The sequence below is a fragment of the Patagioenas fasciata genome, chromosome 9 (genome assembly GCF_037038585.1).
Source record: "Patagioenas fasciata isolate bPatFas1 chromosome 9, bPatFas1.hap1, whole genome shotgun sequence".
NCBI classification, from domain to species: Eukaryota; Metazoa; Chordata; class Aves; order Columbiformes; family Columbidae; genus Patagioenas; species Patagioenas fasciata.
The window spans coordinates 31,140,538-31,282,942 of NC_092528.1; the positions used below are offsets into that span (position 1 = coordinate 31,140,538).

The window sequence follows — 142,405 nt, forward strand, 5'->3', positions numbered from 1 at the left end:
AATGGAACAGCTGAGCAGAAATATGCTCTACTGACCTCTAATTAAGCGCTATACATTTGGCACTTGAGTCAGAATGCGATTATTATTTATTGTCTTAGCAAAACACAATCTGCTGGTTTCAGCCATTTCTTCCTCGTTCACATTTTAGTTAGGATGTGTAGTGAGTGACACATGAGCTAGTCATATCTGCTCTCAGCTAAAAGCTGTGTTCCAGACAGAGGATTATTAGTGCTTCATGAATATGTATTCATTTTTCAAACTTTTGAGTCTGTCTAAATTATAAAACTACTTTGTTGGGAAAGCTTAATTGGGAAATCAGCTGCATATTGTACCTCTGTAGGAATATGCAAGTGGATGCAGATGGAGTTGCCAGCCTGGCATCTCTTTTGGGGCAAGTTACAGAGCCTACAACTTCGAAGCTGCAGCTTAAGTTTTCTAAATGTCAGACCTTTTCTCCTTGTGTATTAGTTTGTTTTTCTTTGTGTACTTGTCCACTAACTGCAAATTTAGTACCTTAAAGATTCTTTTAATTCAAATTGCATGTGAAGAGGAAGGAAAGCGAAATTTGAGAAAAGAACACCTGTAAAATCTGTGTTGTATAGCAAGCCCAGTTTAAAAACTGTTCAGTGGTGCCCTCTAGGATTTTGAAGTGCTAGCAAAAATGGATCCGTAGCCGCACTGTTCCCGCAAGAGAAAACATCCAGCCCGCAAACCAGACGTGCGGTGGATACAGTGTGATAATATCAAGCCCACCATACTGGGTTATGAAAAAGCCATCTTGCTTCTTGGAGAATCAGCTGCATGGCCCAAAAGCCGAGTTCATTTTAGTAAAGGACTTGGATTGTTGTGTAAAAAAGAATAATAATAATTTAAAAAGTGATGCTATTAGCATTTGAGAAGACTTTAGTTTATCTTTCCTTTTATAATTGTTATTTCATGAGTGATTTTCTCAGTCCCATTGCTAACACGTAGCTTTTCTTGGCAGCGTCCCTGTCTTGAGCAAATCTTGAGTCATACCGAAGCAGCGTTAGATAGCATCAGTAAATATGCACTATGAACTACCGCCTGTTTTCCTCGGTTACCTAAGCAGTGCCATAAATCCAAACGGTGGAGACAAAAGGTTGGAGCAGTAATTCCAGGAGCCTGGGGCAGGAGGCATTGCTCAGGCTCTGTGTGCAGGCACAGGGTCCAGTGCAGGGACAGCTTTGGAATGGGGCTGGGAGCCCAGCTGTGAACAGGGCTGCGGTCTGGCCATACGGGACACAGAGAAGCACGAGATCCCCAGCGCAAGTGCAGGCAGGAGCAGGCAGCTGCCTGCACCAGGTTTGCCCAGCCAGCCGTGCAGCGTTCTCGCGCAGCGCAGGCCCCGTGCTGATGTGACGCTGGCAGGGACAGGGATCCAGCAGGACCCAGCGTGACACCGTGGCTGCACGGGGAGGTGACACCTCACCTGGCGTCACGTTCTTGTGGGACCAATGTGCATACTCAAGCTTGAGTACAAATGTACCGTCACGCCAAGGCAGAACTGAATCTGCACCACCCCCTGCTTGCCATCTTGCAGCTGCAGCACTGTTGGTCTCTTACTAAAGTTTCCAAGCTCAGATTTATAACCTGGTCTCAGAGGCTTCCATTTATTTAGTCTTCTGTGCCAAGGCAGGGTTTTCCAAGATACCTGACTCATCCCTATAATATTTTTCTGAGCCTCCTCTGATTTCTCAGTGGCTTTTTGGGAGGGTGGGCACCCGCAGCAGACACCGCTGTGACGGTGCTGCTGCCATTGATGGGAGCACCGAGCTGCCACCTGCCCCGGCACTTTCCGATGGGAACATTGCACTCGCTCATTGTCTCCTGGCTTCTCCTGGGGAGGAACCTCCACTGTCAAGTGCTGCCAACAGCAGCGTCGCTCCAGAACCACGCGCACCTTTCCTCACAGGAGCGGAAAACAGTGTTTCCCTTTTTATGCCCATTTTTCTAAATCACTGGTATTCTTGCCTCCTTTTCCCTCCTGCCTCACACACCTAATTTTGTCCAGGTGTCCCTTTTCCTTGTTTATACCCCAATTACTGTTACTGCAGTGCTTTGTCTGCTAGAGGTCCAAACACTTATATCGGTAAAGAACGAGGCATATTTTTTAGCAGCCGCACTGTTGCATGCCTTCATACACAGCCGGCACATTAGTGTCTTTCTGCCTGTATCACTGATCTCTTCTTATTTTGGACCACAACCATAAAGCATGTTCCATTAGCACCTTTTCTTCCCTAGCTCTAGCATATGCCTTGTAGCTGAATAGGTTTCTGCCTGGTGGAGCTGAAACTGAATCTGTTCCAGCTTTGCCTCTTAATGCACTTTCTGCAAAATCTGGGATTTTATACCACTGATTTCCATTAAACTGAATGTTTTGTTCTGTTAACAGCTGATTTAACTCAAATGGATGATATATCCCTAACAAGAAAAGAAAGCATGCTCGAGAGCAAATGGAAATTCCCAGTCAGTCCAATTAGTGCTGAACTATCGCAGCGTGTGGGTGTGCGAAGGGACCACGCTGGACAGACATCCAGCTGTTCCTACCTGTTGGGTTTAGGTAGGAGAAGACTTAGATGCAGGCTTCGGTATTTCAAAGTGTGCTGATACGAACAACAGGCAGATGGAGAGGCTGGTAGAAAGGAACCCCATAAACAATCATTGCAATGCTGGCTCATAGGGAGAGTAAATATATATATATATATATATATGCACACAAGTATATAAGGCCCTTTGTGTCTTGCTCGGGAGTGCTGCTGGAAGGCGTGTGTGAGCTGCTCTCGACTCCCCGCTGCAGGACATCGTATCTCCTGCAAAACTGCCTGTTCCGCACCTCACCTGAATTGGCTCGTGACCTTCCTGTTGGCTTCTGGTGAGCTTCCTTCCCCTCTTCCTCAGGAAACTCCTTAGGCCAAAGGATGCTTCATCACACTCTGTTTTCTTTCTCCACTCTCTGCAGTGTCACAACTTCCTTTTTCATTTGTCACAGAAGACGCTATCTCTTCCCAACACCCCGCTTATGGTGTGCAGACTTGCCATGGTAAGCCTGGAGTATGGATTTGTTTTACAGTACTACTGCCTGCAGTATTTAAAAGACTGCACCTTTGAAGCTGTAAGAGGTGTCTCAGCTGGACTTCAACGGCACCTGCACAAGGTGAGAACTGAGGAAATTCTGGTTTAAAGGATTCAAGCAAACATCTGTGCAAAATAAGCAAAGCCTGTCCTCATCCATCTAAAAATACTTACAAATATATAGTAGACAGACTGTGAGCAATGGCTATTTACCCCAGTTTTGTTTCCTTCCAGCCTTAGCTTCACATGCTGGAAATGCCCAGGTTTGTCCTTGACGTGTGAGATCATCTCTGTGGGGAATCTGGGGATGAGCAGCCAGGTATGTGGAAAGTTGCTTTTGTGCAATAAGCAATTTCTGTCACCGTCCTGCAAGAACTCGTGGCCCTTAGCAACTGAGGCGAAGGCTGAGTGCTGGCAAGGAAATGGAGTGCGAGGCAGAACATGTCTGTAGAGATAAAGAAAACCAGGAAGACATAAAATCTCCCACAAGAGATGCCCAGTATTGCCTTTTCCCCCTTAGGATGGGCTGACGGGGTGAGTTCCTGGTCTGCGGTCCTGCACTGGCCCCAGGGATGTCCCTGGGAAGGGCGAGGGGACAGCGGCAGGGACCCCGTCGTGCGGCACAGCGCCGCAGCCAGCCCGCACAGCATGGGACCCGCGCCCCACCGCCGGCCTCAGGACACAAACCCGGGAAAGGGCCGTCCGAGAGCTGATAAGAGCGATGAGACGCGTCTGTGGCAGCTCCGACATGCGCTGCTGGGTGAGAGCAAGCCTGGGCTGAGCTGCCCGGCTGCTCAGGATTGCTGCCAGCAGAACCCTGCCCGGCGCTCCGCGGTGCTGCTGCCGCACCGGCCCCGCTCCGCCACCGCCCGCCCGCCGCTCCTGTCCCGCAGGGCCGCTCCTGGCTGTACTGCGGGTCTTGGAGGTCGTCAACCCGCCATTTAGGAGGCAGCAAAGTCCTGCTGTGTGACTGCTGGAGACACCCGCTGCTGCTGCTCGGGCACCCGGAGCCGCTCTCCCACCCGGTGCCAGCGCCTGTGCGCGCTGTTAATGTCTGAGCTGACATTTTGCTGTCTTGAAAACAAAAGCTGTTCGTGGGCTAATTAGATAGATCTGCACGCAGCAGAACACGAGCCCCAAGGAGCGACAGAGTCCCAACAGGGTGTGAACTTTGGGAGACAGGATGACACAGCATTGTGCATGCAAAAGATGATAATTTAATAATCAAGAGTGGGTAATGTGGTGAATGGATAGCACAAGAACTCAGAGCGCTTGGTCCGTAAGGCCCTGGTATGTACCCGATATGACTGTCACGTGCTCCCGCAGAGATGAATGCTCTATGTCTTTCCTTCTCCTTCTTTGCCTTTAGTAATATTCTAAACTAACAAAAATAACAGAACTGTTTCAGAATGCCTTCTGTATTTCAGAATATGCAAATGTTTCTGATCAGCACTGCTGCTATGATGCCCCTGTGATTCCAGCACAGCGAGAGAGCTAATGGAGGTGACTTATTAATCCTAGTAGAGCAACTACACTTCCAGAGTCTAAAGATAACCCAGAATACTGGAAAACTTGTTCTAATTACAGCAGGGAGCATCTTGCCTACTTCCTATGTTGCCATTTTAAATTGAAATTACTGTTCTCAGTAGAAAAGATCTTTTGTTCAGCTACCAGCCAAGAAGGTTTAATAGTGCGTTAATACTCATATTACACAGTTTCCTCAAATGGCCAAGGAGACAAACAGGCAGGAAACACTGAAGGTCTTGTACCAAGGGAGAAAAAATGGAGTATTTCAATGAAGTGCGTGGTACCTGCTGCATGGAGGGAGATGCAGACCACGCTCCCTCGAGGGTGCTGTACCCACAGCATCCCAGAGCGCGTCTCAGTGGGCAGGGGCAGACGTTCCTGTTTGCAGGGATGTGTCTCCACGGGGCCGCCCTGCTGGCAGGGAAGCCTGGGGGGGACTGGGGGCCCCGTGGGTGCCTGGTGCCTCTTTCCAGCCCTGCTGGCCTCCTCCTGCTCCCCCAAAGCCTCCTACTCCCCCAGGCCCCTGCTGCTGCAGCAGCACAGCTGGATTTCCCTGCAGCTGGATTTCCCTGCAGTCGCGCACGCGACAGCAGCACCATGTCTCACCCTAATCCCGTTTTGACACCCAACGCTGATTTTTCACTGGAGCTTGCACTTAGATGTCCAGTTGTGTGCATCTGGGTGATGGTTTGGCTGTGGTCTTTATCAGGCCCCTCTGTCTTTTTCTCTGTTACCTGGAGCAAAGGCAGCAGCAGGAAGGCAGCTGCGTTTTCCCAGCCCAGCAAGGATGCGGCAGTGGATGGAGCGGAGGGACCCTGCGCTCGGGGAGCTGCACAGCCCCGCTCGTACACAGGTTTGGGTGCTTTCAAGAGCCTTGTTACCTCTGCATTCCGTGTTAGCAATCCCAGTCATGGTCTTGTTTGAGGTGATGGAAATGGGTGTGAGAGCCACGTTCCCTGAGACCAGCTCTTCAGGAGGCCTGCGGGTGCCCTCGCTCCTCGCCTCCTTTGGGCTCTGTCTTCCCTCCTGTAGGTCCATGCAAAGTGGGGGAAATCACTGCAAAGCCCAAGCTCAGCGGGTGCTGAGAGCGCAGCCCCGGCCCAGCAGACACAGCCCGGGCAGCATCTGGTTCTGGAACACAGAAAGTCAAATAGTATTTAGTAAATACCTGCAATTGCGTCACCAGCAGACTGTATCAATAAACATCATCTGCTGGCATTCAGCAAGTATTAGAAAATACGGTAAGATTGGAAAATGTGGCAAGATTGAACCGCCAAATCTGCATTTTGATACTTCTTTATAAACGTATATAAACGTAGGCAAATTTTTTTCTTGACATTTTAATATAGTATTTGATCAGGTCAGCTGGTTAAAAGAAATTTTGTCAACACTAAAGATAGCAGGCAGCTACAATTAGACAGTATTTTCAGGTGCTGAACTTTCCTACTGTGCATTGATCACCGGAAAGAAGATGTTAAAACTGATCTGGAACAGTTTTTTAAAAGCCAAGATGAAGGAATCAGAGAACAGTAATGTAATCAGAGGTGAAAGTCTGGCATATTGCCTTTCTCTCGATGGAAGGCAGCAACAAGCACAATCTAAAATTTGTGGAGGTAACCTCTGGTGGCTGTTGGTAAAAACCACTTACTGGTGCCCTTCTGAGCTTTTCTCCTTTGCTTTTCTTTATTCTGCACCCACGTTTCCTTTCCTGATCAGTTCTACAGGAGCTGAGCTCCAGCCCAGGCTGCTGCTCCGGGAGCTGCAGCTCCTGCCTCGCTCTGCATGGAACTGATGCCTGATGGTTCACTGGAAGGTACAGAACCTGTGAATTCTGACAGACATTTTTTCCCACATGGATAGAACCGTATATCCATGTGCCCTTTTGCTTTGCTGTACAGCAGCAGTTACATGCTTCTGCACGTGAACGTGGAAATACTGAATATCTGACCCTAGGACTGCATTTCAAAGGCTGTTTCTGTAACTCAGCGTTATTCACCAGGTCCTGCTGACGGCACAGACTCGGTTTACCTGTGGTCCGTGTTAGAGCCTGACTAAGTTTTATCTGTTCTTCAATTCAAGGGTCCAAAGGTACCAGTAACAACCAGTGAACGGTTTTTCTAATGGCCCATAAGGATCTGCTTTGGCCCTGGTTTTACCAGAACAAGAAAGGTGCAGCCCTTGTCCAAGTCTCGCTGTTGGTAACAAAACCCAAGTGGCCCTGGGGAGCGGTGCTGCCCCCTGCCCTGCCTGCCCTGCCTGCCCTGCCTGCCCTGCCTGCCCTGCCTGCCCTGCCTGCCCTGCCTCCCATCACTTTGCTGTTTTGCAAACCGCCCTCCTTCACGTTCCTCCCCGAAGGGCTGAATTTGGGGAATGAAGGGCGTCAAAAATACCAGTAACTGAAACAGAAACTAAATTATTCAGTTTAGTGCTGCCACATAATGAATCCTGGATTTTCAGCGGTCCTGGTGCCAGCACTCTATTCTGTTTTATTTTGGGAATATCTGATAACATGGTTATTGCAAGGAGGTGATAGGGGTTCCAAATAAGTACCAGAAGTCTCTTTTTTTTTGACTCTCCTCTGAGGGGTTTGCAGCTGATTTGGGTTGGAGCTCCCTGAGCAACCTCTGCAGCCAGACCCTTTCGTTCTTCCTCCAGCCCGCGTTCCCGCTCTCGCTGTCCCGCAGCTCTCCCTGTCCCAGCTCTGCCCCGTCCCTCCCCGAGCTGCGTGGGTCGCGGTCCCTGCTGCCCGCGGTGCTCCCGGCTGCTCCCCGCCCGGCCCTGGGCTCCCACCCAGCGCTTGAGCGTCTCAGGGCACCGCGGCACCCGCGGCTCCTCTGTAACTCCGTGCAACTCCAACGTGCATCTGACAATTAAGGTGAAATTGGACGGCTCCCACTGAGAATTAGGAAGGAAGTGATGCTGAGGAATAAACAAAGAGATACATCAGTACCTTAAATAAACAAGCTTAATCAAAACCTAATCATGTAGTACGAAGAAATACCAGATCAGCTCTTACTGGAAACAAATACCCTGGCGATCATTACTGAGGCCCTTTCTAATTTAATGTGCAGTTGCTGAAGCAACAGCTTCAGTTTAAGCTGCAGCAGCTGCAGCACTGAGTGCTGCTCGGAAGCGGCACTGCTGCAGGGACCTTACTCCCCCCACGTCCCTTATTGAAATTCCAAATACAAACACTCACCTGGTTTGTATCCGAGTGTTATAAAACAAATCTGGTAGGGTAGGCATGATGACTGAAGAAACAACATAAAAACATCACTATAAATCTGCCCTGTGATGCTGTAAAGCCGAGTGAGCCCACGGCTCAGCCGGGAGGTATACGTGGCCAGGGACAGAGGCTCTGGAGGAGCCGGCTCCGGCGCAGGGCGATGGGAAGTCCTGGACGAACCCAACAAGGTTCCACTCGCCCTCAGGAAACTGAGTCCCGGTTCCAGAGCAGCTGTTGGCAGCTGCATCGGTCCCTGCAGCGTGATGGGACAGAACCCCCGATGTTCAGGGGAACACACCAGGATGGGGTCTCTCATACATCTGATTTACCTGAGCTTCCGTACCCTGTGTCCCTGATTTTATCTCCCGTTTCATACCAAACCGGTCACTTCTCTGCTGTGGGCACATCTGCCCTCCCTGCTTGCCCCGCACCAGCGCTATCCCTCCCCATAACAACTGTTTATTGAGCTTTTAGGTAGGGGATTAACTTTTGGCTTTTAAAACTGGAGCCTCAGGAGCTTACTTCAGGAGCCTAATCTAAAAATGTACTGGGAAAAAAATAGTCACTGACACATATCATCTTTTTCATAATCTCTAGTTATTTATCTAAAATAACCCACTGTTAAGGAAAAAATACCTCCGTTAATGTTCAAACATAAGTATGTTTGTTGCTGTATAAACCTTTTAAAGCTATTAATGATTGATTTTAATGCCTTGTATTTAATGGAGGGGCAAGATCAGCACTGACTTAAAACCATAACGAACTTGTGTGCAGAAAAGCAAAAAGTCCCCTGTGAGTTTCTATTTGTCACTCTAATTTAAGTAAAACCAAGAGCAAAAATGAGGTAGGTAGAAAAGCTGTACTGCCAGAACTGCAGAGACCTCTCGGATAAGGAGCGATACAAAACCATATCGCTGTCTAATCTGGGGTTTCTGAAGAGAAACGTGTCCTTCGTGTGCAGGACCAGCACCACCACGCAGAGATGGTGGGCAGTGCTGGTGTTGCAGCTGTGGTGGATCCCGTGCAGCGGATCCCATGGAATCAACTGGCACCTGGCAAAAACTGGTTCTTAAAGGTTCCTTGAAGAGTTCCTCAGAGATCGTTTTTGCAGAGCGCTGGGCCAGGCGGTGTGGTGTTCAGCCGAACCGCCTCGACCCGTTCCTGGGATTGCACCAGCACAGGGTTTGCCGCTGAGTGTGTAACAGCAAAAAGATCAATCACGCTGCTGCGGAGCCCTGACCCGCGTGTCCGGAGCCGCCTCTGCAGCCTCCTGGAGCCGTTCAGCTCATTCTTCAAATAATTAAACATAACTCTTTTTTAAGACGTGCCTTGTTAAATGGTTTTCAGTTGTTCTTACAGTGTCTCTGGTATTTTTTCCATGTTGACAGTGATTTTACTGCAATCTACCTTTCTTTTTCTCTTTTCTGCGCCCCTGACCTTTAAGAAATGCCATAACTACACATAATAGTGAATTGTAAAAATCCTGATTTGACAGGATTAAGAAACGTTAAGAGAAAGGAAGGAGGTCTGTGCCCAGGGCCCTGCACGGTTTTGCAGGAAGCAAGGGAGATGTGACTGTGAGCAGTAAACACAAAGTGCCCATTTATGTGTGATCCTATTGCTACTGTACCAGCACAGAGAGAGAATTTGCTGAATTCCCAGTGTCTGGAAGAGCAAACCCCAGTGAGAGGTGTCCTGTGACCATTCCCTTCCTCTGAGCCAGCCGGGTGTTGCTACTGCCCGGTTTTCCCCTTATCTCTACACGAGGAGAGCCAAGGGGAACAAGAGGGAAAACATTCCTTCAGCCTGACTCACTGCAGAAGGAAAAGCTGCAGCGGGAGGCTGAGGGACTAAACCAGCCGTGTTTGTAAGCAGATTTCTGTAGTCCTGGTGCAGAGACTCGGAACCAAGTAGTGACTTGTCCTACAAAAGCTGCCGCCCTGCCCGAGCCACGTCCAGGCACGGCCGTCCCAGCCCCGACCCTGCTCCCTTTTCCCCAGCGGTGCTGCCTCCTGCCCCACAGCCCCACTGCCAAACACAGACTGAGAGTTTTCTCCCCCTGTGCTGGCTGGGAAACTGATGGGACGGGTTGTACAGGGATTAAGCTCTAATTGGGTGAAAAAACTGGGCTCGGGCAGGAGGAACAGGGAGCAACACCGCGTCTGCAGCAGCAACCCGGGGAACAGCTTCCTAAAGAACACCGAAGCTGTAAATTCACTACTGTGAGCCCCCGCAGCCTGCCCGTGGGGACGGCCGAGTCCCTGTCCCTGCCTGCACGCTGCCTGCACGCTGCCTGTACCCTGCCTGCACCCTGCCCGCATCTCCCTGGGGTTCGGCGTCACTGCCCTGACCTGTCCCAGCGCAGGGCGGGATCTGTTTGGGTGTAGAAGAAATGCAAAGCCCGTGCCTTCTTCCTCCAGCATATTAAAATGCACCTGGAGACCCATGGGGCTCGTGTTTGCTGGCGGCAGGATCCCCCCGAACCCCTCTGCGCATGACCCCAGAGCAGAGCTCCGTTCCCAGCACGTCTGTGTCCCTGGGCTCACCCGTGCTGTGTGATCTGTGCACCCAGCTCAGAGCAAAGCCCCCCTAGGCCCCCCAGCCCTTTTGCAGGGACAGGGTGTGCTGAGCATCCCAGGGATGCTGGCAGGGCCCCCAGCCCCGTCCCCGGTACCACAGCCACCCCATGTCCCTGCTCACCGAGGCGCCCGTGGGTGCCAGCGCTGGCCAAGGGGAGGGCAGAGCCGCAGACAAGATGGTTTGTGGCTCCATCTGGTTTTGGCAGACAAGTTAAATAGATGCTAAGTGATGAGGAGCTCTCGAGGAAATGAGAGCTGGGCTTTCATCTCCTGCTGTGTTTGTGCCTTGCCCAGCAGGAAGGCACCTTCAACACTATCTTAATGGCAATAAAAACCTCCGTGGTACTGGTGCTAATGAGGCTACATCCGTTTGGCAGCGCCGCAGAAACCCTGCCAAACCCCCCCGGTCCCGGCTGCAGCAGAGCAAACAGCAGCCAGGGCAAAGGTTCAGTACTTCTGAGATGTAATGAGAGAAGAGGGATCATCCTGCCAAGCTCGCTGGCCAAGTAATGAGATTTAATCTCTGAAGTCACAATTTTGTCATTAAGTGAGCAGGTGTCCAGAGCCGCTGCAGAGCCAGGGTGGTTTGTGGGTCCTGCAGCACCCACAGTCCCGACCCCCTTTGCCCAGTGGTTGCCATGGTCTCACTGGGGTACGGCAAGGGGGGTCACACACAAACGCCCCGGGTGACGGGACCCCCACGCAGACATGTCTGCAGCCAAAGGCCACATGAAGAACTTGCCAAGCACTGTGCAGGAGAACGTTCAGCTGCTCAGTGTCCCCCATACAGCCCAATCAGCCCTGAGCAGCTCGCGTTCCCCAGTCTCACTGGGCAGAAGTCAGTCACTGCTTACAGGGTGCAGCCTGATAACTCTCAGTGTGCTCCCCAAAATACTGCCCTGCTGCAGCCACTCCTCCCCAGGAGACAGTGGTGGACGAGGGGGGACAAACCCATCCTTTTGTGGATGCTGCAAAGGCGAGAAGCCACGTTGCTGCTGGGGGAGCTGCTTCCTGTCTGAGTTATCTGGGTCAGTTATTTTAAGGCCCCAACATTTTCCCCTCCTGCATGAAGGTAAGGCTCGGCAGGGCTGCGGACAGCTTGTGTCACCCCTCATGCCACTGTCCCACAGCCTGGGGATGTCAGAGCAGAGGTACCGACCCCTGGGATGCCAGAGCAGAGGTACCAACCCCGGGGATGCAGGGGCAGAGGTACCAACCCCGGGGATGTCAGAGCAGAGGTACCAACCCTGGGGATGCAGGAGCAGAGGTACCAACCCCGGGGATGCAGGGGCAGAGGTACCAACCCTGGGGATGTCAGAGCAGAGGTACCAACCCTGGGGATGCAGGAGCAGAGGTACCAACCCCGGGGATGCAGGGGCAGAGGTACCAACCCCGGGGATGTCAGAGCAGAGGTACCAACCCTGGGGATGCAGGGGCAGAGGTACCAACCCCGGGGATGTCAGAGCAGAGGTACCAACCCTGGGGATGCAGGAGCAGAGGTACCAACCCCGGGGATGCAGGGGCAGAGGTACCAACCCTGGGGATGTCAGAGCAGAGGTACCAACCCTGGGGATGCAGGAGCAGAGGTACCAACCCCGGGGATGCAGGGGCAGAGGTACCAACCCCGGGGATGTCAGAGCAGAGGTACCAACCCTGGGGATGCAGGGGCAGAGGTACCAACCCCGGGGATGCAGGGGCAGAGGTACCAACCCCGGGGATGCAGGAACAGAGGTACCAACCCCGGGGATGCAGGAACAGAGGTACCAACCCCGGGGATGCAGGGGCAGAGGTACCAACCCCGGGGATGCAGGAGCAGAGGTACCAACCCTGGGGATGCAGGGGCAGAGGTACCGACCCCTGAGATGCCGGAGCAGAGGTACCAGCCCCTGTCCCTGCTCCCTCACTCCCTGCTGTGATGCAGAAACACCGTCTGCAGCCTCAGCCAAAAGGGTTCATGTGTCAGTGACACAAATACCAAATGACACAATTTTGAAGCCAGAAGTTTCTCTTTCATGAGAAAATAGTGTGTCTGGTAAACATTGATAAGGGGGGAGAAAGGAAAAAGGCCAAATACGGAGACTTCCTTCTCATCTCCCAGGAAACGCATAGAAACCATAAAACCTGCTTTGTGCAGCGCTCGCGCAGGCAGCAGCTCCCTGCTGAGCCCTGTGCCGCCGGGGACACACGGAGCAGCCCCAGGTCACACCTCGCACCGCTCACCCACTGTGAAACCCCCGATTTATTTCCAGACGGGATTCGCATTCATTGTGTGCTCGACCCCGACGGGCACACGCGAGGCAGGCACGGCCACCCACCCTGCACCCCTGCAGAGTCACAGAGCTGTGTCGTGGTTTGGGTGGAAAAGACCTGTAAGCTGCATGTGGGTCCTTCCCAGCTCTCCCGGAGCTCTGTCCCGAATCCACACATGGAAACTTCACCCCCTTCCTGTGCGTTTCTCTAGTGGATAAAAATGGATTCTTAAAATTAGGTTTTCTTAGCATCTTAAAGTGCATCTCCTTCGGGGTTGTTTAAAAAAAGGCAGAGCCTTTGAAGGGGGTGAACACTGAACAGCACCGAACCACACGATTTAATTTATATTATCTTGTTTAAATTAATGCTGGGTTTTAAAAGGCTGTTTAAAATCAGGACAAAGCAATCCCTGGCAGTGTTAACTGTGCCACTTAGACTAAATAGGCTTTTGCAGAGAAATGTAAAAATAAATATGCTGTTCTTCTAGCGGCCCCAGTGATCATTTTATAATGAAAGCAGGCAGGCAGATAGATTTCCTTTCAGTGAAAACACACAGAAAAAATGACAGGCTCATGGTTATTTACTTTAGGTTTTGAAATGAAATTACGGCAATTATTTTGCTCTTCAGAACACGAAGTGCAGAATTAATAGAATTCACAGAAGATGAATATTCAATTATCCGGGTTTAGGGTTTTTCCGGCTGTTGCCGAAGCAATAAACAAACATTCCGTCGGAGCCGCTGCCGCGGGGCCGCGCGCTGGGGGCAGCCCCAGGGATCCCACACTCAGGGTGGGCTCAGACACCTCGTTATTTCATTGTTCATCGCTGCCCTGTGCGATGCTTCACCCCAGAGCCGCAGCCAAGCGCCCCACTCCAGGCGCTCCTTTCTCTCACATGTGTTTGTGTTCCACAGACTGAGGCTCAGAATCACAGAACCATTTTGGTTGAAAGAGACCCCCAACATTGAGTTCAACCGTTACCCCAACCCCATCACTGCCCCATGTCCTGAGAACCGCATGTCCGTCTGTCCAGCCCTCCAGGGCTGGTGACTCCAGCACTGCCCTGGGCAGCCTGTTCCAATGCCCCACAGCCCTTTGGGGAAGAAATTGTTCCCACATCCAACCTCAACCTCCCCTGGCGCAACTTGAGGCCGTTTCCTCTGCTCCTGGCGCTTGTTCCTGGGGAGCAGAGCCCGACCCCCTGGCTCCAAGCTCCTTTCAGGCAGTTCAGAGATCAGAAGGTCTCCCCTCAGCTCCTGTTCTCCAGCGGAACCCCCCAGGTCCCTCAGCCGCTCCCATCACACTTGTGCTCCAGCCCCTCGCCAGCTCCGTTGCCCTCCTTCAGAAATCACAGCTTAAACAGCAGAAAGAGTTACAATTACAAACTACTTCTCAAAGCCAACCCACGCTGGTGGCTTTGCCTCGGGTTTCCATTGGCCCACATGCAGTGGGGACAGCTGCCCAGCCCCACACGCGAGGACCAGATCAGCATCCCTGACGCTGGTGCTGTTAAGAGCTGATGAGCCCCGTGTCTGGCTTTGGCTGTCATCTGGATCTAATGCTGGACTGTGCTGCCCATGGGGTCCTGTGCTTGACCTGGGCTTTGCCCCAGACACGGGAGCAGCGAGCCCTGTCCTGCCCCACGGGGTTCAGCACCTCGCTTTAGGGAGCATCAGGGGCAAGACTTATTTTCCCAGCTCACAACCAGACATTAGAAAACACACAGGTGAAGATCTTTGAAAGTATTTTCCTGCTCACAGTGGCAAGGTCATTTTTAGTTTGTTTTTCAAAGCAACAAACTACCATATGGCAGTTATTAAAATAAATGGACAGGGAAAAAAATAACTTTGAAACAGTGAAATGCATCGAAACTGGCTTGTTCTACCGCTTGCAAGAAAGCAGGTCCTTCTGCAGCGCTGACCTCGAGCAGCCTCCCTGTGCTTTGCCCCTGGGACCACAGGGGCCCTCAACACATCTGCATGTGCCCAGATGTTGCACAAGGCAAGCACGGAGCCAGGCAGACCTGCAGGCTGCGGCTTCCGAGCCAGGAAAACCCCTTTCCTGCAGGAACCAAACCTCTGGAAGCTCTGCCCGTGGGTGTTGGACAGTGCAGACCCCTGGGGCACTGTCTCCCCCCCCACCATGTCGCTCCTCTCCCAGCCCCATGTCCCATCGCTCCCGCACGAGCTGAGTGTTTCTGCAGGGAGGTTCAATCTCCCTGAGGAGACGAGGCAAACCCCTAATGCCACCCGCCAGCCCCTCCGGTGCCCCCAAACCAGCCACCCAGAGCCCTCCTGGCACCACACCAAGCCACCCCCAGTCCCGTGGGGACCTGCTCAGGGACTGGTTCCACCAGTTCCCCGGTTTGGAGCGTTACAGAAGATTTCCTTCTCTTTTATAGGATAATTCTTTCAAGTTCATGCAGCTTTACAGAAAGAGGTATCAGAACAGCACAAGCTAACATGTTTACAGCTTCACGTTTAAATTTGAGAATGTGTTTTCTACACTGACAGCTGTATATTTCAGACCTTTCCAAAGCGCTTGTTTTCCTTTGTATAGCTTCTGCTTCATTATTCTAATTTAATAAAACCATAGCTAAGTCAGAGAGCCGACTCTTTCTGGCTAATGACAGACTTTGATTTGTTTGTACTTCTTGTTATAGACTTTTCCTAATTACAAACATTTTTCAGAGGCAGTTGAAAAAATAAATGAGCAGCTGGTTTGAATGTGCAACCTATTATTGCATTTCCTAGAGCTGTGGAAAAAGTATTGCTTTCCCAGTGGGATGGTTTTCAACAGGGGAGGGCAGAGGGGGCGGTTTGCAGCTGGGGGCCCATTCAGCCCCGTCCCCCTCCCCAGTGTCACTGGCAGGGAAAGCTGTTTTTCGGCTGTATCTGGTACCTGCGATGAGCAGCAGCACAGACACCGTCCGACCAGGGTGCAGGGTTGGCCCCCAGTGCAGACGCCTTGCAGAGTCTCAGAGCTGGGTGCAGTGTGACCCAATTCAACACAACCATTTCCCATCAAACACCCGTGGGAATATCTTCAGGGGTATAACAGACTTTTTTTCCCCAAACAGATGTTGTTATTTGCTGCACAGACATACCCATTTTGAAGTCACATGTAAGCCCTTGCAATAGCAAGCGTGTTTCTGGCTGCGGGCAGGACCGGCCCCGACACCGCAGCTGAGCTGCCTCACCAAACTCCATCCTGCTGCTGCCACTTGTAGGTTTGGCCACTTCTTGTCATGCAGTTCGTTATAAATCACATACATGTTATAAAACTGGATTGCTAAATGCCTGGTTAACTCATCGAAGTCAAAGTCCCTGCATGTTTGATTCATCCTCCGAACAAAGACTGATTTTCCTATGAAAACAAACCACTACTTGCTTCTCTTCACCCCTTAGGTAGGAGGATTTCTGGGGGTGTGGTGGGTTTTGTTTGGTTGGCTTTTCCCTCCTTAACATATTTTATTGGAGAAACCATTTTAAGACTCAAATCAGAAGAAAAACTGATTAGGAGCCTGTGTTCTCTATGGGGCAAATTTGGGAAGAGTTGTATTTAAATCAAAGAGCCCCATTTTGCCTTGGTGAGCTGTTGAAGGGCTCTACCCCAGAAAACCAGGCAGCACCCAGCGAGTCTGCCTTTGGCTGTCCCGATGGTCCCCAAGCAGCAGAGAAACGCAGCAGCATGGTCACCAAGGCACAGCTGCTGGAATTCCTGTGCTGCCTGCCCGGTGTCGCTGCAGCGAGGTGCAGGAGCTGAGACCTCGATACCAGGGTGCAGAGAGCAGGCTGAGCACCACATAGAGGCAGGAAGCGGCCAGCCTGCCGTGCGAGCATCGCCCGGGTGAGTCACACGCAGATTCTGAGCAGAACACCCATCCATCCTCCCAACACCTATAGATTCTGAGCAGAACACCCGCCCATCCATCTTCCCAACACCTATAGATTCTGAGCAGAACTTCCCCCTGTCCATCCTCCCAACACCTATAGATTCTGAGCAGAACTCCCCCTTGTCCATCCTCCCAACACCTATAGATTCGGAGCAGAACACCCCCCATCCATCCTCCCAACACCTATAGATTCTGAGCAGAACACCCACCCGTCCATCCTCCCAACACCTATAGATTCGGAGCAGAACACCCACCTGTCCATCCATCCTCCCAACATCTATAGCAGCACAGAGCCTAAGCCGAACACACAAGCGCTGCAGCACCCAGCCTGCTGCAAACGGGCTTTCCACAAGCGCTAATTAGATCCCAGCCACCCCACCTCCCTCCAAACGCAGCCACCACAGCCTGATGCCTTCAGCCCAGTTTGTGCCCAGCAAGAGGAGCGGAGCAGCGCAGCCCAGGACCCCCTGTGGCCCCGGGGTCTGCTCCAGCCTGGCTGGAACAGCAGCATCACCAGGGTTAAACCTGGCTAACGAGCTCATTTACAGCTGCCAGTGCAGTGTTCAAACAGCCTGGACTCGCTGCTCAGGCCACCCCAGGGTCCCTCCTGCATCGCCCTCGCATCACCCCAGGGTCCCGACCACTTGTCTGCCAAACATGCCAGTTCTGTCAATGCATAATTAACACTGGAAACTGCATTGCATTAGGCGTATGAGCTCAATCTGACCTGTAATTACAGCCAGTGGAGAAACCACCAGTTCTTGCTGCAGAAGAGATGGGTCCCTCCCAGCAACCTGAAGTCAGAGCCAAGCAAAACCAGAGCCTTTGTGCTTCTCTGCTCTTTGATCTCCGTATTATCCCAGGTGAAGGATTTTAATGGCATCCGTTTCAGGTTGTGGTTTGCTTTTGTTTTTTTAAGCACATAGTTTTTATTATTTAAACAATAATTAAAACAAAAACGCTTTCACTCTTCGTGCAACTGACAGCCACACCTGCAAACGCCCGTCCTCGCCGTGCTGTGAGAAACATCACCCGAACTGTATGGTGTGCAGTTCCCACAGCCTGGGAGCACGTTTCTGATTCCCTTCATGCCACAGCCCTTTTGTTTTCCCTCTAGAAGCTGCTGTTGTGCTGTGGGCCAGGGCTCCCTGTGCTGGGGATGGGCTGAGCAGGGCCGCTGCGAACCCCAGCGCGTGGCTGCTGTCCCCTACTTGTCCCAGCAGAGCCGGGGGGACATGGCATATCCACTGGGCCGGGAGCAGGGACACTGAGGCACAGAAAGGTCTCCCACGGCCACAGGCAGCTTTTCCATGCCCTGCAGCCCTCTCCTCCCGCAAGCCTGCGCCTCTGCCAGATAACATGGGGCTTAATTGCTGCATTAGGAGCAAAGAACTGAAGTGCACAGGCTTTCCCAGGAAAGCTAATTTGGCACGAGCTATTAGGGGTTTAAGTTCCGGCGGATGGTAACAGGAGCAGAGGCTGCAGGGAGCAGCTGCTGCTCCCCCTGCCTGTGATGGGGCCTGGGGTGGTGGCCGGGCACTGATCCTGCCCCAGGGGCTGGGGGGGACGGGACAGGACCATCGCCCCGCTCCCAGGCAGCTCCTGGCCCCGCTGTGGGGCGGGGGTTTGGTCCCCCCGAGGGCAGACCCGGGGGTCAGTGGGCTCCAGGGCTGGGATCTCCCCGGGGCGTCAGCAGGGGTCAAACACTCTCACTGCTGGAAGCTGCCGGTTGGCTCTGCAGGGCTGGGCAGAGCAGGCTGTGAGGGCTGCGCTGGCAGCTGAACCGCTGGCTGTTCCTGCAGACCCTTTCCTGACATCTGATGACTTTCTTTATATATACATTTTCTTCACACAGATGTTCCGCACAAGCAGCTTTGCAAACAGAGTTATCTCTTCGCTTGAGTTATCTCACTGACCCCAGATACATGCCTGCTCAACAATTAATTACTTTTGAGAAATTATTGGAATAGCGCACAGATTCCTCTGGTGCACTGGAGGAAAGCGGACCCGCGACTGGCGTTTTAACGGGAGGCGACGGAGCAGCGAGGCGGGATGAGCTCCCCCAGTGCGCACCCCGGCACCTCACGCCCTTGGAGCGTTTAAAGTTTGCCACTTCCCACAGGTCTGGGGACAGTTTTCCGTCGTGGAAAACCCATGGGCTGCTTAAATAAGTCACCAGTTCTCAGAGACGCCAAAAGATGCGGTTTTCCAGCAGCGGCTCCAGTGGGTCCAGCCAGTGCCCGGTACCTGACGATGGCCACACACCTACTGAAAAGCCAAATACCAAAAGCGAGATGCACCTGAAGTTGCTTCCTCAGGCAGTAAAATGAGGTGGTTTTGCTCTGGACAAAGGTTTGACACATCCACGGGCACGGCCCTGCGGAACCTTTCGCCGGCTCTGCTTCAGAGACCCATCACAGCTCACCGGCAGCAGCAGAGCCGGTCCCCAAACCAAATCCATCAGTATTTCTGTTCCATGGGAAGTTTTGACATATTTTGAAATGATCTGCGAATTTTTAACATCCATAGCTGCTATTCAGTATTTTGAGTCAAAATATTAATTTTTTCACGTTGAATAGTGTTAAAACAAAAACATGCTGGAGCATGGCAGAATTTCAAGCTGCTAACAACATTTTACTCTGAAATGTTCCCATAAATAGCAAAGACTAGATAAAATACACCATGTGATTTCATAAAACTAGCAGGAAATGAAACTGCCCCTCGCCAAAGCTTAATTGTACACTGTAAGTCTCATGTCCAAAGGTTCCCTTGGTTAACCCCATTTTCAGAAGATCTTTGAATATTTTCAAGTTTAATTTCCTTTTAAAAAACTATCTGTGCAGTTTTGCAGAGTGAGTTACAGGGAGTTTTCCCATCTCGTTGCGTTTACTCCCCTGCCCGTTGCAATCCCTGGCAAGCAATGGCAAACCTGGGACTAAGTCTGGGTGTGGGAAAAACCAGCCGGTAAGCCCGAGCCCAGGCAGGAGCTGCCAGGCTGCTGTCCCGGTGGAGGGACCATCCTTGAGCTTGACTTAGAACCTCCACTAAGCAGCAAAGTGCAAACTGACTGCTCTGGCACGGTGCCTGGGGTGCTCCCTTGTCCCCGCTGACAAACGTGTTGCATATTTTTGTGTTATCGCAGTAATTTCTGCATCGGTTTTACGCCAAACGCTGCAGGACCGCGGCTCTTGGCAGCACGTGGTACCCATTGCGCGGCTCTGGGAGCGTCACTGCCCGGTACCCACCACTCCGGGTGCCGGCCCGTCACCCGTGGGACAGAGGGACTGCCCTGCCTCGGGGTCCCCCAGGCACAGGAGGGCACAAGAGCGGTGAGGTTGGTTGGTTTGGTATTTTCCTGATGTTAACTTCCTCGTTTGCCCACAGCTGCAGTACACGAAGCTCCTGCACCCACAAAACCCCAGCCATGGATGTGTTTGTCCCCCCCATGTCCTGAGCCACTGCCACCTCCTCAGGCCAGGGCAGCTGCTCAGCTAATGAGGAGGGAGACGGCTCCCACAGCCCCACTAACCCAGCGAGTGTCTGACAAGGCCATGCTTAATTAAAACAAATCCCCGCATGGCTTGCAAACAGTGGTGTGTTTGGTTTGTTTTCTTTAATCACAGTGCGTTGCCCATCAGACTAATATTTGTAATGAACTGTACAACACCATGGGCACCCCCGGCCCCCCAGTGTAACGGGGAATCCATCTCGTTCCCTCCGTAACCCTGCACATGTGTGAAGGACCAGAACCTGCCCAGAAAAACAAGCAGCACCCGCACACCACAGTGATGCCCATGGAGGGTTCGGGTGTCAGGGGACTGGCAGCGCCCATGGGACCTGGTCTGGCACCGTGTGTCCCCACTGTGGCCAGGGGACTCATGACACAGCTCCACACCAGGGGGTCTGGGCAGGGATCCCTGGCTCCAACCCAGCCCCAGGGCTGCAGCCAAATTCCTGCTGCTGCAGCTATGTACGGACGATAAACCCAGCAGCCTCCCCACGGCCAGGCACCCTGCGGGTTCACCGTTTTGCATTTCACACGGGAGCTGTGCCCACAGCAGAGCGGGGGCTGCCGGCAGCCCCGGGCACGGCCCCAGGCGCTGGGTCGGGTTTGGGAGCAGGACACGCTCCCCTCAGCACACCACCTCCGTCCAACCGTGGGAGTAAGCCTGGGAAGGGGTGCGTGAAGCCAACACGCCGCAACTGCAACAAATCCGCAGCAAAAAATACAAGCTCCATCATGGTTTTAATGCTCTTCTCCTCCCTAGAGAGAAGGTGTGAACACAGCCATATTTTAGCCCTAATTAAGCCAATCCAGCATATGCAGCAACAATGGTGACCTGGGGGCCGGGGCGGTGGGCGCCGGCACACGCTGTTCCGCGGGAACAATGACATTCAGGATGGAGTGCGAAGCACCGCGCTCGCGTGGGGGCTGGAACCGTGCGGCACAGACGCTCCACGCCTGGCGGGGAGACAGCTGGGCCACCCCCGGCTCCGAAAACCGCGGGATGACTCAGCCGCCCCCGCGCAGAGCGGCAGCAGCGGCACGGGGGGCAAACCCCGCGGCGGGGAGGTGGACACGGCCCCGTCACACACCTCCGCTCCACGGCCGGCGTGAGGACCGCTGGCCCTGGGCTCCCCGCGGCGCCCCGGGGCGCAGGGATGCTCTTGGCAGGCAGTGCCTCGAGGCATCGCCGCTTGGCAGGGGACGCCGCTTCCCCGGCAAGAAGAGACACGAAGTTGTTGACACGTTTCTTCCTGTTCCCATTCAAAACTACATCGCAAGTGGTGCTGCGAGAAAGTCACGTGCTGGATTTAACAGATTTCTTCCCAGAATGAGTCTTCAGCTCAGAAGGGTAAGACATGAAGGATTAAAAAAATTAACACAAAATTCTGTTTGCCTGCGAGGACTGTCGCAGCATGCTCGAAATAGGGTGCCAAATTCTTCACTGATTTCTGCCCCGTAGTGCTCTGAACTGATGCCACTTGGAAAGCAAACAGCTCAAGTAGCAGTTTTTGTTCATATAATTATTAATATCCACTCTATTGGGAAAGAGTTTACAAATAAAGTACAAGAAAACATTGCCCGTCCATCGCAAGTGAGCTCCTCCACACTGCAGCATCACAAACCATCAGCCAGGGCTAGAGGGGAAGATGAAAAAAAGGAGGATAAAAAAAGAGGGGGGAACAGGACGGGAGGTGTGTCCCTGCCCCTGCCCCGCCCCTGCTGTCCGTCCGTCTGTCCAGCAGGCTGGGGGACACCAGCTGCGGGCAGAGCGGGGTGCGGGGCTGGGAGCAGCGGGAAGGGGAGCGCTGCCAGCTACCAAACCGGGGGAAATGTAGAATGCCAGAAAATAAATCGGGAAGCAGCAAGGCCCACAGTTTAGCGCTGAATACGAAATGACACAGGAGAGGCACGAGACAGAGCTGGGTTCTGGCAGGTTCTGACGCTGGGGCTGCCCGTGGGACGTCACCTGCGCCTGCACGTTGGGGCATCTCGGGGCACAGGGCCAGTCCCATCCTGTCCCATCCTGCCCCATTCCATCCTGCCTTGCCCTGTCCCATTCCATCCCGCCCTGTCCTGCCCCATCCCCACAGCAGCCCCAGCTCATGGGGAGCGGTTGCAGGGGGGCAGGACCCTGGACACAGCCAGGGTTGCAGGACAGGACCCCAGGGTCCACGGGGGTGGGCATGGGGACATCGGCCACCAGCCACAGCCCCGTGTCCCTTCTCGTGAGCAACGAGGCTTTTGGCTGCGGAGCCAGGAAAGACGCGTGTGGGAACCAGCAGCTGGGCTCGGTTCTGCTGCCCTGAGAGCGAAGCGAAGGATGAATTCCTGAGAAAACAGATGGGGAAACAGAAGATTGCCCAATTTACCTGCTGGTGAGTCAGAGCAGCAAACCTGGCAGGTCTGCTCTCGGCAGCGAGCGCTGCGTGTGACTGGGGAGCCCGAAAGCAGCCGGGAGTGACCGGGGGACACAAAGCCCTCGCTTTGCTGGCAGCGCTGGGACACAGCACTGGGCACAGTGATGCTGTTCTCTGACCAGCTTTCACAGCAAGGCGGGTTGTGGCCACGGTGCTGCCGGCTTCAAAGTACACGGGGGTCTCCTGGTCGTTTTGTGTTACAGACAACCACAGAATCACAGGATGGTTTGGGTTGAAGGGATCTTCCCAGCTCCCCCCGACCCCCTGCCATGACAGGGACATCTTCACCAGCCCAGGTTGCTCAGAGCCCCGTCCAGCCTGGCCTGGGATGTCTCCAGGGATGGTTCATCCACCACCTCTCTGGGAACCTGGGCCAGGCTCTCACCACCCTCAAGGCAACAATTCCTTCCTCCTATCTAATCTCAACCCACCTTCTTTCCATTTAAAGCCATCACCCTTTGTCCTGTTGCTATGCGCCCTTATGAAAAGGCACAATAAATAAAAATAAACATAAAAAAGGGCAAAACAGGCCCAAGACTTGTACCACACCTCGTAGGTGCACGTTCTCCAGACAGCATGGAGTTGTTTTAGAGAAAGAACACAGTTAAAGTGACTATGAAACCTGGTATTAGGAGAAATCAATACAGCAAAGCAGCAGTGAGGAGGTCAGGAGGGAATGCAGAGATGCTCAGATACTCCAGAGCGGTTTTACAGGGCAAGTTAGATTCTTGTTAATTCCCTCAAACTCTCCTCCTTAAGTTGCTCCATTTCACTCTGTATCTGTGTGCCTATTTTAGGATGAAATTTTCAGTTCGGCACAGATGTTCAGAACTGGATTGCAAGCAGTAACAACCTTCGCACATCACTTCCCTTTTTGCACTAGGAATGATGAGCAGGGGTTGGATCTGGAGCCGGCAGCAGCTGTGGGAGGGTTAAACTGGGTTCGACCACACACTGGGGACGTTTTCCCGGGGCTGCCCGTGCCCCGGGAGCGCAGCCACAGACCCTGCACCACCCGGTGCCGACACGTCCTGCATTCCCACCCCAAGCCCCGCGGTGGGACACGGCAAGACATGGCAAGGCAGGCACTGCCAGGGATGCACACGCGTATGTAATAGTTATGAAGATGGTGTGTTAAATACAGGTGTAATTTCACCAGCAGCTCAGCTTTGCTGCAGGACACAGGTACGGTCGTGGCAGCCCCGTGAGGAGCCGTGACCAGCCCTGTGCGTGGCAGCAGGACACAAGGTGCCTGGTGACAGAAATACCCCGTGAAACGAGAATCAGCGTGTCTGACAGACCCGGAGCACAGCGGCTCTTGGTGCCCTGTGCTGTTTTTACCCGCTGCTGAGGAGCACGCAGGGACCAAGGCAGCTCCGGCTGCTCTTCGTGCTGCTTGGCCAGGATTTCAGCTCTTCAGCTCCTGCCGCAGGGGTCTGCGCACACGCCCAGGAGAGCCCGGGCTGTGACACCGCTCAGCACCCAGCTCACCAGCGTCACACGCGCCCCTGCCGAACAGCGGTGAGCGGCGGAGCAGCTCTGCCCAGCAAAGCCGAGGGCACAGATCGCTCACCCAGAGCCGTCTGGGGTCTGTGCCCGACACTGCAGGACGGTACAACCCCGGGCAGATCCACCTGGATTTGCCAAACGCAAACACCAAGAAGGACTCCACAGTCAAATGAGCACCAGGAGCAGCTTTTCTTCTGCACGGTGACAGCAAGATGCGGTGCCTGGCCCGCGGTGAGCGCGCTATCAGCAGGACACGGGCGTCTATTTTCAGCCTCACCAAGACAAGCAGCTCGGCTGAGACTTGCCCACTCAGCAGAGGTCACTTTGTCACCACAGGAGTCTCCCCCGTGACACTGCACCCTACCAATGCCAGCAATAAGACACACAGTTCTCTTTGTGTCAGGGGTGGTTTAGTGCCCTTGAAACCCAGCAGTACGTGAGAGGAAGGTGGAAAGCAGCACCTTCCACTGCTTGAGCTTTCCTGGATAAGAGGCATACACTTAGGAGAGAAAGATGAGACAGGTTGAAAACACAAATAGCAATGCTGCTGTACGGAAGGGCTGGTTCTGCTGTCCTGGCAGAGTGTTCTGCCACGTCCCTGCAGCCACAGCCACCATCCAGCCTGGCTCTGGGCATCACCTTGTGCTCCCCAAGCACTGTGCTCCACGCACAGCCAGGGCTGGACCACCAGCACGCCCAGGCAGGTACGGCTTGGGATTAACAACAGCACCAGAGGAGGAGCAGAGAAAAACCATTTCCTTTATAACTGAATGTTATCTATGCCAGGTGGAGATGCTGCTCCACAGTGTGATCGCCCCACCTCCCTCCTGGCCAAACCCATCTGGGTATCTCACCAGCACCGCACGGCTCAGGCACCCACACTCAGCCCTGCGATGTTGTTCCTGTTGGGCTCGTTGTCCCGAGCACTCGAATACATCCCCCAACATTGGGAAGTGCGGCAAGCGCCTCCCACCGCTGCAGGAACTTGGAGCTGAGGGCACAGGAAAACAGCCCCAGCGGTTTGTCCTCTGCAGCCCCAAAGCCGAGGGTGTCACTGTGCCCCCCAGCCCAGGAAGGGACCCCACTGCTGTCACCCCCAGGGACACCGAACACACAGCCCTGGGCCACGTGCTGTTTGCTCACAGTGCAGCATAACCTGTCTTCGCCCATCCCATAACTGTCACTCTTCTCTTGCCGTTATTTAAATGAATGTTTCCTCGCTGGTGCCAGGTAATTGCCAATATATGCCACGACAAGCTTGCTGAATTCCTGTGATGGGTAACAGACTCCAAACTGGCTGTTCTTAGACACCAACAACATCTATGTGACGAGTGCTGTTCGGCTGAACCCTCCATGTGCTTTTGGGGTGCTTAGGATTAACTGCACTTTTATTTCAAGTGCATTCCTGCAATATCACCGTGATTTGTTTCCTCCCGTGGTTTATTAACACAGGGATAACACAACTTTCATAACAACATTTTCACCAACTCCCACGAAAAACACAGCACAGGCACTCTTTACTCACTTTCCGTTTGTTCCCTGAGCCTGTATCAACAAGGGACTTCCCCGGCTCCCTGCCACCCCAGCCCCGGGGCGCCCAGCGCAGGGCACCCGCTGCAAACGCCCGCACTCGGCTCTGCCCCGGCACAGGGCGCAGCTCCTTCCCCCGGCCGCGCTTCTGCCCAAGCCCCCCCACGCAGCGCCAGGCACCGCTGCTCTCCCCAGCCATCCCGCCCCCGGGCTCCCCCGCACCACAGACACCAGAGAAGCAGCTGCACGGGAGCTGCACCTTTCCACCCCCAGCAGCTCCGCAGGGCACGGAACGGGGCGGTGTTGTGCGAGGGGTGCAGCCCCCCGCGGGCAGCTCAGCTGCAGGAGCTCCAGCCCCCCCGCACTCCTTGGAGCGGCAGCAGGGCCCGTTACATCCCGCTCTTCAGCCGCTCTCACAGCCGCAACCCGGGAACCCCACGGTACCGCAGCCCCAGCACCGCAGCCCCCGCACCGCTCCGCACCGCCAGCCAGAACCCGCGGGCTGGGCGGGACCTCGGCCGGGCTGACCTGCCCAGGACACCCCGGCCAGCGCCAGCAGCACCGGGGCAAAGCCCCCCGAAAACCCCTCCAGGGCTGCAGCCGAGCCACCTCCTGCAGCATCTCCCCTGGGACCCCAACCCAACCCTGCCCAGCAGCACCCAGTTCCTACCTGCACAGCCACGGACCACAAGTGTCCCTCCTGCAGCCCCGGCTCCCCCGGCCCTTCACCCCCAGCTGATCCCCATTCGCCCCCGCCCCGCTCAGCACCACCGCAGCACCTGTGCGCTTCTCCAGGCGCTTTCCGGGAGCTCGGGCGCTGCAGGAGCCGCTGCTGCTGCGGGTTCAGTGTCCCCCGCACGGCGGGGGCTCGGGTGGCCGTGTCGCTGTCCCCGGCCCCGCGTGTCGCTGCGTGCCCCGGTGCTGCCGAGGGCAGAGCCGAGCGGGACCCGGCACCATCCGCAGCACAGGGCACCGCGGTGCCGTGCGGTGCTGCTGCCGGCACCACAGGAAGTGTGTGAGCGGCTCGGTTGGGGCAAGCAACAGGCTTTTTTAATTACACCTAATAAATGTGTGCAAAAAGACCCTCAGAATTACTGTTTCTCTCCTCTTGATGCCGTTCCATGCTCTCATCACACGTCAAAAGCGATTAAAACTCCCTCTCAGGTTTCTGCTCCTCCTTCCCAAAGGCTGCGGATCTCTCCTCACCTCAGAAAGCGTCTCAGCTGCAGACAAACGTGGGTCCCTCTGAACAAAGTTCTTTTATTTTGGTTTTAACAGCCACCACAGTTGTGACTGCTCCCGCGGTTGTGACTGTTCCCGCGGCTGTGACTGTTCCCGTGGTTGTGACTGTTCCCGCGGTTGTGACTTCTCCCGCGGTTGTCACTGCTCCCGCGGCTGTCACTGTTCCTGCCGCTGTCACTGCTCCCGCGGCTGTGACTGCTCCCGCGGCTGTCACCGTTCCTGCCGCTGTCACTGCTCCCGCGGCTGTCACTGTTCCTGCCGTTGTCACTGCTCCCGCGGCTGTCACACCCCAGCCCGGCCGGCGAGGTGCCCCCGCCTTCCCGCTTTGGCAGCAGCTCCTTCTCGTGGTTCCCGCAGCACCGGCGGGTTCGATGCTCTCAGCTCCCGGCGGGAGCCGCGGGGCCGGCAGAGCCGCAGCTCCGCACCCGAGCCCCGCACCGCCCGGCCCGACCCGCTGCGGTGGAGGGGCCGGGGACACCGACCTGCGGGGACACGGACCTGTGGGGACATGGACCTCCCGTGGGGACACGGACCTCCTGTGAGGACATGGACTTGCGGGGACACCGACCTCCCGTGGGGACACGGACCTGCGGGGACATGGACCTGTGGGCACATGGACCTCCCGTGGGGACATGGACCTCCTATGGGGACACGGACCTCCGTAGGACCCCCAGTGCCACCAGCAGCCTCTGCCCAGCTTGGGCCAGGAGCAGCTGTCAGGGCTCTGATCAACTGCAGAACCTCCATGGCCTTCTTCACAGGTCAGAGAGGAAAATAAAGTCGTGTTATTTTTGCTAATTTAGAGCACTTGTGCTGCTTGACACTCTTTCCTTTCACTTAGCAGCTAATGTGACGGTGAATTAAAACAGTGGTGCCATCGCGAGCACCGATACAGACGTGGTGCGAACGAGCCGGGCGCTGGGCTGGCAGAACGGGGCTGAGAAATGAGGGGAACTCAACAAAAGCGGCCCCTGAACCGCAGCTCTTGGGCTCTCGGGCTGTGCTAACGAACGCGGGACACCCCGAATCCCGCTGGCAAACACCTTTGGATGTTCCCTTTTCCAACCTCAGCCTGAGATGCGCTGGTCAATAACCGTGATTATGGGAGCGATGTGGCCGGGGGCTCCCGGTCCCAGGGGTGCTGGAGCTGCTGCCACTGCCGCTCCGTGGTTCATATTCATCCTCTGGATTCAACAATAACATCATGTCTACGGAGCACGCTCAATATATATCCTGTATATTGAACATACCACGCAGTGTTGAAGAAAAAACCCCAGTACCAGGTTTTTTTGCACAAACAAATTCTGTCCCTTCAGTCAAACAAGCATGCAGATAAAATGAAAAATGTGTATAAAAGCGGTGCCATTTTTCACCTGAAACAGAAAAAACGTAACTAAGAGAGTTTTTATTAGGGCATTTTCACTTTATTTTTTCCATACAGCAAGGTCAACTATAGCAGTAATAATAAAATAAGCATAAAAACAAATGGCAGCCCAGGACAGAGTACATAATTTGGAGCAACTACAAGCAAAAGTAAGTCTGTGATTACATAAGAGTAAACCCAAGCACGTCTGTCCTTTGAGCAGATGAAAGTCGCGGGTCGCACTAAGTGCAGCGGCATTGGAACTCGGTGCGGGCGCCGGGGATGGGGTCACGTCACGGCCCCCCCGCGTCTCCGTTCGCTTTGGCATCGACCACGACAAGGGTGCTGGAACTTCCCATTGAAATGGTAAAATGACCCCGGTGTTCCCTCTTTCACCTGCTAAAAGAACAGGCCCACTACAGCGATCAAAAGAACCACAGCACGAGCACAGCTACGGTGTGCCGTCTGGTTTGCCTGTCCACGATTCAACTCTGTTGTGAAAGTCAGCATTGGTTTTGAAGAATCTTTTTTTGTGAACAATAAACCACTGAACTTGTCAGAAACCGGTTTGAATAGCATATATCTCTAATATATTTCTGATACTTTAAACATGCAGTAGTTTTTGAGTAATGTAGGAATACCTGACCATGGTTTCACCTCCATGCTCTGAAGTACCTGCTATATTTTGTTCCTTTTTTTGGCTTTTCTCCCGTCTGTGGGTGTTCCCAGGCAGATCGGAGCCGGCGGAGCTCTGTCAGTCACGAGATCTCGGAAGGATGGCGCCTCTTCCAGCTGAGGGATCCTGGCAAACTACAAGCTGTCCACATAAAGCAAAGCAACCTTCTGGAGGGTATGGAGTGCTAACTCTGTGCCACTTTTGCAAGCAATTTTGTTCAGCCTGTCATTTATTAGCCTTAACAAAACTCCTTGTAATTATAGACATTTTTATTCAAAATAAGATCTTACTATTATACAGGTTTCTCTCTTTTTTGACTATATACAGAAGTGCAAAAAGTCAACCTTCTCTCTCTACGTTCCCACATGCTCAACTGCAGCATAATCAACCCCCGAGAGTTTGCACACGCACACTACAACTCTGGTTACGTAAACTTTGAGTATTTGGATTATCAACAAAAAGTCCCTTGATCTATTGATTATGCAGCTTATTTATAACAAGGCCTGATATTCAGGGATTTCAAAAAATATTTAAACAATATTTTAACATTTGAAATGGATACAGTAGAAAATAAATTTTATTCTAATATCTAGGAACTAGATTTTCTCATAATAACTAATTACAAACAAAATAAATCATCAAAATATTACTCAATTGTCTGCCAGGATTGTTGCGATAGCAACAACTTAACTTCTTACTTAGCAATGATTATATAAGATATCCATATAAAAGATCTTTGTTCTTTGAATGAAAACTAGACAAGAACTAACAATGACTGACATTCTTACATTGTCATATTAAATCAGTAAAATAGAAATCATTTCGGTAACAGGAATACGAATATTCATACGACACTACATGTAAATTCAAAACTGAGTACGTTATGAAGAAAACTACTCTGTTGATTTTGAAAAAGTCATCGGTCAACGCTAATAAACAAAGTTCTACGAACTGAACCGGTGTTCATCGGTAACAGAAAACGAACACGAGCTAATAAATGGAAGAAAGAAAAGCTACACTTTTAAAAAGAAAAGTAAGTAATATCCTATAATGTTAAGTAACTACAATAACATGTGAAGTCACCTATACTTTCTTAACACGATTGAAATTACATTGGTATGGGTTTTAACCCGTAATGTAATAATCTAAGGCTTTACTAGATGTACAGTACAATCAGTACGATCACACGTCACCCTCGCACTAAGGTCTCTCCAGGCGGGGCCGGCGGGGTCCGGCGGGGTCCGGCGGGGTCCGGCGGGTCGTACAACCGAGCGCGCCGCTCCCCCCGTGCCGACACAGCAGGCCCCGCCGCAGCGCCCCCCCGCGGATCGACCCGCGCCCCAAACTTCAATGCACATCTATTGTTCTGTTTTAGTTTGTAAAGGCTTTCTAAGGCTATAAGCAGTTAATCTGAACAGAAAAAATCACATATAAAACTCACCCAAGTATTTAACCCACCCGATTTCTACGCTAATTAACATCTCCGTTTTTCACGTTTTGGTTTGTCATGCATCTGATGTCAGTGCTTCGTTCGTCTTTGTTTAGAGTCACCACGTAACGCGTGACTGGTGAAGTAAAAGCGAAACCCATCTCTGCAAAACATTTATAGTCCTTTTGACTTTGACAGAGGCCATAAATAGAAGCAAAAGAAGTTCCTCAAACATTAGTTACTGTGTCTCAGAAATGGCTTTTCCCTTTCGTCTATCGCGTTATACAGTAAAATATGCATAAATACTACACTACAATGCCTTAAGAGAGCGGATCTATAGGTCGGGCCGGTGCCCCCGCGCGGCTGGAGGGCCCATCCTGCGCTGCGCGGCGCAGCCCGAGCCGCGGCCATTTCTGAGACAGCTTTGGTTTGAAACAGAACGGTGCCCTTTGACTGCTCGGTACTACTAAAGCGAGTGAAAACGTGGTTCTGAAAGTAACACTGCGGAAATAATACTCGAACGGGATGTACAGTCTATGGCACTTCATGAGAATCCTTAACAACGTGGTACTTAAAGCCATTGATGTGCTTTAAAATATACACAGTTGTGGTTTTGCTTGGCACATTCATCTCTGTCAGATACCTCTCTTACCACTTCTTACAATCTAGTACATTAAAAATATTACTTTTAAACAAAAATTACTGTGCATGCACGCTCTCATCTATAATGGCAATTTTAAATACAAGGTGCACCTTTGTTATTTGTAAACCTTGAAAGAAATAAACTTACTTTAAAAAATTATATCTTGGTCTACAGACGTACCAATACATAATAGATTTATGGTTACATCATCGCCTGTCTTTTCAACGTGACATACATGATTATGTAGCAAACACACTCCATATGCATATTCGAATCCATATGCATACTGCTGTGCTAGAAAAGATAGACCATGGTGTAGGTTTTAGACGATAAGATCACCTCAGCACAAATATCAATTAAATGTACAAAGTATATAGGCAACAGTGTGCAGTGGATTTCCGAGTTCTCATTTCGTCTCGTTAACATGCAATGTGTGACGTCTTACTGCTGAGGGAGTTCCGAGTGTTGCGGGACGATATATACATTATGGCTAATGAGCTTGCCCTCTTCTCCAGCCAAACACACTGTCCTGTTCTCCTTAGTTATGATCTAGAAAGGAAAGGAGAGAAAGCATTTCCAACACAGCCATAACCTCCGGTTGGCACCACGTCAGCCCAAAGTTCACCCTGTGCCAGGGAGGAGGGGGCAGCCGCACCCACCCCGCGGGGTTTCCCTTGGGATGTCCCCGCGGCACTGACACCCAACGCACAACACACCGGCAGCGCCGACTCAGACTGTGGGGACCCCCGTGCGGTGTGAGCGCTGCCCTGGGCCCCTCGCGCTGCCCGAAAACCCGGGAGCCCAACCCAGACCCGAGGGGCACTTGCATGTCCCTGGAAATCCGGGACCCATGTTCCCAAGGGGACTTTTCCTACTGAACTGCCCACCTAGCGCAGCTGTCTCTCTGGTCTCTATCGCCTGTCACAGCTCTAGAGAGCGATTCCTCCTCCCCCTCGCGTGTCCCCAGCCTGGGGACAGCCCTGTCCCTGTGCCCTGCACAGGGAGGCCGGCAGTGTCACCGCAGCCATGTCACCGCAGCAGCGTCACCGCAGCCGTGCCAAAGTGCCTGTTATCACAAACCCACCGCGGCACACCAGCTGATCCTCGCCCTAAGCAGCAGTTCATTACGGCCTGGGCACTCCACACAAAACACAGCCCAAGCACACGCGGGAGCGAGCGGTGACACCAGTGACGCTGTCCCAGGGCATGGATGTGGCCTTAACGACGGCAGGCACAGCGCGGGCGGGACCTCTCCTGGTCCTGTCACCCACACCAGGAAAATACATCATGCATCGGAACGTGCCAGCCTGTGCTCCAGGGAACCGGGCTGAACCTGTGTTTCCAGAGATGCTGGCTTTGCAAACGTGGGGATACCAAATGAGCTCTTTCTAAAAGCATCCCCCACTGGAGCTGGCTCACATCAGCGCTGGGGCCGTCATCCTTCACAAACAAACGTAAAGCTCTGATTCTAGCCTCTCTGACTCCGCTCTCCAGCAGTTTATCCATACGTGCAATACGTTCCTTCTGTCTGTACAAACTACCAGGGACCCTGGTCCAACACGCGGGCTGCGGTGGCCACTGCTGGCTGCGGGATCCCTGCTCTGGGGTCAGAGCCCCCCCAGAGCTCATCGGTTTGCTTAGAAAATACAAACATTCAGTCCCCGCAAAGGCAAATTCTGCACACAGACAGGTGAGAAAGCTGCAAGCAACAACACGTTGGGAACTTACTGTTTGATGACAAAATGTCTACATCTGTGTAACATACTTGTGGCTAGTCAGATGTTCGGCAGATATTATGGGTATCTATAGGTAAGAAACGTAAACAATGAATAACACGTGCAATGAGCCGACCCAGAGACACAGCATTTTGTTACAGAACACCAGTTTGGAAAAGTGAGGATCAGCTGTGAGTTGGTGGATTTTATATTGTAACTATAAGTTAAAGTCAACTGAAGTGCTACAATAGCAATTTAAAACTGGGAAACACTGTGTTAAGTACTACCCGACAAATATAAATAAGTATTATTGGTTGTTTAGGAAGTAAGAGAAGTTAAAATCTACAAAAGTCATGCAGTGCAGTAATTGAAAATAGCCCTTTTTGTTGGCCTACACAAAATCCTGTGCTTTCAGTGTATCATTAAAATGCTACAGCTCCACGGTGGCCTCGTTTCAGTCTGCTGCGGTGAAGCCTTCACTGCTCTCACTGCCTCCGTTTCAAAATGCCAAACCTAAGGTGCCCTGAGCTCGGCTTTCAGGGCTGGTGAAACCTGCGGTGGAGCGGAGCTGGGCCGAGCCGAGCCAGGCTTAGCTGAGCCGAGCAGAGCCGAGCTGAGCAGAGCCGAGCTGAGCCAGGCTTAGCCGAGCTGAACAGAGCCGAGCTGAGCAAGGCTTAGCCGAGCTGAGCAGAGCCGAGCCAGGCTCAGCCGAGCTGAGCAGAGCCGAGCCAGGCTCAGCCGAGCTGAGCAGAGCCGAACTGAGCCAGGCTCAGCCGAGCTGAGCAGAGCCGAGCCAGGCTCAGCTGAGCTGAGCAGAGCCGAGCCAGGCTTAGCCGAGCTAGGCAGAGCCTCCTGCTCCCTCCCCGGCCCCCGCAGGCATCGCGCTCATCACTTCGCAGCTCAGACTCCCCAGAGCGGTGGAACAGTCCTCAAATGTTCATCTGCCCAAACAGAATTTACTCCAGGGTTCTCTCAATGTGCCCCATCAACTCCATTTCCCATTGGAAACAAAAGACGACTAGAAGCAGAGTATCTGAGCAGCAGCACAAGCGACAAACTGCGACAAACTGCTGTCCTTCCCCAGGTGCGGGTGGGTCTGCCCTCGAGGGACAGCGCTGGGGACAGCGCTGGGGACAGCAGGTGTTGGGGGAACCACGAGGGACCTTGTGCTACAGACAGGACCACAAGTCCAGCTGGAAGGAGCAAAGAGGTGCAGGGACACGTGCTGGGACACCCGACACAAAGCCAATTTGTACCATCACGAACGGGTGTTGCACTTGCAAGGCCTGGTGTTCCTGGCAGGTACCGAGGCTGAGCTGCCCTGGCGGTGCGCGCAGAGAGGGGACAGGGAGGGTTCTTCTGAACCAAGTCCCTTCCAGGTGCTGGTGTCGGCTCTTCCACCCTCGTGCCCTCTCCTCCCCGGCAGCTCCACACAGCTGCAGCATGGCCAGCTGGCACAGAAAGGGGCTCCAAGCAGAACGAAGCTCTCGTACCACGTTGTTGTGCAGGACGGGCTGCTGCCCCCGCCGCGGAGACGCGCCAGGGACCTTCAACACCAGCCAGTGAGGATGAAGGGCCAGATCTCCAGACCTTGGGCATGCACGCACGTGTGGCATTGAATAATTTCAGCATTGCTCACGTAGCATATACATATATTTGTAATATATGTATATATTAAGGTTTGGCTGCAGTACTTCACTGCGTTATGAGGCTCCAGGGAGGATATGCATGAAATGATCAGATTCTACAACAGAAAGTTTCCCTATTAACTATTTGGGAAAGTGCAAGGTTATTTAGACAGAGACGATTTTAAAGAATAATGATGTTTCCTGTGGCTTGTTCTCACAACTCTCTGGACTTAGAGAGGACACAGAGACAGTATAATTAACTGTATGGTGCAATCAATGACAATATCAAGACAGTTTGGGCACAGAGGTGGTTGCTGGCTTAGGAGACACATATGCAGAGGCTGTCCTAGCTTTCCAAAAGACAAAGTAGTTCTCGCACTAGTTTAAATCTGCGAGTGACATGGTCATTAGGCAAACACTTCCCAAGAGCAGAAAGCACTACTTGCTAAGTAGACTAACCTGCCTATTTTTTGGAATGGTAAAATATCCAGGTCACTTTTGAGACCCAGGATGCGCACGCCTATCTATCACTGCAATAGTGCGATTTTTGGGATACTTTTGAGAGAAAGCAGGGCATCAGAAATGGCTTCGGGAGCCGCTCCAGCAATGCAGGGAGCTGACTGCGTCCAGCCAGCCTCGACGCTGACATCCAGCCCCAGAACATAAGGTCTGGCTCTCTGCTCTAAAAGGCACGCGTGCTTCCCACTGAGCTGCAAATAACACCCGTGTCTTGCACCAGAACCGGCAGTTTCACGACTCAGGCAATTTAAACTTCCTAGGAAATCTAATTTTTTAATTGTTTTTTATAAGAACAAGAGGGTATTTAGGAAGTTTTTGCTTGTTGCATTTTCAAGCAGACACACTATGGAAATCAGCATTTTTGACAGCCCAGCAGGATCAAAAGGCCGCGTGCCCCGGCGCACTGCAGCTGTGCGTGCGGCTCTGCGGGTGCTCGGCTGCACAGCACCGTCCCCGCCTTTTCTGGGGGCACTTTTTAATCACTTACTAGCAAAGCATTACCCTTTTCTTCTTGTAATACATCCAAAGGTGGCCACAATGAGGGCAGCTATTTAGAAACAGGGTCTAATGGATGTTTTCTTAAGTCCGTCAAGCGCAGCAAGTAACGAGCCCTCTCCTAGCAGAACCACAACTGAAACAGAGGTGTAAAAGAAGTTTCGGAGTGGCCTGTGCTCAACCATTTTTGTTTTGCCCTTGGAAGAGGAGTCGGAACATGTTCAGACTGCGAAATCCTGCTCCTGCAGCCCCTCTGCACACGGCTTTTCTGCCTTTCACCGCAGTTCTGCACTAAAAGGAGCTGTCGGCTTCACAGGAATAGAAATAAAGAATGGGCTCTGTGTATTATCCCTTCCTCTGTACATCTCTGAGAGCAGAATTAAGCAGCACGGCCCATAAATGCTGAGACTGAATCAGAAACGCTATTACCAACTATTTTTAGCACCAGAAATGGAACTGCAGCACCTTTTGAGCACGGATAAAGGCTTATTAAGCTGTGCTGCCAGTCCTGGAGAGAATGTGTAGGCCAACAAGAGGTAAAATCAAAACCCCCATGCTCATTAAAAGCACCAATTTCAAGTTGTCTGTAAGGAACAAAGCTGTAAATTAGCAAACCTGGTTGGCTGTGGCTGTTGCAGCGAAGGGAACACTTGTGGCAGATGTTGTTGCTGCAGACACAGTGGCTGGCGTAGCACCGTGCACCATGGGAACTTTCGGAAGGAAAATCATATAAGCGAACATACGGAAGAGTGGAGCAGAATGGGAACCAGAGCGAGACGTGGCAGGACCACCGAGCATGGGATTGACGGCAGCGAGAAGCCCGAGACACCATTGCCAGCGTGACATGCAACCACAGAGCCAAGCGGGACACATTCCGGGGAGAAGGGGGACGGAGGAGACAAAAAGAGGAAAATGCTTGTTACCATCAAATCAGGAAAATCGACACAAACAAGCTTAACCATTTCAATACAAAAACCAACGGAAGAATCTTTAAATGCCCTTATATTTACAAGGTTTTGTCTTTAAAAAATTCAACCCAAATATTTACTGCAAACAGAAATTAACGTTGTTGAAGGACACTATACGTCTACGTGGCTATAGTAAGATACAGTCTTTATTTAACACGAGATAGTTTCTACACACTGGAACTCATAGTCCAATCAAAATCCACCAAGGAGCAATGTGCAATTCAAACGACTGCTATACAAAATTAACGACGTCTATGTGTCCTTGTCAATTAAATCAAACGGCTGCATTTAATTGACAGGTGTTAGTGCAGGAGGCTGGGGGAGATGGATTGGCACGGGAGCTATACGTTAACATCTAGCAGTGGATTTTGAGGGTCCGTGAGCTGCACCACAGGTTTAAGATAATCAAGAAACAAAGCTGGCACCTACCAACACTTGTAGCGGGTGTCATGCACAATATTGAGCCTGCCCATCATGCATTGCAACAGGAAGGTGGATTTGGAGAGGGAAAAGAATTAAAACAACCCATCACACGTGTCATTAGAAATTTCATTTGAACAAAGAAGAAAAATAGTTATTACGGGAACAGTGGCATGTAACTGTCAGCACAATCAAACCACACAATAGCACAGTGATCCGTTAGAACCAGTGGGAGTGCAGGGGGAGAGCTGAGGACGGTGTGCTGGGCCACGGCGTGTGCTGGGTGCACCGGGCAGCGGCAGCGCGGCCACGAAAGCTTCCTGAGCTCTGCTTTCCAACTCCTGACGCTCAGACCTTTCTGCCTTTTGACATGAGCTTTGTCACGGTCCTCACCCTGGTTTAGAGCTGCACCTGCCTACAGGTACCTGAGGTCCGGCCCTGCTCCAACACGGGGACACAGGGCACAGCGGAGGGACCAGCACACGGTGACAGGGGACGACAAGGGACCGGCCGGGCTCTCCCTCCAGCCAGAGCTGCCTCCTCATCCGGGGCCTTCCCCGATGGCTCGGTGGACACCGGTTCATGAGCCGCAATCTGGCTGCTCCAATATGTAGGTAATACATAGGCAACCCCCCAGTGAATCTGGCATGTGGTTCTTTTGTCATATCTGCAACCCCTGTGAGCTACCGGTGAAGTGACGGTGACCTGCCTGTCCCTGCTGAGGTGATGGTGACCCGCCTGTCCCTGGTGAAGTGACGGTGACCTGCCTGTCCCTGCTGGGGTGATGGTGACCTGCCTGTCCCTGGTGAAGTGGTGGTGACCTGCCTGTCCTTGGTGAAGTAACGGTGACCTGCCTTTCCCTGGTGAGGTGACAGTGACCTGCCTGTCCCTGGTGAAGTGACGGTGACCTGCCTGTGCCTGGTGAAGTGACAGTGACCTGCCTGTCCCCAGTGAGGTGACAGTGACCTGCCTGTCCCTGGTGAAGTGACGGTGACCTGCCTGTGCCTGGTGAAGTGACGGTGACCTGCCTGTCCCCAGTGAGGTGACAGTGACCTGTCTGTCCCTGGTGAAGTGATGGTGACCTGCCTGTGCCTGGTGAAGTGGTGGTGACCTGCCTGTCCCTGGTGAGGTGACAGTGACCTGCCCGTCCCTGGTGAGGTGGTGGTGACCTGCTTGTGCCTGGTGAGGTGACGGTGACCTGCCTGTCCCAGGTGAAGTGACGGTGACCTGCCTGTGCCTGGTGAAGTGACAGTGACCTGCCTGTCCCCAGTGAGGTGGTGGTGACCTGCCTGTCCCTGGCGAGGTGACAGTGACCTGCCTGTGCCTGGTGAGGTGACAGTGACCTGCCTGTCCCTGGCGAGGTGACAGTGACCTGCCTGTCCCTGGCGAGGTGGTGGTGACCCGCTTGTGCCTGGTGAGGTGGTGGTGACCTGCCTGTCCCTGGTGAGGTGACAGTGACCTGCCTGTCCCTGGTGAGGTGGTGGTGACCTGCCTGTCCCTGGTGAGGTGGTGGTGACCCGCTTGTGCCTGGTGAGGTGGTGGTGACCTGCCTGTCCCTGGTGAGGTGGTGGTGACCTGCCTGTCCCTGGCGAGGTGACAGTGACCTGCCTGTCCCAGGTGAAGTGACGGTGACCTGCCTGTCCCAGGTGAGGTGGTGGTGACCTGCCTATCCCTGGTGAGGTGACAGTGACCTGCCTGTCCCTGGTGAGGTGGTGGTGACCTGCCTATCCCTGGTGAGGTGACAGTGACCTGCCTGTCCCTGGTGAGGTGACAGTGACCTGCCTGTCCCTGGTGAGGTGACAGTGACCTGCCTGTCCTCTGGCTGTTTGCTGAATGCGCAGGTCAGGGGAGCGCCCGAGCAGCTCAGGGCAGCACCCAGCACCATCGTTCAGCACGTTTTTCCATTATGGGATGTATTTTAAGCCGCTGGTGTCTGGGCTCACAACCTGCAGCTCTCTTTAGGCTGCACAAGAACAACTGAAGCGACAGCACCCGGTGAATCCTGCCCTGCAGCTGGCGAGCCCGCAGCAGCCGCGGGGTCTCAGGAACGTTTCAGTGTCATTTTCTGAATATCACTAAGCTGGTAACTCTATTTACTTCACATAGCAAAATGCCTTCCACCAGACTGAACTCGGGATCTTCTGCTTTTGCTTCCCATATGATAAAGATATACTGATATTTCAAAATATCCACTTTAAATAAACAACTTACTTTTTAATTTAACAAGTAACATTTATCAATGCTGCTAATTATGCCTGACGCAGCAGAAACAAAACTGAACCCCAGTGCGGGGACGGAGATTGCGGTGGGAACGGAAAGGGTCCGGCAGCCGGCGCTGTGGCCGCGGCAATGCCGGTGCCACGACCGCACCAGGGGACGGGAACGGCTCCGCTGCCACCACCCGGCGCCCTGCGCCATCCCACAGCGCTTAATTAACCAGGGAGAAAGTCAGCCAGTATAATTACTGCTGGGGACAAGGTTATTCTCTGTCATCTCTGTATCTGTAAGGCTACAAAGGAAAGGGCATAATCATGTTTCCTAATTACTCTTCTATTTCTGTGCCGTGGAAGAGACTGAAAACATTCACCAAGAAAGGTTAACAGAAGGGTGGCTTTTCCGACTTCCCCACGCACAAATCAATGGGACCACTTGCAAGACTGAAAAACGGAGCAAAATATGGCTATAAAGTGCAAACATAAGTAAAACTGCTTTCTCGGTTCCTCTCAGGACATCTCTGTGGTGCTAATGAGGTGACGGAGAAGGACCTTTGAGTTCTGTCTGTGCAGAAGGGCCCTATTTGTAAGGCTACAGACACTTCATTAGATCTGGAATATGTCATTCCATGCATAAATAGGTCTACATGCTAAAGACCAGTTACATCTTCATAACGACTCTGAAATGTCACTGTAAAGCTTCTCGGCTCAAAATCTGAGTCTGAGTTATCCTCGTCAACATTAGAACCAGCGCACACAGTTTTGAAAGGGAATCGAAGCAAATGAACATAAGGCAGAAATGAAAACACCAGCTAGGGTGCAATAACTTGCAAACATGAAGACGTAATGCTGTATGACCCTCTCACCAGTCATTACAATCATTTCTGCTATGACCTTAATATGCATCTTGACTTAGAAGCTCCGACTGACTGATGGGAACGCATGAATAATAAACGTGCCGTTCCAAATGTTCCCAGCTTTTCGGCACGAGGCAGAATTTCAGTTCAAGGACGTGCTCGGTTAACTGATCATAACTTCACAACCAGATTATCTCTGGTTGTGGAATAAAGTGGAATGAAGCTATTTTTATTAATGTTCTAAGTTTACTGGTGTTCTAAGCATTTCTTTTCTCTTCTCTCCCTTGTATTACTCCCCTCAGTCTATTTAACCTCTCCAATCCACTAATCCTAATTAGGAATATGAGGCAGACAGCACAAGCACTCTGTGAGGTGAGCGGGTGTTCCTGACCTCTCCTCCCTCCCATCCGGAGGGCAGCGATGCGCGGAGCCAGCCGCCGCAGGGAGGAGGGTGCTGTGCGGAGGATCTGCGCCCACCGCGTCCCAGCAGCAGCAGGGAGCTCCCTGGCGGCCCTGCGCCCCGCGGCTGCCGCAGCACAGCACCTCCTGGCAGCGTCCCGGGCACCTGGGCCCGTCTGATTAACGCACTGAACTGTGTGCTTCACTACCTACATTAGTTATACTTTGCCAAAACAAATCCGTGAAGTTGTTTAGCATCTACAGGTAGGACTGAGATTGCACAAGCATTTTTATATGAATTTTAGCATGTAGAGTAAGCTTACTCGATCAGAGTCTTTCTGTTGACTCCAACAAGCTTTTCAATAAGATTTTACTAATATATTTTTAGTGGTTGCAGTGCATTTTTTGGAACCTAAATCAGTTCTTACAATGTACTACACCAAGCAACTGATTTGTGTGCCATTTAAATGACGTATGTTGGTTGCACGCCAGATTGTATTATGTAAATAGTACAGGCATCAACTCTTCTGTAATTCTGCTAGGGTAAGTGTAGCTTTCGTCACTTGTGAATAAAAGCAAGTGCACCTTGGTTCTGCTTAGACCAAAATCAGCTCTGAGGCTTTAGCGGTGGAGGCCGAACGCCGCTTTCTTGTTCATGATTAGCCTGCCTGTGCCTTTATGATCACTGCGCCCTAATTAAAATCAAAACCTTCCGGTGTGTGACTCGGAACAACCGTCACTAAGCACACAAAGGCAAAGGGGTCTCACAGCACAGAGAAACAAACACAGCAGCTGAAGAGATGTGTAACGGAGAGAAGCTGATCGAGGGAAAGAGGAACGAGACAGGGGATTTCAGTTCTGATTTGGGATCACAGGGCATGACGCTGATTTTTATGTTAGGCTGGAAAACACCCACCCAGCTGGAGGAGCAGCAGAGAGAAGGCAGCGCTCCCGCAGCAGCACGGCTGTGCCACGGCCGGGCACCGCGGCGTCCCCGGCACACACTGTGGGCACCGCGGCGTCCCCGGCACACACTGTGGGCACCACGGTGTCCCTGGCACACGCTGTGGGCACTGCGGCGTCCCCGGCACACGCTGCGGGCACTGTGGCATCCCCGGCACACACCGATGGCACCGCCGTGTCCCTGGCACACACCGCAGGGCACCACAGCGTCCCCAGCACACACCACAGGGCACCATGGCGTCCCCGGCACGCACCGCAGGCACCGGGCGGCAAGAACCAACGGCTGAACCCAGGGTGGCTCTGCCGTGGTTTCCCCTGCTCCCTCCCACGACAAAGGCGAATGAGCAGCACTTACCTGGTGGGAGAAAGGCTGTATGCTGCTGTAACTGCATGTTGGCAAGAGCCTGCTGGTATTGGAAGATACCAGTGTTAAAGACTGCGGTGGCACCATTGGTTTTTTCAAGCGCAGGCCTCTTTGGTAAAGGGGGAAGTACAGCTTGAGGAATTCCCTGAATGGTGGGTGGGCATAAAAATAAAGTCCAGTAAAAAAAAGAAAAAACAAAACAAAACAAACAAAAAAAAAGGGGGGGGAAGGGGGTGTGGAGAAGGATGGGAGGTGGGGGGAGGGAGAAGAAAAAGAGAGAGAGAGGAAAAAAAGAAAAATCAGTAGAAGGCAAAACAACCAGGCAGCACCATGTTTATCCATGAGCAAGCAAGCAGCGTAGCAGACTTCACTACCAAATAAAAGGCGAGGTAAAAGCTTTACAGGGGAGCACTACTTTAGCCTACCATTACAGCGCACAGGGCACGCGGGGAGCCGTACGTTATAGGGACCGGCGTCAACATTACGCCACGGTAAAGCTGGAGGGTTTGGATCAGGAGCGAGGCCCTCGGGGCGGGGAAGCAGCACTGCTGGCTCCACGAGGACCAACACGTAGCAGCGGTGTTAATAATCACCGTCCGGAGCGCATGGCAGGGCCGCTGGCGCCAACCCTCTCCCCGGCCCCAGCGCTGCCCGGCATGCAGAGCGCGCCCATGCCGGCACCCCGGCCGCTCCGCGCCACAAAGCCATGCCAACACACCCTGCGCCGCGGCCGCCCTGCGCCACGCTCCCGGGGGGGACGGGGACGGGACGGGGGCGGGGGGAGGGACGGGACGGGACAGGATGGGATGGGACGGGACAGGATGGGACGGGACGGGGCCGGCGGGGTCCTGCTCTGAGCCCTGCTCTGAGCCTGGCCCAGCCGCCCCGCGCCGGGGGATGAGCTGCGGGAACTGGGATATTCCATTGCTCCACATTAACCCCAAACTCGACTCTACCATACAGCTACATGCCAAGCTAAAAGGTGAAAGGTCATAGTACCAGGTCAAAGGTTGCCTCGAGGGGTCGCTTCAGTGATTTGACAGCCGACTGAGTCTTAATTAGCAGGCAGCGAGCACATGATGGCAATGGCCAGTGGGGTCAAGCGCATTAACATAAACAGCAAGCAGAGGTGCATCATGGGGGCAGCAGTGCATTGGGGAGGTGAGAAAAAACAAATAAAAACAAATCACCGGATGCCGTGTACAACGGTAACAAGACTGTGCATGCACGGGGGCGGCGGGCAGGGCAGACGCGGGGTGCGGGAGTGGGAACGGGGCTCCCGCCACCTGCCGCTGGCCACCAGCTCCCCGCCCGCGCCGGCCCCGTGCGCCGGCTGCCCTGCTGGCCTGGCCCCGCTGTCCTGGCCCCGCGGCTCCTCCGCCCACAGCCCCCGGGTCAGGACAACGTGGCAGCGCCCTTGGCGGGGCTGCCCTCCCCTGGCCGTACAGCCGCCGGGGGCCAGGGCCGCGCCGGCCTCGCTGGGCATGGGCAGGTGGCTGCGAGTAGCGTCACCACAGCCAGATCGACTTAAACTGAGTCTCTACAAACATGGACTTACGGGAACTGAAATACGGGTTTATCTATCTGTACAACTAGATAGATACACATCTACCCACACACAAACGTACAATAAACTATTTACACATATATGCACACACACACACACACACACACACACGTATGCACACATATACGCACATATAGATACTCTGTACCTCAGCAGGCAAAATCAGTGAAACACCTTAACAGTCTGAGACTACTTAGGAGCAGATCTGGCACCACATGCTGAGAGAGCTCATGTAGCAACCGGGATCCCTGAGCACACCCTCCCCCAGCAAGAACAGTTAACACATCCATTGTTTTCTCAACACACTTGTGTTCCAGAGGTGTCTTCCCAACTCACCATGGCAGCTGCAGTCGCTGCTGCCTGGGCAGCTGCAGCTTGGTTAACCTGGTACTGGGCAGCCTTGATCTTGGCTTGCAGGTGTGCAGGAGGGTGAAAATATTTGCACTTTTCCCGTGAGCATCTCCCTTTGATGTAATCCATGCAGACGGTGACCGTGTTGTCGTTGGTGTCGATCATGGCGCTGTCGGCGGGGTGAGCGAACCGGCAGTCGTTCTCTCCCCTGTTGCAGTTGCCACGCTGGTACTCTCGACACACCTGTGACACCAGGAAAAGAGAAGCGCTCAGCTTGGGGGACGTGGTTCACAACAGCCAGGATTTCTGCGGCACCGCAGGATGGGCGCTGGGCCCCAGGAGGAGCAGAGCGGCGTGGGATGGTGGCTCCTCCCCCTGGCAGCGGGGACCTGGCTCCTCTAAAGCCACGGCTGATGTCAAAGAGCATCAAACCCCAGCAGCACCAGGAGCCAAGAGCACAGCAGGTTTCATTCTGGCTCCTGCTCAGCCACCTACAAGGCTTTTTCTGCTTTCTGAACAAAGTTGCTGTGGTTGGCTCTCTGAGACCACCCCGAGCGCCGTGGGGCTCGGACACACTCGCGCTGCACTGTGACCCGGTTGCCCCAGCCAGCCCCGCCGGCTGTGCTCAGTGGCATCGACGGCCCGAGCAGCCCCGCCGGCCGGTGCTCTGCGCCCATGGGCCGTGCCGTGCCGCACCCGCTGCCACAATCCCGGCTCTGCCATGATCCAGGCTCTGCCACGAGAGGGCAATCCACGACCCGCAGCGGCGGCACCTCCTCCCCGGGGCTGCCCGGATCGCCCTGCACGTCTGCGGAACATGAGCTGCCTCGGGTGGGGGGAACTGCAGCCAGAGCCGGCACCGGTTCTGCTGCCACGATACTACAGAACATCACCAGTCCCGCTGCCACATCACCATGCAACATCACCGGTCCCGCTGCCACACCACCACTATGCAACATCACTGGTCCCGCTGCCACAGCACTGCCACGCAACGGCAGCCGAAGGAGGCTGGAGGAATGAGAAGCCGCCGGCACGGTCCCCGCAGCGCCCGTGCAGCATCCCCGCGGCTGGTGCGCGGTTCCCGCCCGGCGCAGCCCACGGACCGGCACCGACCCCAGCAGCAGCGCCGCGAGCATCGGCTCCCTCCTCACACACCTGCAAACCCCACATGTAAAAACCGACATGTGTTCTTTTCATGGGCAGCTCTTCAGAAGCCGCAAACAAAAATGCATTTTGTCATTTTAGTTTTCCAAAGGCTGTGGGAACCAGAAAGGGACAAATGCAACCAAGTTTGTACAAAAATAAAACCACTTTAGTAGCCAGAATTTCCTTTTAAAGGTGGGTGCCCGTGAGCTTGGATCATCAGTATTTCCTCAAGGACCTTGGCTCTGATCCCTGCAACAAACCAAACTAGGTTGTTGTTTGGTTCCAGCCATGCTAGTGCTCTGGCCGCCTTTTAACCCCTGTGCTGCTCCAAGCACCAGCTGCTCACCATCTAAGACCTAAGAAGTGTCACCCCAAGGACGAGAGCAAGGCCACCTGTGAAGCTGTTCGGAGGAAATGTCCATTTGTCCAGCTTGATCCCATTTATAGTCTTTTCCAGGCGGGGACAAAGACTCTGGAGGTACCTTTGCAGCAGAGCCGAGCGAGCCACTGCTCTGCTCAGGGTGCGGAGCCCGCAGAGCTGTTCCCGCAGCACACGTGAACAGACCGGGCAAACCCCTCAGCTGGAAAACACCCCCTGGCCACGCGGGTAATGCCCTCCGCTGGGCCATCCCCACCCAGTGACAGGGCTCCCAAACAGGCAGAAATGGGGCATTTCCTTTATTTGGCTGCAGGCTACAAGTGAACCGCATTCTTTTGCTCTGAATACAAAGAAAGGGATGCAACTACTGTCAGCTGTCTGTGCTCTCTGTCTTGTGTTGGTGCTCCACAAAACCACACGTAAGCGAGAACTACTCCATTAGTAACATAAAGATGAGATACACAAATCCCTGTATAAGTGTGTGCATACATTGAAGTATCTGTATACACAGAGAAAGAAAAAGCATCCACAGAGAAGCTAATTTTGTCACAGTTAAATCCAGAAGAGAATGACCAGGAAATGGACATGGCTGGGCAGAGAGAGAGAACCTCTGGTGTGGCCAGAGCAAGTTCCCAGGGCTGTGGTGCAGCAGCTGTGATGGATGAGGCACGGCCAGCTCCCGGTCCTTCCCAGACCTCCAAGCGATGGTCACCATGGGCAAACCCTCACACTGCCAGTCCGAACAACAGCACCACCAGCAACGGCTTCCCAGCCACCGCCACGGCAGCCAAGAACGCTTCCAATCCTTGTTTATTTAAAAGCAAGCATTGAAAATGGCAGTAATATATCATTCACCTGAGTAGAAAGAGATGCAGAAGCATGATACATTGCCTGGTCTTTCCGATCTGGAGAGCTTTTATTTAGTTATTTATCACTAGCCCTGTGATCAGTATCATAATTTTCAGCTCAGTCTGTAAGAAACACAAACGCAAGAGGCACCTGTCCACCTGTCCACTTCCGCCTGGCTGCAAAAATGCCGAGATAGTGCTGCGATGTTACTGATTCGCTGCCATCCACTTCACTTGTCCTAACTTTGGGCTGGGTTCATTCTCACTGCCCAGCCGGGGACACGGGCAGCAGAGCCAGGTCCCCGCTCACCCCGCGTCCTCCACGCAGAGAAGGGACCAAAGCGGGGGCTGTGTTACCAGGATGTTCTCAGCATTCAAACAACAGCACTGCCAGCTCACATTTCCTCATTACCCAAGGTCTCCAAATCTCCAAAATCTTCTGAGCTGCTTCTTTCTGGCAAAAAGGGTCTATATGAAGCAAGCAGGAAACAGCCGCTTGGTTGCGGTCATTCTTGATTCTTGAATACTTCGAATAGAAAGTGATGGCATTCAAACGGAAACACACGCGTTTTAAATAAAACAGTTAGGCAATTCCTTTCTCTCTCACTTCCCTGCCCGTCTCTCTTGTAGCTCACTCAACAGCCACACTTCTGTTCGAGGTATTTCTGGCAGGAGAGGAGCCTGAAAGAAGCTGCAGGAAAAGCCTCAACCTGTGAAATTTCCAGCCCGAGATCCAGACTCCCTGTGGGAGCGGCTGAAGCAGACACCCAAACACCTGCACGCCATCCGTACGGGTGACACGGTCCGGATGGGGATGCAATCAATCCCACTGCTGGTTACAGTCACCGACCCGATGTTCTGAGGATTCACCTGAATTGGGGAGCCCGGGCACTCAGCCTGACAGGTCTGTGGTCCCTGCCTGCTGTCCTGGACACCCCAGGTAGATGTGCTGAGAGCTTTCAGTTGTGGAACCGTCTGACGCAGGAGCCCAGAACACAAGTCCTAACTTAACACCAGAGCACATCATTCCTGAAATAAGTATTTAAAATTCTAAGTAGAACAAATCATATCCCAAGATTAGATGCTAACATCATAGCAGTTATTTTTCCCAAGGACAGTTCATTCCAAGGGAGAGTGAGCTCAGCCATATAAAGCTCTCGAGTCGTGTCCTAACAAACGACAATACTGACGGTAATTAGCTCGCTTAGAGAGCAGGCAGATGCATGTCAGCTTCTCTAACAACCAGACCGTGCGAAATCCTTCAAATCACTTCTGCATTGCTGTACTCTATAAAGTACATTAAAATGTTTTGCTGCTCATATGCTTATTTGGAATTTGCATACTAAAGTTGGATACTGCAGATTAAATGACCAATACACTGGGAAACACTGGCAAATTTTCTTCTCACCTACTTCTTTCACTATTTAAACTGCATTTGCTGAAGGCAAAAAGGAGGAGGAAAAGACACCCCCCACCAGACACTGATTTTGTAAGACACAGAGTGGGCAGGTCAACACGGACCTGCTCCCATTCCAGGCAAAATAAAAAGCAGAACGCAGAGAGCGCAAAGGGCAGCAGCAGCTGGATGTGCTCCAGCGGTGTTCGCGGGGCACGGCCGGAGCGGAGCTGGGAAGTCCCGGGGGACACGGACACGTTGGAGCGCAGGGCCTGGAGTAAGTGTAGTGACCGCTCACAGACACGTTGGAGCGTGGGGCCCGGGGGCAGCACAGTGACCGCTCACCATGTCGGAGCACAGCACCTGGGGGCAGCACAGTGACCGCTCACCATGTCGGAGCACAGCACCTGGGGGCAGTGCAGTGACCGCTCACCATGTCGGAGCACAGCACCTGGGGGCAGCGCAGTGACCGCTCACCATGTCGGAGCACAGCACCTGGGGGCAGTGCAGTGACCGCTCACCATGTTGGAGCACGGGGCCCGGGGGCAGCGCAGTGACCGCTCACCATGTTGGAGCACAGCACCTGGGGGCAGTGCAGTGACCGCTCACCATGTTGGAGCACGGGGCCCGGGGGCAGCGCAGTGACCGCTCACCATGTTGGAGCACAGCACCTGGGGGCAGTGCAGTGACCGCTCACCGTGTTGGAGCACGAGGCCCGGGGGCAGTGCAGTGACCGCTCACCATGTCGGAGCACAGCACCTGGGGGCAGCGCAGTGACCGCTCACCATGTCGGAGCACAGCACCTGGGGGCAGTGCAGTGACCGCTCACCATGTCGGAGCACAGCACCTGGGGGCAGTGCAGTGACCGCTCACCATGTCGGAGCACAGCACCTGGGGGCAGCGCAGTGACCGCTCACCGTGTTGGAGCACGAGGCCCGGGGGCAGCGCAGTGACCGCTCACCATGTCGGAGCACGGGGCCCGGGGGCAGCGCAGTGACCGCTCACCGTGTTGGAGCACGAGGCCCGGGGGCAGCGCAGTGACCGCTCACCATGTCGGAGCACGGGGCCCGGGGGCAGCGCAGTGACCGCTCACCATGTTGGAGCACAGCACCTGGGGGCAGCGCAGTGACCGCTCACCGTGTTGGAGCACAGCACCTGGGGGCAGCGCAGTGACCGCTCACCGTGTTGGAGCACAGCACCTGGGGGCAGCGCAGTGACCGCTCACCATGTTGGAGCACAGCACCTGGGGGCAGCGCAGTGACCGCTCACCATGTTGGAGCACAGCACCTGGGGGCAGCGCAGTGACCGCTCACCATGTCAGAGCACAGCACCTGGGGGCAGCGCAGTGACCGCTCACCATGTCGGAGCACAGCACCTGGGGGCAGCGCAGTGACCGCTCACCATGTCGGAGCACAGCACCTGGGGGCAGCGCAGTGACCGCTCACCATGTCAGAGCACAGCACCTGGGGGCAGCGCAGTGACCGCTCACCATGTCGGAGCACAGCACCTGGGGGCAGCGCAGTGACCGCTCACCATGTCGGAGCACGGGGCCCGGGGGCAGCGCAGTGACTGCTGCTGAGGCCTCAGCCGCTGGGGACTTGGCTCCTGCTCCAGGAGGATCCCGCACGGAGCCCCAGGAACAGGGCCAGCAGAGCCGCTCCTCTGAGCCTCCGCACTCATTTTCAGGAGTTCCCAACTTGGCCATCATCTTCCTTTCCACTCCAGTATGACGCTAAACCACTTGGCCTTTTTAAAACATTTTACTGATTTCGGATGTTCTTTTCTGGCTTTTCCTGATTGACAAAAATGGTTTTTACTGCAGACTGTGCCCCTGGGTGTTTTGTGAGAGTAACACTCTCGCAGCTCCCCTCCTGTGCGGAGGAGTTAGGCTCAGCAGCCTATCACTTCTCTAAATAGCTATATAAAGAGAACGCAAGTGTCCAGAGGATCAAATCCTGCACGCTGCCGTCCCATATTCCATCTGCTCCCGTGCACTTTGCTCCCAGTCTGCTGGCCAGCACCAGCTCAGCGCCGGAGGCTTCGCACGCAGAGGTGCCCCCCGAGCCCCCTTGGGCTCCCCGGGCCATGGGCAGAGCTGGGGCTCCAGGACTCTGGGTACACCCTCCTCCTGCCCTGAGCAGCGGCCCCTGAGCCCACACGTCCCCACCGCCACTGAGCAGCACCGGGTGGAAGCGCCATCAACACAGCAGCCGACCTTGGCGCTGCGACCCAAAGGGCTCCCCGCCATGCGCATCCTCCTCTCGGTACTCATTCCTGAATCTAGCATGATTTATTTATGAATTTATCTAATTGCACTTTGCCTTTACTCCACACCTGGCAGGTTTCCACCATGAAACAGAGTCCTCAAAGCAAAAACACCCCTTGGTGATTCCAAACAGCCGCCCGTGCGCCAGCTCTCGGCTCGGCTGCCTCTCCTGTAACCTGACCGTGCCGGGGAACGCTCTCCTCGGAGAAAACATCTCTAAAAAGGGAAACGGTGTGATCCCGCAGAAGGGGAACCTGTGGTGACGCCAGCTCTGAGAATAGTGACAGCGGCAGCGGGAAACGCTCGCTGCCAGCTGACCCTGCGCACTCCTCCAGCTCGCAGTGTGCTCAGCAGCAGCTCCTCGGGCAGAGGTGCAACCAAGAGAAAGGAATTAATACTCCTTGTCAGGAGTTAATCCCTGCTAATGCAGAGGCACGGAAAGAAAAGCATTACAATTACAACTGGTTGCATTTTAAGAGAGAGATCCTTCTTGCTCCTCCCATTGCGCTCCCTGAGTTCAGGGACTGTATTTGCAGCCCCGAGCCCCCCATGTCAAGGGGACACTGCAGGACCATGATCCCCGCGACCTGTGGCTGCACTGAGGCTGCACACACCGGGCTGGGGCTGCAGGGACAGTCATGGCACAGCTCGGCTGTCCCCAGGCCGGTCCCAGCTGCCGCTGGCTGCTGCGCGGTGCCGGGGGAGCACTCCAGCCGTGCCGCAGGGAGAGCCGGTTGTGCCCACCCACAAACGGGGTGACAGCGGGTGGCTCATCCTCTCCCATCGCCGCCTTTTGACCAGCAGGCGTGAGTGGGGCTGCCGAGCGCCTGCACGCAGGCTGTGCTCCCCGGCTGCGCTCCCCGGCTCAGCGCCGCCGGCGGCACGTTGCTGGCTCACCGCCTGCGCTGCTGCAGCGCCGATAAGGTGCCGAAAACACTGTCAGGCCTTTCAGATAAGAAAGATTCAGGGCAAGGCAGAGGCGCAGCTAGAGAGCAGCAACTCTTGTCAGGGTTGTAGCAGGGATGATAAGGGCGCAGGAGGCTGACGGGGGAGTAGCGGCAGCAGCTGGGACAGGGAAAGGACGAGAGCGGCGGAGACAGTGACAGCCAGGGAGCTGGAGCTGCCCTGACACCTGTCCCTGGTGCCCGGTACCCGTGCCTGTGCCACCCGCATGTCAGCACCTTCCGGGCACACACGGTCCAGCTCTGGGGTGCTCTGGTGCTGCCACGGTCATTCTAAAGGGCTCAATATTTCCATCACCTTCTGTAACGGAGGGTCAGAAGCACAACCACAAGCATGAACTCACTGTGCGATCGCTCAGTCACTCCCCATCCTTACCTGTCACCATCACACAACACGACCAGCTGAAGTGAAACCTGTGTTATTTTCTTTCACAAAAAGATCATTTTCTACCTAGGAGAGATGCACGTATCGATCGGTCCTACCTCCAGCCTGTCCGTCCTCATGAGCTTCTGGGCAGCGGCGGCGGCAGCGGCAGGAACGGGGACGCCGGGGTTCCCCGTCACCAGCATGGGGGCGGTGGGCAGGATCTCCGCCGGGACCAGGCCGGGGGACACGGGCCCCAGGTAGGGGTTGAAGGCGGCCGAGGCGTTGGTGGCTAAGCTCGGTGCGACGGAAAACATCGGCTGCAACCACACAAGAGAACAGGAACAACACTTCAAATATTTATACTTGCCAGGCCGCCAGCATCATGACTTTTTGGCTATCATCTGGAGCACGATGTCAGGGAATTTCTGTTACTAACGGGAAAAGGCATTTGGCATGCTGGTTTTTCGTTTGTTTGCTGCTTGTTCCAAAGCAAGAGACAGATGCCCTTGTAGGCTCCACATGTGGTGGAGATAATTTGATCTGGAAGACCAAACAACACTGTGAGACCAAATGCGAAGCTGTTACGCTGCAGTAAGGATTCAATAACTCTCCTGCCCCCCGAATGCAAAGGCACTGTGTGAGCGACGGATGTAACTGCCAAATAAAGCGAGTCTGGAGTGTTTCTCTTTAGTATCTCGACAGAGTAGCTACTCAAGGCATTTAGATTTTTCTTCCAAACTAAATTTCAGAGTGAAAAACAACCAGAGTTAACGCAACGCTTCTGCTCTGTTCCGTATCTGGTGCAGCCAGACCGCGTATAACAGCGCGTGGTTTTGTATTTCTGAGGAAGCGACTGAAGCGTCTGGAATCAGGAGCGATCCATCTGAAACGCTGCGCAAAACACACCCAGAGGTTGCTGGAAAAGAGACTTTAAGTGGTGTAAACGGGGGTAATTTCTTCAGCATCTCTGGCTCTTCAGGCATGTGAATGAAAAACAAACAGGCACATTTAACAGGAAATAAAGTATTACTCCTAACTACACTATTAATTAACTGCACTTTTTGCTACTGGGTGATTAGCTATGTATTAATGAACACCGAAAATAAAACTATGACCCAGGCTGTTAATGTGTAACTGAAGAGATACCAATGTTTGAATTCTTCCCAGTGTACTCACTATACAGTAAATAAAAGACCATCCCATTTATTTTCTACTGAGATTGCTTAATACTAATCCCAGAATCCCAGAATGTCAGGGGTTGGAAGGGACCTGGAAAGCTCATCCAGCCCAATGCCCCCGGCAGAGCAGGAACACCCAGCCGAGGTTACACAGGAATATTGATATCTAGAATATAAATATCCTGTGGACTTCAGACCACTGCAAAATACCAGCATATGTGAGCAGAGCTGCTGCGTGTTATCCCGACAGCGGATAACAGGTGTCCTGCGAGGTGCGGTGTCAGCGAGGCGCCCCAGGCCGGCGCAGGGCCGCGCTGGCCCTGCTCTGCTGCAGCGTGCAAACAGCTCAGCACCAAAACAAGCAAAGAGCAGCTCGTGTAGGTCTGCAGAGAGAACACAGCTGAAGGGGGACACATCCTGCGTACCAATCCACACTGTGTACCAATCCATCCTGTGTACCAATCCACACCGTGGTACCAATTCATACTGTGGTACCAATCCATCCTGTGTACCAACCCATCCTGTGGTACCAATCCATCCTGTGGTACCAAAGCCCGGCTCTAGCTGAGCCCAGCTCCCCTACGCAGAGCTCTTCCCCGCGGGCGGAGCGTGCAGCCAGCAGCACGCACGACCCGCGCTCACCGGCCAAAATCCCCTCCACTAGCGCCAGATCGAGACAGATAAAGGAGTGAACTGAAACAGAAAGATGGGGAAAATCCACAGACACTACGTGCAACTAAGATAATTAAACCATTTATCAAACAGAAATATGCATGGAAGGACCCTACTGCTTTGCTTACGAAAGTAGAGTTTCTCATTGTTAGTTCACTTACTTTTATTAAAGCATATGGTATTGATTTCTGTAAACAAAACAACCTGTCTGAAGCACGGTTAGATGGGATGATATAAATCACTTCCTACAACACTCTCACTAATATCTGCTTCACTGTGCTGAAAAAATAAAGTGATTTTAAGGCCAAATTACCAGGATGACATCCGTTTGCAAACTCTATTACTGGGACAGCCACTGGGACAGCTATGAATCCTCACATTCAATGAGACTAAATTCTGAACGTACCAGCTCCATAACGTCTGAACTCGGGTGATGCACAGAAAAAACACCAGGAACGGGTGGAGGTTTGTGCTGCACTTCGACATCCACTGACTCGGGTTTTGCTTGTAAGGGACATTTGAGCGTTTCTTTATATTGAAAGAAACTAGGATTTCTTTATATTAAAAGCAAATCTTAATCCAAAGGACTGCATTAATATTTTTTAATGTTTACCCAAATGTTGCTGTGTGCCTACACACTGCTCTGCATAAACCCCAGAGACATACGTGGTTCCAATTCAGGAAACGAACACACAAGCAGGTTAATAGGGGAGAACACTTTAAGCGACGGTTCTCGTTGTGTTTGCTGCCCCAGCTCCTCCCCCGGTGCCAGAGGTGATTCTGCTCAAGGAGCAGCAATCCAAAGAGAGAAAGCACCAAGCGGCACCTCCCCTGCCGCACTGACAGGTACCGAGGTCACTGTGCTGTGACAGTCCCGCCACAGGGGTTCCTGCTCCGCTCCCACATACGCTCTGCGGGGCAGTAACAGCTCTATGAACTGAGTCCAGTGAGCTACAATCCACTGACGGGTGTTCTGCAGACCGTAAAACTTGGGCCAAATAACCATTTGGCACAAGTCTGAGAGTCCTCTCTGCCGAGACGCTCTTTCCTGAGGATCTAGCTCTATTTTGAGGAGTATTAGTTGTCACTATGGTTTTGGAAATGGAAGTTGAGGAGCTCATCTAAGAGTGAACACAGGTTTCCTAAGGGCAGGTGGCTAGAGGTAAATCAAATTCCCTAAATTCTACTTTTGCTAGCCCAAAAAGAATAAAGGAACTGTCAGAGAAATGCTAATGTGGATATATTTATTTTATATATATTTTTCAATTTGTGTTTTCCTTCACTGCCCTTTTACGCATTTTAAGAGGGAGCTTCAGCCAGGGGAGCACTGGTTGCTTTTTATGTTGAATATACCAGCGAATGGAAACACCCAGTGGGAAGCAGCTCAAACCCAGGAATCCCCCAAGCACACAGAACTGCAACGGAACCGCCTCTCTACAAAAACCCCATGCAGATCACTCTCTGAATTTTAAGAAATAAGTTGCAAAAAAATAATGAAATTGACAATATTAATCAAATTCACAATATTACTTCAGGGAAGGGAGAACACCCAGTACAGAGACACCCAGGGTAGCTTTCTGCCCTGCTGGATTTCTCCATGGGTTACTGGTGTTTGTGGGGTTTTCCAGCCTGCAGGCACCCCCGGTACCCAGTGCGGCTGCACCGCGCGGAACTCGGGATGGGAGGCGATACGTGCACGTACCACGGGCTGCAAGGGGGCTCCGGGCATCATGGCGTTGGCGAGCTGCATCTGCTGGGCCAGCATGGCCATGTTCTTCTGCTGGATCAGGTTATTGCGCCCATTGATCTCCAGCTGCGTTTTTAAGTGTGGTGGCGGGTGAAGGTATTTGCAGTTTTCCCTCGAGCATCGACCCTGAAGAAGAGAATTGACACGACTGGGTTAGAAGCTATGGGTGTATCTTTGTTCCTTACGGCATCAGCTAAAGCAAACCCCAAACCCCCTGCAGACAGGAGGAAAGCCCTGGTACTTCCCTGGGCTACCACACACTGACCAGAGCAACCCAACAATTCCACTATCGCCTGCTTGCTGTGTCTGCCCAAACCACGCATCTCTGCAGAGCAGCTCTAACAAACGCTCGTTCTTTCCAGGCAGCAGTTCTGCAGGCACAGCGTGTCCCTCCTCTCCGGGCACAGGTTTCGGCCCCAAGGAGCACTGAGCACACAGCAAGAGGGGTGGGAAAACCACCTTATTACCAGGAGAACAGCACCCAGTCCACATCTGCACTGCCCCCAGCCCGTGTCCTCACTGCCCCCGGCCCGTGTCCTCACTGCCCCCAGCCCTGTGTCCTCACTGCCCCCGGCCCTGTGTCCTCACTGCCCCCGGCCCTGTGTCCACAGTGCCCCCAGCCCATGTCCTCACTGCCCCCAGCCCTGTGTCCTCACTGCCCCCAGCCCTGTGTCCACAGTGCCCCCAGTCCTGTGTCCTCACTGCCCCCAGCCCTGTGTCCACAGTGCCCCCAGTCCTGTGTCCTCACTGCCCCCAGCCCTGTGTCCACAGTGCCCCCAGCCCATGTCCTCACTGCCCCCAGCCCTGTGTCCACAGTGCCCCCAGCCCATGTCCTCACTGTCCCCAGCCCTGTGTCCACAGTGCCCCCAGCCCATGTCCTCACTGCCCCCAGCCCTGTGTCCACAGTGCCCCCAGTCCTGTGTCCTCACTGCCCCCAGCCCTGTGTCCACAGTGCCCCCAGCCCATGTCCTCACTGTCCCCAGCCCTGTGTCCACAGTGCCCCCAGCCCATGTCCTCACTGCCCCCAGCCCGTGTCCTCACTGCCCTCAGCCCTGTGTCCACAGTGCCCCCAGCCCGTGTCCTCACTGCCCCGCAGCCCTGGTAGGACATGCAGGGTCCCCAGGTCCCTGCGCGGGGTCGTTGCTCCACTCGCAGACCCATGCCGGGTCCCACAGGGTTCACCCCACAGACCGAGGGGTGACCCACGGAAGGGACGCTGAGGTCACGTGTGAGAAAACCTCCCCAAAAACACAGCTCCAAGTGCTGGAAGGGGACCACGACGGGGGCCAGACAATGCACAAAAGCTGAAAGCACAACACCGATACCACAGATAAGACGGGAGAAAAACACATGTGCGGGCTGAGAAAATATTATTGCAGGGGAATGGAGTTTCCTACTGCAAACAAGGACTGGGGTACTTCAGAAACAAACACGAATGATTCCTAAGGAGAAAGGACAAACTGACAGTGGCAACAGGAATCGGCATTTGCGGAGTGTGAGTTTCACAGGTGTGCATGTACACAGATATACGTGCCACACGTGCACCTGCCGCTGCTGTTCCCGTGGGGGCTCCTGGGACACCCACTGACTGACAACACGCTCAGCACAATAAACCAGCCCCATTTCAGCACCCCCAAAGCCTTTCCCAGCTGGATGAAACAGCAGGCAAAGGGCAAGCACTGCGCAACAGCTTTGCTCATGGCCATTATTCTCCCGACCCTAAAACCCACGTTAATTGTGGCAACCACTAAGTAACACAGTACAAAATTCCACATTCACTAGCTGCCTGGAAGACCATACCTTACATTAGCAGAGTGTAAAAATCAGACTTAATTACTGCTAAATGAGTAACATGAAACTCTAACATGTTGCTGGAATTGGAGATGAGCAGTTAACAAACCTGATTGCAACCTGCGAATGCAGCTCGGTGTCTGCTCCGGTGGTGGGGCTGAGCCTGGACGGGCTGTACGTCACAACCACAATGCGCTCCACACCCTCAAGAGCTCTAAAGCCCGAGGAACCCATTCCAGGGACCTAACACCGTGCCCTCCGGCTCCTGGGAAACAGGGACCCCCGGTGCTACCCTGGCAATGCCGTCGTTTCTCTTCGTTCAGCAGCTCGTCTTTCAGGGAGGAGGTTTACTCCAAGCTAGAGACCACAAGAACACACCACCTCCCCGGTACCCTGTGCTCACACTCAGCTATCACCTGCGGATCTCCCCCGTACGACGCCTTGGAGCCAGTGCAGCACTTCTCTTCAACCTGGCTGAATTTTCAGATCGCAGCAAATCTTCCAAAAGAAGTGCAGACTTCTCGGTCTGAGAAACAGCCCTCTTGTCCTACTTATATTCCATGGACCTTCAGAAACGGTCCGGAGAGTGCCCGGCAATCAGAAAACACAGGCTGACAACCACTGTCAGAAATCTCCACCAAGAGCACTGGCTGCACTGATCTCCTTCATACTGTGAGCACACAGTTTCTCAATCACTTTTTCATTAGACTCTGGTAACTTCAGTCAACAGAGCTTAAGGCAGATTTTTTGTCCCTCTGAACCTTTTCTGAACCCTTTGCTGTTTTTTCCAACCATTAAAAATGAATACTATAAGCAAATAAATGCAGAGAAGCAGAAGCTGTGTCCCGACACGCTGTCCCGGCACACCGCGGGGTTCCAGCAGAAAAAGGCTGGGCTAACACTGAACGCGCTGCCGAGGCCCCGCCAGCCGGCTGGAATGGCGGGTGGGCGGCCGGGCCCTGCTCACATGATGTTTTCCTCCAGCTCTCACATCCCGGTGGCAGGGAGCCCGCGGCACCGGCGCAGGGCCCTGCCTGCTGGATTTTAAGCTGTCTGGCCTTGGCAAGGGCAGGTGATGGGGACAGGGCTGGGGCGGAGTGCGTGGCACTCACTGGGTGTGGGTCTGGCGTTAGCCACCGGCAGGGCAGGGACAGCCGGTGTCACTGCACTGGGGACTCCTGCCAGCGCTCCCCACAGCCACCAAGCAGGTCCTGGCTGCAGGGACACACTGCACCGACCCCCAAAAACACCTGCGGGTCCCCGTCTGCCACTGCTCCCCATGCCCACTGTGCTGGCAGAGCCGCCACGGGATCCATGGCACCAGCACTGCCCCGGGGACACCACGTTTGCATCCCGGTCAGAACAGCCGCCTAAGGGAGCCACTGCGGAGGGGACGTGTGGAGGGGACGGTGCGTGAGGGAATATTTAATTCCTTGAGGGAATATTTAATGGAAATATCGGCAGTCAGTACTTATTAACAGGGAAGACCTGAGCTGAGCGCGCTGCCCGCGGGGTCCCCGGCACGCTGCGGTGCGTGGGAACCCCCACTCACGTTTGCACACGTATCTGCACTGAGATCCGAAAAGCAGGTCCCTGACTTTGAGTACCTGCTACGGGGCCCTCAGAGCTGTTTTGAGAACGTGCAAACATCTGGGGCTTTCAGTACCCACGTTATTCAAAAGAACTGCTCTCCAGCACCCCTCCCTAGAAGCACCGTCTGATCCGTCACCAGAGGAGGAACAACCGACTCATGCCCGTGGTGGAGTTGGCTCCAGCCTAAAACTTCCTTGGGAAGCACAGCCTGGTGACGCAATAAATAAGGTCTAATTAGCAAACTGCTCTCTGAAGGTCATTAATCCTCCGGGCACAACCCGTCAGGACACGCCAGCAGGAGGACCTGCAGGACCCCGCGCAGCCCCCACGCAGGGGCACTGCCAGGCCCAGACGCCCTGTCCTCAGAAACTCCGTCGTGGGTTCTGGGCTGTGACAGACACGCAGCCATGGGGACAGCGCTCAGCACTGCGGCTGCCACCAAACCCGCGTGACCGGGGACAGCAGCAGAGAGGTGACAGTGCCCCTGCGTTCGTATTGGCAGCGCTCCTGGCGACCAGACACGGCAGCTCTGGACGGGCCGCCCTGCGCACAACGGGCTGATCGGGAGGATCAGCAAACACCAGGCTGGGCACAGCCAAAGCAGAAACACAGAAGAATTGTGCATGGACAGGGACTAAATAAAGATCCCGCTTGGCAAACACCGGCGCGAGCACACTGAGCACAGCCAGCCTGCCCCTCTGCAGCTCTCTAGACCAGAGAAGGCAAGCGGAGCCACAGCCGGTGTGTCCACGGGCTCCGCAGCTGCCCGGCCCCGCACCGAGCTCTGCTCCAGCTCCCAACACCCACTGCCCTCCGCACACCTCAGCTAAATACATCTGTACAGACAAGTTTCACTAATGCAGCCCGTCTGGGAAACTCTCAACACCGAGCTGCACCAGCCTGCTGGGTCTGTTTATTTGTGCTATTTTTATAGCACTGCGGTAGCAGAACCCGAGTTACCGAGCACTCGCTACGCTGCTCTGCGCGTGTTTATACAAGAGCTACTGCTCACAAAAGCAAACGGTAAAGCTTCTTGTTTTTCATCAGTCCATCAACACTCTGCCACTAAAATATCACCATAGAAGTCCAGGGGCAGAGGAGAACTGAGAGCACCAACGTGCTACTCGCTGTGAGTTCGGATGTCCCTGGAATAAATGCTGGCTTTCCCCAGAGGTCCTTGGAATAAATCCTGGCTCTACCCTGAGGTCCCTGTATCTCCCCGCGGTCCCAGTGCCAGCACCAGCGCTGCAGGCCGTACCACGACACCCCTGTTGCGGTGCAAGGAGCAGCGCTGAGCCCTCAGTGTCACAACGTGACGGGGACACCGCCAGCTGCAGCTGCTGGGCCAGCCTGCTGCTCCCAGTGGTGGGCGGCTGCTCGCTCCAGAGCCAAGATGCTCACCTGCATCCCCACAGTGCGGTCCCTCCGGGACCACAGCCCCCTCCCCTCACCTCACAAAATAAGAAGAATAAAAAAGAGACTGTCACCTATACGCACAGCATAAGTACAAGACTGATGCGACAATCTTTCAGTTGAAATTCTTAGCATAAATTGCTCCTCAGGATGTCCGGGAGCCAAGTTAATTCTCCCACTAAAAAGTGTTGCTTAGCAACGGGGTTTGAGATGCAGGAGAGGAAAGCGGGTGCCCGTGACGGGCACGGGCGGGCGTGAGGGCCGGACCCACCTCAATGCAGGTGTCCCGGGGCAAACAGCGTTCCCGAGCGCCGCGGCCAAACTGCGCTCCTGCTCTTGCAGAACAACACCCAAGTGAAGGGAATGCCAGCCAGGGGGCTGTTTGAGCAAACACTGTTTCCTCAGGTGGTGTTTGAAGTTACAGTTGGATGTATTACCCTGCCTGCAGCGCTGCTGCTGTTGTTGCCACCATTACATCAGTGAGACAACCTCCCTGCCACGGGATGCACAGAACTCAGCTTTTAAACGTAAAAGTGTCTGCCAGGAACAGGCTTTAATCTCTGCTGACGGCCTTCGGCAGCTGCGTGGCATTTAACCCTGCAATGATACCGTGGACTCACCAAAGCTTCCTGTGCCATTAAAGTTACCAAGTCCTGCTTCTCGAGATCAGACATATAACCCCCTGATACTTAACAGGCTATCTCCAAAAACAAACCAAAAAGCCTCCTGTGGCCAGCAGACACTCCTGTGACCGCTGCACACCCCATGTGCGCTGTGTGAGCATCTACCACCCCATCGGTATTTAACCATCAGTAGTGACTGCGGATTACACCAATCACCTGTGCTGTGGATACCTGATCTACTGGTGCCTGGGCGACCATGAGCTGGCAAACCAGGGGCCAGGCCGAACGGCTCAGCTGTGACAGGTTAAGAACTTTTGATCCCATACAAACACCTCCCTCCTTCAGGGAGTATGGATTCCTTCTCACAGCAGCACGCTCAGAGCGTTAAAACCCAAGCAGGAAGACAGCTGTTACGTAAAATCTGAATACTGCCTGTAAATGGTAAAACTATTTATACCAATGCCCACGTGTTTTACTGGAAAACATTCAACGACACATAAGCTATGGTTTGCTTTTAAAAGATAAACTGTTTGCACCTGCTTTGTTGTAGTAGCTGGCCCATCAAGCATATATTCAGATAAACTCCTTAAATATTAAAGGAAAAGTGTTCCTGGAGCTATTTTCCTGACTGGGAGTGCAGCAGCCACAGTGCCAGCGAGTCAGCAGCCACACTCCCGCTGCCAGGGCGGGCAGCGATGGGGCAGGACCCCGATGGGGCAGGACAGCGATGGGGCAGGACCCTGATGGGGGCAGGACCGCGATGGGGCAGGACCCCGATGGGGCAGGACCCCGATGGGGCAGGACCCCGATGGGGGCAGGACCGCGATGGGGGCAGGACCGCGATGGGGCAGGACAGCGATGGGGCAGGACAGCGATGGGGCAGGACAGCGATGGGGCAGGACAGCGATGGGGCAGGACCGCGATGGGGCAGGACCGCGATCGGGGCAGGACCGCGATGGGGCAGGACCGCACAGCACCGAGGTACAGCCCATGCCCACCATCGCCTGGCTCTGACAACCACAGGGAGAATCGGGGAGACAAGCGTCCCCCCAGCAGCGCCCCTCTCCCCTTTCCCCGCAGGCGGCCGGCGCAGTGCTCGGGCCGGCAGGCGGGCCCCGGTAGGGGGACGCGGCAGCTCAGGTCTGCCCCTCGCCAGCAGCTCCAGCGGCCCTTCCGACCACATCTGCTTCCCAGTCACCCCGCCAGGCCCTGATCCGTCCCAGCACACGTCTCTGCTGGAGAAACCCATCCCGAAATGTCCCGCTGAGGGACAGCCCAGTTCCACCGCCCCCCAGTCCCTCCTCCTGCTCCCAGCGGCTGCGCAGGCGAGCGGCGGCAGCGGCCCCGGCTCCGCAATCCCAGCCTCGACACAACTACAGAAACTTCTGAGTACGGCAGAATCCTCCCTAAGCAGCAAAGCGCAGGCTGGGGGGTCAGTAAAGCCCCCCGTGGTGGCGGAAGAGCGCAGGCTGGGGGTCAGTAAAGCCCCCCGCGGTGTCAGTAAAGCCCCCTGCCTGGCGGGCCGGGCACACGGGCAGCGCGGCACAGCGCCTGCTCGCCGGGGAGCGCCGCGGCCGACGCGATAAGCGCTGGTTAATCAGCAGCGTGAGAGAATAAATATTGACATCCACCGCTGAATGTCTATTAAACAAAGGATTTCACATAAACTTGCGCCGGGCAGCCCCAGCTGAACGTCCCCGTCCCAGCACAGCGCGGGCTCCGTGCACGGCCACGGCAGCGGGTGACAGCGGGAGCGGCGCCGTGTCCCCCACACACATGCCGGGTGAGCGGGGGGCACAGCCAGCACCCCACACGGTACAGCCGGAACGCCGGGGGTCCAACCACACCTCACCAGCCAAAATCACTGACATCAGTCACTGAGGAATTCATATCGCTTAAGTTAATCACAGGCGAACCACTGGAAGGTGCCACTCACACCCCTGCTCTCCTTCCCAATTAACTGCAGCATTTTTGCTTCATTAATATTCCTACAAACTTCAATTTCTTTTCACACCTGCATTATGTATCCAATTAGTTTACCTGTCACCACTGAATAATAAACAGGATAATGAGTTCCTTAGCATTTGGATAAATCACCTCTTCAAACCAGCGCCGCATTACGGAGCACGCTGCTCCTTCCAGCCCCACCGCCCATCGCAGCCGCTGCCCGGGGCCTGCTCCGCTCCGGCTCTGGTAAGCCCAGCTGCAGTGTATGTGCTGTGCCGCGGCTATCGCAAAGCTTTACTTTCATTTATTCAGCTAAATTAAGTCATCAGTGCCTAAGCAGAATTATTTGCAAATACCTTGCACTGATTTATGTCTTTATCACGTACTCCTTTCTATGGTTTTATGGCTATTACTGCAGAAAGGAGGAAAAAACAACTAGAAGAGGCCTTTTTCAGTGATTCCTGCTCACTTTGGGAGTTCTTTGCCAAAACCTGCACTACCAGAGTAGGTACAAACCAAGTGTTTCCCAGCTCAGCCCCACAGACAGAGACAGGACATGTCCCATGTCCCATGTCCTGCTCAGAGCCGGTGGCCGGGCTGCAGCAGTGCCCCTGGAGCTGGGGACACGTCCCATGTCCCACGTCCTGCCCAGCTGCCCCGTGCTGTCCCCTCCCTGCTGTCCCTGGCCTCCTGCAGGTACCTGCTCTGCCCTTACAAAAGGAGAAATCGCACTCACTTGAACTTGCTAAGATGCTCTGTCTCACCTTTTTGGCATGATGTGATCTTGGGTATAAAACCTGTAGCCAAATCAATTTAATTATTATCCTTTTTAATTATCTTTGTGCATCTTTTCACGTCCAGTGCAGCCATAAAACACACTGAAGTGACCACTTAATGACGTCTTTGCATGTCTACCTTGTAGATAAAAGTCTCAAACCCTTTCATTTATCACTTTTGCTTATACTGCTAATGGCACTTGTACAGGAGGAAACGCAGTCTAATTGCCACAGAATTCAACAGGTTTAGAAAAAACAAAGAAGAGAACAGAGTAAGTGGACTCTGGGCATGACCAGAGGAGGAAAGAACACAGTGCAGGGGCGAACTCGGCCCCACGGTCTCTGCTCTCAGCGCTCCCGCAGCCCACGCGAGGGAGCGGGGCAGGACCGGTACCAGGGCTCGCCGAGCCCCCTGCCACCCAGCAGCGTGGGACAGATGCACCATCTCTGGCCCAGCCCTTGTCCTGTTGGCACCAGCGATTCAAACTGCACAGCCCCGAGCGGGGACGGGAGAAACGAGGGGAAGCGCAGAATGATCCCCAGCTCCAGGAACAGGGGGATGGGGATGGGATGGGGATGCTCACACCTGCCCCACTTTGCTTTGCACCCTCTTCCTGCTGCACAGCACTCAAAGGGGTCACCAAAGCCTGTGTCCAGCTCAAGTCAGCCTGTGCCTCGCTGGAGACTCCACCAGCCCCCGGATCCCTTCTTCCCAGCAGCTATCAGCAAACGCATCAGTAACTTAGAGAAATACAAATATGCTTCTCATCCTTTAACACAATTATCGATATACATGTTATTACAAATCATTGTACATCCACGTGTCTGTATATACACATTACATGTCAATTTATCAGTATTTATGTTTCCAGCAGTCACAAGCTCTGCAGAGTGGGACAGATAACAGCGGACTCCTGCCCCCAGCCAGGGCCACACTGCGGGGACAGCGGGAGTCGCGTCTCTCCAGCCCTGCGCAGGAAAACCAAACACCCCCAAGAGCCGGTTATTCCCAGGGCCTTCCCGTGGATAACAACAGCATTAGAATCCACAAGACACTTCTAGCAACGACTTCAGACACCGCGCTCTCCAAACTCCTAAAGCCATAAAATCCTGTTAGAGCAATCTTCGGTAATCCGCGTGATCCTTACTCGAGCACATAATAGCTAACATTTCAAGAGCAAAATGGATTACTTTATGTCAAGATCAAGTGTAACACACGCGAGATTTAATCTATTTATCGCTCCAGCTTCCCGCGGTGCCCAGCAGCAGGCGCGGGAGCAGCGGCGCGGCACAGAGCCCCCGCAGCCGTGGCACCGGTATCGCTGTCACCGGTGTCACTGTCACCGCTCCTGCTCCCACCGTCACCTCCTGTGTGAGAACAGCCCCTTTGCCGGCGGTCACCACTCCTCGCATCCCAGTGCTGCCAAGGGAACGGTGAACATGAGCGGTGAGCTCAACATCCAGCAGGTTCCACTGCAACTATTAATGGATTTACTGCAGCATAATTAATATTTAATAATATTTTCAGGCTTCCGACTTTTGGCGTGGTACAACAGAAAACAGGCAGGTTTGTCAAACCTGCATCCAAACCGGGGAACAAATAGAAAGGACACAGCCTTGGCTCAGCAGAGCCGCTCAAACAGGCTGATGCTCTCTGCTGCACGTTTCCAAGGGCATGCCGCAAAGGGATCACACCGTGTATGTTCTATACTCTTCACATCGCTGATGTATTTCAGAACAGTTTAGAAGGCGGCCCTGGCCATCTGCAGGGGTGTTCCCAACACCTCAGCCCCGCTGATTCAAGCACAATCTTCGTATTAGAAATCAAATGTAACTATAATGTAGCTATATGCACATGTAAAAAAATATAAAATAAAAAACCAGACAAACCCCCCCCCCAACCACAGATGTAACTATTTTCATTTGTTTTCGCAGAGCACTGGCATTTTCAGTCTCTTCTACCTGGTGGGGAAGGGGAGGTGGTTGGCATGGTGATCTAAATGGGATAATTAGCGTCCTCATCCAAGTGTAAACAGGCAGGAGAATTCTCCATTACAGTTGCTATATTTAAAACTGAATTGCTGGAGTTTAAAAATAAAATCTGGCTTTTGTGATTTCAAAAAGAGAAATTGCCATCACCTGTTGCTCGTGTGTGCAGAGGGAGCCAGGTCAACCATGGGAGCTGGGGCCATGACCTCCGGCTGGAGCTCTGCACACACAGCCCTGTCCCAAACACCGCTCCTGTACAGCCCGGTCCCAAACACCGCTCCGGGGCTGTGTGTGTACAGCCCTGTCCCAAACACCGCTCCGGGGCTGTGTGTGTACAGCCCTGTCCCAAACACCGCTCCGGGGCTGTGTGTGTACAGCCCTGTCCCAAACACCGCTCCTGTACAGCCCTGTCCCAAACACCGCTCCGGGGCTGTGTGTGTACAGCCCTGTCCCAAACACCGCTCCGGGGCTGTGTGTGCACAGCCCTGTCCCGACCTGCACAGAGAGACACGGAGCACGACTGTGGCACCTTTGTCACAAACCAACCTGGACACACAAGCAACAAGCGGCACGAGAGGGGCTGAGGACGTTGCTGAGCGGAGCCTGGGACGAGCCCGCTGGGGCACCCATGGCCGGAGGGACCCCAGCTCAGCGCCCTCTTCCTCTAGATCACTTTCTTTAGAAAGGGGAGACACACTTTTCTCTCCCGCAAGCTCTGCCGAGGCTCTATGGCAGCGCCACACCATCGCATTGCGGTTATGGTGTCAGAGACGTGAGCGATGGCAACAGACTACAGCTGCAAACTGCTGTGCTGCTTTCTAAACAGGAGTGATTTGATAACCAATTCACAATATACCCACTGCGAAACCAAAAATATCCTTTAAAAAAAGATATAAAATATTTTCAGACAACTTAGCGTTAATTACACATCTGATTAATTTCCCTCTTGAAGCTCTGCATGTCATTTCCAGCACGTTGCTCCAGCAGCTTTGCACGGCGCTGGGGCTGCACCACAGCTGCGCCCGCCGGCTCCTCCAGCGCTCGCGCACAGCGCCCGCCGGGGTTCAGCAGCAGTCCCCGAGTTCCAAGGCAGCCCCTACACCTGCGGGCAGCAGCAGCCGCCGGGACCGCACGGCACCGCGGAGCGGGAGCTGCCCGCGTCCCAGCCCAGCACCGCGCCCAGGCCGAGCCCCGGCTGCACGGCACAAAACCGGCAGAGCGCGGTACAACCGGGGGACGAATTCAAAACCCATGATAAAACTGAGAGCGGGTAACGGCAGCTACAACACCAAACACACAGTGTGGAGATGCACGGGTAAAAGGACCATGGAGACAATGCCAAGGGGAGCTGGGCCGAGCCAGCCAGTGATGAAAAGGACATTCCACAGCCTCACTGTCCCAAATTGAAGCAATCTCACCAGTTCCGTTTGCGTGTCCTAAATCTTCATTGCTATAAACCTCTTCTGCAACATCCTACAGCCATCGGGCTTATTCTGAAAGCTCATTCTGTATTTACCCCACCAAGAGCAGTGATTCCTACAAACGTGCCAGCAGCATTACCCGCTACGACACACTACTTTTGCTGGGGTATTTTTGCAGCGCTGCTGTTTCATCTCCTCAGGCTGCATCCCTTATTTTAAGCAAACTGCCACAGCGTATTCCGCAGGCAGTGACAGCGGGAGGTGTCTGCTCTGCCCCCACCCCAGGTGAAGCGAGGACACGGTGTGATGCCCATGGTCAGAGGTGCGGTCACTGCTGAACAACACCAAAATCAACGTCAGATCAATAACTGCTCTCCAGCAGTGCGCCAGCAGCCCTCCTCCAGCCATCTGAAGGTCAATCGCTCCCGTTATTTTTTGTCTGGATTTTCATTAAAGAGACGATGATTTAAAAGCACAGGTGAAAACTGCAGCCCCGCACCATCCACACTGGAAATCACTGCCGGGATCCTAGCCTGAAAAGGCCAGCATGTGGACATATTCGGGGTTTTTAGTGACAAGGTTTACATAGCCATTATATATTTCTCTATTTTCTTGCCTTGCAGATGGAGTTTTAGGCCTTGCTATCCCTTTCATAGTGTTTTTCCTTGTTCTTAGCAAACACGGTATCTCAAGAGAAGGACCAGGATCTCTGATTTGCAGAACTCACGCTGTATTTGACACCAACACACAGACTCGCACAACCAGGCACAGCACTAAGCACTTTTTTCCCCAAGGTTACAAAGGATAATAATTTGGAATTACCAGCATAAGAAATGATCCAGAATCTCTTTCAACAGCTCCAGTCCCTATCCCCCCACACCCGAGACATTTTACGATACAGCAAACTTTCTTAGATGGAAACATTGCTCCAATAACATCCAAACCTTTCTACTTAATTACTGCACATACCCGGTTCTGCCAAAATAAACTGAGAGCAGCAGCCGTGGGGAGGAAGTGGGGAGATGCCAATGCAACAGGTTTTCCTGGGCTTTTCAGCACTAACAGCACTTCTATGGCTGCGGGGACACCTGCACAGGGGCCCCTCGGGCCGGAGGGGACGGCACAGATGGGGGACGGCACGGACAGGGGTGGCAGCTGCCACAGGTCCAGCCAATGCCGGCGCCAGGCCCGAGATAGGGTCCGGCAAGTCAGTGCAGGACAATGAAACAGCACAAGGGAGACTTCACTTACACAGATGTTTAAAGGGAGACAGAAAGAGAAAAGAAAAACTTCCCAAAACACAGAAAGGGAAGGAAAGCCGCTCAGAGCTTCCAGTGACGAGACACGTCGGGCCGGCGCACGTCCCTCTCCCGCCCGCAGCTGCTGCGAGCGAGCGCACAGAACCACAAACGCACTTGAGTGAAGAACAAACACTTTGGCTGTTCAACAATCACCTCGGGAGCTACCAAAAGCTGAAGCACTTCTGTCCCGGCACCCCGTGCACCCCGCAGCCCCAGGAGCCGTGCCGGCGGGCAGGTACGCCGCCCCACGAGAAAACATGGCTTTCACTTCATGCATTCCTAAGATGGGAGCAAGAAAAATGAACAGTCAGTCTGCATACCCAACCAAGCCAAGAAGTGTCAGCATCTGATTATTATTTATGGCACCTTTGGAGCCGGAGCTGTCAGAAGCTGTTGTAAGCACAAGTACACCAAAGCAAGCGGTAATTAACGGGCAATCGGGCAGCAGTGCGGTCCAAGGCCAGCTGTCCGCGGGTCAGTGTGAAACACAGCTCCTCACCGCATCCCAGCGCACTGCCCGGGCTGCAATTACACAACGACAAAGTCTCCTGGAGCTCCACACTGCTACACTTAGCAAGCTATCAATGGCAATGCAATTTTGCAGGACTTACCCAGTGGCTGAGCGGGAATTAAGGAGCGCGGCAGTACGCACCCGTGAGCAGGGACACGGCGGGGACCTCGAGCCTGAGAGCGGCCAGAGCCCAGCAGCTCCTGGTGAGGAGCAGTCACTGAATGCAGGGGAGCAGGGCAGGGGGCGCAGCCAGGCCCCCGCTTTGCAAACAGCGTCTTGTCCTTCCCTTCAGCTGCACCAGCGGCACTGCGAATATTACTGGTTAAAGAACTTAGGCATAAATAGCGGATTTTTTATAAACTGGCTGATTTTCAGGCAGGCTGAGTGTTTTGTGTCCCTTGGAGTTTGCTGAAACACCAGTGCAATTAACGGTACCCGGGCAGTGTAATTAATGGTACCTGGGCAGTGTAATTAATGGTACCCAGGGCACAAATGCCCCCAGAAGCAGCAGCAGCTCCTGCGGGACGAGCCCACGTTGCTGCAGCTCCTCCAGACCTGCCTCGGGGCACAAACACCCCAGGGGCACCAACACCCCCGTGCCCCACAGGCCCCGGCCCCTTCCCAAAACCAGGGGAAACGCCTCGAGTTGTTTCTAAGTGCTTGGGATGTCTGAGTAAGCCCTGGGTGGCACAGCAAGGCCAGGTCCTGAGTCACGCATGGCCACCCCTACTGCACTAAAATAGCTTGTTTGTTCCTCCTGCTGTGTTATTTTTACACGCGCAGCCCCGGGTAGCCGTGCTGGTTTGCTGCCACTGGCCCCAGCAAAGGCAGGTGGCGGGGGCCGGGTGTGGGGTTCACAGGGGACATGGGATCGGGAACGTCCCTGTCTGTCCCACCCCAGCGCAGGGGACTGCCCCACAGGGCTGGAAAGGCGCCTGAACCTGGGGGTATGAGAAACACCTTCGTCCAGCACCCACCCTGTGAGCTGCGCCGTCCTCCTCCTCCCTGGCACCTCTGCTGATGCACAAACAGCTCCCCATACACACCAGCAGCACCCACAGCTCCCCAAACACACCAGCAGCACCCACAGCTCCCCATACACAGGAGCAGCACCCACAGCTCCCCATACACAGGAGCAGCACCCACAGCTCCCCATACACACCAGCAGCACCCACAGCTCCCCATACACACCAGCAGCTCCCACAGCTCCCCATACACACCAGCGGCACCCACAGCTCCCCATACACATGAGCGGCACCCACAGCTCCCCACACACACCAGCAGCACCCACAGCTCCACATACACACCAGCAGCACCCACAGCTCCACATACACACCAGCAGCACCCACAGCTCCCCAAACACACCAGCAGCATCCACAGCTCCCCATACACACCAGCAGCACCCACAGCTCCCCAAACACACCAGCAGCACCCACAGCTCCCCAAACACACCAGCAGCACCCACAGCTCCACATACACACCAGCAGCGCCCACAGCTCCCCATACACACCAGCAGCATCCACAGCTCCCCATACACACCAGCAGCACCCACAGCTCCCCAAACACACCAGCAGCACCCACAGCTCCCCATACACACGAGCGGCACCCACAGCTCCCCATACACACCAGCAGCACCCACAGCTCCCCATACACACCAGCGGCACCCACAGCTCCCCATACACACGAGCGGCACCCACAGCTCCCCATACACACCAGCAGCACCCACAGCTCCCCATACACACGAGCGGCACCCACAGCTCCCCAAACACACCAGCAGCGCCCACAGCTCCCCATACACACCAGCAGCGCCCACAGCTCCCCATACACACCAGCAGTGCCCACAGCTCCCCAAACACACCAGCAGCATCCACAGCTCCCCAAACACACCAGCAGCATCCACAGCTCCCCATACACACCAGCAGCATCCACAGCTCCCCATACACACCAGCAGCACCCACAGCTCCCCAAACACACCAGCAGCACCCACAGCTCCCCATACACACGAGCGGCACCCACAGCTCCCCATACACACCAGCAGCACCCACAGCTCCCCATACACACCAGCGGCACCCACAGCTCCCCACACACACCAGCGGCACCCACAGCTCCCCAAAGACACGAGCGGCACCCACAGCTCCCCATACACACCAGCAGCATCCACAGCTCCCCAAACACACCAGCAGCACCCACAGCTCCCCATACACACCAGCAGCACCCACAGCTCCCCATACACACCAGCAGCACTCACAGCCCGGCACAGCGGAGGAGAACCGGCAGTGCCCACCCTGTCCGCACCCCTGCATCGCTTAAAGGGACAACCAAAGCGCATCTCTCCCTTTTGCAGACTGGACGCTGCTTTCTCCTGGACACTGCCTTGCACTTCACAGCACCCTTCTGGAGCAACCCGATAAAGCCCTTTTGGGTTGACTTCTCTTTTTAAATACTGTTTTTGGTGGATGCAAGTCCAGCTGAGTGAAAACAAAAATCCATCAGGCTGCTAATAAGGAAGCGTGGCTGTGACAGGTACGTGGGAGGACAACGGCGCCGGAGCGGGACAGAGGCAGAGGAAGCTGCTGGCAAACAAATATTGCTCAACATGACACCAGTATTGGGGAAAAACTGACAGTGTGGAATAACAGGAAGCTTAGTCACTTCTGGACAAAAAAAGCAAAGCGTGCAAGAGCAAGGCCGGGCTGGGCCGTGGGGCTGGGCCCACCCAACAGCAGGTCCACGGGGACCCGTGGGGGTCACACAGGGTGCCGGGCAGCCCCCCACATTCTGCTGCACAGGCTCCTCTCATCCCCCGCGACCCGGCTCGTGACTTGTGCTGATGGATGGAGTCACACTCCAACCTGACCACAGCACACCCCAGCTGCTGCTCCACTGGCCTGCGCACGCAGCACGGCGGCTGAGCAGAGCGCGCGAGGGGGGCCTGGAACACAGCGGTCAGAACTGAAGGCTGTACTTCGTTTTGAACAGTCACCACTGTCACTCCAACCTGCAGCAGAACAGCTTGAGGAGGTGAGTCCGGTGTGCCGGGAGCAGCCCTTGCACAGACAGGGATCTCCTGCTCCCATCGGTGGCTGCAGGGAGCGCGCGAACCGGCCGAGGAACATGGACATGCACCCACGTTTTAAAAAACCCAAGCAAACACAGCCCAGAGGTACAAAAGCTCCCAGGGCAAAGGCGAGGCCCTGCGAGCTGCAGGTGAGGACGCAGGGCCGGCCCGCAGGGATGCAGCGGGACAGCCGAGCGCCGCGTGTGCCACCCCGCCGCCTCTGCCCAGCTCCCGAGGGCCAGCACACGCCACGAGGTGAGCCTGGCTTCATTTCTCACTTGTGGTGGCCAGCTGTGGCTTGTCTTCACCACAACGTAACGAAACAACCCCGGGCACGGGCTCAGCCCTGTGTCCAGTCACCACAGACGGGTCAGCGTCCGGCTCCACCGACACACCGAGACCATCCAGCCATCGCCAACACCGGGACACCGAAACACTGACAAAAATAGCAAGTTTCAAGCCCTATCAATGAAGAATTTCTAGCTCAGAGCTCTGTACCATGCTGCCTGAAGCAGAGGGAACGGCAGGACGCTGCTGACCCAGCACTAAGCTGGACCCAGCAGCTAAGCTGGACCCAGCAGGCCCTGGATCAGTCACAGAGCTTTTTGTCATAGAGCTTGGGAACAACTTCCTGCACTAAGTGCTTTCGAGGCCTCATAACACTGATATTGTAGATCAATATTTCACAAAGACAAAGCTGCATGACGGATGTATGTGCTAATTAAGCCGTATCTAACACGCAGTGCTGCTGTAATCACACTCTGTAACCCTTTTAGCTTTTACATCAGAGGGCTGGCCTTGCTCACTTTCTCCGTAAACTAAAATGACAATAAAACAACGGAACAAAAGATCCACTGTAAGTCACCGTGTGCAAATAAAGATAGGATCTACCTTGTTCGGACCAGTGCAGCGCAAATATAATTAACGCTACGAGAAAACATCACTTGCTCACCGGAGCTCTCTGCCTTCTCTCCCTTAAAAGCCCTGTATAGGCTTTACTTTACAAACTGTAACTCTGTCAGAGCCAATACATCCATAGTTGTTACTCCATTCTATAGATGTGTGCATGTGCTCAGCAACGTGGCTGCAGGATGAACACTCAGTAGCAAAGCCCTGGAAAGCTGAACTCTGTTCAGGTCACGTACTGGGGAAAAAAAGGCAATGATGGCTCAGAAAAGCTTATGAAATACGTGACAAGGATATTAGAGGAGCAGAAAGCACAAGTGAACGGCAGAAACTGATTTTCAGCATCTGTAAGGTCTCCCAGAGCATCTGGGCAATGAGGAGGGGAAGGTTACCCTGCCCTGGCTATTTCACTCCAGTTGTTGAACAGAGGTCAATGGACACGAATGAGTGGGGAACACAGACGGCAGGGTTTATTTTTGTAAAGCTAAATAATCACGGAATATGCCAAAACAGCGCTTTGTGGTCAGGATTCCCTTTAATGGTTTATTTTACCACGGGCACTGACAATTGGAATGGCCTGTCACACACCCCGGCTGCGCGGCCCCAGCAGCAGCTCGGCTCCCAGCGCCAGCTGCCGTCTGTCCCCACGTCCCCAGCGCCGGACGGACGGACAAAACCCCCCCCGCAACAGGGAGGGATGGACAAAACCTCCCTGCAATAAAACAAGCCCTGGCACAGACACAGGAGGAGGATGGGGAGGAAGAGAGAGAAGGAGACGGGGACAGAAGCCCAGATGAGGAGGAAGGAGTCAGGAGTCAGGAGGCAGAGCCGGCACTGCTGCCCGTGGCCGCTCCATCCTCCTCGGGCTCTGCGACAACCAGCAGAGCAGAGAGCACGGAGCAGCTCTGACACGCTGCTTAAACACAGTTAAGGAGCACAGCCGAGCTGGGTAACTTGTCAGTAACTACTGGTCATCTAAACAGAACAGAGGAAAGGATAACGCAGCTCTGGAAGGTGCTGGACAAGCGACCTTTTGCTGCACTCCAGACAACAACAAACCCAGCAGTGCCTTCCAAATTTTAAAAATTAAATATGGGTGTATTTTTAGCAACTGCTATTTTCAACTTGTTTAAGCACAAAGCAGTTCCTTAAGGCCTTTCCAGCTGCTCAAGGCTCCTTTTTACGTACAAAACCAAACTCGATGCACAAAACACAACGGTGTGAAAGGAACATGGAGGAGCCACCTGGCACCAGTCGCTGCCATTGCTGGAATAATGCAGAGCAAGGCCAAGGACTCCAGAGACATGGGACGAAACCGCTGGGGTCCAAGGATGCCGCCCGGGGATCCACGGCCACTTTATCTCCCCGCGACAGGCAGGGTCACAGGGTGCACCACGGTGATAACAACTCTGCCGTCCCAAACTGCTGACGTCCAGCCCCAGGGGAGTCCCCATGGATGTCCCCAGGAGAGCGGTAGCCTGTCCCCCTGCCTGCCCAAGGCCACGCGGAGCGGTGACACATTCCCCCATGGAGTGGTGACATGTAACCGCCATGGAGCAGTGACATGTAACCGCCATGGAGCAGTGACATGTCCCCTCACGGAGCAGTGACATGGCCCCCGAGCAGTGTGGCCACGGGCAGCCCTCCCCACCTCACCCCTCTGCTCGGGGTTCCTGTGCACCAGTCAACCAACACCAAAGAGAAAGCAAGCGCAAAAGAACATTTAAAACCAGCCTGCCTTAAAAACCTATATGTAAGATAGACAGATAGATAGATATAAAGCTAGAAGAAAGCAATGCATGAGCATATGTATATACACAAATAGTATACAGTGTGTATATACACATGTATGAATAGCACAGAGTAAAACACTTAGTTGAAAGCTTTGTAACAAGTAACTTCAAACTTCCACTGCAGCCACATTTTTAGTATCAAACCGCTTGGGTACTTACACATCTAAAAACACCAGATACATCGAAACAATAAACGTGTGACCAACACCATGTAAAAATATATACGTTGTTACAGACATGACAAATCTCTTCAGCTCATGGTCTGAGCACTGAGGTGGCCTCTCCTTCCCTTCCTGTTTTCAGTGCCTTACCTGATTAACCCAAATGTTTCCAAGAAGGCAAAATTAGGTGCACTTTTTCCATGTTAAAAAAAAATCCACCAACATGCATCAGTTTTCTCTTCAGATATATTTAAAATCACTCCAGAGCCATCCCGGACGCCGCATCCAGCTCATGCATTGCCTGGAGAGCTGGGTTCTCCACATCCCGTGTTCTCCTCCTTCTCCCCCTTCCACCTGCTCACACTTTTAAAACCGGTCCCTTCTCCTCTGGAATCTCACATCCCATCCATCACCTGCACGCCCTGTGCAAGGGGAACATCTTACTCAGCTCCATAAAACACCAGGTGCAGCCTCGCTGTTCAACGAAAAACATAATAAATACCAAACACTGACTCCTCTGTTTCCTCCAAGGAGCATTAGTTTGGGTGTGAAATCTTTAATCACCCAGTTTGCCCAGTCCAGGCTTTCCCGAACCTTCCTGCATTTCTATTCAGCTGCAATCACCGCACAAGCCCCAGCCATCCCCCAACGCAGATCACTGCAGGGCAGGTTCCGCCAGGGCACTGGACAAGCGAGATACGTTAATGCCAGCGACCTTTTGAACATGCCCGATGAGCAAAAAGCTGAACTCCAGACACCATGTCCATGGGAAGCTGGCTCGGGGCTCCGGCTGCGCTGCAGAAGGTGGGTGATGGAGCGGTGGCGCAGCCCACGCTGCCCCAGCGCTGCCTTCTGCCCTGAGCACACGACCACGCGAACACTGGGGTTCTGTCCAGCTCTTTGCTTCACTGGTGTCAGTTTATAGCGAGTCCCAAGGTCCCAGAAAACATTTCATTCTGTCTGCTTTTTTTCAAAAGACTTCGGTTAAACATGCAAACTCTTTTTCCCATATTAACAAAGAAAAACGTGCCAGCTACTACCCACAGCTAGAATCTGCCAGGCTGGGTGAGGGGAAACCTCCCCATGGGTCAGGCAAGGCTGGGAAGAGCTCTTGCCCAAATAGCCATGCAGCCTCCCCCTGGCCCAGTATGAAAGAGCAGCACCAAAATCACACAGGATCTGAGACTGAATCCCACCAGGATGAAGAAGCGTACCAGGGTACAAAACGCCGCTGAGTTCAGCACTTTTATCAACCAGGAAGTTTATGCAGTGGCTGGGATATAAAGAAATGCAATGTGAGGAAACGGATCCCGTCTGGCACACCAGTATCTCTGCCATACCCAGGGATGTCTCTCCCGCTCCAAAGCGGGGCCAGCACCTCTCGGGCAGCGCCTCGAACGCAGCTCCGCTCTCTGTAACAGAGCTGTTAACGTGGTCCTCTATTTGATCCAAACGCTGCGGTTGCTTCCAACAGCCTCGGCGGGGATTCCGTATGAGTTAAATAATTAGATATTCCCTAATGAAGGGGATAAGCCGTAAGGACTGAAAGGAATTCAAACACAAACCCAAAAAAGGTTTTCTTATTTGCATAATCCCGTGTTTCAGTACCTGACAATTCAGCGCTTACTCAAACCCTGTCTCAAAAGCAGTAATCCTTCCAGCAGCACCCTATAGATGAAGGAGAAAGACAGGACTCTGGATCGGAACGAAAGCATCTCTTCTGGTGTTTTGTACGGGAACGACTTTAAGCGGTACTGAGCAGCCATGGGTGAAGGAATGAAAAGCCTGGATCCCCAGCACGGCGCGGGGCGAGCAGGGACCAGCTGCACCGCGCTGCTCGCCCGCAGCCTCACCGGTGCAAGCCCAGTCCCTCGCAATTAAGGTTGCCAGCAAGCACTCCAATTAGCACAGCAAGACAGAGGCTTGCTGAGTTGGCTTCACATCCTTTAAAGACTAAAAGATCACCCTCTTATTTCCCCCAGGCATCGTAACACATGGCCAGTGGGAGGAAACACACTTCCAGGCAATTGGCAGACAAAAATCAAGCAATGAGTGCCACTGACACCGCGTGTCCTCTGCTGCAAGTCCTGGGGAGGGAGAGCGGCAAAGGCGCCCCAGCCGCGCTGGGCTGCACGTCCCCCCTCGGCTCCCTGTGTGAGGAGCAGAGACAGGGATGCACAGCGCACTCGAACCTGCCCTCACCACAGCCTCCCCGACCCGTGGGCTGAGGAGCAGAGACAGGGATGCACAGCCTCCCCGAACCTGCCCTCGCCACAGCCTCCCCGAACCTGCCCTCGCCACAGCCTCCCCAACCCGCGGGCTGAGGAGCAGAGACAGGGGTGCACAGCGCACTCGAACCTGCCCTCGCCACAGCCTCCCCGACCCGTGGGCTGAGGAGCAGAGACAGGGATGCACAGCGCACTCGAACCTGCCCTCGCCACAGCCTCCCCAACCCGTGGGCTGAGGAGCAGAGACAGGGGTGCACAGCGCACTCAAACCTGCCCTCGCCACAGCCTCCCCGACCCACGGGCTGAGGAGCAGAGACAGGGATGCACAGCGCATTCGAACCTGCCCTCACCACAGCCTCCCCGACCCGTGGGCTGAGGAGCAGAGACAGGGATGCACAGCCTCCCCGAACCTGCCCTCGCCACAGCCTCCCCGAACCTGCCCTCGCCACAGCCTCCCCGAACGTGCCCTCGCCACAGCCTCCCCGAACCTGCCCTCGCCACAGCCTCCCCAACCCGCGGGCTGAGGAGCAGAGACAGGGGTGCACAGCGCACTCAAACCTGCCCTCGCCACAGCCTCCCCGACCCACGGGCTGAGGAGCAGAGACAGGGATGCACAGCGCACTCGAACCTGCCCTCGCCACAGCCTCCCCGACCCGTGGGCTGAGGAGCAGAGACAGGGATGCACAGCGCATTCGAACCTGCCCTCGCCACAGCCTCCCCGACCCGTGGGCTGAGGAGCAGAGACAGGGATGCACAGCCTCCCCGAACCTGCCCTCGCCACAGCCTCCCCGAACCTGCCCTCGCCACAGCCTCCCCGACCCGCGGGCTGAGGAGCAGATACAGGGATGCACAGCGCACTCAAACCTGCCCTCGCCACAGCCTCCCCGACCCGCGGGCTGAGGAGCAGAGACAGGGATGCACAGCCTCCCCGAACCTGCCCTCGCCACAGCCTCCCCGACCCGCGGGCTGAGGAGCAGAGACAGGGATGCACAGCGCACTCAAACCTGCCCTCGCCACAGCCTCCCCGACCCGCGGGCTGAGCTGCAGCGCGGGCACCGCTGCCCCGGCCCCGAGTGCGGAGCCGCCGCTCCCCCGGACACCCTGATCCCACCGAGAAACACCCGTGCTGCTGCACGGCAAAAACCAGATGCGATCACTCCATCCTGAACACAACTCCTTGCCTCCACTAAACTCTAGAGCGAGCCCTGGCAACAAGGCATCTGTGCTGAGAAAAACAGAGCAATGGAGCCCTGGGGTGAGCGGGGGGACGGAGCCGCATGGGCTGCTCCAGGGAGTCGGGACAAATCACTGAGGACTCTTGACGTGAGGTTTTTCGTATTTTCTGCCTCTTTACATTTTCCCCCAGATTAGTTCAGAATTGCACTGAGTTTGGCTGCACGCAGCAGAGCTCCTGACCCGTGTTGGTTTCTATTATGCGCAGGCTCTGAAAGAACGAGAGTGCAAACGCTGCAATGCAAGGTTTTAATTTGGTTTCAATTTCTTCCTGCAGCTGTAGAGCTGAAACTCTAACATGAACTGAGCACTGTAGTGAGCCCCAACTCTTTTGTCTGAATAGGTGATAAGATTTTAAAATGCCATTTATGTTCCCACAGAGAACACACATGGTGTTGACTGACTGGGGTTTTTTAATGGACTATTTGCCGCTCAGCCCAACTACGGCACCACTCTCGCAATGTATCTGCCACTCTCCTTGGCGTCCCCTCGGGAGCCCAGCCCGCTGGCAGGGAAAGGGCAAATCACATCTTAGGAACTGGAGCACTGGGTGTGTTTTCCTCTTTTCCACGGGTTTCTGTGGAGTCAGAGGGGTGTCCGTGTGCCCCCCAGCGGGACCTCGGCTCTGCCCCCCGATGCCGTTCCTGCCTCGCTCCCCCGTCACGCTCAACACCCCAGAAGCAGAATGCCTAAAGAGTCACCTGCTCAAGTGTTCCATAACTATGCTTCTGCACTATTTTCTTCTGCCTTAACCAAAGCAAATGGTCTGCCACTCTCATGTTATTAGTGAAATACACTTACCGTGATTTTCTTTTCTTGGTATGAAAATAAAGAAGGTCCTTACCAAACACCCTTAGGTAACTGTAACACGATGGGGAACGACAAGTCAAAACCAAATTGTTTTGAAGCAGCAACAAAGGGCAAAGATTTGAACACTTAACAATTCCACTTCTGAAGGGGCTCACCAAGATCATTAAAAGTAATGATAGTAATAATGCATTTACCTATTTTAAGACCCCTCACTAAAAAGTGACACGTTGCTATTACACAGTGCGAGAGTTTCATTTTCAAAATGTAAGTACTTGTACAACAGCAAATCAAACACTGACCCCCCGTGTACTGGTGGATACCAGACACAGGGCACCAGAGCCTGTCTCCGCTTCATGAAACGGCTGTGACTCAACCATGGGAACACCTGAACAGGTGAACCTGCCTCCAAAACTGCTCCTGCTCCCCATGGGAACACCTGAACAGGTGAACCTGCCTCCAAAACTGCTCCTGCTCCCCATGGGAACACCTGAACAGGTGAACCTGCCTCCAAAACTGCTCCTGCTCCCCATGGGAACACCTGAACAGGTGAACCTGCCTCCAAAACTGATCCTGCCCCCCATGGGAACACCTGAAGAAGTTAACCTGCCTCCAAAACTGATCCTACTCAGGCATAGTTTTCCAAGAAAGAAAAAAAGAGGAAAAATGTTTCAAAATTATGCTAAAAATTTAATTTCTTTTGCAAACTGGTTTCCTGATTTAGGAGCTCAAGGGCTTATTTTTGCTGTAGACAGTTTAACAGGCTTTTACGCACCCAAATTTTGGAAAAACAAATCCTCTGGCACTTCAATAACACGGGCCCAGCGCTGGAGCTGATTCAGCCACTCGAGCACACAACTGAATACACTACATCATCATTCTTGTTTTAAAGGTATCCTCCTGATACCTAAGGGGCAGAGGACGGCACACGCGTTTCCCTGGTCGACGCACTGCCCTGCGATGGCACGGGGGCTGGGGACCAGCCGGGTGCTGCGGGTGACAGAACTGCGTCCCCTCCCCTCGGTCCCTCGTACCCCGCGTGTTTCCCAACACGCTCACACTCATTCGTGGGAGCAGCGGCAGTGAGAGATGCATTCGCAGTCCGTAAAGAAGAATTCAGTGACTGAACAGCCGTCCTGGCAGCTGGTTAGGTGGTATGAATTTTACACACGTTTATAAGAAATCAACTATTTTAATATGAAGGCAAATTTTTAAGTGTACTACTGTTTTACTAAAGAGTAAGGACACTGCATGCACACCGAGTTATGGCAGTATTAAAAATAATACATTAATGTCCTGATCAAAAATCTGTTTTTTTCTTTAGTAAACTATGAACTGACCTTACAGGGTCAAGGCAAAAATGGTGTAACATCCCTCAACTGGTTTTGCATAACATCTGAAGTTTATTATAGCGCAGAAAAAGTCACAAAGTAACTAGTGCTTGTTTAGCTTCGTACACCCCAAATTTACAAACAGCTCAAACAAAACCAAAACTGAGCAACTGCTTTTCTGCTGGGTGGCGTGGACGGGGAATTCAGGGAGGGGACACATTCCATCTGCTGTTTGTCAAAGGTATTTTCATGCATTACAGAAGCCATTTCACTAGGAAAAAATAAAGAAGTGCCCAGGAGCGAGCAGCTGACCTTGCTCTGCTCCCCAGCCCGTGGAATGGGGATCCCCTGGGTCCCAGGGGCCCCCCAGCACTGGGGAGGGACCTCAGCCCCCAGGACACCCCAGCACCTCACCTGAGCACCTCACCTGAGCACCTGAGCCCCTGGGACACCCCAGCACCTCACCTGAACCCCAGGGACACCCCAGCACCTCACCTGAGCGCCTGAGCCCCTGGGATACCCCTGCACCTCACCTGAGCACCTGAACCCAGGGGACACCTGAGCACCAGCACCAGGAACCCCACTCGGGGAGCAGGGAGTTTCCAGCAGCAGATCCCTGCCCAGCGCAGCACTGGGCTCCGGCGCTGGCTCCACACAGGCACCAGCAGACTGCACGGAGCACCTGGAGCAATGTCAGAATGCTGTAACGTTACCTACGGTTATTGGCCAAGGACCTCGCAGCTCTTTACAAAGGTGATAATTATCTCCTTCATCAAAAAAAGCAAATGGCAGAGCCAGCTGCATGCTGGGGACACCTGGCCAGTGCCCAGCATGTCCCTCAGCAGGCAGAGCCCTCACTGCTGCCCCAGCACCCCTGTTTTACAGCCCTTCCAGTGACTATGGACAACAGAGGACACTGATCCCCAGCAAACTCAGGTGGTGCCTCCTGTAGTGCAGGAGATTCACACCCAGTTCCCTCTGGCCTCTTGTTCCAACCTTTTGGTTGATCCCCGCTCGGCAGCGCAAGGCCAGCGGCTACAACCGCTGCACCGCGGTGTGCCCAAGCACCACGGCAGCGCAGATCACCCAGGGATCCCGCGGGTGCTGGTTTACCAGGCAGCACCTCTTCGCTCTCACACCTTCTCAGTCTCCAAGGCCAGGCCTGTGTCTCCATCAGGCATGACGATGACACGCTGGCGGGATGGCCGCGGGGACACCCGTGGTGCAGTGTCCTCACAGTGGCGGTTGGCCTGTGCTGTGCCACACCACGCCGTGCCACACGGCATCGCACCGTGCCGTGCCACACCGCACTGTGCCACACCGCATTGCACCGTGCTGTGCTGGAGAAGCACCAGGCAGACTTGCTGCTGCCCATGGCAGTGGCCACAGTGGCCACCCGGGTCTGGGACTCCCCACTGGTGTGAGTGGCTCTGGCGCTGCTCCCAATTTCAATGCTTTTGTAATGCATACAAACATTTTATTTCCACATTCTACAATGAACTCCCCATCCGTGCATTGTAATTACTGTAAGTTCAAAATAAACACAGTGACAAAAGTATTTCAATATCCATAAGTTGAAGCGTGGCTGGGGGTGATGGGGTTGGGTATTTCAGGCCTGAAAACATTTTAAAGGTTCAGCCTCTACCCTGATCTAAGAGAAGGCACATTTTAAACCTGGGATTTGTGTGAAACGGCCGTAGCCCAGGTCCTGCGGCAGCCCCGGCTCCCTCCCGCAGCTCGGCCGTGCCACCAGCCAACCCCACGCTCCGCTCCACTGCCCAGGACTCGGTCCCAAGGAGACAAAATTACACTGTAGAAAATCTGACAGATTTCCATTTCCCAGCTTTTGATTTCTTTTTAACTCCACTGAATTAATTCTGTACTATTTGTGGGGCGAGTATTTTAAATGTTAAGACTATTTAATTCATAAAAAAGGAAGGGAAGGTGCTGAGATCTACACATTTAACACCTATTACTGCAAGTACTGCTACAGTAAGAGAGCAGCTACACACTTACAGTGCCTTACTTGGATATAGCTCCTAAAAGCCCCAGTGAGGCCATGTGCGAGAGCCCTGCCGCACGGCCAGAGCACCGGGCCCCTGCTCGCGCTGCCCATTTGTCAAAGCGACAGGATCACCCCGGCAGTCCCAACACAGAAACCCAAGCAGGGTGCTCACAGACACCCAAATAACCCAGGGAGGAAAACACTCTTCTAGGATTCACCATCAGCTGTCCAGAGACACCAGCAGCCCGCTGCTCGTTATGAGATGGAAACTAATCATCATATTGCTTACGTGGTCGGTGCTATTAAAAACAAAGAATCCTTACAGTGACTTTGCTGTTTCTCCGAGAAGTGCCCTTTATGCCAGCTACAGGCAAAGAATAACTTAGAGGCAAAGAACGAGTCACTGTAGCCATACCGGAGGATCTGAGCCCTGCCAGGCTTATTTTCCCTTCATTTCCCCCGTCCTTCACCTTCCCCTGAGTAAAATAGCAAAACAAATCAACAAGCATCAATAAAATACAAGCAGCAAAACATCCCACCGCAGGCAGCCAGCGATCGCTCCCTTTCGGATCCCAGGGTTTCTCTGGCTACAGCTGCGTCTTTCATTAGCTGTATATCCTTGAAAATAATATAATATTTACTCACTTTCAATGAATCAAAGCAGGCGATTACGCGTCCATTTTCAACTTGGCAGCTTTTCGATGGGTGTGCAAATTTACATTCCGTGTCTGGTCGTGAGCAAGTCCCCCTTTGGAATTCCCTACACACTTCCAGCGTTAGCCATTTTGTGTCCCGAATCGGCGTGACACTAACAGCCATCTTTAGATTTTACAGGTAGTTAAAATTTCCAATAAAACGGACAAATAAGTAGCTGAACTGATAAACTGGAAATGATGGAAGTGCCACCTCCAGAATACTTCTTTTCCCCCGCTCCCTATTTTAAAAGTACGTGTAAAACTGGGTGGCTGCAACCTCAAGGAAAAGATGTGCCAGCCTGAGTTCAGAGTGTGACACTGTTAATCGACAGCAGTTTCGTACTTAGAGCGCGGCCAGGGTTACCAGTAAGGTGAACGTTAACGGTGTGGCCCGGACTAGCCTTGTGGGCTCAGCAACCCATCCTGAGCGCCCGCCGGAGCCCACAACGCAACCATGAAAACGTGGCAGACCCTCTGACACGGGATTTCCGAGCTGCTCTCTGTAAAGTTGTTTGAAAGGTAATCTCCAGGCAGCTGAATTTGCAACGGGGTTTTGTGGTGCAATCGGTATCGATTAGTTTGGCATAGACAGATGCAGCAGTTTAGAGCAACAATCGAGATTGGATTTTTTTTTTCCTCCTCTCCTTGATTTTCGGGCAGCAGATATCTGACCTTCTCAGCACACTTTTATTTGTACAGTAAAGCAGGCTACGCGAGGCCGGCAGCGCCCTTCTCCCGGTGTGGGTGCAGCGGGGGTGTCTGGCTAGAGGTGGCGGCGGATGCGCTGTCGTCGCAGTCTAGCTGGCAGCAAGCAAGGCAAAAAGCAGCGGCTGCTCTAGAAGCGGTCCCAAGCAGCAGAGACGTCAGGAAAGGCACTTCTGAGTACCAACCTGCAGAGAGAAGAGACACGTTACAATGGAGCGGGCGGCCCGGGAGCCCCGCGGAGCCGCCGCCGCGCCGGGCACTCACGCCAGCCGCCGCCGGGCTGCGGGGAGAGGGGCCGCGGCCCCGTGCCGAGCCAGCATGATCGGGAGCGAGCCAATCGCAGGGAGCCTTGCAGCGACACTCCGGGCAGCAAGCCAATGGCGGGGGCCGTCTTATGAAAGGTCGCGCCTGTCAGCCGCTGGCTGCGCTGCCCCGAGCGCCCGGCGGGGCTGGCACGGCCGCCGCAGGACCGGCATGCGGGCCCGGCCGCTGCCCGGCATGCGGCGGGGGGGACGGGCCATGGCGGCGCCGGGGCGCCCACGCGGGGAATGGTACCGTCCGCTGACCCGCCCGCTCGCCTGCGCGCCGCCACCGCCCCGCCCCGCCAACCCCCCCGGTCCGGGCTCCCCGCACGGAAGCGGAACGCGGGGGTCCCCCGGTCCGGGCTCTCCGCACGGAAGCGGAACGCGGGGGTCCCCCGGTCCGGGCTCCCCGCACGGAAGCGGAACGCCGCCCCGCCGGGAGCCCGTTCCAGCGCTGCGGCTGTTCCCGGCCGGGTCAGGCAGCGGCACGGCCGGGACCGGCCCCGCTCCCCGGGACTTGCCCACGGACAGACCACAACAGCGGGTACTCGCCGGACCGGTCAGCGGCCGTGCACAGCCGGTCCGCTCACACACACACACAAACAGAGCCGGTCCACTCACACACACACACACACACACACACACAGCCGGTCCACTCACACACACACACACACACACACACAGCCGGTCCACTCACACACACACACACACAGAGCCGGTCACTCTCACACACACACACACAGCCGGTCCACTCACACACACTCACACACACACACACACGCACACACAACCAGTCACTCACACGCACACACAGCCGGTCACTTGCACACATACACACACACACTCACTTGCACACACACACACAGCCATCGCGGGCACTGCGAACCTGCCCTGCTCCACCCAGGACCGCGGGAGATCACGCCCCTGCACACGGGTGACAGCCCTGCCAGGAGACCACGATCCCCCAGAACTGTGTGTTCCCTCCCAGTGACACATGGCAGGTGAGCCACAAGCTCCATGATAAACACCATTCACTTAAAAAACCCCACACAGACGTTCAACATCTAGAACCGAGCAGGTAAACCTTGCCCCTCAGATGCCGAGGTGAACGAGTGCTTCTTGGAGACGAGTTCCAGATGCCCGACTTTGCCATGTGTAAATACAACTGTAATACACGGCAATCCGTGTCTCAGGCTGGAGACGTGGGAAGAGCAGCCTGGAGCAGAGGGCACCCACCGCCGTGCCACATGCTGCAGGACAACACCGGAGCCTGGGGCAACACCAGCCGTGGAACTGCCAGCACCGCAACCCCCGGCACCGTCCTGCCCACCTGCCTTTAGGGAGAAGGTTGTTCCCACCCCATCTTTCTAAAGACACTGCTCCATCATCTTTGCATTTCTCACCACCACCCCCAGAGCAGCATCGCTGAGGCTGTCACCAGAAACACGTCTTGCAAAGTGGTGCTGGTCAGCACGGATGTGAACCAACAGATGAGGAAAATCTACAAGGCGTCTTTTTCCTGGGACTAAGTGATTAGACCAGCAAACTACAGAAGTAAAGCACACCTACTACCGCTAATAAGATTATAACAGGTATCGGGGGTTGCTTGCCAGGACACTTCTAATCTCTTCTAGCAGGAGATAAACAATTGGGTGTAATCGCTTGCAAGCACAAGTTCACACCTCGGTAAGAGTCTCCTGGGAAAACACAGGTGTTCACAGGCTTCAACCGCCGCACACTCACAAGCCGGGGTCGTCCCGCGCCAGCGGTCACTACTGGTCAGCACCTGGGCACACAGCAGATGCAACTGGAAAACCTGTTCTGTAAGGGAGGAAACCAGCCCGGCTCTCCCTGCCACGCCACCAGCCGTGCGGGCGAGCACCCGGAGAGCGCAGAGCAGGACACAGGAGCCCAAGGTGCCACCTGCCCCTGCCACGTGCCACCCCTTCACCTCAGAGAGCCTGGGGCAGCCTAAGCCATCACGCAGCCTGCAGCCACGGTGTGCCAGGACTCACCCTGTCCTCCAGACACCTAACGCGGTCCCACTGCCGCCCGCCATCGCTCCTGCATGAAACAACACCTGCCGAGTGTTATTCTGTTGTGAACACCCATTCCCGGTGTGCCTCCGGGACAGGGGGATGCCCATGCAGGCAGGGAGAGCTCTCGACAATGAACCGGTGGAACAGGGATTTTCTCCTGTTCATCAGCCAGGTATACAATCCATACCAAACACTGATTTTTCCAAACACCAAGAAGAGTTAGAGCAGCAATTGATACATTTTACAAGCCGAAGCCAAAGCAAGTTAAAAGCCGCATTTCCAAAATATTCCATTTCACTTTCATTACAAGAGTAGTCACCCCTAACAAGGAAAGAAAGATAGCGTGAAGGCAACATACAAGCTGAAAACAGGTGACAACTGTCTTTTGTGCCCACGTGTAGTGAAAGGAGTCAACCTGCCAGTAGAACTCACAAGACTGTTTTATTCCCAGCGTTGTAACAAGTTTTCTATTCGGAGTCAGACCAGCCACCCCCTGCAGTGAAATCCTGCTGGTGCTGAGGGCAGTGCCGTGTCTGCCGCCGCATCAACCCGGCTGCGTTTCACCCGCCGCTCCAAGGGCTGCTGGCCACGGAAAGCATTCGTGAGGAGCTACGATGTGAGAGGTACATCCTCTGGACGTGAAGACGTGCTGGATGTAGAGATGTACATTTTGTCTGCACAGTCACTTAGAGAAAAATTGTTTTGTCAGAATGTGTTATCTACCTGAAAACAGAGCCAGAAATGTCAGCTTTAAAAATAGCCTTCTAGCAAAAATAAAGCCTGACTTCAGAGCAGAGGTCTATCTTCAATATCTCCACTAAATAAAGGAAGATGTTGGCACAGAATTATATTTTAGCTGCATAAACTATTTTCCTCTCACTTTGAAATTCTCTTGTGATTCCCTAAGTCACTAAGGACTCCCCAGTAAGCCTCAAACACTGAAGGGTCTCCCTGGCTGCAAAAAGCCCCAGCAGATGCAGTGATGTCTGATAAGTCAGGAAAGACTGCAACAAACGCAGATGGAGGAACCATAGTGAGAGGACAGAAAGGGATGGAGGTGATTTTCTTCTCCTTTTCAGTTCAATTACAATGTGTTGGGGGCTGACAGTTCCCAGGCTCTGCCCAGTAGGCCCCTCAGTACTAAGGGCTGTTCTCAATCCACAGCTGGTTTTCGAAGTTAACCTTTTGAAATTTGGAAGTATTTGCTGCTTGTTTCGGAATGTTGCAACATAGGTTTCGCCAATTCATAACCTTGACTTCACTGATTATTGGGAACAGAAGGGAAATGAAGCTAAAATATAGAAAACAAATTAGAAAATCATTATCAGAAAAGACAAAAGAGAGCAATAACACTGAGAAGTCATTCCTTCAGAGGGTAAGGTGACTCAGTTGTCTGCAGAGCTGGGTCAATGGAAGCGATGAAGAAGCGGCTCCTCAGATGGGAGGGAAGGCTGCAGCGAGGGCTGTGGCCGGAGCGCGCCCGTCCCTGCCGGGCCGGCTCCCAGTGCCGCCGCGCACGCTCTGCCGGGACCGCGCTTGCCGCGCACCCCTTCTGCCCCCGCTCGCACACGGCTCCTCGAACGAAAGGTGTGCGAAGCGGGACAGGCAAAAAGCACAACGCCAAAGGAGAAGGTGGCAGCGCAGAACGCGATTTGTATGCTCAGAGAAAGGAGAAGCTGAAAAAAACAGTCTCAGTGACACGAGAACTGTCAGCAAGACCAGATAATTACACAACGCGAATTCATCCTCATGACAATGACTCTAATGAGACAGGAAATGGAATAAAGTCAATATTCTATTTACACTGACAGTACAGTCTCAAAGTTCGAAACTGCCAAACGCCTGTCTTGTAAATAGAGAAATACAGAAATGACGGACTGCTTACAGGATTGTCAAACACCTCTGCCAAATTCTAAGTTTACCAATAACATATCTCAACATAAAATTTGGAAAAGACACGGCAATTACTTCATGGCACAATTGAGGGATATAATTAGAGCACTGTCACAAAATTAAGCAGAAACAATGAGCTAATTAACATCTTGGCCACATAACAGTGAAGGATTGATTAAAGAAAAACATTCTTTAGTAAACTACTGCGGAACAGACCAAATTGCTCTTATACTCTACCTCTGCAGGAACTGTACCCGCTGCACCAGTACGACCCCGCACCGTGGAAGGGGTGTCACAGCCCCGGCCGGGTACCAGGGACACCCACCCGGGAACACAGGACCCTGCGCCACGGAGGGGGTGTCACAGCCCCGGCCGGGTACCAGGGACACCCACCCGGGAACACAGGACCCTGCGCCACGGAGGGGGTGTCACAGCCCCGGCCGGGTACCAGGGACACCCACCCGGGAACACAGGACCCTGCGCCACGGAGGGGGTGTCACAGTCCTACCCGGGTACCAGGGACACCCACCCGGGAACACAGGACCCTGCGCCACGGAGGGGGTGTCACAGTCCTATCCGGGTACCAGGGACACCCACACGGGAACACAGGACCCTGCGCCACGGAGGGGGTGTCACAGTCCTATCCGGGTACCAGGGACACCCACACGGGAACACAGGACCCTGCGCCACGGAGGGGGTGTCACAGCCCTATCCAGGTACCAGGGACACCCATACGGGAACACAGGACCCTGCGCCATGGAGGGGGTGTCACAGTCCTACCCGGGTACCAGGGACACCCGCCCGGGAACACAGGACCCTGCGCCACGGAGGGGGTGTCACAGCCCCAGCCAGGTACCAGGGACACCCACACGGGAACACAGGACCCTGCGCCACGGAGGGGGTGTCACAGTCCTACCCGGGTACCAGGGACACCCACACGGGAACACTGGACCCCATGCCATGGAGGGGGTTTCACTGCCCTGGCCGGGTACCAGGGACACCCGCATGAGAACACCGGACCCCGTGCCATGGATGCGGTGTCACAGCCCCGGCCCCGCAGCCAGCACACCCGCACGGCACGGCGGCACTGCCAGCACCGAACCGAGCACGTCCCACACCACGTTTGTAAAAAACCTGCCAACGCTACTTCTGTGACCCAAATATTTTGCATAATCCACATAGTTTCAGTAGCGGCAGTGCGGGCAGCAGTGCTCCGGAGGGCACCCCCGCTGACGGCAGTGGGCTGCCCAGGCAGACCTGCGTCAGACACGGCTTCATCTGCAGCGCATTTCACAGTTTCTGAAGCCGCTTTAGCAGAAACACCGAACTGTGACATTACAGCTGAATTTCACACAGCCAAGCGCACTCGCTTCACAAAAACTGGAGAAATCATGAAGAAAGAGGCAACAAGTCCTGAAGTGCGTGCCCCCAACCGCACACATTCCTACACCGTGCAGACGCGAGCTCTCCCTGGGATCAGCTCTGCAAGACGTACGTCCCTGAGCAAACCGAATCCCAACAGCCGTGTCACAGCACCGCTGTACAGATCCCATGGCCCGATCCTGTCCTGCTTTACCTTAGAGCAATGCTGTTTGCACCTCAGAAAGTTATACTGCAAAATCCACAAACCCTCTCTCCTTTAAAGAGCAGTTACGAAGTAACCACTGTTACTGTAATTAAAAAAAACCCTTGAAAAACCAAGAAAAATGTCTGTTGACGTTTTTGTTTTTTATAACCTATGGTATGTATCAGGCTCCTTTACAAAATCTGGGACTGCACAGCCGTGCAGGATCCTCATGATCTGACGGCATCAGCTGGCTGGGTATTTATAACCAAGGCAGGGAAAGGTCAGTGTGTGCCTGCCGAGGCACAGGGACAGCGCGGCACAGGGACAGCGCGGCACAGGGACCGCTCTGCGCCCACCGCTCTGCGCCCACCGCTCTGCGCCCACCGCTCTGCGCCCACCGCTCTGCGCCCACCGCTCTGCCCTTCATTTACACACCACAAAGCACTCACACATCCATCCTCACCACTGAAGTTGCAAGTATTGTTTCTGATACCAAAAACATATCCATCCCATAATCCATTTACCATAATGTTTACATAATATATTTTAGAACGAGGAGTTCTGTATTATCCTGGCATAGGGGAATTTCAACCATAAAAGTAGCGACATTTCCCATGGATCTAAAAAGAAAACAGTAACCTAGTGATCGAACTTAAAACTCCAAGAATTGGGTTTGTTTTTTTTAAAAAAACCACAACAAACCAAACTGAATCAAAACAACTAAAAGCTCTGTAAGTATAATCAGTCTTATATGTCTGTTACAATTAATATTAACTTTAAACATTGGATTTCTATACAAAGACATTTAAGAGGCCATAACAAAATAACTAGTAAAAACCGATTTGTTATTCAGACTCTTGCGCATTAAGGACACAGCGCGTGGTGAACGGCAAACGCATGCAGCCCGAGCAATGCAGGGGCGGCGCGAGGTGACCTCGGCAGCGGCACCGCACCAGGGCCGCTCGCCGGCCCCACACTGTCCCTGTCCCCAGAAAGGCACGTTTCACATGGAAAACGCTTCCTCCTGTCCCCTGCATCATGCACGCCTGTGACTCTATAGGACGTGCTACTGCTTGTGTCGGTGGGAGCAGGCTGGGTGCCTGCTCGTGTGCAGCAGCCTCTGGGTGGTCTCCTCAAGGACACGGCCACACGCCAAACCTCAGGCCACGTCCCACAGCTGAGACTCCAAACCAGGAGCTACTTGTACCAGTGGCAAAAAGGAGAGTACACATCACTGAACAACACTCCTGTGTTGGCAGAGGATTTCTAACTGTACGTGTGCATATACATAACATGTTAGATATATATATATCAACATATAAGACGTGACAGCAAGAATAGCAACTATTACAGAAAGAAGCGCTGTCCGTGACTCAGCAGGGAAGCACCAGCTCCCCTCTGACATGGAGCCCAGCTGACGCTGCTCGGGGAGGAGCGGTGACCGGGAGCGCTGGGCTCGGGGCGGAGTGGTGACTGGGGAGGAGCGGTGACCGGGAGCTCCCTTGCACTCCCTGCAGCAGCCGCAGCCTCGCTCCTGCAGCTCGGCTGCCCCAGCATCTGTTGCACAGCCAGGGAAAACACCCCCGCACCTCGGTACTGCACGTTACCTCTAGAAAGGTTCCTGCTTTTTACAGTCAGCTCTATCGTCCTTCACTTCCCCTCCCAAAGCACTGGCCCCGTGGCCCTGGTTGCACAGGGTGGCTTTCTCCTTCCTCCAACTGGGTCCCAGCCGTGGGTAACGCGAGTCTTGCGAGAGCACTCTGGTGAGCACCCGATGGATCCCGGCACATACACGGTCAGTACTAACGTTATCCATTTATTACTAATAGCACTTGCTCCTGCTAACAAGCTCCTCCACTCACCTTTGCTGACCTGCCCAGGTCGGGCTGGCCCATCACCAAACTGTACCTTTCCGAGTTCTTGCCCGCTCGCACGATGGTCACTTTGTTATGTGAATAATGATGAATTAGGAGCCTGCACGTCCTTGCACACGTAAAATTAATCAGCGAGATTAAATCTGAACTTAACTACCAGAACCACAACAGGCTGCTGATGTTGGCTTCTCCGGAGCGGTGCACTGTCCCACCCGCAGAGCGCCGGCCACCCCCCAGGACAACCTCCACAATCCCCCCAGCAGTGCTGGGACACCCCGAGCAGAGCAGCGAGGCATCGCTGGCACTGCCGGCTCTGCGGAGCAGCGCCCAGGACAGCACCTCCACAATGCCAGCACCCCAGCATGGCACTGCTGGGGACACCCCGAGCAGAGCAGCGAGGCACTGCCAGCATCGCCGGCTCTGTGGAGCAGTGCCCAAGGCAGCACCTCCACAATCCCCCCAGCAGTGCTGGGACACCCCGAGCAGAGCAGCGAGGCACCGCCAGCATTGCCGGCTCTGTGGAGCAGCGCCCAAGGCAGCACCTCCACAATCCCCCCAGCAGTGCTGGGACACCCCGAGCAGAGCAGCGAGGCACCGCCAGCATCGCCGGCTCTGTGGAGCAGCGCCCAAGGCAGCACCTCCACAATCCCCCCAGCAGTGCTGGGACACCCCGAGCAGAGCAGCGAGGCACCACCAGCATCGCCAGCTCCGCGCAGGGATGACGGCCCCAGTCCTGCTGGCCTGAAGGACAAGGCAGCCACAAGGCTGCAAAACTGCTCCGACATCTGCTGCGAGAGAGGAGACAAAGTCACCTGTGCTCCGGTTCAAAGCTTTCTGTTTCTAAAAGAATCCAAACCCCAAAGTACGATATTTTCTGTGTTTTAATACATTCTGGCCTTACATTTAGTACATACTTACAAGTTGTATCCTTCCAGGACAGTAAAAACCCTTATGACTTTAAAAAAAACCCAATGAATTTAAAATAATGTATTACTTCTGTAAGAATGTAAATCCTAAAGAATGGGGATTTTCACTCTCTATGCTCTGTCACCACCCGAGGTACCAGAGGTAACTGTTACGCACTAACGGAAGAGAAAAGGAACTCTTCTGATGACAGCAAAACCAATCGAGGCTGGGAGCCCATCGCCGGCTCTACCGCTCCCCAGGGATCTCCCACGGGGAGGGTCCTCTCCATCCTCGAGTTCTCCTCCACGCGTCTCCTCTTCCACCAACGTCCCTGCGCCACCCACCCGAGTGGAACGAGACAGCGAAGGAATCTGGGAAAAGGCTCACAAGATTACAGTTTCGCTTGTATTCTCACTCTTACCTCTAAAAGCCATTTAAAAATACCCAATAGGAAAGTTTAACTGTCTAGCCTTATGCAAAAAACATGGACTATTTGGAAAATAACTTCTGAAAAGATTTAAGAAAAAGCAGTTTTTCTGAAAATGGTGAGTGAAGACAGAATGCTTAGAAGTTGTGCAAAACAAACCAAACAAACCCCAAGCAATCGTTTTGTCGGTCACGCAGAAACATGAGTGAAAGAAGTTCCAATTTGTGTATTTTAGTTCCCACCATTAGCTGTATTTCATTAGAAGAACTGACCAGAGCTGTGTCTACTTTTCACCAAAAAAAGATCACATCATTAAAGATTTATTTCTGGAATACACTTCCACATAAATCCAGGAGCTCCATAAAACGCTGATAAGCAGCAAGATACTTTCCCAGGGACTCTGTTCTAAGCAGCTGTCAAAGCTCAGTCATCGCAGTAAGTGCCTGCACTCCCACAACACTTTTAACCATTATACATCAAAAAGCTGGAAAGCACATAATTACATTAGCGCTTCCACGGGCTCGCTACCTTTGATTTTGCACTGCTTCTGAAAGAAGGATCAAACGCAGCCCAAGTTTTGCCTACGTATCGAGCACCGCAGGATTCCTGCCTAACATCACACATGGAAAGGATTTCATTGAAAACCAAAGGTGATCACACGAAGTCAAAATGCTGCCCAAGCTCTAACAAAGTCCTCCCAACACTGGAAGAAACATTTTTTGTTCGGTGCTTTTTTTTCCCCAGCCTCAGAGTGTCAGAGAGAAAACTGTAGGGTTTATTTCTCACAAGTAAATCATGCTGTGTCTGTCAGTCTGCGCAGCCGGCACGACCCTTCTGCCATGGAAACCAAATGGCACAAGCAACACCAAAGTAGCCGGTGTCAGCTGGGAGGGCGAGCACTGACCGCGGGGACGGGCGAGGAGGAGGAGGAGAAGGAGGAGGAAGAGGAGGAGGAGGAAGGGCCGGCGGTTCCGCACAGCCCGTCCCAGCCGCCGTCCCGCCCGCGCCTCCGCCAGCACAGCGGGGCAGATGTCAGCGCAGCAGCTCCACGCGGACACACGTGCTGGCCATGGCGAACCCAGGCCCCGCCACCGCTGCCGCCAGCCTGGCAACCTGCTCGGAAAACCTGACACGTGCCTGGCTGAGCAGCTCCCGAGCCGCACGCTCTGCCCGGGGAGCGCTGGGCCCAAAGCCTCCAGGCTTCGGGTTTAGCCAGACCAAATCAACACGGCAAACTTCACCTTCTACAGCAATTTACTTACACGTGAAAGAAAAGCTTATCTCCGAGAACACCGGGTAGGTGTCACCGCAACGGCAGAGGCGCAGTTAAAGGACTCCCGAGAGGAGCACCGAGGGCCTGGCAGAGCCCAGCTGACCAGCTCTGCCCGCTCTCCCTTTTTTAGAAGGAAAAATTCCCATTAAGTTCTCTGGAAGCAGGATTGGGCCCAGCGCCCAAGCATGCTCCGGGTTCCCGAGCCCTTACTCACCGCTGGCGGTCGGATCCAGCGGCGCAGCAGGAACGCGCGGAGCTGCTCCCGCTCCCGCCCCGCTGCCATCGGCACCCCGGCCGCCCCAACCCCACACAACAGCCCTATAAATCCTGTCTGTACCAGCGGGCACGCATAAAGGGTGAACGCAGATGCCGTCAACCAAGCCTCCCATGCAGGCTTCTTCAAGTAAACTTGAACTTACAGCCATCCAAGTCAGGACACGTTATTTATAACGCTTTTGACATTTTACTTTTCTCTCCAAATAATAGCTGCTCCAAGTTCGAGCCCAAGGCATATTTTGCCTTGCCAGATGATCTGCGACTGTCTCATGACTTATTACATTGTTATCATCACTAAGCTTCGCAAACAGGGCTGCTAAGTCAATTAATCTTCTGAAACACGAAGTCTGAAACCGTAGAAACAAAACAACTCACTACAAGATACATAAAATGTGGTATAGGGAGATAAGGGGAAAATTCGGTGCATGCTCTGTTAATTTTTCTCTGTGCCACTGCAAGCAAGACTGACACACGTTCGTAAGGACCAGCCCTGAATGTGACATCAATGACAAGAATGCTGAGCGAAAAGCCCCCCCGGGGGCAGGCAGCAAGGTCTGCTTCCAGCAGCAGAGCCCGGACCATCCAGGAGTTTAAACTGCCACCTGTGAACTCAAAGCACTGATCCAATGAGGCAAATACAGCCGGGCGGGCACTGCAGAGCTACGGGGAAGCTCACTGCTCCAAGTGTCAGACGACTGGAGATACTTTAACCCACCTAGCGCTTCCTTCTTCTCATTGTGCTGAAATTCACTCCGAGCCACCGACGTACAGCTTGCATGTTTACATCCAAAATAATTTTCTATGAAAACAAGCATTTCGTGTATTTGCCAGAAGCACAAGTTGCAAAGAGCAACGCAGGCAGTTGCGCAGCTCTGACAGTGCTCAAACAGGGCTGGAAGTTGGTTCTGTCCCAGAATTCTCGCCAGCAGCGAGCGGCAGCTCCTGGGGCTGCAGGACAGATGGACACGGGGCTGAAGAAGGACGGATGGATGCGGGGCTGCAGAAGGACGGACGGACGCGGGGCTGAGCAGCAGCGGGGCTGGCACTGCCCCTGCCCCGGGCTAACGCTGGTTATGCACTTGGCTTATGGAAATGATCACCTGGCTACACAAAGTCACAGCCGGTCGTGGTTCACTCAGTCCCGGCGTCCTGCCTTGTCCTTTGCAAGCTGTAGATTCAAACCAAACCGAACTCCAGGCACAATATTTAACATCCTCGTGACAGTTTACCTTATAAGCTGCTGCTGATATTTCTAATTACTACCAAATAGCAATTATCCCATTAAAAATTCAAGCTGCACTTAGTGAGAATTTAAGTTAGACTTTAGGGAGGGCTAAGAGATTATATCTACTGCACACTTGGACCCTTTTTGTTATAGTACATTCAAAAGAGAGTTCTCTCACTTACCTCAAATAAAGATATTTTGGATAAAAATATTCTCTTATAACAGTGCAGCATATGTACATAATTTGAAACAGGGACTATTTCATCTGACAGTAAGCAGACATTTCAAAAAAGGACTGCTCACAGAGGAAAAGCTCTTCTCCGGCACTGGGTGCACAGCACAACCAACCCTCACCCCATTGTCACCAGCTCAGCACCCCCGGGCGCCGGGAGGAACTCCACATCGGCCTTGGAGCAGGAGAAGACACTGGTTCTGAACGCACAGAACAGAGGAGACAACACGTGTCACCGCTGTATTCTCCAAACGGACACTCGCCCCGCACACACGGCTGGAGGCACAACGGGAAGGGTGACACGGGCTGCTCGCTGGGACAGCCCCACCAGGACCGCGCTCCGCTATACATTCACCTCCCAGCTTTCCATATTAACGTGTGCTTTTTATCTTGTGATGTATTCAAGTTTCATCACAACTGTGATACGGTTTTAATGGTCCCTTCTCTTTCCTGGTTAATTGCTGCGATCTCTCATTGACACTAATGGGAATTACAATTGCACATGCTCATGGCAGAACAGGCTCCAAATGTCACCGAGGACAGCAATAAAAAACCACTCATGTTTATCCTTTCGGTAAATAATTAGGGGGCTGTAGGAAGGAAATGTTGTTTACTTTGCTGCATTACTTGGGAAACTAAGTTTACAAACTATAATTGTTAATATAATAAAACAGTAATAATCATAGGCAACCCCCCTGGCTCGGCACAGCACCCACCCCTGTCCCCGCACAGCACCCACCGCTGTCGTCACACACCCCAGCTCTGCCCACGCTCCAACACATCCCCGTTTTGTACATAAAAATATAGCAAATAAAACCACACTAGAATTCCTTCTGGACAGAGGCAGCTGCAGGAATTCTTTTGTAAGTATTCAGAGTTACAGAAGCCGTCCTTGGCATGGACAAAAATCATAAAACTATTACAACAAAAGGGAACAGAACTTCTTTCACAGTCTTATCTTAATGAGCTGGACTTTGTTAACAGCAAAATCACCTCTTCACAGCATTTGCATTTAAAATGTGTATAATGCAAAGGAAAACACATATTAAGCCTTTAAGGATAATGAATAGTTACTGCAAGGCGTCTTTTATAACCCAACAGTGTTAGACAAATGATGTCCAGCCACCCTCTGCTCTGGAGGTGCTAAGGCTGGTCCTCCTAATTACAGCCATCGCTGGGTCGTCACCACCTCTGCATTAAACCCGAAGCAGCAGAATAAAACAAACACTTAAAGGAAACAAAACCAGAGAGGAAAGCGCCTTCTTCAGCAGCATCTTCCCTGCTCAGGACATTGCGGAAAGCAGCGTTTGCAGTGCTCCTGAGACACGCAAACCGGGCGAGCACCGGAAACCTCCACGCAAACAGGTTTTAGAAGAAAGCGGCAGCACCTGCTACTTTCAAATGCTCGTCAGTGTGTGGTATTTGTCATGGAGGTGCCTATAAACGTCAGTTTGTTCAATCCTCGGCATTGCTATGGGAAGCAGAATACAGATAAACTGTGTAATTATTACCTGTTAATACTAGAAAATTATGAACAGCACCTGAGTCTTAGTGAAGCACCAAAGTAGTAGAATTCAAGAGGTGGAGTAATGCAAAAGAAAATTAACCTTTCTCCAAAACTGAAAACGAATGTCTACACTTAAGGCTTCAAGCAGCTTGATTCACACTGACTTATTCCTGACTATATTTTTGAACTTCCCAAAGCAGAACGAACTGACAGCATTTCCAGCCTAAAGTAAAATCATCAAAAGTCCCTGATGCTTTTATGTGCCCCCCACCCCACACCCCTCACCAGCCGCAGCCCAGCCTTCCCAAGGGCTCGCACTGTGCTGTGTACACGGTGTCAGGCTCTCCAGGACCCCTTCCACACCCACCGAACCCCCGCGCCCGAGTCTCGCTCAGGATTGCGCTTCCGCCATCCCCCCAGTCCCACCAGGACGAACTGGGCTGGGAACCCCCCCCCACCCAACGCCGACTGCAGCGAGCCAGCGAGAGCAACTGCTCGGCCGCCACTGCCTACAGACAGACCTGCGAGCAAAGACCATGAATTATGCTAACTTCCGCAACTACATAATAACATACCGGGGAAATTTTAAATGACAATTATCTGCTTCCAGTAATTAAACTGTTTTGTTGATACTCCTCAATATAGAAACTATCTATTACCTTGTTAATCTACCAGATCTCTAACATCTTCTGCCTGGAGGGTGAGGGACGCAGGTGAGACACCTGCCCAGGAGGGTCTGAGCTGCACATGGAGCTGCTGACTTCTCGAGTTGTGGTGCAACTTGAGCCCAGAGCCACGCGAAGCTCGTGTGGATCTGGCACGCGGCACAGCTGTGCTTCACACCACTCCCGACACAGCCGGCACTGAGGAGGATTTTGTGGGGAAATGAAAAGAAGTCACAAAGCCGGGCTGTTCCCAGCACAGGGAACGCTGTGCCGTGGATGTATGGAAACCATACACTGCTGCAGCCAAGGGGAGTTCCCACACGACAGCTCTGACGCTGCTTCCTAACTCAAGTGAATTACAAATTGCTCACACAATGCCCCAGTTTTGCCCGCTGATTCAACAGCTTCATACACAACGAAGCATCCCTGGACTCGGATCCTTGCCTGCCTTTAAAAGTAAACTGAATCCCATGATGGCTTTGAGGAAAGGAGACAATAAATACGCTGTCACTTTCAGAGACCAGACTAAGAAACCTGTTGCTGTGCATCTTTCTCCAGTAGCCCCAGCAAATAACAGCTGCACAATCCTGTACCTTCAGGTGTTACTCCACAATTACTGTTAATTCATATACACAACACGTAGGGTAATAAGTTTTCAAACTTTTCTCGAGTCTGGAGACTAACTGGTCACAAAACCTGGAATGTCCAGTCATCACCACCGCTCTTCTATTTCAGCATCTCATTTCAAGTAAGACTGAAGAGCTTGTGTAGCTCAGAAGCCTGGCCTTTAAATCCACGGCAGTCCAACTCGATTTTACACTGTTCTAGTCCATCCCGATCCAACGCCAGCTGAGGAAAGCAGAGTGACACGGGCCTCACAAAACGTACATGGCAAAAGGGGGTGCTGGAAGCACAGAGGCCAGCTCAGCGTCACCCAGCGCCCCGTCCGGTCCCTCACCACCGGCCACCTTCCCTCCTCTGCTCTCTGGTTAAGTCACCGCGGTGCTGGTGCTGGTGTGTGTCAGCACCGCGAGGCTCAGCCCGGCAGGAGCCTGCGCTCCACCGCAGCTCCCAAGTGCAAACAGCCCGCGCTCACCCTCAAACCTCCCCTGCAGTAATGAGTATCACCGGTTAATTATACATTATGCAAATTACTTCCTTGTGTCACTTTGGAACGCGTTGTCATTTCATTAGAACCTTGTTTCCGTGGTGCTAAAGACATGGTCCAGTTATGCATTCAACGTTGTTATTCACTATTTACCCCTCTCCCTCCTGTCCTCAGCCCTCTCTGTAGAACCTGCTCTCGTGCAGTTTCACTGTCTCTGTCACCATGTTTTGCAGCGTATATTCCGTTCCTCAAAAAGTAATCATCACAAGAAAGAATTCGAAAAAAAAAATTATCTATTTTTCTAAACCAACCATTTAATACAGATGACATCCCTGCATTTTTCTCTCCCATTACGCTAACATCGTAACAAACTCATTTGTTTACAGTAAAGAGATGCAAAACAAAGTTCCGAATTCAATAACTTTCACCAAAAAAACAAACCAACAAACAAAAAAACCCAAACAAACCCCAAACCAAACAGAACCACTATTGGCAGCCAGCCCGTGCCGAAGCTCCCGGAGCGCCCGGCAGCCAGCGTGCCCGCCGCGGGGACCCGTCCCGCCGCGCTGCGCACGCACCGCACCGCGCCGCTGCCGTCCCTGCCAGGTTACCGTCTGCTTTACAGATCCACCCCATAACCGGGCTCCCGGAGCAGCCGCAGTGCCCGGCCCCGCACAGGCCCGGCCCGGCCCTCCCGCCCGCGGGGCTGCCCCTGCCCGCGGCCCCGGGCCGCGCCGCTCGCCCCCGCACCTGCCCCGCACGGCTCCCGCCTGGCGAGCTCCCGCCGCCGGGCTGGGCCCCCCCGGCCCCGCCGCCCGCACCGGCACACGGGCAGGCAGGGCCGCGCCCGCCCCGCCGCGCAGGCGGCTCCCCCCGGCCCGCGTCCCCGCCGAGCGGAACCCCCCGCTCCCCGTCCCCGCCAGGCCGCCGCCCGCGGGCCCCGCCGCGCCGGGGAGGCCGCCGGGCCGGGCGGGCGGTCGCGGCGCCCCGGGCACCTGCAGCGCCCCGCCGGCACTCACCTCGGGCATGCTGGCGGGCGCGGCCCTGCCCGGGCGCGGCGGTGCGGGCGCGGCGGCCCGGCCCAGTCAGGGGCTCATGCTGACAGCGCCGCCGGCGCGGCGGGCGGGAGCGGCGGCAGCGGCCCGGGCTCCCCGCGCCGGCCCCGGCCCCGGCTTCCGCCGCCGCCCCCGCCCCACCCGGAAGCGCCCCGGCCTCGGCCCCGCGGGCCGCCCCGGGCCCGCCACGGCCCCGCGGGGAGCCCCGGCCCAGCCCCGCTCACCTAAGCCCGGCGCAGGCTCCGGGATCCGGGCGACACGAGCCCGAGGACAAGGTGACGAGCGGAGGCGTCGCGGGCTGCCCTCCCCCGGGGACTCGCCGCCTTCATCCTCCCCGCGGCGGCGCGGCCCGGCGCCTCATGAGTCACGGTGCCCGGGCCCCAGCACACGTGCCCGGCCCCGCCGCCGCCTCCGGCTTCGGAGGAAAGCGAAAAAAAAAAAGGCGGGGGGAGGGAACCAGTGGAAAATGTCTGCGCACCGCCGCCCGGCCGGGCCGCTCGGCCTGCGGGCCTCCCGCCGCGCCGCCCGGCAGAACGCTCTTCCTTCTGCAGCCCCGGAGCCCTCGTCCTCTAACGAGGCCACGGGACCCATCTTCTTTCTAGAGCAGGCAAAAAAACCCGTGCTTTTATGCCGTTTCCTGCGCTTCCTTCATCTTCCGCAGATCGGTGATTTTTGCCCATGTGGCCCCAGCGAAAGGAGCCTGGAGGTTACACTGATGTGGGGTCTCACAGAGCTGCACCAGCCAGTGGGGTGGTCCCCAGGGGCTCCCCGTGGGCCCCAGGGTGAACCCCATGGTGCCCAGGGTGATCCCACCTTTGTGGGCCCTGGGGTGACCCCCATGGCACCCAGGGTGGTCCCCAGGGGCTCCCCGTGGCCCCCAGGACAACGCAGGCACACTGGCCGGAGCAGATGGTCGGTGCCCACCGCGACAGCCAAGCACTGCTCTAAGCTCCCACGCTCCAGAGAGACCTCCAAGACCAGCAGCCCCTCACCGAGGCACTGGTTCTGCTCTGGCCAGTGTCACAGGGCAGGGTCAGGCCTGCCACGCCAGTGACGCTGACGGGACCAGCGCAGAAAGAGGCGCTACAATAGTACAGATTAGTCACAACGTATATGTGTCCCTTGCCAGATCGCCCACGTCTAGGGCCACGCATGAAGGAGTCTCAACAAAACAATGTGGCGCTAACCTAAGGGACAGAAAAAGAGAAGGATGTACACCTAAACAGGCGGAGAGACAGGCAGGCTGCTGGGGGTGTGTGCCATGGCATCGGGGACACGCGGGGGCTGTTCCCACCCATGTCGGCTCACTGGGATGTGGGACAGGAGCTCCGGAGACGGTGTTGGGGACAAAACAATGGAAAGAAGTGGAAACAGCCTGGCAGTGGCAAGACTAGGGGAAGCACAGCAATGATCTTCCAAGATTTAAGGACACTGTCAAGAGCAGGGAACAATCTTGTCTCTGTATTTATGGTGGTGAGGGCAAGAAGATGGGCTTAAACTGCAGGGAGAGAGATTCAGGCTGGACTTAGAGGGAAAAAAAGGCCTGACAAGGGTACAGAACCAGGGTTAGACACTTGTCTGGAGGAGCGATTTAGGTCCACTCCACCCTGCCTGGGGCGAGGGAATGGATTAAGTGACCTTTCGTGGCCCCTCTTCCAGCTCCGTCCTCTGCCCCTGCCAAGGTTTACTCCTTTTGATCTACACTTCTGCTGCGCGGTCTGCCCACCCCCGGGCTCACAATATACCTCTGATATGGGTCATTCATTTTCTTTTTTTCTGTTTGCCATAGAAGAATCCCGTGCCTTTGAAAACGAGGTTTTTCAGTTTTCTATATTTTACCATTTTAATAAAATCAGTGGCAGCGTTCTCTGACTTTGACTTTTGATATCCAGGCAGCAGTCATGTGTCTGAGCCAAACTCACACCCTACAAATATTTGCGCTGATTCCAGGAGACATCTTGCTTAGTATTTTTTTCCAATTATTATATCATACGAAGCAACTGTTTATTGCTAAGGCTGACTGCATTTCAATGCATATACACATAGGTTTTTTTAAAAAAAAGCTCAATTATTCCCTTTTCCATTAAACTTTTAATTTCAATTTCTGTTTCCTCCCATAGGGAACGTTCCAGAGAACCGTTACCTCATGGCGAGCGCTCCAGCAGTTTCTGTTCCTCCGGGTGCCTGTTGCTCAATGTAACGGTAGCCAATTAGTCAAGATGAGGAAATCCCCTGTCCCCCAGGCAGGCTCTGCCCCGGCAGCCCTGGCGCCGCAGCCCAGGCCATGCCCGGCCCAGCCGCAGCCCGTGGGCACCTCGGCGTGGGTCACAGTGACTGGCGCAGCCGCCCACGGTACCGGTACCGTGCTCCTGCCTCTCGCCATGGATGAGAGTTACTGCAGGGAGCTTCTGCAGAGGCTTTTACCACCCTTGGGTTTGGAAAGCGTTATAAAACGGACATGTCAAACTACTGCAGCTCCACCTCCATAGAGCTTTCTCTTTGCTTTGGCTGTGGAAATTAAGAGCTATCGAATAAATGCGTGTTCACGGAGACAAAGAGTGTGAATCCTGTAAACAAGTTCTGCTGCCAGCGTAATCTACACCGTGCCAAAAAGACATCATAATGTCTATAAGGAGTCAATTTTTTTCTGGAGTCTCACAGTTGTGATGCGTCAGTGCTTCACCGGCAGGCACCGCAGCACAGGGACATGCACGGTGACAGCAGCGTACAGCCAGGCCGCTGCAAGGAGCTGGGTACCACACTTCAGAAGTTAAAACACCGAAAACTATAGGAGGCTTTTCCATGGTTAAGTTTTCACATTTGGTCTGACCTCAGGCCGGTGCCCCAGTCCAGCACAGGCACCTCAGCGAGGGGCTGGTTGGATGCTCTTGTGCACGTGCTGCCCAGGCTGTCCTGCACCCCACAGCTCTCCTGCTCACCCCCTTGGTGTGCAAACAGCAGATACTCCTGCTCACCCCCTGGGTGTGCAAACAGCAGATACTCCTGCTCACCCCCTGGGTGTGCAAACAGCAGATACTCCTGCTCACCCCCTGGGTGTGCAAACAGCAGATACTCCTGCTCACCCCCTGGGTGTGCAAACAGCAGATACTCCTGCTCACCCCCTTGGTGTGCAAACAGCAGATACTCCTGCTCACCCCCTTGGTGTGCAAACAGCAGATACTCCAAACACCTCTGTCCTTTACACCTGATGCTTCTTGCTGACTCTATTCCAAACGCCACCACCTCTGCTCTCCGCTGTGTTTGGCGTCACTCCCGCAGCGGTGCTCCCGCCTGGCAGCACTCGGGGGACACTGTGACAACCTGTGGCTGCGGCTGGAAAACAAACACAGGGACACAGGGCCCCCCCCACAGGGTCCCCTTGTTGGACGTGCTCTAATTTCAGCCGCTCTGTGTTTCCACAGCCTGGGACTCCCATGCCATGTATTTTTTCAGACCGTGAGGCTGGTGTTCATCTCATCGACACCAATAACAGGCTACAAGGAAACGACCAGGCACACAGACATCAGACAAGAGGAGGACAAAACCAGAGTTTATCTCCAGTATCAGAAGTGTAACTCACTTGCGTTAAACACCTCTGTCAACACAGACACCTTGTTCCAACTTCAGTTCTCCACCAAACACACGGGGTTGTATTTCTGCTACAACTTTGGCTTGCCATCTTCTCCCTCTCATGCTTGTCTTTTACCCCCAAACCCTGCCATTTGTTTGTAATTCCCAGCATCACTTGCTACCTGTGCCCAGTTCTTCCAGAATGCATTTATTCTTACCGTACACATGAAAAAAATCAGCACTAAAGTGGCGTCTCCACTGCAACTGAATGCTGCCTTTATTCATTTATAGATACTGAGCTTCTGTTGACTCCTGAAATTTCAAGTGATTGCTCAGAATTACATCCTCCACATCCTTCAGTCCATAACAGAATAAGCCAAAACGCTTTGCTGTTTGCTTTGAAATGTATTAGGCTTGGAGAACAGAAGAAATTGGCCTTAAAATTTGCCTTTTTTCTTGATCTGTACTCAGGGCTGAACTAAGCAAAGAGTTATGTTTTGTGAAATTAGGTGTGCTTTTCAGCTTTAATAATTTTCTGTTCATCTCTTTTGGCTTTCTTATAGAAACTGAAGACTGAAAAGGTATGAAAAAACATTCCTTTTTCTTCCAGGAGAATATGCCGTGGATTTTCATTTTTGTTTCAAAGAAGTTCAATCCAGATCAGTAAAAAGTTCACGACAATTGGTATCCCGTGGTATTTTATATTTGCCTGACTCGCAGGACTTTGCCTGTGGTTGCACAGAGCGGCAGCGGTACAGATGCGCGGCTCAGATAACGGCAGCGTTGGGCGCACATGCCTCGGGAGTCCCTGGGAACGAGCGCTGTAATGGATCATTGCTGCTCTTCCTGTTTCTGTTCTCTCACAAAGAACGACGCGAGGCCGTTTCCTCTCTGCACGCTGACATCAGTACGCCGGGCATTTTTGTGCCGCTCACAAAGTTTTCCCTACAGGCTCCTCACCGCCCAGATCACTCTTCAATAGCTTCAGCAGGCCGGTGTCTGCTTAAGCGATCCTTTCTACACTTAGAGCCAGCTGTACAAAATAACCGCTGGCTAAACCGGGCCTCCCGCTGCCCCGGGACGCAGGCACCGAGGCGCTCACAGCTGCACAGCCGGGACGTTTGTGCCCTGTACGTCTGGGATGCCCTTGCTCCCTATAGCCTATATAGCGAACACATTCCATTTCGCATGTTCCTCTTGGTGTCAGGGCTTTAGGCACAGATGCCAAGCGCAGGCTCGGCACTAACACGGTGTCCAGGCAGGGCATGGTAAAGAGACCCGTGAGGAAGCTGCGGATCCAGTGATCTTCCAGACTGTGATCTGATAACGATCAACTGGGATCCCAAACAAAACAACAGACTAATCATCTTCCGGCAGAGAAAGATAAAGAAATATGTCATTGTACACTTAGCTTCGTATGTCATTTAAACATAAAATACATCCATTAGGAGACAAGGGAAAAGAGAAACACGTATACAGAGAAAGTATTTTGAGAGACGTTTTATGGTTTAGAGTTGCTGCGCATCATTACAGCTGGAGCACGGAAAGAGGAACCCTCTAACGCAGCCCCGGCCCAAGTGAAGCAAGAGTCCGGCCCCAGAACATTGAGCAAGGCTTCCTGCCCTTCATCCAGCCCGGCGAGCACGGGCAAATCCAGCGAGCTTGACATAGGTCCTGTGGCCTCGTCATATCGTCCCAAACAGCCAGAATACAACAGGCGCAAACCAAACCTTGTACTCTAACTTCTCCTTTTGTTTGTTTCCCTGTCCTTTATTAAAAGGCAAGTACACAAGCTACTGCAAACGCAGACTAAACACAATTACAATCCTAAAGAAGCCGTTTGCTGTTATTTGTTCGACACTCGGCGGAAAGGCCTGACATTGGAGTTCAGTCTCACGGCTAAAGAAAGCAATCGTTACATCTCTCCTAGCGCAGCGCAGCTTGTGCATAACGAACTTCCGCGGGCAGCGACACGCAGCCGCCGCTGCCACGCTGCCGTGCTGAGCCCCTTTTTCTGCTGTACTGATGTTATCTACGTGTGCACTTTGGTGAAGATAACGTACAAATTTCAGACTTGGCCCTCTGACTGTGTCGTCCCTTCATTTTAAAGTCTCCTGCAACTATTAAGTGACAATATTTTTGATAAAGCAATAAAGTATTTTAAATCTCTACTAGTCTACAAGCAAATAAATGAGCAAAATCCACATGGATAGTTTCACAGTGAATAATGACATGTGCTACATCCTTGTGTTCTCTGTAACAACGGTTGCAGCTGGAGCCCGGCTGGCAGTGCCGGCTCCACTTTAGCTCTGTGGGAGCACCATGGGTGCTGGGGATGGGTGGACCCTGCTCGTGATCCCACATCACACGGAATCACGGAAACTGGTGGGACGTTCACCAGTGAGTCCCGGCGGGAAGCCAAGGGTTCACTTGTAGGGGATTCATGTCATTTCGGTTTCTCGTGGGCTTTACCGATGAGCACAAGTACGGTGGTGGGGCCTCAGCACGGGCGCCCTGCCCTGCCCTGTCCCCCGCACCAGCAGCGCGGAACAAACCGCTGAACCACCTCCTGGGGCTCGGAAAGCGCGCCAAAAAATCTTTCTCCCAACTTTTCCTGCAGAGCAAACACCCCAGGAGACCAACAGACAGAATGACAGCAAAACCAGAAGAGAAGAGCAGGAGGTACCCACAGGTTGTCCCCGTGGCCCTGGGAGCGGGTCGGTGTTTGCTCAGGGTCCCGAGGGGCTCCAGACTGTGGGGGTCCCCCTGCACCCCCAGCTTTGGGATCTGGCTGCTGCCTTGGATACTCTTCTGAACTGCAGGGGTTTGTTACTTAAACTTCGCATGATGATATTGTACGTTTAGTGCTAATTTCTTTAACATATCGCTTAAATCTCCCCTAACTTCTCTCAAGACAGCCAGAACTATATGCCAAAGTAGGTGCAATGAAATGCAGATGTAATAGAACAACCTATCTTGCCGAACAACTTACCGTACCCACTAAACAACCGCACGCTACTCTGCTGCAAATCTGCACAGCCGGCAAGGGCCACAAAGCGGGGTAAAAAGCAGAATTCTTACCTGGGGACCGTCCTGCAGGGTGCGTGGAGCGTGGAGCGTGGAGCGTGGAGCGTGGAGCGTGGAGCGCGCTGCAGCCCTGCCAGCGGCCACCGCCTCCTTCGGCCGCGCGCGGATAATTACAACGTGCGCTCTTCGCAACCGCGGGACGGCGGCCTCGGGAGGGGGGAAACAGTGAAAGGCCACAAGAACCACGCTTTCCAAACTCTACAGGTCTGAGGATGTGAAATCAGCTATTTGCAGCAGCACACAGCAGTAACCATGGCGATGCGCTGGGGTTTGCATATATATTTTCTTAAAGAAGCAAATATTACTTTCAGCCAATTAAAAAAAAAAAGAGATGTAAGGGGAAGTGCTTTTGCATCGCAGCTGCACCCCGAGCTGCGGCGGGGCGGGCTGCTGGGGAAGCTCACGTCTGGGCGCAGATGCACGGTTTGAAATGCACCGGTTGGAGACGCCGCCATTGTGACCCGTTAATCTGCCCCTTGGCATCTGGCAGCGCCGGGTTCAGGCGGCCCGACCAGGCCTGCCCGCGGTGCCCGGCGGTGGGGCGATGGTGGGGTGGCGTCCCTGGGGCTCCCTGCCTGCTGCGAGCCACAGATAACGGTTGCGGGGCCGGCCTCATCGGCCAGAGACGCTTAGACCCGCTTTTGTTATTTCTGCTGCGACCGCCACCGTCTCGGGCTTCCTGCGCAAGCAGCAGCCCTTCCGCCCCGAGCCCTGCAGCGCGAGAGCTTGCTGCGTGGGGCACAGCTTGCTACAAACGTCCCTTGCTCAACCTGGGACAGAAACGCTGTCCCCTGGCTCCACCGGGCACTGCCAGCCCTTGTTGAACCGCGGCTGAGCAGCCCTGGCCGGGCAGCACCAGAACAGGAGCCGCTGCTGGGGCAGAGTGCGGGGGCGGCAGCGCGGGCACCGCGGCAGAGGAAACGCCGTCGGCTTCCTCTGCCTGTCGAAGCTGCTTTCTGCACAGCACACAGGAGCTGAGCGTGCATGGGAGCTGAGCGTGCATGGGAGCTGAGCGTGCACAGGAGCCATGCCTGGGAGCTGAGCGTGCATGGGAGCTGAGCGTGCACAGCAGCCGTGCCCAGGAGCTGCAGCCCCCAGCTGCACTGCCAGCAGGGGCTGGGGTGCAACTGCACTGCAAACCAGCGCAGGGAGACGCTGCAGGAATTACGGACAGGATTTCTTGTTGTTTCTTTCCCTCCTGTACCAGTGCCTCCCTCTGCTGCTGTGGTGCTGTCAGAAAGCTGGTGTCAAGCACAGAGGTTCAGTTCACCATCTCTTCACACTGGGTGTTGCACAAGTTACCAGAACGGTTTCACCAGAGTCGCTCAGCCCATCTCATGACATGGCCTGTTTGACCCTGAGCGGTGCTGGCAGAGCCCGGCCAGCCCCACGGCTCGGCCGCAGCACCCGCAGCAAAGGCGGCTGCACCGGGGCCGGGGGAGGAGTGTCCATCGGCACAGTGCCCTCGCCGCGGCTGCTGCCAGAGCTGCCCGTTGGTGACACGGAGCCTCTGCAGACCTGGGTGTGCAAGGGCACCACCAAAGCGCAAGGTGGGGTGGGAAGGCAAACGCCGGCAGTGCTGGTGCTGGGGCACGGCCCGTCCTGCACAGGGGGGAAGGAGAGGTCATGCCGGCAGCAGGGCTCCCTGGTGTCGCTGTGGGCACACTCGCACCGTGGGCCGTGGCAATGGGAAGGGGTCTCACCTGGAGCCGCGCGGACCCTCCCACCTCGCCCCGGCAGCAGCCCCAGGCCAAGCGGTGCCCAGCTCTGAGTGCTGGCTGGATCGTCCCCAGGGGCAGAGCATCGCACCCAGCATCTGCCGCTGGGAAACCACAGAAACAGGTACAGCACTCAGCACAACAGAAATACTGTACTATGCTTACATTTAGTTTGCAGGCAGAAGGACTTAACTACTAATTCTTACAGGATGAAGCACCAAAAGCTGTTTTTTAGGGAGCAGGATACTCCAAGTTTGATACTTTGGCACCCTATACAACATCAAGCTTCACCTTTATGCGTGGCAATTAGGACCTGATTTACAAACCAGGCTTTTTCCATGTTAAAAGCCCAAACTGCTCATGAAATATGCCTTCAAGAGAACAACCTGGGAAAAGCTTTTAAACGACTTACAGAGAGGTGCTTTGCGAGCAGCTGTGGCTCAGCGGCGTGGCCAGGGGCGATGTCCTGGGTGCTCATCATCCCCCTCCTGGGCAGGCTGTAAACATCCGCCCGCCCGTGAGGACAAGCTCTCCTGCTCTGGAAAAGTGATACAGCCAAGTGGGCAACCCCCGTGTGGACACCGTTACACCGTGTTAGGGGTGTTTAAGCAGAGGCAGGCGACTGAACCAGATCAGATGCTGCTGTCATCATGTGCGAGTCCTCAATCCACAGCAGCGGGGATGGGGAACACAGTTAATCTTTGTCAATTGTTCTTTTATATATAGCACGTTGAAATGCACTACCCGTGTAGCATTAGAGTATATTCTGTGTTATTATGTGTCTTGCAATTAACGCAGTAGACAGAGCAGGAAAAATGTATTTACCTTCTCCAGCAAAAAGTGCTTCTCTCCTTTGGGTAACCAGCAACCTGTCCCAAACGGCCTTCAAATGTAAAGCGAGATCCAGGACACCGCAAAGATCTTGAGTCTTCATTTCAGTTCCTGATAAATAAAATATATGCAATTTGCAGGGTGTAAGTGATGAGCTGACTTGCTTTTACTCAGATTTTGGAGCAGCCTTCTAAGAATATCTATTCCTGGCGTAGAACTTGGTGCATTTGTGCAAGGGAGCTCCACTTTTCCCACCCAGAAGCCTCTTTGCAGGCAAAACACAGGCACCTGGTCATTTGCCAGGGCTTCCAGAGGTTTGGCAGCCGGGCAGGAGTAAAACCTGCGGTGGCGGTGGAAGGTGCCCCGAACTTCCAGCCGCAGGGTTCGGCACAGCCCGTTCCCGTGTGCCGGCCCACACGCAGGAGCCCAACGGGCCCCCGACCTCGTCAGGAGGGGGAAGCCCCGGGGACGGGTCCTGTTCTCATCTACATCACGGCTAAAGTGACACAGAGACGTTTCTCATTTGTCACGCAATTCTTGCACCACTGGGCATAGCCTGTCAGCAAACATCAGCCCTTCTTAACTCTTCGGGTATTCACTTTAATGTGATATTCACACACGAGCTGGTAAATGTTTAGAAGAGGGCGGCAGTGCTGTCCCTGCGGTGCCAGATACGCAGAAGTCTTCACACTCTGATGAATGGGAGAAACTCTTCATTAATTACTGATTAAAGACGAACTTGTTGGCACATTTTCGCTCAGACTGTCGTTCGCTTTGCTGTGTTTCTTTTGCGTGGAGCTGAAGTGCCGTCAACACCAGGCTGCTGGGAGATGAATGGTGGCGGGTCAGATGACAACGCTCCGTCTAGCTTTTCCCTTTTCTGTTATTATTGCTTCTACAAAGTTGTCCAAAGCCTGAGATCTTCCACAGGCCTTACTCCTTTGGAAGGGCTTTCTCCTCTCCTGAGCCGGATTTGGCTCCCGCGGGAGCTGGGCGGCAGGGCAGCCGGGGTCCCGGCCGGTGTCACCGTCTGCCCCACGCTGAACAGCATCTCGGCCGCTCCTGGGCGCGTTCCGTGTGCTCCCCGCTGAACCCACAGCCCCGCGGGGACCGGTCGCTGCGGAGACGCGGCATCGCCAACACGGGAACGCGATGCCGGAGAGCAAACCGCGACGCCGGAGTGCAAACCGCGATGCCGGAGAGCAAACCGCGAGGCACCGGCAGAAGAGCTCAGCAAAACACTTTCTTCCCCTGCAAATGCGATCAGCAGCGAAGCCTGGGGAGGAGGGATCTCCAGAGCAGACCGGCGGGGCTGTAAGGACCCCTTTGTAACCCGAACAACACTGATAGCTACTAAAGGCCGTTCTGCTGCTTTTGTTTTTCCACTAAACGTAACCAGGCATAACATAAGAGTTGGAAAGCAGGTGCATTGGAGAGCGGCTGACAGGCCCTCCAAGCAGCTCCTTCTGATCTGTTCCTGCTCAAACCACTTTGCAGCTTGGGCGGCTGCCCGCAGCATTTCCAACAGGAGCCAGCGTGCTCCATGCGTCCTGCCAAACCCCGCCAGAGAAATGCTTCATTTTGCCTTCAAACTCATGAATCTGGAACCACAAAACCTCTCATTTCATATCAGGAGCAATATACAGTGCTCCGTTAATGCTGAGTTACGGGCTGGTAACGATACCAGTTCATACCCTACCCAAGTGCCCAGTGCATATATGAGGAGCACACAACAGTATTTGTTTCAACAGCAGGAAATGTCCTGTACCTTATTTAACAAAAAATAAAATAGGCTTTGGGAACCAGAACCTGTAAGAAATCCGCTCTGTGGCAGCGTTGGGAAGCCGTGCTGGAGGAGGTTGCCCTGCGCCCCCGCAGCGCTCGGCACCATTGCCCTGAGCCCCGCACATCCCAGGTCAATTCGGGGACAGCCCCGCACATCCCAGGTCAATTCGGGGACAGCCCCGCGCATCCCGGCTCAATTCGGGGACAGCCCCGCGCATCCCGGGTCAATTAGGGGACAGCCCCGTGCATCCCGGGTCAATTCGGGGACAGCCCCGCACATCCCAGGTCAATTCGGGGACAGCCCCGCGCATCCCGGCTCAATTCGGGGACAGCCCCGCACATCCTGGGTCAATTAGGGGACAGCCCCGTGCATCCCGGCTCAATTCGGGGGTGACCCCGCACATCCCGGCTCAATTCGGGGGTGACCCCGCACATCCCGGGTCAATTCGGGGACAGCCCCGCACATCCCGGGTCAATTCGGAGGTCACCCTGCACATCCCGGGTCAATTCGGGGACGGCCCCGTTGCTCTGGCTGCCCCACCTGGGCACAGCCACTCCTCTGGCCCCTGCCAGAGAGCTTTCACCTTTTTTTTTTCCCAGGAAAAACACTATTTATGCCAAAATATTATAACAATGCATCAGCTTCAGTTTCTCATTTGTCTGAAGTATTGAATGACCCCAGCTTGCTTGTTTGAAATGAAGACCAAGCTCAGCAGAGACCTCACAGGAATTTGGAAGGTCCACACCTGTCCGAACGCGGTTCAGCGGGGCAGCGCCAGCTGGAGCCAGCGCACCCCTGCACCCGCGGGACGGCTCTGCCGACCTCTACCAGCGTTTGTGAAACAAGAAGATGCCGCTGTACGCTGCACGATTAAATGACATTTTGAACTGCGGCTCAAGTAGAGGCCTCAAACAGCTTACCAGCCACGCTTAGAAACGAAGAAATTCTTCATGGAAGGACACTGTAGCCAACTCCTTATTAGTTGCTCTTACCATTTAACTAGAAGTGCGTGCGCTGCTGTGCTGACAGAGGCAGTGAACTCTGATCTGTTTGAGAGCTCTGGCATTTTGGCTTTTTATCAAAGTATTTCCTTTGCTTCACAAGAGAGTTTTCTGTATCTGCGATCCAAAGCTGTTTCATTTTCAAAGTATTTTGTTGCAAAACGGTCAAGTTGCACAAGTGGAGTTACACAGCAGCTCTTCCTTCACACAAAACGCAGCGGTTTCAGGGACAGAGAGGTTTCTAAAGGATCGCAGCAAGCAATCGGAAGGACAACCGTATTTCTTTTTCTGGCATTAGTTACAGCGACATCGGCTGATTAACGTGGGCTGGTCAGAGCGCTCCTGGCTGGATCTGCCACGGCACTGCTGGGATCTGGGGACACTGCCAGCTCACTTCACCGGCGCGGGGACCGGATGGCTCCCGCATTACACCCGGCCTGGCCCCCGTGGTCCCGGTGCTCGCGCGGTCCTGCGTGACGGGGACAGCGAGCACAGAGCCTCCTGCCAGCGGGGGACACCGAAGTGACACCGCAAAGTCAGATTTCCTTTGGGTGTGAACATGAGGAGTTATTGAAGGTTACCCTGTATGGACACCTAAATGACTGCATTAGAATGAGCACAGCACACATGGCTTTCTGTGCTCCGCGTATTTGGAGCCAAATAAAGAGAATGCCATTATTTTAGCATGGGAGCTCAGAGGTGATAGCGGTGCCCCAGCCCCAGCCCCGTACCTCGTGAGGGTGACTTAGACATTTCTGTACGCTGTGGTTTACTCTCGCACCTCCTGTGCCAGCCCTGGCCAGGCTAAGGGCTGTTTCAGTCCCGCTTTCAGCTGCCAGCACCGCACGCCAAGAAGGGATGCTGCTCCGGGCCTTTTAAGGCTGCAGCACGCTGCTGTGCGAAGCCGAGCCCTGCCTGCAGCCCACAGCCCTGCCTGCAGCCCACAGCCCTGCCTGCAACCCTGCCTGCAGCCCACAGCCCTGCCTGCAACCCTGCCTGCAGCCCACAGCCCTGCCTGCACCTCACAGCCCTGCCTGCAACCCTGCCTGCAGCCCACAGCCCTGCCTGCAGCCCACAGCCCTGCCTGCACCCTACAGCCCTGCCTGCAGCCCTGCCTGCAGCCCACAGCCCTGCCTGCACCCCACAGCCCTGCCTGCAACCCTGCCTGCACCCCCACACCCCTGCCTGCAACCCTGCCTGCACCCTACAGCCCTGCCTGCAACCCTGCCTGCAACCCTGCCTGCACCCCACAGCCCTGCCTGCAGCCCCACAGCCCTGCCTGCAGCCCTGCCTGCAACCCTGCCTGCACCCCACAGCCCTTCCTGCAACCCTGCCTGCACCCCACAGCCCTGCCTGCAGCCCACAGCCCTGCCCGCACTCATTTCTTGCTTCCTCTCACCTGGGATCTGAATCCAACATAACAGCAAAGACCAAAAGCACCAAGAGAGACCCCAGCCCCACTGGACTCCCTGTGGAGCCCTCCCTGTGGAGCTGCTGACTCCAGATGTTGGCAATGGAAGGTGCAGCAAAAACTGTCCGATTCAGCAGCTGCTTTTGAAGATCACTTTAACTGAGAAGTCTTGCTTGGAAAACGCCACACGTGGGGTCAGCTGAATCGCAGTAATGTTGGGGACCCCGCTGCTGAGGGTGGGGGCACAGAGAGCCGGGGGGCTGGGGGGAGAGCTGGGCTCCAGCCCTTGTCCCCCAGGCACCGCAGCCCTGCTCCCTCTGGTGACACTGCTGTCACCCTGTGCTCGCTGGGCACAGAGCTCCTTGTACCTAATCCACGAGCCATTAATTGCTTCTTCCTACCACAGTGGCCATGGTGGGTTTGGAGTGGATTTTCCCATCTGTTTCCAAGGTTAGAAATGACACAGAGGTAGAAACTCTGACTTAGAGAAGGAAAACAAACAAACAGGAAATCCTGACAGACTCCTCACAGCCACCTCACATTTTGAAGTATCAGAAGCAGCGGTGTTTCTTCCAGTTGTGAATTCCCATTTGAAAAGCGCTGCTAAGCTGCCGTGCCAGCCGTTGCCAGATGGGCAGTCGGTGTCTGCACCCAGCCAGCTCTGTTTGCACAGGGAATTATGCCCTGCTCGCTTTACATTCCCGTTCAAAGGCCCCATGGAACTGGAGACACCTTTAAGCCTTCTTCATGCAAATTTCAGTAAAGCCACCCAAAACATCCTTGGGACTAACACGCCTGTCATACTCAGCAGAGAACGTGGCCACTGCATGGCAATTAAACATCATACATACGCTTTTTAAATTCAGGTCCTTGCAGAAATGTCCTATACCAGGCCAGTGTTTGTTTTTGCTGGCTGCTGCTCACCTGCAGAAATCAGCACCATTGTGCTCCCTGGGAGGAGGATTTCCTGTAGTGAACCTGCCGCGAAAAACAATCAGGCATCCCAATAACTCTGTTTGGTTAGAAGAACGGTAAACTCGTAAAGTGCCCTGAGCTATTCCATAGAGAATGGTCAGATGGCAGCAGCCCCAGGTTCAGCGTTTAAAGAAATGTCAATTTGAAACCCTCCGTTAGCTGATCAGAGGAAATCAGGTGCAGGGGTTGGTTGGTTTTTAGCTTAAAGGAAAAGAGAGAAACACCGCTTGTTTTTTTTAAGCCAGCTCACATCAGCTGCCGCTACAAGGGTGGAAATGCACATTAAACAATCCACACACTTTGAGCCGGAGCTGCAGCCTGGATCCTGGGCCGGACTCTTCCTACTTCCACCTGCACCAGGTGCTCCTGAGGGCTTTGCCTTGGAAACCAGCACTGTGGAACAGTATTTGTGCACGTTACCTCCGCTTTGCTGCAGCTGCAACACGCGTGCTCCGAGGAGAGCGGGACCTTGCCAGTTACCCATCAGCACCAACCGCTGCGGCCGCACCAGGGACCGGCTGCTGGAGAGGCAGGAGCAGGGCACGTGCCACATCCAAGTTCTCTTATTTCCAATTTCACACTAAATTTAATACCAGCATGCTTATTAGAGCAGTATTTTCTGCTGCAAGACATACAATGCATAATTTTGAACCAAAAAATCCTAAGCTTCTCTAAAAAGCCCCTAATAGCTCCCCGCACTGTGGAGTGATGCTCTGACCGTCCTGTAATGCTCCGAAACAAAGCTCTGAGCCCCCAGCTGCATTCCAGCACACGACATGCGTATTTTCCTCGTCCCACGCCGTTCCCTTGCCATCTGCTCAGGGAGCTTCTCTGTCACTGTCCTGATTTCTACGTCACAAGGTGGTTTTAAGGAAAGGTGAAAAGAGTGTACGGCAACCATCAGAGCCTACTGACAGCCTCGGAAACGCTTGACTTGCGCAGTCCCCACTGCTCACACCAGCAGGAATGGCGCTCACACTCCTGTGGTCACAAGTGCATGTTCGGTCAGGGGGTTCCAGCCCGAGAACACAGTAAGATTCCCCTTATCCTGCACACACTGTGTAGCGCACGGGCTCTCAGGACGACTCTGGCCCTGGGAGATGTGCTGTGGCCAGCAGAGCCAGCGCTTTGAAACAAACAGATGGCACACCACGAAAAAGAAAAGAACATCAGTAGCCAAGGATGTTCTTAATCAACGTCAGATAATAAATCATGGAAGAGCCAATACACTAATAGATCAATGCTTAATTTACTGACTTCGGCGTGTAAGCTCCATTTTAAGCATTTGCAGCCAAAATGCATTTGAGGTCAGCTTTCCAGCAGAGACTCCCACCCTGTGCACAAACCCTGTGCCCGTGCCCGCTGCACCTGGGCACCCTTTTGCCAAGGACTCCTCTGACAGCGGCCGCTGTGACACCCGGACAGACAGACAGACAGACAGACAGACAGCCTGCCAGAGGAGCGACGTTAGCTTTCCTGTGCCGTTTGCCTCTTGGAAGGAATAACGCTCGAATGTCTTAGTTTATATTAAATGCTACAGTAAAATGCTATAGAAAGAAATGTCAAATTGCAGCATCTTATTTTGTACGAGGGAAAAAGCCCCAACTCTTCCATGAGTACTCAACTCTAACATTCCTTTCTTCCTAAATTGAGAGTGGGGAAATCCATACTGAACCCAAACTTGCAATTTTAAGTCACCCTTACCCCTATTCTAAAGGGTGATTATTTTCAAAGAAAAATGGTACTTCGGGTCCCCTTTCAGCGTGACTCAATACTGCGTCTTTTGCACCCCAAAAGCTGCCCTGTGCAGCCGCTTCAGCTCCTCTGCGCCCCAGAAGCAGCCAAGGAATGGGCACATAATTGATCTCTCTGCTGAACCTCAGTAGGTGTTTACTGGCAGCCCCTAGAACTGCAGCCCGGTTCCCAAGAACTGTGTCACAGCCTCAGCAGGACCAGGTCCCCTCACGTTGGTGCAAGAACACGGAATATATTGCACGCTTCTATTGCCGGACACACCAAACCGTCACCTCGCTTCTCTCCAGTAACTCCTGTTTCACCCGCAGCCCAGCACCGCACAGAACGCCCTGGAGCTCCGTCCCTCCGGCAGATCGCCCCGCAAGCCTGTCCCACGAAATGCCACGCTCAGCAGCATTTCCCGCTGCACTTCATCATTTAGTAGGAAAAAGACATTTGGGAAGTGTGACCTCCTCCTTACCTCTGCAGCTGGCTTTGTCTCCATGTGCCCTTGTGCACGTCAGGTGCTGCCCCCCACAGCTGGTGGGCGGCGTGGGGCCAGGGTCCCCATGCCACCCGTTTAATCCCCCAGCCACCGCCCAGGCAGGTGGGAGCCCCCGGTGCCAAGGCAGTGGGATCCGTCCCCTTGTCACTCCCGCTGGTGGATGTCCCCGGTCCCCCTCATCCCCTGGGCAAGAGCTGCTTGGCGAGCAGGGCTGTGTGGGTACCACCCTCGTCATCCCATTCCAGAGCTGTGGGTGGGATGTGCCGGCGGCTGCTCCACAGCACCCACCAGAACCATGCAGGTCTCTAGGAAGGAAAAGGATCCGTCAGACCAACCTCGCGGTAGCTGAGGGTGCAGAATTTCTTTCCAAAGCCAGCTGCAAGCTGATGAATTGCTTTTGTTTATCCAGCGACTTAATTATTTCAACTGGGAGGTTACTCACGAGAGTTTCCATCCTGCGGTTCTTAGGTGGCTACGTCGGGAAGTGAAGTAAGAAATGGAATGGACAACGTGGATCAAAAGGAGCGGTTAAATGTTTGGCTTCATTTCTGTGGATCTGGATCAAGATAAGACATGGAAAACTAAAGATAATTAAGAGAAGTCCAACAGCCACCTTATCTGTGACATCAAACACCTGAGATGTCCTGTCCTCGGGGTGTTTATGTGTTCGAGCAGAGCCCTGTCCTGCTGATCACTATAAAGCTGCTTTAAACAAATACGTAGGAATATAGGCATTTCAGTATGTTTCACCGCACCCTTCCAATGCTGTCCAGAGACACCGGGGCACTGCCGAGGTGGTAACATTTGAACAAACAAAAGGCTGTGTTGGGCTGCCTTACAGACTCCTACAGAATTAAGGTCCTCCTGGGTTTCAGGCAGATTATTTAGCTTAAATAATTTTAGAAAGCGGAAACTGAACCGCGAACAAGCAAAAGTCAGTGGAATTAGTGTCTCTGTCACTATCACTGGTCAGTATTTAGACAGCTGGAGCTGCCCAGTGGTACCAGTCCACTGCTGGGAGCCACCGGTGGGACCGTCCCCGCAGGAGGTGCCGTGTGCCACGGAGGAGCTGGAGCCGAAGCCGGCAGAGCTCACTGCAGCGGCTTCCACGGCACAGCACCAACCCACAGCCCCTGCGCGACCCTCCTCCTCTGGAAAGGTGTTCTCACAGATCATTACTGAAATACTGCAGGGCAGAAGCTGCTGTGGAGGGGGCAATGCTGGGGACTGCAGCGGCTCTGGTGCTGCTGCAGATCCGGCCCTGGTGCAGGTCCTGTCCCGGTGCAGGTCCCGTCCCGGCGCAGGCTGCCGGGAGCGGCGCTGCTGGGCACTGACGGGGCCAGAGGCAATGGGCACAAAAGGAAAAGCTGGAAATTCCTGTGGGATGTAAGAAAAAAAAAACATAGTAGGACATTTGCCATCTTCCGAGCTGCAGAGCAGCTGAGGTTTGCTTGGCTTTTGAACGAAAAAAAAAGACACCAATGCATTTTTCAGCCTGTGGGTCTGGGAGAGTTTGGAGCCGAGCTCTGATTTCCCTCCAAAGGCGGCTCCTGCTCCTGCAGCTCCGGCTGCTACAACCAGGCGGCTCCCGGAAAGCAGCTCGCCCTCTGACAGACACCTCGGGCACCTCCGGACAGGGACTGAGGCATCCCGGCACCCCCGCGGCGCTGGACCCCGGCAGCGCTGCGCCGCAGCCCCTGCGCCGGGACCGCCGCGGTGCGGGCGCCGGGACGTGCGCCTCGCCGTGCCCCCCGCCGTGCCCCTCGCCGTGCCCCCCGCCGTGCCCCCCGCCGTGCCCCTCGCCGTGCCCCCCGCCGTGCCCCCCGCCGTGCCCCTCGCCGTGCCCCCAGCCGTGCCCCCCGCCGTGCCCCCCGCCGTGCCCCTCGCCGTGCCCGGCAGCGCTCAGCGCAGGAACAGTTATTTTTAGCTCACTTGCCGCCACTGGAACATACTTGGCCTGTTCTCAGGCTGACTCACAGCTGAATTCCTGTTCTTCTGGAGGCCGAGGTTGCTGTCCCCACCCAAAGCCAGGGAACACAAACCAAAATGAAACTAAAGATCCCCAGCTGGACCCCAACTGCAGCCCAGGCCACGTTCCCAGCTGGTGCTGGTGCTTAATATTTAGAATTCATTGTTTTCTTCCCTTCTGAACAGATTGGTTCTAAAACTTAATGACATAAGTAATATGGATTTTTATTTTGGGTGTATATCTTGATATCAGTTTTCTATCTAATTCTTCTCACAGAGTGAAATCCGACTTGCCCTTGGGTTGCTGTGGGTGTTCTGGTCTGGCCTCGCAGCTGCTGCTGTGAGCAGGAGGGTCGGTGGGATGTCTCCTGTGGTCCCTTCCACCCTGACTTATCCTGTGATCCTACATATTTTCATATTACTAAATAGAAAATATTTCCTGGGATTAAATAGCGAGGTGGCCTTAGAAAAAACGGTCAATAACATCTAAGTTCCTCTTCCTGCATCTTATGAGGCCCAGAAGTCCAAGCACTAGAGTACAGCACCTGCAGTGAAGACATTGAAAAGAAAGAAACATTGAAAATGAAAATACAAGACATATATCATGTGCCATGATATGATCAGTGCACATACTAGAGAAATAATAGCAGCACTACTATAAAAAAATAGTTGCAATAGTAGATGAGAGTTCTATTAAGCAGTGCTGAGCTCTCCGATGCACAGGCACCAGTTTCCAACCTTGCACCTTTTTAATGATGGGTATTTGGTACGTATTACCAGAAAGAGCACGTATTTGGAGATGATGACCACTTACCGGGCACCCGGCTGACAGGGAACAGCCGCGTGGGTAACTGTGGCACCCGTGTGTACACAGGGAGGTTCCCGTGGTGACTCCGCGCACTTAAGGAGCAGATGCCCCTGCTTACCCCAATGGACACAGCAAAACAAATAAATTAACACTTTCATCCGTAAGAACTGTCACTACATGTTGTTTGTGAAGAAAAATCACCTCCTGGCCATCGATCGCCCGGACATGGGATGGCACGTGCTGTGCACACGTGTCTCTGGTGGGAGACGGCAGTGACATCTGGCGTGGCCGTGGCTCCAGCCCCGTCACGGGGCTTGGACTGGCCTGTCCCAGCCTGGGCAGCATGGGGAGCTGGACCCTGGAAGGGGCTGGCAGGCGGAGGTTGATTTCTCTTCTCCCTTCTCCTTCCTTCCTGCCCTCAGCCCGGGGCCAAGCGAGCACCCAGCAGCCCTTTCCATCCCCTCCCCTCCCCGTTTGCAGCGATAGCATCTAAAACAAAACATTCAACAAAAAAGGAGGCTTAAAAAAAACCCAAAAACCACACAAACAAGGATGCACAGTTTATTATAAGGCACGTATCAGCAAAACATCGAACTTATTGCAGCTGAACACCAGAGCAGAGCAGAACTGAAGCCCTCCCCTCACCCTGCCTGCAAGGATGCTAGGTAGAGAACCAGCTCCTCCTTAGCTCCTGTTTCATTATCAGAACTCTTAATGAAGTTCTAACCGTGAGATCCAAATCCTACTTCAAGCTACACATTCTGCTCACGCTTACAGATAAGCAAATCCATCCTCTGCAAAGTGACTGTGGAAACACCAGTACAAGAGTGTGCAGCTGTCGCGGGGACGTACGAAGGCAAATCTCAGTGAAGAGCTAAACCAATAGCTTTTCTTATATTTACTTCTGCAAGCCAATTCCAGCTTTGCTATCAAGGTGTGAGAGACCTCGCGTGCTCGCACCCACACCCCTTCCCTGGCTCAGGGCTTCCATGAAACGCCTGTAGAGCGGCCAAGCATCGCAGCTTTCTGCACCACTCGGACCCAGGCACACAGAGCCGGCCCCAGCAATGCCGGCAGCCCCAGCAATGCCGACAGCCCCAGCAATGCCGACAGCCCCAGCCCCAGCAATGCCGACAGCCCCAGCAATGCCGACAGCCCCAGCAATGCCGGCAGCCCCAGCAATGCCGGCAGCCCCAGCAATGCCGGCAGCCCCAGCAATGCCGACAGCCCCAGCCCCAGCAATGCCGGCAGCCCCAGCAATGCCGGCAGCCCCAGCAATGCCGGCAGCCCCAGCAATGCCGGCAGCCCCAGCAATGCCGACAGCCCCAGCAATGCCGGCAGCCCCAGCAATGCCGGCAGCCCCAGCAATGCCGGCAGCCCCAGCAATGCCGGCAGCCCCAGCAATGCCGGCAGCCCCAGTGTCCTGGTTTTGTTAAAAACAAGTTTCTCTTTTAGTGAATTTGCCTGTCAGCTAAAGCCTTCATATTAGCTGCATTTTCCTGGAGAACCCAACACATGTTTTGGTTAAACCTAGCAAGGGAATGCAAACTTATTGATAAGCACGGATGGACATCTCGCGAGGGGGGCAATGAGAAACTGATGACCGAGAGACTGACAAATGGTGTATAACATCCCATTCACGTGAATACTTCATATAAAAGTGGGAGATCACGAGGATCTCGGCCCTTTGCCCTTTTTCTTCCTTCCCTTCTGCTCATGGCCAACATCAGGAGAGGACCTTGCTGGTCGTCTCTGCGAACTGAGGCCAGTGAGAGACTGAATCCAGCTCCGGTTGGCTACAGAGTCTAATCCAGGACTTTGGGTGCTGGCTCTGCAGTTGCTGAGACTTACAAGATTGGTTTTGTATACTTTGTATTATTTTCTCTATTCTTGTTAGTAGCGTTAGTAAAACATCTTTAACTTTTCCAACTCTCTCCCCTCTGTCCTTCTTCCCCTCCCGATCGCCTGTCCTGAGTGGGAAGGGGGGAGAGGGAGGGGCAAAAGGGGGAAGTTGGGGGGAGAGGAGGTTGACAACACATCTGCCAGGGTTTGATTGTCACCCCGCAATCTTAACCCTCGACACCCAGCAATGCCGACAGCCCCAGCCCCAGCAATGCCGACAGCCCCAGCCCCAGCAATGCCAACAGCCCCGCCGGCCGCACGCCCTCCTGTGCCCCAGTTGAGGCGCCAGCCCTCGCCAAAGCAGCTGGGAACGTCACTTGTCCCAGTTACTCATTGCGAAAACCAAACCTCCTGGGAGACGCAGGTTGCAAACGCTCCTGCAAAGACAACTCAGCCTCCAGCCCCGCACTGTGCTGACCACACGAATTAGCGCCCCTAGCACATTGATCCCAGCCCAGGATCAAGTTCGGGCTCACAAAGGAGAGCAGCACATTTTCCCTTTAAGAACTACCACGACGATCTTGTATTTAGAAGGTGAACATGCCGCAGCATATCCTGCCACGAGAGCAGCGTTTCCTGCTGCACGGCGTGAGCAGCGCACTGCTGGGTGCTGGAGCCAGATTAGCAGGAGGCTTCCTGTGCAAGAAGGAAAGCGCATTTAGAGGAACACAATCGGCTCACACACATGCTATAGCATAAGTAAGGTTATTTAAGGAATGGCACTGCACATGGGTGAACCTCTCCCTGAGGGAGCTTCCTCCCCCCATCTACCACCACCAGAGGTCTCCTCGCTCCTTCACTCGCTGGTGGCTGCCACCCTGCTCCAGAGCTGCCTTACTTTTGCCATCAGCATCTCTCTGAAGTGGTCGCCCATTAAGAAATAAAACACAGGGTTAATGGCGCTGTTCAGGAAGGCGATGGGCCTCGTGACGATGTAGATGGCGCTGATGACGTCCTGCGTGCACACGGACACGTTCAAGGCCGGCACTCGGGAAGCGAGCCGCACGTTGCGCATGACGTGGTAGGGCGTGAAGAGCAAGGAGAAGATCACCACGGTGAGCACGACTAAAGTCAGAGGCTTTTCGAGCGTCAGGAGGGAACTGAGCTGCTCGCTCCTGTTTTTAAGAAAAAGAACCATCTTCACGTAGAAGCAGCACATGATCACAAGAGGGATGAGGAACCCGAAGACAGTCAGAAACACGCTATAGATGAGGCTTTTTGTGGGGTCTCCAGAGCTTGCGTAATCAAGGCACTTGTAGTTATTGGCAGGCGTTTTAGGCTCCAGGAAGAACACCAAGGGCAGCAGCTCCAGAATCACCCCAACCCATATGGCAGCAGACGCGATAAGGGCCGATTTCCTCTTCTGCAGGACATGTTCTCTGAAAGGGTATTTGATGAGCATGTATCGGTCGATGCTGATGGCGGTGAGGAAAAGGATGCTGCTGTACAGGTTCGCATGCAGCAGGAACCTGTTGCTGTAACACCAGGTGCTCTCTTTCTCCCATTGTTCTCTGGAGTAGCTGTTCACGAGTACCGGAAGAGTACACAGAAATAATAAATCTGATAATGATAAATTGAACAGGTAGATGTTGCCGCTTTTCCAGTTTTTCAGGCAGAAAATGTAGCCAAACACAACAATGGTGTTTCCAGTGAAGCCTAAAATGAACTCAAGGCTGTACATGGTGGAAAGATAATACTTCTCTAGGGCTCTGATCATGAGCGAACAGCCGCCTGTCTCATTCACAGCCTGGAAAGTAAACAACACGAACACCGAAAATTAGTAAAAGATCACTGCATGGCTGTTTCTATATTGTTGCTGTTATAGGTGAATATAGCATCCTGTTTCCTTACAGCTTCTATGGTAAGTGGAGACCTGAACTCGCAGAACGTCCCTTGTGCACACAAGATTTCTACTTTCAGCTCTTGACCAGAGCTACTGAGCAGGATGAAAACTCGCACCAGCAGAAGCCCGCGCGAGGAGCTGGAGGGGAGAACGGCACCCGCAGGCACCTGCCCCGCGTGCCCGCTGGGCCTGGCCGAGCCCAGGGCAGCGCCGGCTGGGACAGGAAACCGCCTGTCACCGCTTGGTCACGGCCCTCGCTGGAGGCACCACCGCCCCGTCACCCACGCCATCCCCTGCTCCCCCTCTCACCGCGAACGCAGAAGTCCCTGTCTGGACTGATAAAGGATGAACTCACGAGCAGCAATACGGTCACGCTCTGACAGCATTACTCGGAATTCATCGTGAGGCCGGGAGATAAGGCGTTTATTAACTTAACCGAAGCTCATCACGCGCTTTGCGTGGTTTTTCTGGTGAGCCGGTGCCAGAGCTGCAGGGGAAGCACCGGAAGGATGAACCACGTACCCTGTGCATCGCACGGGCGAGCCGGGGGGCTCCGGGCTGCTCCTGCACACACATTCCTGCTCCCGCAATGTCAGCTTCCTACAAAAAGCCCTTTCAAGAAAGGAAGGTTCAGCTACGACTGACTAGTCCTCTTTGATATGAAAGTGACTGCAGCGAAGGGGACACACAGTCAAGTTCGAGATCAAACACCTTTGAAGCCAAACGCACAAACTCTCAGTCACTCTTCAGTTGCTGTGAAGTGGGAGCTCTGTGTGATTTACCCACAGAGGGGGGATAATCCGGGGCTGTTTGCAGCCGAGAGAGCTGTCGGCACCACTGCCACCCTCCTGCTCTGCTCCTGCCTTTGCTTTTGGCTCCAAAGACCTGCTTTCAGCTTGGAAATAAGTAGCACAACCACTATTCTGTACGGAGCAAAGCTTTCTAGCAAGCTGCACCGAGTGTGAGCTTGCCCGAGGACAAATTCTTGCTTGCTTTCTAAAGGCTGGTTAACAAAAAATTGCTTTCGTGTTACAGGGGAAGAAACAGGGAAGGATGTCAAGTGTCCCCTCCTGTCCCTCTTCAGGCACACACACACACACCCGCGGGGAACCCAAGGGAAAGCAGCGCTCAGCAAGAGCCTTTGGGTAGAACATCAGCAGAACAATCAGAAAGCAGGGGAAAAGAAAACGTTAGAAAAATGGGACATGGATTAAAGCCGAAATCAAGCTAAGCCTAAGCTCTGAAAGAGGAGCAACAAGACTGCCACAAAATCTACAGAAAAGAGTCTTTGCAAATCATGTAATTATTGTCAGTATTTTCAGAGTTGTTCTGGTGATTCGAATTTGGCAAAAGGTCTCTGCTCTCAAAGAACTGCGTTTTGTTTTAAAGGTAGATCACGAGGCAGAATAAAGCACCGCGTATACAAAACTCTCCAGTTACACGCAGCAGATATCTGCACCGGTACCGCGTCCTGCAGGGAACAAATGACACAGCGGGGAACGGTCACCTGGCCAGAATAACGCCCCATGCAGCGCCAACCCCGGCTGTCCAGGAGAAACTCAACACTCCAGAGAGACTTTAATTCTAGGAAACATTGCACTAACATTAACACTTCAAATACAAATAATAATTGAAAAATTACTGTACTGGCAGCTACATTGATTTAGGCAGCTGTTGGAAAAAGACGGAGTAATCAATGTTAAAGCAAGCAGCAAGGGTAAAACAGCGTTCAGCAATGGTCTCGCTAGAGGAAGAGCAGAGCGTCCTCGAGCAGTGGGGTCTGACAGCAGCTCTCGGGGGACAGGGACGGGGACACCTTACCATGGCCAGGGCCGCACACTGCTGCTCCACCGCACCGCTGGACCTCGCCGTGGGGACAGCGTGGGGACCCCGGCGAGCAGCACCACGTCCCCGCGTCGCCTCGTTTGCATATGATTCAATCATTAACGAGCTGCTTGGCTGAGCAGGACTCGGGGGCAGTTTTCACGGCAGGAAGGTGCTGCGGAACATGTGCTCAGCCGGGGGAGAAGCAAACAACCACTTCCCCTTTGCAGGAACCCTTTGGAGCCCGCCCGGCAGGATGGACAGACAGACAGGCTGCAGCTCTGCGGGACCCACAGCCACCTCTGATGAGGGATTTTCCCCAAAATGCTCCCATCTGGAGTCGTGTCCATCCCAGCGAGCCCCGGGACGGTCCCTGCTCCCCAGCCCGGGCAGCGCCCTGCGAGGCGCTCACAGAGGCCAGAGCTCTTCAGAGCAGCGAGGACAACCCCTGTGAGAGCGTCACAAGGATGAAGGCGCTTTTGGAACGGATGGATCCCCCGTGCACGTCCCAAAAGAGCCCGGGGTGACTGTCGGGCGCTCGGCCACACAGGGCTGCGGCACAGCCGCGTCCCGGGGAACCGCAGAGCCACAGCGGACCTCACCGGTACTTTTGTTCTTAAAAATTCATACATAAAACCGCTACACAACTTTAGGGATAATTAGAACACATGATACATAACTTATTTAATGAGTAGAGCATAAAACATACAGAAGTGCCACTGTAAGGCTGGGACCTTCACAGCTGTCTGTTATCTGATCAATATCCAGTGCTGTTTTGTTACACAGGGATTAAAGAAAGCGATTACCAAGTAAAACAGAAACCAAACCACACAGATACAAACAAAGCCAAACAAACCAACCACCAAACAACCCACAACAACAAAACAGCGTTTGCACTGCGTTGCAGCATCCCATTTGGTTTCCAAGCACTTCCCTCCGACCGTGCTCGAGAGACAACAGCCCAAGCCAGCGGCGTTCGTTGTTTGTTGCACAAGTCGCCTTTTGCTGCACGAGTGCGGGTCCCCGTGCCCCCGCTCCCCCACGGCAGCGGAGGGGCCGTGCTGGTGTGTTCTGTGGGACAGGGAGCGCACCCGGGGCACCGGGAGCGAGTGCCACCGAGCACCGAGCGTGTGACAGCGACAGCGCTGCCCGTTTGCACAAGACAGCGAGAGGACATTGCGACAGGGAGAAACACGGAGTGACACCGGACGCGGGGGGCCACGGGCTGTGCCAGCGGGGGCTCGGGGGGCCAGGGCAGCCCTGGTGGGGTTCCCAGCTCAGAGGACAGCACTGGAGGGTTAGTTAGAGTCAGCCTGATTTTCCTGCCAGAGAAGGGGAGAAACGCCGCGATCCAGGCACCGCAGAGCAGCACAATGAAGACGGCAATCACGTAAAGCTCCCGCAGCTCCCGCGCCCCTCACCTGGGGAGCGCAAGCCAGGCCGGAGCAACATCCTCAGCTCACAGGTTCTCATCTAACCACTGGATGTAGCTGTTGGTGAGCCGGTGCCCTACAGCTAACTCGCTAAAACCCGAGACAAACATCATGGAGCCGTGGAAGGCGTCCCGGGCATGGTAGTGCGTGACGGGCACGCCGGCGGCCCGCAGGCGCCCCACGTACATGAGCCCGTCGTCCCGCAGCACGTCGTGCTGGCAGGTGAGCACGTAGGTGTGGGGCAGGCGGCGCAGCCGTGCGTCGGGGACCAGCAGCGGGGCCGCCCGCGCGTCCAGGAACCCCGGGAAGCGCCGCGCCAGCTCCGGGCTGCCCGCGCGGGGCCCCGCGTACGCGTGGCCGTGCCGCATCTCCTCGGGCAGCAGGCTGCTCCAGTTCACCAGCTGGAACAAGTGGGCGGACTCGGGCGGGACGTGCCTGTTGGAGGCCATCGCCTCCCGCAGCGCCGGGTCCGACGTGAAGTACTCGCTCCAGAACCTGACCATCAGCGACTTGGGCAGGATGGGCTTCTCGGCGTTGTCTCGGTAAGACGGCAAATCCAGGTCGATGGTTTGAAGAGCTGGGTAAATCAGTGCCTGAGCTTTGAGTTCAGTTTCGACTTCAGGGTCCTCTAACAGCTGCAATAGAAAATACAAATAATGACAAGAAGTCACTTAAAATGTGTTGGTTCTCTCGCACTGACAGAAGATCTTAAACGTAAGGAATCAACGCACACATTTTTACAACATAAGCAAAATAAGATCATCAGTAAGCCAGGACAGATTAATTTAAAGGAATTCTAAAATTCATATGCAGGTCACCTAAAACAGTACATTGCATCAAAAATTCTCAAACATCAAATATAAGCTAATGTTATTTCTCATATTGAAGAATACAAATGTTTGGGAAATATTCTTTCTGAAGCATCAGCGCTTTGCAAAGTAGTGAAAATGCTTTTCTGTAACTACAGAAAACGTCCGTCCTTATAGCTTCAAAATTGCAGGTTTCTGAGGCTCCTTTAGTATTTCCCACAGTTTAAAGCTTACCAATCTGTTTGGTTCTTCTAACCTTGAGGTGTTAGGACTCAAACAACTACATTTCTGTGCATTTCAGACATGTGAAAAACAAAACACCATGAGCTGAACACCAGTGTCTCCTGTATGCCGTCCTTTCTCCCTCTTCACTACTGAATTTCCACCTTCTCCCTCATCTTCTGCCCTCAGCGTCCACACCAAGTTCACACCTGTCCAAGTGACATCCACTGCCACCCCAACAGCTCCTCGAGAGAGCAACATCGCACTGACTTCATTTAATAAACCTGAGAAGTGCAAAAGGCACCGAAACTGTGCGTGACCAAATGACAACCTTAACCAGTCAAAATGTGCTTAAGGATAGAGTGATAAACGCCCTAATTACAGGGCAGAGCGCCTCTTTTTGGGGTGCAAAGGTTTGGAGGACATCGCAGCAAAGCTGCTCTGATGCCACCAAATGGCTCACGTGAACGATTTCCCTGGGAACCCTGTGGACACCCCTCCCGCACCAGCAGCACGGGGAGAAGTCCTTGCTTTGGGCAGGGGTTTTTGTTCGTCTGTTGTGACTGCTCAAGAAATGACAACATTTATTTTGAGCTCACAAACCAGCTCTTTTCTTGTTCTCTGTTTCCTTACCTGTTGTGCCACGGCCGCGGCCAGGTTGCCACCCGCGCTGTCTCCCGCAACGCAGACCCGCGCGGGGTCCACCCCGTACTGGGACAGGACGCGGCTCTGGAGGAAGAACTTGGTCACCGAATACACGTCTTCAAACTGCACAGGAAAACGGTATCTGGGTGCCAACCTGTAGCTGTTAGAGCAAGCAGAAGCACGTTACTTCTTGCTGTCAATAAAGAGAAAGGTTTGCTAACGTCTGCCCTGGTTGGTGAATGTTCATGACTTTCTGTGCCCAGTGAACTGGGAATTATCTGTCTATCCTGGAGGAGCAAATATTTTATTATAATACCCACCCAACTTCACAAAGCAATTTCTGAAATAACCACCAACCACAATTCACCGCTGCAACCTCGACAGCTGTTGTTTACTAACACTGAGAGCCAGCAGGAAAGCATACAGTAAAAAGTGATGTTTCAAAATCAGATTAATTGAAATAGATTAATTTATTCCAAACCCTCGTCCTGTCTAGAAGGAGAATCTCTTACTTGACTGACACCACGACAGCATTTAACCTGGTGGAAGTCCACCTTGACAGACGGTCATAGGGTTTCATGCCTGAAACGAGATGAGTCGCTCAGAACACGCTCAGGTGCCTCTGAGAACAGAGATGTGTGCAGCAGCACATTCCTCTTTGCAGAAGCTTCCAGGTGACTTCCCAAGAGCCTCCCCCAGCTTGAATTGGTGAAATACCAGTTCCCGGACCCTCCCCACCACAGCTCCCAGGAACACGAGGCAGCGCCGACCCGGATCGGTGAGACCTCACCTGCCTGGCCCAGGCACCATCCTCCCCCGTGGAAGAAAACCACCGCTCTCCGCAGCCCCTCCGGCACCCTCCTGGGCAGGAACAGACGGACGGACACGTTGCTGAACTCTGTGTCCGTCACAGTGACGTTCTCATCGGACGTGGGCTCGACGTATTCGGCAACTGTCATCAGCATCATGGCATCCATGAAGTGCACCAGCCCCAGCCAGTCGGCGACCTCCACCTACAGCCCGCGACACGGAGAGCGGCCTTTAAACACAGCCCGACCCACCGACAGAGGCCACACGGCCAGCTAACGGAGCTGTTACACGGAAACCCGGAGAACTTAAACAGAGCTGGACTCTGGTAAAGTAGCAAAAAGATACTTCTGCCTTTTTAATGTCTCAAAGTAAAGAAAATGTTTCCTTTTGATAATGTAAGCGTGCTCATCTCTAGATGATGCTCTTCAGCTACTAGGATGGAACTGATGATCAAAAACTATTGTGCAGCTGGGAGTCAAATTGCTATGTTCTTGTCTTTATGTCTCTGGTGTCCTTGGCATCCTGAAAGTACTGGTTGTATTTGCTTCTGTAGCTCCGACCCTGCTTTCTGTAGCTTTTTTTTTAAGTCAGCTATTCAATCTTCTACATACACCGTATTTTTCCAGCAGTTAGAAGAGAATACAGCAGAGGCCTTACTGACAACACAGGGCAGCGGTTGCCACCGTGTGTCAGAGGCAGCTCTGTCCGGCTCGGCCCCAGCGGTGCCGGGAGCTCTGCCCAACGCTGTGGTTTGCAATGGAGACCGAGACAAACGGGCAGCAACTGGCAACACGGCGCAGAAGAAGACACAGGTCCTTGTCATATCCGATGAAGACAAATACACACACAAGCCAAAACTGCGTATTTTTATCCCCAGTGATTATGCAGTTTACATAAATGTTTCGCAGCTGTTGTGTTTTCCCTGAGGATTAGCATCTTGAAAAAATAAACATATAGGTCAAAGTGAGTCCTGCTGTAATTCCACTGAGCTTGTGCAACTCCCCCGTGCTGGGAGGAATTCCCTCAGCTTCAGGACTGAGGCTTTCAATGCTCTCGGAGCCGGTTTGTCCACAGGCGGACACTGCAGTGGAAAACCACTGCTCTGCTGCCTGCGGTTTCAAGGGCATCATCACATAAAACCAAAAGAAAACCAAGCTCTCATCTGAAAAGTCTCATTGTCCCCCAGCCGAGACCATTGCGTGTTACAGGATAAGACGCACACGGCCGCTTGTGAGCGGGGACGTAAGGACTCAAATCCTCGGGGCAGGGACGGGGGAAGCTTTGGGAGGATTTCACAGAACTGCAGCCAGGAAGAAATGTTGTATTGCATTTTATACTTTCTTCCTGCATTTTATCATGGACTGTGCATGTGGTACTTCCCGAAAATACATGCGGCATTTTCTGCTTAAGCACTGCCGAAACTGGCCAGTTTCTTTCTGTAGCTGAGGCTGTTCTCCAGCTAGACAGCATACAGACTGGGGATGCCAGAACATAAACAGTGAACGGAGACATTCCCGCCTCCCCTCTGCAAGGTGCTGGGTACGCAGGGCTCCAGCACGGCCCAGCCGCACCGGGAGCACCGCACCCCGGCTAACCGGGGCCAGAGCCGACCTCCGCGGGCCTCCAGAGCCCCTGCGAACAGCCTGGGACCAGCACAGGCTTTGTTCAAACCACCTACCCATCCAGGCCAGGAAACCCCAAACGAGAGGAAATCTGGCACAACGCGGCTCAGAAGCTGGAGAGCTCCCCACGAGCTACCGAAGCGAAGATGATGGAGGAGGATGGAGATTTGCCATTTCATGGCTTGCTTTCATGTTGCTCTGGGAGCTTGAAAAGAAGACCCTCCCGGCCAGGAGTGTCTGATGGGGACTGCATTATTGCCTCCTTTTCAAACCAACCTCAGGGAGTGAGAAAGACTAAAATAAGGTCCCCTCTGCAAATTCAGACCTACTGTTAAGCAATTAGAAGTCGTTGCCCAACAACCGGATGGCTGTCCAGAACGTATTGAGGACACTTTAGAACCAGGTCAAGTGTCATTTGCAGCCGTGCGGGTCCCAGGAGGCTGTCTGCACCAGAGCCCCCGCGGATCCCCGTTCTGCAGGACTCACCCTGCACTTGGGCCGAGTCAGCCAGAGCCACCACCCCACGCAGAATGAGAACGCAGCATCCTCCCGCTCGGAAATGAAACGCCCCTGCTTGCTGGGGGCTGAGCAGACTGAGGTGCTGGTGGGGCCACGGGTGGTGTGGACACAGCTCTCCCGGCAGGCTGCCCCGAAGGAGGCTGAGCAGACACGGGGTGCTGGTGGGGCCATGGATGGTGTGGACACAGCTCTCCTGGCAGGCTGCCCCGACTGAGGTGCTGGTGGGGCCACGGGTGGTGTGGACACAGCCCTCCCGGCAGGCTGCCCCGAAGGAGGCTGACGGGAGCAGCGAGGCAACAGGTCAGCAGTGCAGCTACCCTTGCTTTCTCACCACTTTCTCAGCTCCCACCATTCAGACCTCAAGCCACAAGATCAAAATAAACAAGGAAGCAGCAAAAGGTCCGTGAGGAAGCGCACACGCTCCCCAAAACATCGCCCCCTCCTGATTGCCGCACAGACCGCACGGGAGCTCTGCACCACAGGCAGGCCGGCTGACCCACAGCAGCTCCTAGATACCATCCAGAAAGGGGATGCTGAGGAGACATCCCAAGACAGCACGCACCCTTGCCTCCGCCAGAAAAACCAGGGAAGAGGTGGCTCTTGCAGACTCCTGAAAATCATACCCGTCACATTTTAACTGAAACGATAGAAAGGGCAAAATCCCAAGTTCATGCACTTGGGAGCAAACAGCCTGGGTGCTGGTGCAGCAGACAAAGCCTTTCAGCAGCATCCCTCGACCAAAGCCAGAAACCTCTCTCCTGGCTTAGACCCTCCTTTCCATATATTTCATGCTGGGAAAAGAAAAGGCAGTCCCAAAATGTTTGTAGCACCCAGAAAGACGCCCGCAGCACCCAGCCCCCTCCTCCCCAGACCTTCCTCTCCGACCTTGTTTCCGGGTTGTGGTTACGCTGCTGCAGCCACCATTGCAGAATTAGTACAGGCTGGATTTAAACGAGCTCCCAGTTTAACGTGCATAAGAGGTGGGAACTACAGCACCGTCACTTACGCATGGTGTGCAGCCTCGCAGATTCTTTACATATGCTTGAAATGGCTGTATAACATGACTGAAATGGAGCAGAAGCTGGGAACGCAGTATATACAAAAATAGCACGGAAAGACATAAGGAGCGTGTTGTCAGTAAATATTGCCACAGAACTGCAGACAGGCTATCGTAGCCCTGCCTCTCCAGACTGCGACATACGGCTCTGCGCTGCTTCACAACATTACAGCGGTACTAAGAAACCAAGTTATACATGTACATAGCTTAATTTCTACATGTCCTAGCGTTATCGCCCCTCTAATTAGTTTTCCGTAGTTTTTCGGCTCATTCTGTCAGTAGATTGCTATGAAACCACAAAAATCAACAATATTTAAAAAGTGCTCCAGATTTCCCTTCTCTGAGAGCCAATACAACACGTCTAAGGAAGAGACTGAGACCCGTGTTCGGACAAGCAGGAAGAACTGAAGGGGCGGAGCTTCAGCTGCAAAGGATCGCAAAGCAAAACCACCTTGTTTGCACTTATCTACCCGCATTCACACTGCACAGCCCATTTCCAGTTATTCTGCATGTGTTTTTTCCAAGGTTGCACAATTAAATATTTTCCAAGTATTTTTACAGCCGTAGTCACATAGTTACGTAGTTACAAGTTCAATGCTTAGTTTCAGGCGCTGGCTCCTCGCTGAGTCTGTCACCATATACACAAAGCAGGTACGCGTGGCGTTGCCCGCGCTCGGCAGCCCCCGCGGCCCCACTCACCAGGCGCAGGCCGGCTCTGAAGGCGGCCGAGAGCAGCATCACCCTCCAGGGCTGGTCGAAGTCGGGGGGCAGGGGGGTGTAGGCGCTGTAGGCCAGCAGGGCCGCGGCCAGGCACAGGCACAGCAGCCGCGTCCCCATCGCGCCGCTCCGCGCCCGGCGCTCGCCGATCTGAGCGGCCGCACGCCAGCACGCACGGGGCAAAGTTAATCCCTGTTGTGTTTGGGCCCCGGCCAGGAGATAATTTCTCATCGGATCAGCTGGGGCAGAGGTTACTCTGCCGTGGAGCTCCCGAGAAAACGTGCTGCTTCAGCAGGAGCTGAGCGAGCTGACACCTCAACCGCAGAGCATACGCCCAGGCTCCCGCGCCCCCAGCGCCCGGGAGCAGCAGGAGGGCTCGGGAGGAAGGAGGCGGCTGAGAAATACAGAACAGAACGTGAGCCGTGAACGAGGGCTGCCACAAGGTGCCACTCAAATGCAAGAAGACGATATTGAGCATGCAGGAGCTGTTAGATGCTCCTTCATAACGCAGCGGTTCAAACACAGCCCAGCTCAGAGACACCCAAGGGGATCAGGAACCAGCGGCGTGAACACCCACTGTCATCCTCAGGCGCCTCCTGCTTCGTCAAAAGTGAACCCTTTGTCTTTTACCGACCTGCCAAATCTGTTGTGCAATAACGGGTTTACAGAAAGGTTAATAATCCTTTACAGGGCTTCTGGTTAATATTTGAAAGATCGGGTTTAATTCCACTGTTCTCAGGATTAAGAGGTTTCTGTGCATCTCCCAGAAACTGCTTCTGCACAGGGTGGACTCAGAAATGGGTGATAACAACAATTCCACTAAGGAAACACCACAAGCACACACACGCATGGAGAGGGAGGGGTGAAAAGAACCCCAGCACCACGAGCCCTGCTCCAGAGAGAAACTGAAAAGGTGAAAAGCTCTATTAAAGTTTTAGTTCTTTCTTTTGCTCAAGTCTTATGAAGTGCAAAGCAGCACCACACTGGTCCTCTGACACTGAGCAGCCCCTGGGGACGGAGCACCCTTTGGGGACAGAGCACCCTCTGGGGACCAGAGAGCACTCGGCATCACAGAAGACCGAATGCTGAACTGTGTCACCAGCCCCAGCGCAGAGAAACAGGTGGGTTTAGTCAATCTGTCAAAAATTCTCTTCACTTAAGTTCTGGGCATCTCCAAACTATTCAGGTGTTTTAAAAATCCAGCTGTGCTACCCCTCCTCGGCCTGGGACGGGACGCCCTGTTCTCCCTCATCAGCCCTTCTGCAGCGCAACAGCAGCGCAACAGCAGCGCGCATTTGCAAAGCTGTCCAGCAAAAAAAAGTATTGTCTAGCCTAAATGGGAAATAATTGACTATAACCTGGTTGAGATTCAGCCCTAAGTCCAAAAATATAAGACCTAAACAAACAATGGATCAAAGACTGTAGTGCTGGGCACCGGCTGTGCTGGGGGCGCTCCTGGTGCGCACGGCACCCCAGGCTGCCGGGGTGGCCCCGCTGTTAAAGATCCATGTTAATTTGATCCTGTGATGAGCCCAGTGTTTTTATACATTTGAGAAGGGTCACGTCTTCCCCGGGGTAGGAGCAACAGTTACCAAAATAGCAGCCGAGGGCTGGAAATGGCACCCGGGCTCCATGTCTGAGCAGGTCCCTCACATCCCCGTCACCCACCTGGGTGGCAAGGGGGGGTCAGGGGACACCGCCACCCCGCACCCGCTGGGAACAGACATGCTAGGTTAGGGACAGACACGTCCGGTTGGGGACAGACACGTCGGGTTGGGAACAGCCAGCTGCCAGCGTCCAACACACCCGGGCAGGGCTCTGGGGCCAAAAGGATGGAAACATGGGTGTTGAAAAGTGACACAGGGGAAAAAATAGCTCCAGGGCTGGGGACAGGTGGTGGCTGGGCAGAAACGTGTCCCCAGGCCCAGCGGGAGGAGGACAGCTGTCCCGGCACTGCCGCCAGCCCGTGCTCAGGGCCTTGGTACCGGGACCGAGGAGCCGCAGAAACGCTCCTGTGAGCTGTGCTGGGCACCAAAGGGACGCTGGCACCCCAGAGCAGTGTTGTAGGAAAGAGACAGAAAAGCCAGCGGGAGGCAGCACCTCCCTGCCAGAGCTCCCACCAACAGGGGCCAGGGCGCTCCGACCCAGCCAGAAACGCAATGTGTGCAAGTGCTCCTGTCCCAGCGGGACAAGGGGCAGCCGTGACCGGCACCCGCACGCTCCCTCGACACGGGAAGGGAACAAAGCAGCACTGCAGCCGGTAACACCCACGGCGGCCGCTGGTGAAACAAGCACAGCCTTGCAGAAAGCAGCAAAACCTCCTCTTTCGCCCTTGAACAGCTGTGGTGGGCATGCACTGAGCTGTGGGGCGCTCAGCAGCACCCTGCAGAACATGAAAGCAGCACGGATAACACTGGAGTCCAGAGCACCCACTGAGGAAAGTGGAACAGCTGCCTGACAGACCGCAAACAATGGGAAGGAACCATTTGGAGATGTTTTCAGCAAATGACCATTTCGTTTTGTTTACTCAAACATACCTTTGCATTCATGACCATACACGGTACACATGTATGCATGCAGAAACGTATTTAAGGCTGAACTCTGAAATCAGTCATGCTTGGGGATCGCAGTCAATGGCCATGCCGAGCACGATGAACGGGAGTGATCATTCAAACCAGAGGTCTGTATGCTTTTCCAGTTGATTTGCAATGGCATTTTAGGGGATTAAACTGCTGTTAAAGCCACAGAGCGGCTCTGAAACGTCATTTCTGCAGCAGATAAGAAAAAAAAAACATCATGAAAAGCAGGATGTAGTTACTCCTGCTGTTTATCTTTCAAAATGAGCACTTTGAGATGTTTTTGAAGAGTATATACAAGACAATCTAGAGTTCTCATTTGCTTGGGGTGCAGGGCACTGGCTCTTCCCTGCTGCTCCCGATGCCCAGCAAGACCCTTGATGTGGGGCAGCCCCGTTACCCTGAGCCATCCATGTGCTGGAGAGGCACTTTAGCTTAAGCAGCTAAAGCCGCAGTGGACAGCAAAGTAGCCATCTGCATTGGATCTAATATTTACTAAAACGAATGTGCAGCAGTATCAGGAATTTCACTGACAAGGAAATAAGAAATGATATGAAACTCTTCATGGCTCGCTTGTGCAGATACAGCCCAGGCAATCTTTGGTGAGCAGAAACAGCTCCCAGTTGTTTCTCCAGCAGATCTGGTCGTGTTGACCCCTCCTAGGCCGTGGCCAGCCTTTACAAGGCAGAAATGAATGGGCTGAAATAAAGCAACCGCCAAAGTGTGTTCACAAACGCCCCTACAAGTCCATGTGCTTTTGACTCTGCACATGAAGCGAGGCAGGAAGGCGCCCGCAGGAGCAGCACCGGCTCTGCAGCCCCGGCGGTTTGCACGGAGCTCTGAGCTCCATCACCGGCTCCGCTGGGTGTCTCAGTGTGATGGAGATGGTGGCTTCTGTGCCAGCTCTCCTGCCAGTGCAACTGCTCTGACCTGCTCTGGAAATCTATGCTACAGACAGACTACAGAAACACAAACCTGCTGCGTTTTGCTGCTCTCTGCAAGCCCTGGGAGCAGGGAGAGCGGTGGGAGCCCACTTGGGGGTACCCGAGCCCCATGGACGCGCTGGGGATGTTCATCATGGCACGGCATCGGTACCCGAGCACATCACCGCCTGTGTGAGTGCAGACACTGCTCCCAGCACCCACAGACGCGGCTGGTAAGCGCTGCCGGGACACGGCTCCACGACAGCGCTCGTCCTTGAAACTCAACTTTACTCCAAGGAAGTGAGCTGCTCCTGGCCAAAAACAGAAAGGGAGCCCAACATGAGAACTTCCCAACAAAACAGCCTTGCTGTGATGGAGCCAAGACTGTCACCACGGATTAAACTGATCAAGGCATCACTACCTTCCTTCCTGGGGTTTGTAAAATAAAGGCAGTACACAGCCACAGCGCCAAAGGAAAAACCTTCAACTCGACTCATTTCTCTGCACCACGTGAAGCGTCTACAGAGGGATACACGAAATACAGCGCAAGTTGTCTGTGTAGCAATGCAGCATTCTTACAGCGTGCAGTGGTAGCTCATGGAGCCTGGTCATGGCGAACAGCAGCCTGTGCAGTGATTACAGAGCTGTGTGGAGCTCCATGTCCCCCGGGTCCCCTCAGGAGTTCTGATGGTGAAAGGTGTCACCGGGTGAGCAGCTGCCAGCCGGGTCCCTCTGCTTGGTGATGCCTGGAGAACACATGTGTATTGCACACTTACACCACCCCGGCTGGCAGCTGGCAAAGGAGAAACGCACCCTGCCCCGAGCCCCCGAGATTTACACTTCACACAATCAACTTTTGACAGCTACCAAATCAACTGTACAGCCCATTTTAAACAAACAGAATTGGTGTATTCGGCCCGGTGTGTGCTGCCAGCCGTCCCAGCGGGGCCGGACCCCCAGCACGGACCCCCGGCACCTCCTGCTGCCCAGCTTCTGGTTCTTACAGCCAACTGTGTTAAACTCGCGGGGGTGCCAGCTGGGGTTGGAGCGCACAAAACCAAAATCCCTCCTCTTGTTCTTTTTCTTTTCCAGAAAGGAAAGAAATACACTGATTTTTCCTGTCCTGCAATGCATCTTTAACCTCTTTTTAAAAAGCAGGTTTCTCACAAGTCTCCGAGGTGACCATGGCTGAGCCATAACCACACTAGTAAACCCTACCTACGTGCCTCTGAACAGTCATTTCAGCATTAGAGCTCCACATATGCCATGGCTAACAGACAGAACAGATCACTTTGTAGTGCATTATAAAATTCAGCATCAAACTGCATCTACGTGTGCAAGTGCAAGGCAATGGTGCAGCCCTTGCAGCTCTGGGTACCTTCTTGCTTTCCAACCACCTAATCACAACCACCAAGTGCTTTAGGGATGTGTGAGCTAAAACCCGCCCTGAAACGCAGCCTGGACAGGCCCAGGGCCACGTGTAACAACAGGGAAACGGTGACTTTTCATGTAGTGCTTGTTTTGCCGTTGCTGTCGTTTCAATGGCAGCTTCCAACCCACAGCAGTCTCCCACAGACGGAACACGAGGCTTCCTTCGCATTTGAGAACTGTCAGCGCTGCAAAGATGGAAGCTGGATGTAATGACAAGAATTTTCACTACAAAAACAATACACTCAGTGGGAACTTTAGCTCTGCTGTAGAACTTGAAAAAATAAAGAAAGATAGATATTCCCTCTGTAAATCCTTATAAATGGGAATTCTGTTCTTAGGCTTTATTCCTGCTTGAGTGCTGACTGAACAGAAGGAATCTGGAGAGTCACAGCGTGCATTAATTCGATGTCCCGTTTGTAGCCAACCTGCCTTTTCCAGGGATAACCAGGACTATCTCTGTGGTACTTTCGGGGCCCATCTGCTCGCCAGACAAGAGCCAGGGTAATGCAGCTCTTTGCAGTGGGAAGCATTAGTCATTCTCAGTAAGTTACTGCTTAGAACGAATACACACAGGGTTCAGCCTCAGAATAATTCTGAGAAACGTTGCAATATCAAATAACTTCAATAAGCATTAAGGACATGGATTTGCGATCATATTGTTAATGTTTATTAACCGAAGGTTAATGACAGAGACATTCATTATGCTTCATCACGCCGACAGCACCCAGCTGGCTGCAGAATTCCTGAAGAGTCTCCAGCAAGACACTCAGGATTCTCAAGCCAAAGATGAAGCAACCTCATTGTATTTGCAACCGCAATAACGCAACGGAGGCCACGGGGCTCACTGTCCCTGCGGCTCAGGTTTCTCCGCTATGGCCGAGCCGGTCCCCACACTTCCCACTGGTGCTTTGAGATTAAAACCATCTACAACTATTATTCGCCAAAACCTTGAAAACTAATTTCTGACTCTAATAATAATAGTGCAAACTAAGCAAATAGCTCTCAAACCGCATGTCTACATGTTAAATAGGTTCCAAGGCTCTGCGCTCTGCCTGCGGGAAGCCGGAGCAGGAATGCGAAGGGACTGGTTTCTCTGCGCAGAGCGAGTGAAACCGGCAGATCCCAGGGCCGGTGCCTGCTGACCTCCAGGAGTTTCCACTCCCACAGCTCGGGCTTTGCGCCCCAATCAGCTACAAAAGCACGTCAGGAAGTTCTCATGTGCAGAAACATCAAACAAGCTGCAGGAGAATCCAGAGCCGTGGAGGATAATTAACCCAGCTGAGTACAACACTCGGAATGTTGACGCGACTGAAAACGCTGCTGTGATCTGACCAGAGACTGGCCAAGAACTACAAAGAAACGGTCTCAGAATGTGAATGGTATCAAAGATTAATGAACCACAACCCTTACTTTTTGAATAATCCCAGTGGTTAGAAAGCAGCTCCTTGCAGGCTGGCGCCCTCGGGCAAGCTCCTCGTGACGTGGGCACGAAGCCGTGACACGCCGGGATCACCAAACGCTGCATCCTGGCGCCCCCGGGGTGCGCGGGAGCCGGGGCTGCACCTGCACAGCCAGGGCTGCTCCAGAGGGGCACGGACACCAGAGCCCCACCGAAAGGTGCTGGGTGGCCTGGGGCTCCATCCGGCTTCCCGCGGTGACCCACGGGCCTGTGACACCGCTCACACGTTGCAAGAGGGTTTGTCACCCTCGGTAAGCAACACACAACTGCTGGGGATTTAATATAGACTGATTCTGAGCGACACAGATAATGCACCTAATTTTGAAATAAAAATATATGTCTGCAGTTCTGCTGACTCTAATAAAATGCAATTTTACAAGAAAAAGGTATTTTTTAGAATTCTAAACTGCACTACGGAAGACTTGGCTGCTACAAAAGCAAACACAAAAATCAGTTCCAGAAGGAGCCTTCCTTCAAGCCACGAAGAGGCAAACATGAAATTACCAGTCTGTGGAAACTCTGAGTTCCTGTGAAACTCCATCCCTGCTGCAACCCTGCCATGAACAGGAGCCCTCACTGTCACCCCTGCTGCAACCCTGCCATGAACAGGAGCCCTCACTGTCACCCCTGCTGCAACCCTGCCATGAACAGGAGCCCTCACTGTTACCCCTGCTGCAACCCTGCCATGAACAGGAACCCTCACTGTCACCCCTGCTGCAACCCTGCCATGAACAGGAGCCCTCACTGTCACCCCTGCTGCAACCCTGCCACGAACAGGAACCCTCCCTGTCACCCCTGCTGCAACCCTGCCATGAACAGGAACCCTCACTGTCACCCCTGCTGCAACCCTGCCATGAACAGGAGCCCTCACTGTCACCCCTGCTGCAACCCTGCCATGAACAGGAACCCTCACTGTCACCCCTGCTGCAACCCTGGCACGAACAGGAACCCTCGCTGTCACCCCTGCTGCAACCCTGGCACGAACAGGAACCCTCGCTGTCACCCCTGCTGCAACCCTGGCACGAACAGGAACCCTCGCTGTCACCCCTGCTGCAACCCTGGCACGAACAGGAACCCTCGCTGTCACCCCTGCTGCAACCCTGGCACGAACAGGAGCCCTCACTGTCACCCCTGCTGCAACCCTGGCACGAACAGGAGCCCTCACTGTCACCCCTGCTGCAACCCTGGCACGAACAGGAACCCTCGCTGTCACCCCTGCTGCAACCCTGGCACGAACAGGAACCCTCGCTGTCACCCCTGCTGCAACCCTGCCACAACCAGAACCTTCTGCTGGTTGTCCATAGACTGGATTCTTTCTGCCTAGAAACAAGTCCTGGCTTTAGCTGAGCAAGTCCATCCTAGAGGCGATTGCGAGCCCAGCGGGCAGCGCCGAGCTGGCTGGTGACAGAACACGGCTCCGTGGCCACCAGGCTGGGGACCGACGTGCCACAGCCCTGCGGGACCCAGCGTCTCTGCAAGATCAGCACTTGCTTTTGCTGCATTTTCAGAAGAAATGGGAACTAGATCCCAGTCAACCATCAAAGCCAAGAAAACGACTGTTCTGGGCGTGAGCTGGTGTGTTAGACATGGTACTCAGACTGCCTGCCTTGCCTTGCTCTTCTAATAGAAGTTATTTAAAAAACTATACGCTGCTATTGTAAGGAAACATTAACAATTTTCCGAGTTTTAACCCCTATTTTTGGCTACTGGGAAACTGCTGATGATCAAAGGACCAGTAATACTTTTCCCATGAAATTGCTCCCAGCCCTATCCGTAATGCCTTCAAACACTTGCGGCAGTTCTCCATCACTGGGACCTCCGTGCTGGCCCCTCGCTCCCACCCTGAGGCTTGTGCGGCCCCATTGCTGTGGATTCCTCCCCTGGAGCTCCTGTCGGGCAGCTCTGCCCGGGGTGGTCCCTGCGAGGGCAGCAGCTGCTGCAGATGTTTGCTCTTTAGCCCTTGCAAACTTTCTGTCCTTTAGGGATCCTCGGCAGCTCCTTCAGGGGCTCCATAGGAAGAGCACTAAGCCAGAGCTTGGTAAAATGCCAACGCTTCCCCCACCCTTGATTAATTTTAAGAGAAAGCGCCAGCCATGTTACAGCCAAAGTAAACATTTCTCTGTGTTATTGCTGCATTTCGCATCTGAAGAGCCCATGCATGAACACAAACTTACAATGCTGAAAAACAGGAGGCCAGACAGATGCTTCATAAGCCGTGCTCTCAACTAACTTTTTAAATGCTGATAGAACTCCATGACCCAACTTTACAGGATTACTTCTGCCCCTCCCAATAACCCAAAGCACCCCCCCAGAGGCGAGCAGTGCGGACCAGGAAGGGCTCACAGACAAACACAGGCTAAAGGACCCTCCCAGCCCACCCAACTGGTGCTGCCACACACCACGATGTTGCACGAAGAGGGACACCATCTTCCAAAGAACAAAAATGATATAGATATAGATGACATAGATGACATAGATGACATAGATGACATAGATGACATAGATGACATAGATGACATAGATGACATAGATGACATAGATGACATAGATGACATAGATGACATAGATGACATAGATGACATAGATGACATAGATATAGATATCCTACCTGCTGAAATTGAGCCACAGTGACAGAAACTCTGAACTCTGGTTCAGCAGGACACAGTTCCCATGAACGCTCAGGTTTCTCACTATCTTCAAGTTATTAGTTCCTCAAAATCATCCATGGCAATTACTCCAGAAATGGCAGATGTCCTTAAATACCAAGGCAATGGGATTCTCTCTGTGGAGCATGGCAGAGATGCTGCAGAACACCTGAAATAGTTTTAAACGGCCATTAAAAAGGCTTGAAAAGGCTTCAAAGCGCTGTGAAGGTCTGTGCTGGCTGTGGTCAATCAGAAGGAAAGCCTGGGAGACGTGGGCACGGACCCCGAGGAGCTGTGGGGAACCGGGGCAAGTCCTCCCGCTGCCTCAGCCCCCCGCTCTGCCCCCGTGTCAGCACCATCCGGCACACCTAGAGAGAAACGGCTTCTCAAGCATGTAACGTTTGTCACGTTAAACCACTTTGCAATGAAAACAAGTATTTTTTGGCAATGCTACAACTCAGAGGTCCGAGTGCTGCACTGCTGGTAGTCACCTCGAGCAAAAGAAACACAACGCAGCCATTTCCAACCGAGTGCCAACCAGACAGGCAAAGGTTTCCTTAAGCCTAGACACACAGAGCACGAAGCACAATAAGAAACGGAGTTGATCATCATCTATTTTGCTTTGCCTGAGCCCAATGGCCACGGCTGCTGCATACGAGGCAGTGACCACAGAACTGCAGTGGAAACAGATGGAAGTACAGAAAAACCAGCACAGAATTGTGTGTGGTGCCCAGGAAAGCAGAGGGAGGAAGAGAGGAGTCTTAGGCTTCTCAGTGTAATGGCTTAACAAGTAAGTTACGTTCAGCATTCCCGAATTCCCTGCTGATTGCTTCTGTGCGGTATTTCAGCTGTAACACAGGACTACAGCTCATGGCACTGGTGAATGCTGAAGAACAGCGTGTACATCCAGAGACAGTGGAAATTTCCACGTCCCCTTGTCAAGCCAGTTCAGAAAGGAAATGAAGCTAAAACATTCCCTCTGCACAGGCATCCCGCAGGCCTCCCAGCGCTACCGAACACACGACTGGAAGGAACATATGTGCGAAACTTCCAGTTCAGAACCCTTGTCCTTGCACACCCCATTCAGGACACCGTTCTCGCGGTTGCACATGAAATCAGACCTTTGCACATTCAAACAGCTCCTTGCCAACTGTTCTGAGACTCACCAGCTCCACATATCACCTGTGTGCGCTCCTACTCGGGCAACACAAAGTGTGAGGGAACAAGGTTTTGAAAGAAAGCTGGATCCGATTCTACCTGATGAACTGATTTGTTGAGCAAGGCTGGAGGAGCCCAGCAGCTCTGCGGAGCGGGTTGAATGTGTCACCACCCCTCTGCACCACAGGAAACAAAGAACCCAAGCTGTAGGAAGGCTGAGCTTAACTGGAACACAGCCCATGACATTTGCATGGCGAATCTGGATCCATCCTGCAGAGCAGGGATTCTTCAGCAGAAAAAACGCGTAATCCTCAAAGGAAGCTCAAAGTCGTCCTGAAGTCAGATCCTTTCTAAATGCTAAATTCCTGCACTCTAATAGAACTTATTTCACCTATTTATAACTCTGTTGCTAATAACAGTGATGAGATTTTAAATCCTTGTGACCCGGCGGGTTGTTCACAACCCCACGTGTGC

The 142,405-nt window shown here is 53.8% G+C and overlaps 3 protein-coding genes and 1 long non-coding RNA gene across 15 annotated transcripts in view; 1 reads left to right on the top strand and 3 right to left on the bottom strand.

Annotated features, from left to right (window-relative positions):
• LOC136104824 (uncharacterized) overlaps positions 1–9,127 on the top strand; it is a 9,666-nt gene extending 539 nt beyond the window's left edge. Inside the window, exons 1-4 of one of the 3 annotated variants that reach the window (XR_011740570.1) lie at positions 1–2,893; positions 2,981–3,175; positions 3,328–3,412; positions 3,614–9,127. The exon at positions 1–2,893 is cut by the window's left edge and continues 539 nt beyond it. This is a non-coding gene — a long non-coding RNA (uncharacterized lncRNA). Of the gene's footprint in view, positions 2,894–2,980; positions 3,176–3,327 lie in introns of all 3 variants that reach the window. The other 2 variants (XR_010651803.2, XR_011740569.1) reach the window with 2 other exon arrangements.
• A 19,050-nt stretch (positions 9,128–28,177) lies between these two features.
• On the bottom strand, positions 28,178–105,733 carry MBNL1 (muscleblind like splicing regulator 1). 10 transcript variants are annotated; one of them, XM_065844571.2, is made up of 11 exons: positions 105,594–105,733; positions 81,839–82,778; positions 54,262–54,432; positions 50,826–51,026; positions 43,331–43,588; positions 42,427–42,480; positions 41,419–41,572; positions 36,641–36,676; positions 35,859–35,953; positions 32,615–32,689; positions 28,178–31,435 (listed from the first exon to the last, which is right to left on the bottom strand). In XM_065844571.2, the coding sequence occupies exons 2-10, from the start codon at positions 82,010–82,012 to the stop codon at positions 32,633–32,635; spliced, it is 1,200 nt and encodes a 399-aa protein (XP_065700643.1). In that variant the 5' UTR covers positions 82,013–82,778; positions 105,594–105,733; the 3' UTR covers positions 28,178–31,435; positions 32,615–32,632. The 10 variants fall into 10 exon arrangements, with proteins under 10 accessions (XP_065700643.1, XP_065700642.1, XP_065700641.1 ...); XM_065844570.2 differs by lacking the exon at positions 105,594–105,733 and adding an exon at positions 99,167–99,352; XM_065844569.2 differs by lacking the exon at positions 105,594–105,733 and adding an exon at positions 98,907–99,058.
• Positions 105,734–120,927: 15,194 nt separating this feature from the next.
• On the bottom strand, positions 120,928–124,196 carry SUCNR1 (succinate receptor 1). Its single transcript, XM_065844948.2, has 2 exons — positions 123,903–124,196; positions 120,928–121,985 (listed from the first exon to the last, which is right to left on the bottom strand). The coding sequence occupies exons 1-2, from the start codon at positions 124,023–124,025 to the stop codon at positions 121,035–121,037; spliced, it is 1,074 nt and encodes a 357-aa protein (XP_065701020.1). The 5' UTR covers positions 124,026–124,196; the 3' UTR covers positions 120,928–121,034.
• Positions 124,197–124,553: 357 nt separating this feature from the next.
• On the bottom strand, positions 124,554–132,099 carry LOC136105392 (arylacetamide deacetylase-like). Its single transcript, XM_065845139.2, has 5 exons — positions 131,722–132,099; positions 127,805–128,027; positions 127,527–127,596; positions 127,003–127,174; positions 124,554–125,973 (listed from the first exon to the last, which is right to left on the bottom strand). Exons 1-5 carry the CDS (start codon positions 131,968–131,970, stop codon positions 125,365–125,367), a joined length of 1,323 nt encoding a protein of 440 aa, XP_065701211.1. The 5' UTR covers positions 131,971–132,099; the 3' UTR covers positions 124,554–125,364.
• Between the last annotated feature and the right edge of the window lie 10,306 nt (positions 132,100–142,405).

Coding starts and splice junctions, on each gene's coding strand:
- MBNL1 (XM_065844571.2), bottom strand. CDS start 82,012: ATGGCTGTTAGTGTCACGCCGATTCGGGACACAAAATGGCTAACGCTG. Junction 54,433..81,838: donor CCTGCTTTGATTCATTGAAA/GTGAGTAAATAT, acceptor TCTCTTCTTCAG/GGTCGATGCTCGAGGGAAAA. Junction 36,677..41,418: donor TACAGCCTTTCTCCCACCAG/GTAAGTGCTGCT, acceptor CATGATGGGCAG/GCTCAATATTGTGCATGACA.
- SUCNR1 (XM_065844948.2), bottom strand. CDS start 124,025: ATGATTGAATCATATGCAAACGAGGCGACGCGGGGACGTGGTGCTGCT. Junction 121,986..123,902: donor AGTGTGCGGCCCTGGCCATG/GTAAGGTGTCCC, acceptor TTTACTTTCCAG/GCTGTGAATGAGACAGGCGG.
- LOC136105392 (XM_065845139.2), bottom strand. CDS start 131,970: ATGAGAAATTATCTCCTGGCCGGGGCCCAAACACAACAGGGATTAACT. Junction 128,028..131,721: donor TCAGAGCCGGCCTGCGCCTG/GTGAGTGGGGCC, acceptor CGCGGGCTGTAG/GTGGAGGTCGCCGACTGGCT. Junction 125,974..127,002: donor CCGCGGCCGTGGCACAACAG/GTAAGGAAACAG, acceptor TTTCTATTGCAG/CTGTTAGAGGACCCTGAAGT.